This window comes from Rhamphochromis longiceps, linkage group LG1 (genome assembly GCF_057381845.1).
Source record: "Rhamphochromis longiceps isolate RC_006_pf linkage group LG1, R_longiceps_female_GT1.1, whole genome shotgun sequence".
Taxonomy (NCBI): Eukaryota; Metazoa; Chordata; class Actinopteri; order Cichliformes; family Cichlidae; genus Rhamphochromis; species Rhamphochromis longiceps.
The window spans coordinates 4,697,402-4,841,580 of record NC_140557.1 but is presented as its reverse complement, the minus strand read 5'-3'; the positions used below and the strand labels follow the sequence as shown (position 1 = coordinate 4,841,580).

At 40.5% G+C, this 144,179-nt stretch overlaps 3 protein-coding genes across 5 annotated transcripts; 1 reads left to right on the top strand and 2 right to left on the bottom strand.

Annotated features, from left to right (window-relative positions):
• Window positions 1-7,891: 7,891 nt before the first annotated feature.
• On the bottom strand, window positions 7,892-15,170 carry dhcr7 (7-dehydrocholesterol reductase). Its single transcript, XM_085410944.1, has 8 exons — window positions 15,056-15,170; window positions 13,924-14,032; window positions 11,533-11,755; window positions 11,359-11,449; window positions 10,977-11,190; window positions 10,673-10,877; window positions 9,339-9,470; window positions 7,892-9,208 (listed from the first exon to the last, which is right to left on the bottom strand). The coding sequence occupies exons 2-8, from the start codon at window positions 14,010-14,012 to the stop codon at window positions 8,744-8,746; spliced, it is 1,419 nt and encodes a 472-aa protein (XP_085267070.1). The 5' UTR covers window positions 14,013-14,032; window positions 15,056-15,170; the 3' UTR covers window positions 7,892-8,743.
• A 12,913-nt stretch (window positions 15,171-28,083) lies between these two features.
• On the bottom strand, window positions 28,084-36,316 carry LOC146678150 (uncharacterized). Its single transcript, XM_085410925.1, has 2 exons — window positions 36,016-36,316; window positions 28,084-34,496 (listed from the first exon to the last, which is right to left on the bottom strand). Exons 1-2 carry the CDS (start codon window positions 36,035-36,037, stop codon window positions 32,131-32,133), a joined length of 2,388 nt encoding a protein of 795 aa, XP_085267051.1. The 5' UTR covers window positions 36,038-36,316; the 3' UTR covers window positions 28,084-32,130.
• An 8,085-nt stretch (window positions 36,317-44,401) lies between these two features.
• LOC146678149 (protein MTSS 2-like) lies at window positions 44,402-122,162 on the top strand. 3 transcript variants are annotated; one of them, XM_085410784.1, is made up of 15 exons: window positions 44,402-44,925; window positions 67,318-67,379; window positions 68,127-68,200; window positions 98,658-98,742; window positions 99,567-99,658; window positions 100,695-100,769; window positions 105,231-105,388; window positions 105,987-106,094; window positions 106,184-106,281; window positions 108,986-109,133; window positions 109,450-109,524; window positions 112,344-112,499; window positions 112,952-113,134; window positions 115,396-115,561; window positions 116,099-122,162. In XM_085410784.1, the coding sequence occupies exons 1-15, from the start codon at window positions 44,839-44,841 to the stop codon at window positions 116,965-116,967; spliced, it is 2,436 nt and encodes an 811-aa protein (XP_085266910.1). In that variant the 5' UTR covers window positions 44,402-44,838; the 3' UTR covers window positions 116,968-122,162. The 3 variants fall into 3 exon arrangements, with proteins under 3 accessions (XP_085266910.1, XP_085266826.1, XP_085266994.1); XM_085410700.1 differs by having other exon boundaries at window positions 108,857-109,133; XM_085410868.1 differs by lacking the exon at window positions 112,344-112,499 and having other exon boundaries at window positions 108,857-109,133.
• The last annotated feature ends 22,017 nt before the right edge of the window (window positions 122,163-144,179 follow it).

Genomic DNA, 144,179 nt, shown 5'->3' with positions numbered 1-144,179 from the left:
GTGATACGTGACCTGTCAGGGTGTACCCTGCCTCTCGCCCAATGACAGCTGAGAAAGGCTACAGCCACCCACAACCCTGATAAGGATGAGTGGAAGAGGATGGATGGATAGTTTGTGGTCTATCCTTCTATACTACCCCCATGGCACAATGACTAAATCTGAAAAATTCAGGTCCCATGTATTAGCATGCATAATACGAAGAACAAGATAAAGCTGCTCATATGGTGGCTCTGTTAAATGCGGTTGCAGGTTTGTAGGTATATTCTCATGTAAACAGCACTTGTAGATCCTACTGGCTTACTTTTAATGCAACTTAAGGTCTGCAGCATGTCTCTAGGGCTGTTAGAGAAGCTAGAATTATCTTCAGTTTAATATGCATGAGTCCTCTGAAGTAACATCAGTACACAGTATCATGTTTACCAGCATCAGTGATCTGTGGTGCTTCATATTTTGGAAAGAGATTCCAAAAAGGAATAAAGCTGAAGAAAAAAAATTCTAATGATCATCTACCTTTTTCTTGAAAGCTTTCTTGTTCTATAAAAGAGGCAGTTTGTACTTTATATTGGTAGTGATTACCAGGCAGAGTAATTGCCAGAAAACTAAATTTCCCCATCATTGCATCATTTTGCTTTGGCTTTTGTATATTCACTTTTTGCAGAGAACTGTTAGTTAAATTTATTTCTTATCACAAAGAAGCTTGAATATGGAATGAATCATATGTAGTCACATTTTCAGAATTTGCAGATGAGCCATACAGCTGTCTGGCAATAAAGTCACCGATTATCAGTAACTCAAAAGATGCTGAGATGGCAGAAAACAAACAAACAAACCATTAGCTGATAAGGACGCCACTCTTTTGACCACGAGGTATCCTTGAGAGTGAAGGGGAGTAGAGGTGACCTAATCATGAATGTGTGATGGTGGGTTCACAGAATTACAAGAACTCAGGAGGAATGATGAAGCATGAGCCTGTAGCTTTTGCAGTAGTCAAAGGAGGCAGGGTTGGGAAGGTCAAATTAAGGGAGGGGATGCGAGCATGTGTTAAGAATTGTCCTGCAGGGTGAAGGTGAAGAAAGAAATGGAAGTAAGGGAGAAGGGATGAGATGGGATGACATGTATGCAGATAGTCTGAACCAAGTGAGAGTTGTAGGGTGTGTGTGTGAGGGGGGCATGTGTGGGGTGAGAGCCCAGCGTGGTTTTATAGTCCCTACAGACCTGTATTCGTGGCTGTATGAGTACAATCCATAGCTGCACTGTTCATAAAATGCAACATGTGTTAGCCCTTTATTTCTGGCTTAGATTCTGGCACAGTGTCTCTGGCTCAGTATCCACACTGGAATTGACACGCAAAGGTCAAAGCTAATAAAGTGGCAAGGAAGAGTGAGGCTCAGCATTAAGATGGGTAGCAGAATATACTGAGTACGGGGAACAGCGTGGTTAATGTGAAACAAAGCTAAAAAACGCAGCTTGACTGCCAACAACAGGCAAGATTGAACGGTTATGAGGCACACGTGTGACCAAAACTGCTGACTTCACACCACGCATTGTGTTCTGTCCAACCTCTGGTTCTACTTGAGACAATTTAAAAGACAACCGATTGAATTGCTGTCATCATGTATAATCTATACAGTGTGGTGTTTTAATGGTGTAAGCCTGTGTGATTGAAGGTAATGGAAGAGTGATTGCATTTGAGATTTATTAAAGAGAAGGCTATTAGGAGCTGTGTGAGGTGCTGCGGCAGACCCAATTATCATTAGATCCAGTTCAGACCAGTCAGCTAATTGGTGAGGGAAAAGTGAAAGGCTCATTCAGCATCTCTTTGTGAGTTCTGCTTTACAAGTTTGGAGCTGTAAGGATTGGTAAGCATTTGGTCTTTACTGATCATTTTTTATTTCCAGCAAGACTTTTCTTCAAACAAGGAAGATGAAAAAAGTTGATTAAATGATGATACTCAGATTGAATTATACATCTGATTTTGGTAAGTGCAGGTAGTTACTTTTCCTTTTTAAGGATCTTTTTTCTTTTAATATAAAAATTAAAAGCATTCTCAAAACAAATTTGCAATGCCATGTACCAAAGCAGGGCGACATTACAGGCTTAAGAACACTGTTGGCTCTTTAGTTTCACATTTTCTCCATGCTATAAAACATCAGAAAATTGTTTTGTAGGTGATATCAGTAGCTATGAAGTGCATATTTAAGAGCTTTTCATGGAGTTGCCGTTTCAAGACTTCAAAACTATCACAAATTTATGGTTTCCAACAAGAAAAGAACAGTGGCTTACAGGTTTCCTTCAGTATTTAGACTAGTAGGCTACAGAATATTTAGAATTTCTATTTTTAAGATCACTTTTAAGCATAAATGGTAAATGGGCTGGTTCTTACAGTATATAGTGCTTTTCAGCTTGAGCACTCTATGCAACATGCCTCATTCACTCATATTCAGTTTAATTTTTCGATTTCAATTTTATTTATACAGCACCAAATCACAAAGACCAGTCACCTCAAGTTGCCTTGTATTGTAAGGTAGACCCTAGAATAATACATACAAACCCAACAATCAAATGACCCCCATGAGCACTTTGGCGACAGTGAGAGCAAGTAACCTCCGGCAGAACCAGGGTCAGGGAGGGGCGGGGCCATGCTGTTGGGGTGAGAGAAGGAAGACAGGATAAAAGACATGCTGTGGAAGAGAGACAGAGATTAATAACAAGTATGATTCAGTGCAGCAAGGTCTATTAACACATAGTTATGCCGCAATAGGTGTAGGCTGCTGGGGGATTCCCATGATGCATTTAATATTTCTTCTTCAGTCACTTGTCTCACTCAGTAAGGGAGAATTCAGGGTCACCTGGTCCAGCCCTAACTATATGCTTTAGCAAAACAGAACGTTTTAAGCCTTAAAAGTAGAGATAGTGTCTGTCTCCCGAATCCAAACTGAAAGCAGGTTCCATAGAAGAGGAGCCTGAAAGGCTCTGCTCTCTCACACTCCAGGCTTATTTGTTGTTCCTAGAGTATTTAAAAGTAGAATGGGAGGCAAAGTGATATCATTAAGATAAGATGGGGACTAATTATTTAAGACCTTGTATGTGAGGAGCAGGGTTTTGAATTCAGTTCTGGATCTAACAGGAAGCCAATGAGGGGAAGCCAATACAGGAGAAATATGCTCTCTCTTTCTAGTCCCTGTCAGGACTCTTGCTGCAGCATTTTGGATTAACTGAAGGCTTTTTAGGGAGTTTTTAGGACTCCATGAAAAGGGGAGTCCTAATAATGAATTACAGTTGTCCAGCCTAGAAGTAATAAATGCATGAACTAGATTTTCACTCTGAGACAGGATATTTTTAATTTTAGAGATGTTGCGCAAATGGAGAAAGCAGTCTTACATATTTGTTTAATATGTGTATTGAAGGACATATCCTGGTCAAAAATGACTGCAAGGTTCTTCACAGTGTTACTGGAGGCCAAGGTAATGCCATCCTGAGTAAGAATCTGATTAAATACCATATTTTTAAGATTCACATTCATTCAAACACTTTTTTCTACTCCTAGGTGCTTTCTATCTAGCATCATCAAAGAGCAACTTGGGGTTGAGAATCTTGCCGGAGGACACTTTGGTGACTGTCGGAGCCAGGAATTAAATCTCCACCCTTCTGATTGGCAGATGACCTGAACTACAGCCACCCAAAAACTACAAATGTTTAGAGAGTGAGCCTATTGTTCCCGTTAACCATTTTAAAATATATAAAAACAGTTCAAAAGATTTAGAACTATTATATATATATATAAAAAAAAGCAAAGGTGTTGCGTGTTGCTGCAGAAGTGTTCTGAGAGAATTAGCCCATGCTGCACCGCTGCACCTATGCAGCTCCACTGTCTACACCACATTGAAAAAAAAATTAAAAAGAGTGCCACAATTACTAAGCATGCTGTGTTGTGCATTGTGATTGCAGGTCCCTGTGTAATTAGGGACCTGCATCACAGTTTGACCCTGAAATTACTTTCAGCGGGTGTCGTTGTCACCAGATGCCATGCCAGCTAATGTTCCAAATTCTGGAGTTGGGTGAGGTCTCGTCAGGCAGGGGAAATCTGGTCAGAGGCTGTCCTTGGTGTTGAGGCTCTGCTCAGTTTGGCAGTGTCAACCTTCACACTGGTGCCAACAAATATTCCTTGCCCTACTCCCTACCCTCTAGACAACTGGCTGTCACTCGTGCAGTTCTGCCACACCCTCATATGCATGTGTGTACTTTTCCAACGCAACCAAACATGTCCAAGAAATACCCTCCTTGTGGAAACTATCCACCTGTTTCTTGTGAATGTGCCATTATGCTCAAAAACTTGTTCATGAGCTTCCTTGTTTGTGCTTATGTTGTGTACGTCTGTGAGTTCAGTGGAAAATAAACTGCTTATTCGGTGCTTCAGTTGTGTTTTCAGGGGTAATCACAAATGTTGCTGATCTCTCAGCATCGTTTATTATCTGGTAAACAGTGAGAGTGTAACTACAGCCACAGCAGCTTCCCTCCAGCTTTGTCAGGCTCAATTTGGCTCAGTGCTGGCAGTGTAGAACTCAAGCTGTTCTCAAGTGTTGTCTGTCTGTCAACTCACAGGAGAAGCAGAGGGAAGTCAGACTCTTGACTCCAAACACTCCAAACACTTGAAACATGTAAAATATGAGCAATTTGTTGCCCAGTCTGCTGGTGTTGCCACTCATGTGTGACGAGTGTTAGCTCCATCCTTCACAAGCCTTGTTAATATGAGCTGTAGCATCTACAACCAATCTTTTTTCTTTCTTTCTTCTTTTTTTTAAACCACATCAGCTATGGATTTGTGGTGCAGCTTGAGAATTCCTTTTAATCCATCTAATTCTTTCTCTGCACCTAATCCTTTTTTAATTCAACACCCTCAGTAACTTACAAGGAGACAAATCTAAAATGTAGGCATAGGATTTTGTCAGCTTACTTTGGCAAACTCCTTTTTCTCAATTTAAGACCCATTTCACTTTGTCTGGAAGACCACAGCAGAGAAAGCCTTAAGAGTTTAGGTGGGACGTGTTGTCTGGCTACAGGCTAAAGACGCAGATGCATTTGGAGCAGAGCCATAAAGTTAATCTAAGAATGAAGATATCTGACTAAAGCTCTGACGTGAAAAGCAGTCACCACATCTTTTCTTACTCTGTTAAACACTGTCAGCATTAACTATTCCCTGACATTTACCATCGCACAACTTTTGAGACTTTTTGTTTAGTCTGATAGTCAGTCTGGTTGTCTCATCAGTTATCATTAGCTAAGAGAGACTGGACTTGAGGTCAGAGGTCAGAGGGGGAAAAGGGTGTAAGGAAGGAAGATTACTGGAAGAATGTGGAAAAAAAGGTGTCAGAGAGTTGAAGGGTTCAGAGATGTTGAGTTGCTGAAAATGAACAAAACTACAAAGCTATGTAAGCAGTTGTGTGGCTTTCCTTTTGGAGCAACGATGCGGTGAAGGTACTTTAGGAAATGTCAAAGGATCACAAAAGTCAGAAACTGCATTTCAGAACAATGATGAGCTACAAAAGATTCAGTTTTGACCAAAGTGGTGAATAACCTGACAAAGCTGCTGCCTGTGATGATAAAAAAAAGGGAAGATTTGAGTGGCTTTTTTTTTTGGCTAAGCTGTTGAAGAAGAAAAAGAGTCTTGCAATAAATGTAACCATCAAACCCGAAGTACAAGAAATCAACATTATGACGGCCAGAATTGCTCCTCTGCCACCGACCACGGGCAGCCGGTCTATCTAGCCTCACGCACCGCAATGTGATTATTAGGCCCTGCTGCAGTCTGGAATGCTCTTTAGTGGTCTGCTGTACTTTATGGTATATGTGAATTATCATTGCCTACAGTTTGCTGACAAATCATGTACTTTCCTACCTCTCCGGTGCCCCTTTCATTGCTCACTTACGACTCTTACCCACAACTCTCTTAGCCCTCAAACTTATAATAAAAACTAATTTGGTCTCTTGGGAAATCACGCCAACTTTAGCTGAGGAGTGGCACCAGCTCCAAGTATCCCATTGTGCATTACGCATGATTCATTTTTCTGTTTTGTCTTTCCTTCTTATTCTCTCTGCCACTCACTCCATATCCTGATTTTTTTTTTTTTTTGCCCCATAACCCCCACCTGCCCCTCACTACAGATGAATGTGCTGCAAACCAGGGCTTCAACAATGTGTTTACTGTGAACACTGGACATTCATTGGATGGGTGCATGAACTCCACTGGCAAATTCAATAGTCTGGCTTTTAGTGTCGTCACAAAAAAAGATGGGGTCTTTCTTCAGATTTCCATCTCATTCACACAGAGCTATTTGTCAACTTGGTTATGGGTGAATCCGGTCATTGCACAGTGAAGCCCCTTTCAAGCTCCAGCAATACTTCTTTGCCTTCAGGGGTAATTTGAGAACCAGTTACGATAAAAAAGCAGTCGAAGGTCATTTGGTTCTGTGTGATGCAATGTAATGAATCAGACCCATAATGCATTAGCTTTGCACAAAGGCAAGATGAATCAATGGGTATTCCATTATCATAACTGATTTACATTCATAATATGTATTATTACACTCAAAGGGGATCTACTGATGGTAAAGCGGCCTATTGTGCTTACGTGGCACAATAGGCCGCCAGTTCTGATGGATTACTAGATACTTGAGAACAAGCTATCAACAACAAATGGCTTGTCCTCACCTATTATGAGGGGCCCAAAAAAGGTGTTTAGACTGTGGCTTGAAGGTAGAGTTTCCATCTAACACCTTCATTAGAGGAGAATGCATCCTCAAATACCCCAACAGCCACGCTGAGGAAATCCAGTGTTAATGTAGAAGATGCCCTCTTTGTGGCTTCCTGCCAAAGATGCAACATTTTCACGAGCGCTTTACGGACTGAGCTCAGGTTTCTGGAAACAGTCAGAACAAACTTATGGCAAATCCCATTCAGTCGCTGCTCTGAGCTCTGCTGAAGGAAGCATATTTAGTGAAATCGGTTAACTGAATTTTTTAGCAATAAGATAAGGCACGCTCTAGGTTTTCCATCTTGGGATGAATCAACTCACAATTCAGTTTTTTGATCCAACACACGTAGCTAAATGTAGATTTTCAGTTTGGGATGTTGTTCAGCATATTTCTTGAATCCTTTTGACAACTATTGTCAAATGGAGGTCCTTTAGTTCTTATTTTGTCTCCATAATGTTTTTTTTTTTTACTTATGCACATCTCTTGTAACATAATAGTGGTGCTAAAGCACAATTTTAATTTATTGAAAGACAAAGAACGCCCATATCTAGGATAGGTTCAACAATTTCTGTTTTGAGCATTGTTTAATTTGGTCCAAAGTCAGGTCCAAGAAGCTTGAGTTAATAAAAAGAAATTCAAGTTTATAAATCTAGTGCAACCCTGTATTAATTTCTCCTCAGCTGACCAGCCACAGAGATTAGCTGTCACCTGCTGCCCTCTAGTGTTAGACACCGCAACGTACAACAAATGGGATCAACTTTGATTGTCCACTTTTTAGTTCCTTCACAACTGATATATGTAGAATTGTCTTGATATTTGATTATGATGCAAGTTTCTGAATAATTAATTTATAAACCAAGTGAATAAAATGTATTCATTGATTGATGGGCCGCACGGTGGCGCAGTGGCACTGTTGCCTGAGTTAGACTCCACCATCTGGCTGGGGTGTTTCTAGGTGGAGTTTCTATGTTCTCTTCGTGATGCGTGGATACTCAGCTTCCTCCCACAGTCTACAGAAATGCAATTAGTGCGGTTAGGTCAGATATATGATTCTAAGTTGCTCATAGGTGGAAATGTGAGCGCAAACGGTTTTCTGTCTTTATGTGTTAATTGGAAGAGGATGGACATTAATAGACTGATATTTTTAACATTTTAATTCTTTAAGTTTAATTCTTTATAGACTTAAAAAAAACAGAAAGTGCATTTTATTGTTGTTCAGCTGTGTCATTTCCATGATCCTTAATGAGTCTTAAAATGAGTCAAGGCCAGTATATGTGAGCATGCTGAAAAAAAATAAACCCCCCAAAAACATTCACCAACAAGATAAACCATTACACAACCTGGCTCGTGTAACAAAATTCTCCTGCTGGTTAGAAATGAGAATCTTGCAAATGCTAATGAACAATGTGACACCATAAAACAACCTTCATATAAAAAAGGCTTGTTTTCAGTGAACCTGTGAATAGAGCCAGCTATTAAGTCATTCAGAGCTATACGTCATCTTAAAAACTTATGAAAGAAATTCCCAGGAGATAAATTGTAATCAAAACTTACTTTTGATAAATGACTGTCATATCAATCACCCATACACAAACCACAGCATTGTGTAGTTGGAGAAAAAAAAAGGAATTACAGAACTAGCTGTATATGCTCCTGATTTTGGTGTGAGCTGGTCAGGCTGTGTTTGGTCCTTCTGGTAAAAAAAGGTGTTTGAAATCGTCAGAGCTTAAAGAAAATAGATTTGCATCAAACTGTCTTTAGTGAGGCGAAAGTTACAGCAATACATCTACTCTGCCTGCATACACACATGTAATACAGGCACCATGTATAAAAATACAGCACATGTGCAGAGTGTTCAATGATGTATTCCCGATGTGTAAAAATTCATGTTTATCATGCTAACCTAATAGCATTTCAAAATTTCTGTATTTATTTATCTTTTCCCCGCTCACCCTTCCTTCCTCCCATTATTCCCCCAACCCTTCCACGCTCTAAAACACTCCAGGAATGAGCCGGGAAGGCACGGCATCGGTGTACCGTTTCCAGTCTTTGCCATACTTGCTGCTGCAGCGGTGTTCATCGCGAACACAGCGGTGGACCAGCAAGATAGTCATGTAAACAATGTAGAAATATGGAAGTATGTGGCCGAAACCACACGAGGCACAATAGGCCAGAGAGCCCATCAGGTCACCGGTGTAGTTGAAGTGCCGGGCCACGCCCCAGAAGCCTGAGGTCAGGAGCTTGCTGCGGTGCATGCCGCCATCGGCGGAGCGATATGTGCACTCAATCCATGTTGGTTTGCGGCCCCAGATGGAGCAGGAGCCCTCTGTGCGGCGGAACAGATCCTTCTGGTGGTTGGTGGAGCGAAAGATGTAATACCCAACGAGGCCGAGCAGCAAGACGGCGAGGGCGTGGGCATCGGAGAGCTGAACTGGGTGGTACACCAGGTACAGACCCTGAAGAGAAACAAACGCATTCATTCTTAATGGAAGCCATCTGATTATCAAGGTAAGAGTATGAGAAAAGTAACACTGATGAAGTTTGATCTTGTGTGTTTTTGAGTGTTACCATCTATATATTTGTTACCTGCAGTGTGTAGAGGTATGGCAGCCAAACACAGTCTCCCCAGCCCAGATACCATCCAAAGTGGTCATGACAGATATCGATGGTCTTCAGGTACCACGCCTCATTCCAGAAGAAGTCCAGTACATAAATAGCCTATCAGAAGCAGAGGCTTTTTACTCAAATTGCAGCTTTAGACTTCAGTTGCTTCGATTTTCATCCAACAAAGGTTTTCTTTAAAGTCGCCCAAAACTAAAATAGCCTCAGTGAGCCAAAAGCTTCGGCTTCAAAGTCATATATGCTCAGTTTCAGGCAGGCTTCGTACTATTCCTAATACGGTCATCTCAGACACACAGCACTAAGTGTGAGCACAGAAGCACCGCCCACCTCTTGTTCAAACTCTGTTTATAAGGGAGAGTGACCTTTAAGAGAGAGGAACTAAATCAAAATCAGGCTGAGGATGAACTGAGAGGTAAAGTAAAGAGAGCTCAAGAATAAAAATGTCTTTCAGCATTATGGGTCCGCTTTAATGAAACATGTTGGAAATATATCATGCACATCTACACACAACCTTGACGTGAACATGAAGGATGCAATGCTCTGTTGTATTTTAAGTTTCACAGCATACGGTGGGTTAGATAAACTTGTTGTACTAGGATATAAACCCGGATATTGACAAAAAGTTTGAGATAGTAGAAACATTTAATTAAATTCTGAAAAAATAGAAATGTAAAAGAAAGAATTAATATTTACAGATCTAGTTTATTTCTATGTCAGCAATCGAAGGTAAGTTAAACCTGACCTTCTGTCATTGAACACAGTCTGTACCAAAGATCTGCTGAGTTGCATTCTACCACTGAAACAGGTGACACTATCTAATCTACTCATCAGAGGCTTGCTCAGGTTAATCAGTCCGCAGCCATAGTTCACCTGTTATAATATGACTGGGCTTTAGAGCTGCCAACAGAAGACTGCTGACCAAGGAGCACTGTGAAAGTAGGACACATCAGGGCTTTTCCTGCTTACAGGAATTCATGAGCATCTTGAGGAGGTTTTATCCAAAGCTCGATGAAAACATTTTTTTCCCCTTGGTTCATTATGATGTCAGTGAGTGCAAATACCTACAATATGGCCTTCTCAGACATACAACTAGTTAAAGCTTCTTTGAATAGAGGCAGCAAATCTGGAGCTAAAAAACACTCATTTCAGGGCTGCAACAAGACTAAATAAGAATGATTTTGAACCGTAAACCTTGCAAAGCCACTCTAGCAGTGCAAGTATAAAAATATCCTCTTAAATCATTCAACTTTCACCTGAAATTGCGAAAGAAGATTCATTTAATTTAAACCTCGTCTTACCTGCAGTACATTCACCAGGATCATGGAGTTGGTGATGTAACCGTAGAGTTCTTGTTGCTTGGCCATGTAGGACAGATTGATTAGAGTCCAGGCTACGATGCCGGGCCGGCCGTTGAAGAATAACTTGAAGTCAAACCACTTGCCTATGCGGGGGTTGAACTCAATACCCATCATGTAGTTATAGAAGATGTTCCCTGTGAACTTGCTGTATAGTCAGAAACAGAGATGGAAGAAAACATGTTCAAAAAGTTGCTTTAAATTTCTGCTCCTCCTACCTCAGTGACACGTGTGCATCAGTACTCACCAGTCCTCAGCGTTGGTGGGGAAAAGATGCGCTTTTATGAAAGCAAACGTGGACACAGCATAGCCCAGTATGTTAGTGCACCACAGCAGGGGGATCCAGTTGTCGAATATGATCGTGGGAGAAAACCAGTGGAAATAATGTGCGTTGGCAAACCACAGTGCATGAGTGATGAGCCAGCACTGCAGTCCATTGATCTCATACTTGTTAATCAGGCCTTGTGAACAGAGAAAAAAAAAGACAACTATTTCTACATACTGCTTTGATAATAAAAGCCAAAATCTATTAATCTTTTCACAGGCATGGGTATAAAACAGGTCCTCATAATTAAACAAGTGCTGTGGACTGATGAGTGGGTGTATGTGTGTGTTAATCTGTTAATCACCAGCTGGGGTTCGTGCTCCTTCCTGCACACCACCAACATAGCCAGGGATGAACTTGTGGGTAATATCAGGAAAACACATGTACAGGAACACCTAAAGGAAAACACAGAGCATTTGAATTAAAAGACAACAGACAGTTTCTTTGAGTTACACTGCCCTCAAACTCCCCTGCTTACCTGGAAGCTCACCCAGATGGCATAGATCTTAGCAGCTGACCATGAGAAGGAGGGTGCCCGGGCCCAAATGGAGAGCAGGGTGGCCTCTCCTTGGTACAGATCCAACACAGGCTGGGTGATGGAGCACTCATACTGATCACAGGCCATCACAAAGTAGAAGACAATGAAAGGGGCAAAGCAAAGGAGGCCGATTACACTGATGAGGGAAAACCAGTCCACCTCCCTGTGAACAGATCATACATGCACACAGATACAGTGTGAAGACTTCAAGCTGAAACATTATTCACCTGTTTCATATTTCTCTAAATGTGAAATGTGAGTGCAGTACTCTAAACCTAAATACTTTGAGCCTCTCTTAAATAAGGGTGATAGGACCCCCTAGAGGTACTTTACGGTACTGCATAGGAAACTGAAGTTTATTTTGTTTTGGGGTTTTTTAACCTATAAACTATGTATTATGAATAATTCCTAAAATTAAACATGTATTGGTTAAACAAAATAATTGCTAAGATAAAACTCCATTTTAGTACCAATCAGAATAAAACCTGACTGATGGAAAAGGCAAAAGATTACGAGGAAGAATTACAACAAAATAAATCCATCTATCCATTCTCTTCCGGTTATCCTTTGCAGGCTCGCGGGGGACGTGCTTCATGACTTGGTTCCATGAAGCTGGTTTGCACAATAACAGGAAACTAGAACAAAAGAGCACCAAAATGGAATGCAGCTGTTTTTTATTCTCTTGCATTACACATGTGAAGAGTACAACTTCTACCAAACATCACATGATTCAACAAAAAAGGGAATTATGCAGTTTTTTTTGTGGATTATCATTAAACTTTCATTTCTTAGTCAAGCATCATTTCTGCAAGGGAAACCATCTTAGCCATGTCAGCTCTGTGGCTTCGGTAATGACCGACTGTCAGTCTGAAATCGATCAAAAACTGTTTAACGGACTGGCTCGAAATTTTACACTGACCTTCGCTTGCCCAGGTGATCACTTTTGCTCCTTAGCAGCTCATCCTTCATCACCAGCAGGTAAATATCATTTGACTGGTCTTATTGTAGATATTTATGGTCTCCAGGTGACAAATCCTAAAGCTGCAGTTATTGTCTCTAAATAAATTGATGGATCGATTCTGCACTGATGTACCACAGAGATGACTGCAGAGACTCGCAGACCAGCCTGGTTGTTAAACTGGGAAACAACAAAATGTTCCGTACCAGCATACCTGACGACATATTTGCAGCAGGTGAACGTGAACTGTAATGAGTGCTGCTCTCCTTGTGTTTTCAGGGAAATAAAAAAAAAAAAAAATCATAGGATAGACTGACATTTATTTTGGGTTATACATAGTAATTAACAGCTTAATATTTCATCTAAAGTCATCATCAGCTCCAGTTTGTGACAATAATGTGTTTATGATCAAACACTTGTCAAAGTAACGACAGTCTCATTAGCCTCAGACATACATTCTGATTAATTTTTAATCTAACCACTTCCCCCTGGTGCATTACTCTCTGTTTACATATCTGTGTGTCTTCTCCCAGCTTTGTACCAAGGCTCATTTGTGTGCCATGAATATATGATGTGTTGATCAAACCGTTTATGATGCCATATCCCAATGACCCAGATAAGTCTGAAGATTGTGTTCTGAATTTCATGGACTTGTTTAACAAATTGTTCCAGGATGTTGCTGAAAAAGCGGTGTGTCAGTGTTTCCATTTATAGTTTGTGGAAGATTTCAGTTTTTTGGGTTTTTTTTTTATAGTCTTAATCTCAGTAGAAAATTTCTGGCGGTCCTCAAACTTTACTTTGTCATCAAAAGTTAAATGCAACAGCACTTTGGTCTTAAAACTCAAGACTAAACTTGAAATCACTTACTGATGTCAGTTAAAAACCAACCAAAATACCAAGTGGTATTTAAAGACTCTTTCATCATCCTGTACATGAATGTAGACATGCTTACATTATGATCATAATAGTGAGATAAGGGTTCGACTGCAGCTTGTTTCAGATAAATAAATAAATGCAATTGCATGTGTAGAGAGTGAGGAAATAGTAGCACCGTTTAATTGAAGCGTTTTTGTTTTTAAATTTTAGAGCTTAAGACAGTTCATTTTTAAGGTCTGTGTTCTCCTGGCTTAAAAAATGCATTTCATGGAGTAATTAAACTCTGTGTCAAGACTGCTCTGTGTATATTTAAGCCAAACACGTCTATGCATTTTAACATTATTTCTGACTATATGATAAACAAAGATTATATGTTTTTAATGTCCGAGTAGATTGTTTGCAGGAAAGACTCTCAACAACTTTTTTAGGACTTTCTGAGAAGTTTGTCAAAACTGCCAAGGAAAATTTAGGGTGTTTTTTCAGTGAATTCGACTCACCACGCTCTCCCCCACTGTGCTAGCTGCTCCTTCTGTTCAGATCTTTTCCCATTGGCACTGTGCTGCGGTCGTCTCCTGGTGGTCTCCATGGTCACTGCTCCACTCAACTCTGGTGAAGAATTGTGCTATTAGTTTACAATCTGTTATCTACAAATGTGCTGCACGTTGTGCACCACTGTGGTAAGTCGGTCAGATACTCAGTAACTTTCACTGAATGTACCAGCAGTAAGTAACAGCCTGTTATTAACCAAACAGATGTTACCTTCCAGTTCACATATTGACTCTTTTGTGTGTACTTGCTGAACAAACCCTCCAGAGTCACAGTCTCACTGCAAATCTAATCATGCAGCTTACTCCACAGGCTGCACGTTTCTAAACAGATAATGTGCTAATTGGAGGAATAAAGTGCAAATCCTTGGAGATGTGCGATAACAGACAGACCCAACTCGTTTAACAGGAAACCTGATGGCATGAAATCTTTTATTCTTCTTTGCATCGGTTTCATTTTCGCTTCTCTCTTTCACACACAGACACAGTCACGTCTCCTCCGTGTCATGCATTCATGCACTGTTGCTTTACAGTAAACGTAACTGTAACCCATCCTAAGCTAAAAAAGGTAAGTACTAAAACTTACTTTCCAGGAATTTGCATTACCTGCACAAACAGGGGGCGGATCCCCAGAATGTGACCCTGTGAACCGCCCCACAAACATGAGTAACACAAATGCACACCGTTCTGCAGCACTAAAGCTACAATAACAATAAAACTGGAAAACTTCAGTTTAAAACACTTAAGGCTTTCATGTATATAGTCCAAACAAGTAAAAACACGCTGTTTTTAGCAGCTTCCTGTAGAAAGCTAAATCTGACGGGGGAGGGGGAAACCCATCGTTGTATAACGTAAACAAAACCTTTAATTTCCGGATTATGTGTTGATAGTATGATTGTTCAGTACATACGTCTGTCTGTCTTGCAAGATCCACTTCCCATAATGCAAACTTAATCTACCGTGTCCATACAGAAATAACTGCGTCCTTTGTTCCATGTACAGTGGATTTTAAAAAGCACACTCACAATTTATTCACGGAATACCGTTAAACACACGCTACACAAATGCACCGTGACCCACTCACCTGTAGATAACCGTAACAAATGAGGGACAACCTTCTCTCCACTCCTTTCCTCTTGCCCAGGTGTTGGTTATAGAATAACAGCTGGAGAGAGCTCACCGTTCAGTTACAGACTCCGCCTATAGCGCCATTAAGTTGTCAGAGTCAGCCAATGCCAATCAAGAGAAGGCGGGCACGGGAAGAGATTCTGATTAGTGATTGGGTGATGCTGACTGGAGCCACAAGCGCCTGATAGCGTCACTTGTGGTTGAATGGTTCAGAAAGACTAGACAACAAACTTCCGACACACACATTCTCTGCCCTTTGACATTTGAGGATTAAAAAGTAAATGTTTTTTGGGTTTTTTTTTAAATGTTAATTACAATAATACTCAAGATATATGTAAGAAAATGACAGACAATTATTCAATTATTGTGTTGACATCGATACACGACAGATTTGGGTCTCTTTTCAAGTAAATAACTAATAATAACTTTTAAAAATGTTTTAAAAGTGTTTTTTTAAAACTAATTAAAAAATTAAAGAAGAAAATAAATATGGTCATTTCAATTCCCAAAAAAGGTTGAGAGGCTGTGCAAATTGGAAGTAAAAATGAAGTACAATGACAAGAGAAGATACCAAATGTTTAAGTGCAGGAATTTTATAATTTCATTAAAAAAAAAAACTTGGTCATTTTGAATCTGATGGTAGCAGCATGTGTCAACAAAGCTGGGAGACCTACTGAAAAACAACTGGAGGAACATTTTGCCACTAAATAAGACAACAGATCATTAACATAACCAGTATAAAAATAGCATCTCAGAGGAGTTTATTTTTTTCCTTTTTTAAAGAGTTTCTTAGTAGTACAGGTACAGGTTCATCAATTTTCAAAAATAAACAAAAAGAAAAAAAATTCAGAGAATTAGATAAATCAGTATTGGATGTCAGTGATCTTCAGACACCTGAGGCAGCATTAAAACAGGCAGAATTCTGTCATAAAAACATCCAGAAATCTTTTTCTGGGAAATCCGTTTTGACCAGGATATATCCTTCAATGCACATATTAGGCAAGGCAAGGCAAGGCAAGTTTATTTGTATAGCACAATTCAACAACAAGGTGATTCAAAGTGCTTTACAGAGACATTAGAAACAGGAACAAATAAAAAGCATGATTTAAAATTGAATAAAACAAGCAAATAAACTAACTAACTAATTAACAAACAAACAAACAAACAAACAAACAAACAACAGTATATAAAATCAAAACAGATAAAATCAGAACAGTAGATAAAATCAGTAGTTAAATGTAAGTTTTGAAATTTAAGCTTAAAGTGTGGATTTGGTGCTTTATTCAAATGCAGCTGAGAATAGGTGAGTCTTCAACCTGGATTTAAATAAACTGAGTGTTTCAGCTGATCTGAGGCTTTCTGGGAGTTTGTTCCAGATATAAGGAGCATAAAAGCTGAATGCAGCTTCTCCGTGTCTGGTTCTGACTCTGGGAACTGATAAAAGACCGGATCCAGATGACCTGAGGGATCTGGATGGTTCATACTGGGTCAGGAGGTCATTGATGTATTTTGGTCCTAAACCATTCAGAGCTTTATAGGCCAGCATCAGAACTTTAAAGTCTATCCTCTGACGGACAGGCAGCCAGTGTAAGGACCTCAGAGCTGGACTGATGTGGTCCACTTTTTTGGTCTTAGTGAGGACTCGAGCAGCAGAGTTCTGAATGAGCTGTAGTTGTCTGACTGATTTTTTAGGTAGACCTGTAAAGATGCTGTTACAGTAATCAAGCCTACTAAAGATGAATGCATGGACTAGTTTTTCCAGGTCCTGTTGAGACATCAGATCTTTTATCCTTGATATATTCTTGAGGTGATAGTAAGCTGACTTTGTTATTGTCTTAATGTGTTTTTCTAAGTTTAGGTCTGCATCCATCACTACACCCAAATTTCTCGCCTGGTTTGTGGTTTTTAGATGTATAGATTGAAGTTCTCTGGTGACCTGTAATCGTTTTTCTTTGGCGCCAAAGACTATTACCTCAGTTTTGTTTTTGTTTAGCTGGAGAAAATTGTGGCACAACCAGTCATTGATTTCCTCAATGCATTTACCAAGAGCCTGTACAGGGCCTCGGTCTCCTGGTGACATTGTGATATATATTTGTGTGTCATCTGCATAGCTGTGATAGTTTATTTTGTTGTTGTTTATAATCTGTGCCAGTGGGAGCATGTAGATGTTAAACAGAAGGGGTCCCAAGATGGAACCTTGGGGAACTCCACATGTGATACTTGTCTGCTCAGATGTGAAGTTACCTATTGATACAAAGTATTTCCTGTTTTCTACGTATGTTTTGAACCAGTTTAGTACAGTTCCTGAAAGACCTGTCCAGTTCTCCAGTCGTTTGAGTAATATGTTGTGGTCAACTGTATCAAATGCTGCACTGAGATCCAGTAAAACTAGGACTGACATTTTTCCACTGTCTGTATTCAGACATATGTCATTAAACACTTTGGTCAGAGCGGTTTCAGTGCTGTGGTTCTGTCTAAAACCTGACTGGAAGGCATCGTAGCAGTTATTCTGTTTTAAGAAGTAACTGAGCTGTTGAGAAACTGCTTTTTCAATGATCTTACTTAAAAACGGGAGATTTGAGATCGGCCTGTAGTTGTTCTTTTGTGTCTTGTCAAGATTGTCCTTTTTCAGTATAGGTTTGATTACAGCAGTTTTTAGTGATTCTGGAAACACACCTGATAATAAAGAAAAGTTGACGATCTGTAACAGGTCTGACTCTAAAGTCTTTGAGACCTTTTTGAAAAAACTTGTTGGCAGGACATCTAAACAGCAGGAGGAGGAGTTCAGTTGACCTAAGATGTCCTCCAGGTCTTTGCTGTTAATAGGTTGAAACTGTTTCATGGTGTTTAAACAGTTTTTTGGTGGACACAGTACATATCCTGGATCTGCTGTTGATGTACCAATTGCTTGTCTAATTTTTTGGATTTTTTCAGTGAAGAATTTGGCAAAGTCATTGCAGGCCATGGTCGAATGAAGTTCAGCTGCCACTGGCACAGGAGGGTTTGTTAGCCTGTCAACTGTAGAAAATAAGACCCGAGCATTATGGCTGTTTTTAGTGATGATGTCAGAGAAGTAGGACCTCCTTGCATTCCTCAGTTGTAAATTATAATTGTGAAGTTTCTCTTTATAAATGTCATAATGAACCTGGAGGTTTGTTTTTCTCCATCTGCGCTCAGCTTTCCTACACTCTCTTTTTTTCATTTTTCACCAGTGTGGAGTTTCTCCATGGAGACTTTTTCCTTCCAGAGATAACCTTCACCTTAATGGGAGCAATAGTGTCCATTACATTTAACATGTTAGCATTGAAGCTATTGACGAGCTCATTGACTGACCCTCTGGGCAGGTCAGGTGTTAATGGGAAGACCTGGTTAAAAATTGCACTACTGTCTTCAGTTATGCACCGTTTTGTGATCACTGTTGTTGATATATTTGTGTGGGCTGAGATTTTACTTTCAAAGAAAACACAGTAATGATCAGACAGGCCCACATCAGACACAGTAACCTTTGAAATGCTCAGGCCTTTGGAGATCAGTAGGTCAAGAGTGTGTCCTCTATTATGTGTGGCCTCTGTTACATGCTGAGTCAGCCCAAAGTTGCCCAGAGTGTTACTCAGGTCTTTAGTCCCTTTGTCCTGAGGGTTGTCCACATGAATGTTAAAATCCCCAGCAATAATTACACAGTCAAAATCAACACAGATCACAGACAGCAGTTCACTGAGGTCATTAAAAAAGTCTGTGCAGTATTTGGGAGGCCTGTAAACATTAAGAAACACAACTTTGGATGGGGCCTTCAGCTGTAAAGCCACATATTCAAAAGACTGAAAACTTCCAGGAGATAGCTGTTTACATTGAAATGATTCATTAAATAAGACAGCAACCCCTCCTCCTCTCCTGCTCGCCCTGACCTCACTGATAAAACTGTAGTTAGGAGGGGTCGTCTCGATGAGAACAGCTCCACTGTTACTTTGGTCCAACCAAGTTTCAGTTAAAAACATAAAATCAAGGCTGTGCTCAGTGATTAAATCATTAATTAAAAATGTTTTCCCAGCTAGAGATCTAATGTTTAATAAAGCCAACTTAAGTGTTTTAGAGGTATTACTTGTCCCCTCGTGTTTGGGAGCAGTCTGTGGCACACAAGGTATGTTTACTATGTTTAAAGATCTTTTAGAGTGCAGCTCTCTGTGTTTTGACCAGGCCACATGTCTCCTGTCACCTAAAAGTACAGAAATTTTAAAACCTTCTAGTAAACAGGGTCCCAGCTTCTCCTGGGAAAAGTCATCACTGCCATAATCCTCACAGCCCGGACCCTTCACACATCACGCATCAGACTGCGGAGACAGGGCATGAAGAGGAACTAAGGGGGGCGAGGCTGGGCAATGTGACTTCAATTGCTCTGTTGAGGGTGGGGCTCGATGGCGAACCTTTGGCCGCTCTGGTGGGGGGTTTATGGGGGACAAAAAGGGATTGGGACGGGGGGTAGATCTGAGCCCAGCATTGACCCGCTCCATCATCTCCTCAGTGAATTTCAGGTGTGGGGAGGAGGGAGAAAGGGAGGGGGAGGAGGGTGATGGCCTGTCAGGGGTTTGGGGGACTGGGGAAGGTCGTGGTCCCTTGTCCTGGTCGTTGGTGTTGTTGAGAGAGTTGGAGGCAAATAGGGACCCCTCTTCTTGCCTTAGATGTCTCTCCTTTCTGAGGCTCTTCCTCAGATGCCATGGATGTCTCTCCTTTCTGAGGCTCTTCCCGGGTGGGGGCAAATGGAGCTCCTCCTCAAGGTTTCTGCTGGGCTTTGTCTGTTCTTGGAGTACTGTTTGTTCCTCTTTATGAGATAACTCCTCGTTTATCTCAGCCTTGGCACCAAGCACGGATGGATGACGTATGGAATAAAACAAGTTGGAGGTGAACAGTTTCACCCCTGACTTGTTAAAATTAAATCCATTTGCTTTGAACAGATGCCTGCGTTCCCAAAAAATATTAAAGTTGTCGATAAAGTGCACTGAGTGGTCAGCACATGCTGATATAAGCCATTTATTCAGTGTAAACAACCTGCTGAATCTCTCGTCTCCTCCTCTGACCGGCGGTACAGGTCCACTGATGAATACAGCTGCATTCAGAGAGTTTACAGTATTTAATAATCCAGTAAAGTCCCGTTTCAGAACCTCCGACTGTTGTTTGGACACAACGTTTGACCCTGTATGCAGAACAATGTTTGTCACAGTTGGATATTCATCTGCAATTTGAAGAATTCTCTCCTTCAGGTTGTTGACCATATCCTTAGAAAAGCAGAGGACTTTAGTGTTCTTACCGCACATCCTTTGTACATCCTTTACGGCAGAGTCACCCACAATCAGAGTTTCAGGCCTAGCCTTTAGCTTTCCCTGTGGCCTTTCACTTTTCAACAGATTTTCAGACCTTATTTCGCTGCTTTTAGATGGATGGTTGTCCGATATAGATCCAGGGTCCTTTGATAGTGGAGCAAATCTGTTCTGCAGTTTCACATTCAGTTGTTTTGGAGGTTTGTTGTTAACCTTCCTATTCACGGTTGTCCAGTCCTGTTTCCTCCCGTATACAGGGGTAGAAGAGCTTCTCTGTCTCGTAGGAAGTGAAGGCCAGTCGGTTTCAGAGATTTCAGCTCGCTGTGCCCTGCCTGTGATACGTCCTCCCCCTTCCAGGAGACATGATTTATGTCTTGGTTTTGCACCAAGACAGTCTAAGGGGGGATTATCACTTGAGGATTTATAATAATGCACAGAGTCTACTTTCTTGGTCATGTTATCTGTGCTCCTTAGCTGTGTACTAGCTTGCTCATCGCCATTGTTTTGAATCAAAGGCAAGGTTGTTTCATTTCCACACAGTCCATTTACCTCCACGTTTACTTCTAAGCGATGAATTTTTGTCTCCAGTACTGCAATCTTCTGCAGGAGGCTGTGGTAGTCATCTGTGGAGAGGGAAGGCATCTTGTTGCTAGTTAGCCTAGCGGTTAGCACCTTTCCAGGCTATTGAGGCTGCTCGGTGCCCAGACGCTGTAATCAGGCTTCAGCTGTGTCTAGGCCACAGACACACGGAGCGCTGAGGATAAGGTAACCATAAAATGTTGCTGTTTCTGTTAAGAACACTCTAGTCCTAATGATCTACAAGTGTCCAGAAGTTATCGCAGGTAAGCTCACACGGAAAAAAGGGAAAAAATCAGCGTAAAAATCAATAAAAATCAATATAAGAAGCAAAGCATTCAAGAGCAAAGAGATTAAGCGTGAGCAAAGAGATGAAGCATATATTAAACAAATATGTAAGACTGCTTTCTTCCATTTGTGCAACATCTCTAAAATTAGAAATATCCTGTTTTAGAGTGACGCTGAAAAACTAGTTCATGCATTTATTACGTCTAGGCTGGACTACTGTAATTCATTATTATCAGGAAGTCCTAAAAACTCAATTAAAAGCCTTCAGTTAATCCAAAATGTTGCAGCAAGAGTACTGACAGGGACTAGAAAGAGAGAGCATATTTCTCCTGTATTGGCTTCCCTTCACTGGCTTCCTGTTAAATCCAGAATTGAATTCAAAATCCTGCTCCTCACATACAAGGTCTTAAATAATCAGGCCCCATCTTATCTTAATGACCTTGTAGTACCATATCACCCTATTAGAGTACTTCGCTCTCACACTGCAGGCTTACTTGTTGTTCCTAGAGTATTTAAAAGTAGGATGGGAGGCAGAGCCTTCAGTTTTCAGGCCCCTCTTCTATGGAACCAGCTTCCAGTTTGGATTCAGGATTCAACATTCATGTATGCATGTACATAACCCAGCCACTAGATGGCAGAACTCAGCTGTTACATACATAAATATTACAGAAAACATATACCAGTGCTATATAAACTCCAACTAAACACAGAGACACATCAGTCTGAGTTCAGAATGCATTCAGAACTGCCACCGAGTGTATTCATACATGCACCTTATTGTCAGTGCTGTGGAGGGGACTCTTAACAGGACTAAATCTTTGGGATATCTCAAAGAGCGTCTAACTTTCCCATATGAGTCTTTATTGCTAACATAAAATTCAGTGGTCTACCTCCCCCTATATGGCCAAGTGGTATTAGAGGTATGAGTTGTTGCTGTTCTTTTTCCCAGTCAGCCAGCTACAGCAGCTGTAACCTATATTAAACATCTGAGGTCTACTAACCTTCCAAAAAGCAGGCCCCATCTTCTGAATATCAAAATAGGTTTGTTTGTTTTTTTTGAATAACCGGTATGTCTCATGTAAGCCCCTAGATCTGATGTTTTTGCAACTAGAATCATAAGTGTTCCTCAGGGAAATAATGGGAAAAAACAATGATTTACTTTTAGATATTGTTGTATAAAGATGCTACATGATCGCATCATTTAACTGCCCACTGTTAACTGTTTGGATCATTTTTGAACAGGACTTAACACAATGTAAATCCTAGATCTGATTTCAGAATGTGAAAACTAATATAAGCAAACACAATGATAGTAACAGTAATTATTAAAAGCTGCAGAACAGGAGAGTCCTGGTTATTTGTCTATCTACTTTTGCAATCTGAACAGCTGATGAGGGGCATTTTCTGATCTGAACCCGAGCTGTGTTTTGTTATTGGACTTCTGTGCAAATCACAGTTTGTTCGAACACCTTGTTCGAACATAAGAGTGTCCCTAGTGCACGTGGCACCAGGAAGCTCTAGGCCGCAGGTCGATGATTGATTTTGTAATCGTATCACCAGACCTGTGACCATATGTTCTGGACACTGGGGTAAAGAGAGGGGCTGAGCTGTCAACTGATCACCACCTGGTGGTGAGTTGGATCAGGTGGCGGGGGAGGACGCTGGACAGACCCGGTGCACCTAAACGTGTAGTGAGGGTGTGCTGGGAACGCCTAGCAGAGGCCCCAGTCCGCGAGATCTTCAATGCACACCTCTGGCAGAGCTTCAACAGCATTCCGAGGTAGACTGGGGACATTGAGTCTGAATGGACCATATTCAGCATCTCCATTGCCGAAGCTGCTGCATTGAGCGGCGGCCGCAAGGTGGTTGGTGCCTGTCGTGGTGGTAATCCCCGAACCAAATGGTGGACACCAGAGGTGAAAGGAGACACCAGGCTGAAGAAGGAGTCCTATCGGGCTTGGTTAGCCTGTGGGACTTTGGAGGCAGCTGACAGGTACCGACAGGCCAAGCGGAATGCGGCTCGGGCAGTGGCTGAAGCAAAAACTCAGGTGTGGGAGGAGTTTGGAGAGGCCATGGAAAAAGACTTTTGGACTGCCTCGAAGACATTCTGGCAAACCCTCAGGCGTCTCAGGAGGGGAAAGCGGTGCTCCACCTGTGTATAGTGCTGGCGGAGTGCTGCTGACTTCGACTGAGAAAATTGTCGGGCGGTGTAAGGAATACTTCGAGGACCTCCTTAATCTCACTGACATGTCTTCCGAGGAGGAAGCAGAGTCTGGGGATGAGGGGGATGACCTGCCAATTTCTGGGGGCGAGGTCACTGAGGCAGTTAAACAACTCCTTGGTGGCAGAGCCCCTGGTGTGGATGAGGTCCGCCCCGAGTTCCTGAAGGCTCTGAACGTTGTAGGGCTGTCCCTACAATGTTGCGTGGCGATCCGGAGCAGTACCCCTGGACTGGCAGACTGGGGTGGTGGTCCCCATCTTTAAGAAGGGGGACCGGAGGGTGTGTTCCAACAACTGGAAAGGAGAGTTCGTCCGCTAGTCGAACCTCGGATACACGAGGAACACTGCTGTTTTCGCCCTGGTCGCAGAACACTGGACCAGCTCTTTATCCTCTCAAGGATACTTGAGGGCGCATGGGAGTTTGCCCAATCAGTCCACATGTGTTTTGTGGACTTGGAGAAGGCATTCAACCGTGTCCCTTGTGGTGTCCTATGGGAGGTGCTGCTGGAGTATGGGGTGCCTGCCTGCTATGGGCCATTCGATCCCTATACAACCGTTGCAAGAGCTTGGTTCGCATTGCCGGCAATAAGTCGGACTCATTCCCGGTGGGTTATGGGCTCTGCCAGGGCTGCCCTTTGTCACCGATTCTGTTCATAATTTTTATGGACAGGATTTCTAGGCGCAGCCAAGTGGCGGAGGGCTTTCACTTGGCCTCAGAATCTCGTCTCTGCTTTTCGCAGATGATGTGGTTCTCTTGGCTTCATCGGGTGATGGCCTCCAGCTCGCACTGGAACGGTTCGCAGCCGAGTGTGAAGCAGCGGGAATGAGAATCAGCACCTCCAAATCTGAGGCCATGGTTCTCAGCCGGAAACGGGTAGAGTCCCCACTCCGGGTCAGGGATGAGTTCCTGCCCCAAGTGGAGGAGTTCAAGTATCTTGGGGTCTTGTTTGCGAGTTATGGTGAAAGGGAGCTGGAGATTGATAGATGGATTGGTGCTCCGGCCGCAGTGATGCAGACGCTGCACCGGTCCAAAGCTCTCAATTTACAGGTCGATCTACGTCCCTACCCTCACCTATGGCCACAAGCTGTGGGTAGTGACCGAAAGAACGAGATCGCCGATACAAGCGGCGGAAATGAGCTTCTTCCGAAGGGTGGCTGGCCTCTCCCTTAGCGATAGGGTGAGAAGTTCAGCCATCCGGGAGGGGCTCAGGGTAGAGCCGCTGCTCCTCCACATCGAAAGGAGCCAGCTGAGGTGGTTTGGACATCTGACAAGGATGTCTCCTGGGCGCTTCTTGGGTGAGGTGTTCCGGGCATGTCCCACCGGGTGGGGGGCAGACCCAGGACACACTGGAGCGATTATATCTCTCGGTTGGCCTGGGAACGCTTTGGTGTTCCCCCGGATAAGCTAGAGGAGGTGGATGGGGAGAGGGAGGTCTGGGATCCTCTGCTTAGGCTGCTGCCCCCTCGACCCAGCCCCTGATAAAGCGGAGGAAGATGGATGGATGTTAGAGATTCCAGCAGTGCATCACCCTGTCCATGCAATCAGCACCAAACACAGATCTTCTGAAGCTATTTAATAACAATAAATAGATGGGGCTGCCTGGGCATGAAGTCACTCTACACGTTCAAACACAAGGTTGTAAGTTTATTTTGCAGTGTTTGGAGGACTAGAAGATAAAAGAACTCAGTCCTGATTTTGACTCTTCTGCAAGTGCCTCCCTGATGAAAAGCTCTGTTTCTTGTGTTAACGTCTCAAATAACCCCCATCTTTCTCCTTTTCTTCAGTTTCGTTTAGTGGTCTCTAATACTTGCTTCCGTTTCATGTAATTCCTCCCTTATCTCCCTCTGCGATTTCCCACATGTTTGTTTTTCACCAGTTTTCTGTTTCTGTAGTCCTTATTCTCTTTCTGTCTTTCCTCTCCTCTCTTCTATACTCTTTGATCAGGTGCCTTGTTGCTATGCTGTATCCAGACAGTGTGATGTATCTGGGCCAAGCAGCAGTCAACAAAACTTCACAATGGCTGTCTCTGAGAGAAAGAAAAGGTTTTGTGCTGTTGGTACCTTTTGTTACCTTGTGAAAGGTGAAATTTGATGTAAAAATGTGTCAGTCTGCTCTCAGGGAGTTCAGTCATTGAATACTTTTGGTTTTCTGTTTTTGGATTCCTGTGGAAATTTCACATTGTTTCATAAGGAACAAGATATATTAGTAGGCCAGGATCACATATTAATGAAACCCAGTCAGTTAAAATTACAGCTGTTGTTCTTGTTATATCTTTTTTTCCTGCTTCTTTTTTTATTTTTCTTTATATTTGTTGTTCATGGCTGTTGTTTACTTTTCATTGACTTCTTCCTGCTCCACTCTGTGTGTAATGAGAGGCTCGCACATAAAGGCTTTGTGAGGACATTCACTGACATTAATGTATTTCGAAACCTGTTAGGTGTCAAACCCTCATAACCTAAAATTGCCCATTATTGTATATCATTTGTTTTGTATTACTTTAATAACTGGGAATGTTTTAATCCATGTGTTAAATGGACCAGAGATGCATATGCACACACATTAATCTCCTCCTTCTGATTGCCTGGATGTGATGCAGGCTCATCAGCTGGGTAGACCATTAAGATGAAATGTGTGGCACATGTTTTTTAACAATGTCCTTATCTGGGTCTAGATTTTACTTTTGTGACATTCAAGCCTCTGTTCCCTTTATGATTCATGGATTATTCAAACTGAAAAGGTTAATATGAATATGAAAGTGCATGGAGGAAGGTCTGTGCTCTGTTTCTGCGTGTTTGCGTGATTATTATAAAAAGAACTACTGGCAGTGGTGGCGTGGCACATAAGGTGCATGGGTGCTGGGCCTGGGGGTGGGGTGGGGGTTTGTCTCATTGCCTGACATGTTTTACTCTAATCGGATCCCCTGGGAGAGTGCATGTGTGGGTCTATATGCCTGTATAATGTTCTGAATTTATGAATATTGTTTATACGTGTGCCACTCTCGATCGTGCATACTCTGTGTACAACTGTGTGCTCGCTGTGAGTGTGCCAGTGTCTTCTGCATGTGAGGCCCATGCTGCATCATAGACACAGTGCAACATAGCTCTTAAATTATTTACAAATAAATGAAAGTGAAAAATTAATGAGAGCAGATTCTTTCTTCTGTTTGTCCTCCTCCTTACCCCCACCCCTGTCCTGATATAAATATCCTCACGCCCTCCAATCTCCTGCTTAGTCTCACTATCATTGTCATTAGCACAAAAATTCAATACTCAGCTTATTCTTATTACTGTATATCTGCAAAAAATGTACATACAAATTAATTTCAGAATGACTTTAAGCTATGTGTCTCCATCCATTCATCCATTTTCTTATGAGTTAATCATATGAAAGTTCACAGGGACAGCCTGTCCCATTGTCTCAGTATTGCTCTTTGCTAATAATTTAAATAATATAATGTATCCACAATACATTGTCTCGTGTACTTTAGCTTAAATCTGTCGTATCGTATAGGAAAATTGATAAAGCCTGCATAGGTAAAAGCACTATCCTGATATATTTAGAGCCTCTGTTGGTAGTTTCAAGTAGTTTCATGATGTTCAATAGAAAACCAGTTAGAATAAAAAAGAAGGCTATGGCAGGGTATTCTTCACCATCTGATTAACAAGTTGCTAACCTATGAGTGTACAGGGTCCCTTAATTCCTTGGTTATATATCTAATCCTTGCTAGTGGAGACCAGTTACAAAAAATCAAGATGGCTGTGGTGAAAATGGACAGCTTGAGGTGACAAATGGACTATATCACGGTAGCTACATCTGTCTTTCATATACTTACAGATCAATTTTTGACCAGGTCAAGGTCACGGTTTGATTCAGAGATGGCAGTGTAAGCAGAGAAGCCCAGACCTTTTACATACATGCATTTTCAGCACTCAGAAGATGCTGCAGTGAGGATTTCCTTCATTCTCCTGTCCAGCTGACTACTAAAAGTCTAATGAATTTTAATAATTACAAGTCTTCTCTGGAAAAGCATAGTGGCCTGTTTCTCAGTGTAGTATTGTTGTCATTCTTATTTTTCACTTCTCTGACAAATGAACTTTTATTTATTTATTTACTTATTTTTTTATTTATTTTTTTATTATTTAGACTAAAAGTTTGTTTAAGACCATTAATACAAGCTTTAATTCAAGGTTAGGCTTCATTTGTAACAGGAACAAAATCATGATGTGACCTGAAATTCACATATATTTGTGACAAATCAGTTTTACAAAACAATATAATTACTTGTAAATACCACTTTGCAATGAAGTAGAGAAAAACAGAGATTTAAGTAATTTTGTTAAATAAATGTTACTTTTGTATTTCATGCTAATGTACGTAACATGTCCGTATAATAAACATGTAGATGTAATGAAACAAACCCAAAGAGCATCCCATGGGGCCCGAAGAAAGCAGCCCAGATGGGCTTCGTGAGGAGTCACTTCACAATAATTTATTTACAGAAATTCCAACACTGATGACGTCTGATGACAGATTCTGATGTTTGTGAAAAAATAGGTCACATCAACACAGATGATTTGCTGTTTAAATTTATCAAATCACACCGGGAGCTTAATTTGTGTTGGGTTACTGAAGGGACATTCAGTGAGTGCAGCATGTTTTTTAACCTCAGCTGGCTCAGTAATGCAAGCAGAAAAGTCAAATGTTTAAGGAGACCATGCTGTCCATGCCCAAGAGATAATGTGGGAGCAGAGCTAAGTGCATTCCCTGGTTTGTCAAAAATACAACCCAAGAAGAATCAGCCTGTCCTTCATCCAAATTCTTAAACACGTTTTTTTAAGATAGCAATTAATTAGTCTATAACAAAGCCAAGACAGAGACGGACAGCCCAACACAGTCATATGCAAGATACCAACGACATTGAATATGCTGCCAATTTACTGTGTTGAGCAAACTGGAGTACGTGAGAAGAAGAAAAAAGGAAAGGTGATGGCCTCTTGAGGCTGACTCTAAAGGGAATGAATCCCCATAGAATCAGTGTAGCAGAAATAAACATGTTTACAGCCTGGTACAAAAAACTGTTTTGGTCTCTGGAGCTAACTGTCACCTTTGCAACAACAAGTCTTGCAAATGATAACGTAAGCTGTTTGTGCCTAGCCTAAAATATGACTTCGAGCCTTTCCATAACGAGCGCCCCCTACAGGTGACCGGAGACAATGCAACACAATATGAGGTGGTTTCACAAAGGCATGATAATTTATGATTAACATTTTATTAACAAAGTATCTTAAAATGAACATCACTCAGGCGCATCACTCAGCAGGTACAGATAAAGACAATGGCCATCTTGTTAAAAGGAAACGCCCCCAAATGCTGAGAGCAGTCATGGAACCAAACGATGGATGTTCAGCTCGCCTCATCACCTGCAGCCAGCTGAAAATAAAAGTAAGTTTGTACCAATAAAAAGTAGTTGCCTACATGGAATTTTGAAGAATAAAGTAATTCTTGCAAAATATTATCAATCTTTTGAGCTCCACAGCCAGTAAAAGTGCACTCCTGCCTTCAGTGCATCTGAAGTAATGTGCTGATTGTATTTGAAACTGTGAGTCATCATGTTTGTGTCTAACTGTTAGCTCCACTGAGTAAAATCTTGAGGAACAAGTCACTACATTTTTAATGACTATACAGTTAACCGATTTAAGAACTGAAACACAACAGTCACTTGCCAGGAAAAGGTATGGAGAGCGAAAGACGCCTGATTGTGTTGCTGCAGAAGTCTTGGCAGAAGAAAACACAAGGTGCATGGATTTTAATTATAACCCTCCATTTGGAGTTTGCAATGGTTTAAAATCAAGGAAGTGGCCACTCTGATAGCTGTGGAAGATAACTGCCAGCTCTGAACGTGACCTCTTTACTTAATATTTCTGTTTCTGTGTTTTATCCTGGTGATATTTGTGATCTTGAATTTTGGATCACGTCTCATTATTAGTGAGCCCAGTACTTTTTTTTCTTTTTCTGTTCATGCACCTCATGTTCATATTCTGTGAGCCTTTCCTTAAGAACATCTTGATTTTCAAAATTGCCAAAAATACTTCCAACTTCCTTCATGTCAACATAAACAACTGCAACATTAAAATACTTGGATTTGAACCTAAATTTATTGACTGTACGGTCAAATTCTGTGAATCCACTGAAAACATGAATTTACATTGTTTACATTTCCCCTCTCTTGATTAAATCTTTATGATGCTGAGCTCATGTGTGCCTGCATGATCGCACAATGTCGGCACCATGTTAATTTTGTAAATAGTAAAATCAGTGTTCAACCCTTCTTGTTGTTAAAATGTGATCATGCTTAACTGTTTGCATACATCTGCACAGGCTTGTGGCAGATACTGCCTCTGTATGACAACATGCGTGTTCTTCAGAGACTGGTGTGTGTGTGTGTGTGTGTGTGTTTCTGCGAGCATAGTTTTCATGTGTCTATGTGCATCTGTGTGCGTGTATTACTGCATATTGTGACGTATGCGTGTGTGTTTAGTCTGTGAGATGCGTCAGTAACTGGGGCAGAACTGATTGTTGCTGATGGCTGAAGGCAAGAGCAGACCTACATTCTGCTCTGCCATACAGAGGAGGAGGAGGAGGGTGATAAAAATTGGGGTCTTTTCTGTGCTCCTCTCCCTCCATTATCCCCTCTCCTAATATATCTCCCATGCTTCTCCTTGCCCTCTCCTCTACATTCCCTACATTTTTTTTCCTTTTGCCTGGTGTGACACTTGACAGTCATATGGTCTTACTCAGCACACTGAGAGGAAGTGATAGAGGAGGGAATAGAAGCGAAAGAAGGTCATGAGATAAAGGGTACAACATCTGCAGAGGGGTCCAGAAAGAAAACATCACGACATCGATTTGTTTTCCAATATATAAGGATTACAAGAAGAGACACAATGCTCTAAATGGAGATTCAGAAACACTTGATATGCAAAACTAAAAATTAAGCATTTCAAATAAATAATACGGTGCACACTCCCAGAAATAGGGGTGCAGTAAAAGTCAATAGTGTTTCTACAGAAATGTGCCTCCTAGGGCAAATTATTCAGCCTAAAGGCAGCTGCGTACTGATTTTAGAGCTAAAAAGAACGGGCAGCACATCTTCATGATTTCAAATAAAACTAAACAAAAATGAAAATTCCTTTTTATGAAATATAAACTATTTGATTTTTCGTTTGAATGATTGGGTTTGAGGGGATTTGATGTCCTTGTGCCTAGTGGAATTTCTTTGTTTGCCAATGAAAACAAAAGGCAAAAGATCCAACTAAACAGTCACAAATACAAAATAAACTGACTCACTGACTCGAAGACAAACAGACAGAACTACTACCTACAATGTGGGAGAACACGACAGTGAACAGAGGGAAATGCAAACAATATACACACAAGGAGGATAACGAGGGAACAGCCCACAGATGGGAACACAGCTGACACTGATGAGACAGGAGAAGCAAAACTGAACACAGCACACAAACACAAGACTATCAAAATAAAACAGGAAGAACAAACACTGAGACCATGACTAAGACACATGGGCTTGACACTGAGACTGCGGGAGAAAACAGAAAGCAAACATACAACACAGAGGCATGGTAACCAAAACCCGAAGACTGGACAACAAAACTAAGACCAGAAAATACTAAACATAGCAGGAATACAACAACAACAACCAAAACCTGGAACTGTCATGTTTCGGCTGTGTGGCAGGCAGGAGAGGACCCAAACGCAAACTCACAGAGACAAAAGGTAAACTCAAAAAACACAGCTTTATTGCTGGCGTGGAGTGGGACACGAAAAACAATACAAAATAAACTAAACTGGGAAAACTAAAGCACAGGGAAAAAAAAAATCACACAGCTATGATGGAGACTACGACACTGACAAAGAGAAACACAAGGCTTAAATACACAGAGGGATAACGAGGGAATGAGACACAGAAGGGGAGCAATCAGGCTGGACGAGACAGAGACGCAAAACTAGAAACACTCACATGAGGCATGGACCTACAAAGTAAAACAGGAAACACACTGACTGAATTCTAAACATGCAAACTTAACAGCAACAGGGGAGACATAACATGGAACACAGGGAAGCCATATGACAAAGCCAAAGAGCAAAACCTAAGATAACCATAACAGATCTAGGGAAACACGAAACAGTACCACAAAGGACTCAAAACATAATCCATAATATAAAAACACGAGATCTCTCCAAAATGAAACAGGAAACATGAGAGGCAGACATGACAACATAAGACAACAGACATGAAACACACGAAGGGCAAGGGAGACTTCACAGGGGTTGAAAACACAAGAGGGAACTAATAAGCAAATGAACATAGGAGACCTGATGAGCTTAACATACTATAAACATCAAAATGAACTAAAACTCAAAACACTGGGTCCTAAGACCCAGGATTGTGACAGAGCCCCCCCTTCAAGGGCGGATTCCAGACGCCCAAAACCACAAAAAACAAAACCAAAAACAACGCACCCAGGGCGGGCGGCGGGGGTCCAGGACGGAGGGCCAGAAACAAAGCCACAAAAACACAATGTCCATCAAAAACACAGGAGCGCAGGGAACAGTTCACAACTCCTCAGGGGGCCGACCCGGAGGGTGACGGTCCAGAAGTCCATAGTTCATTTGATCAGGGGGCCGGCCCGGAGGCCGACGGCACAGGAGTTCATGGTCGAATAGTTCCGGGGGCCGTCCGTGCGGACGGCAACGGCGGCGACATGGAAACAGTTCAGGGGGCCGACCGTGCGGATGGCAACGGTGTGGAAACAGTTCAGGGGGCCGACCCGGAGGTCGAGAGCACCACAGGTGGAACAGTTCAGTCGGCCGACCCCGATGGCAACGATGTCCAGCTGATGGCCCGGAAAGCGGCTGGCGATTCCGAAGGGCAAAACGTGGCGTGGGCGGCAGCAACACAGCCGCAGGACCAGGCGAGGCCGACACAGAAGCAGAGGCTGAAGCTGGACCAGACGAGGCAGACGCCGGACCAGGCGACGGCAAAGCAGGAGCCGAGGCCGGACCAGGCGTAGACGATGAGGCAGAGGCCGGACCAGGCGTAGACGATGAGGCAGAGGCCGGACCAGGCGTAGCACAGGCAGAGGCCGGACCAGGCATAGCACAGGCAGAGGCCGGACCAGGCGTAGACGATGAGGCAGAGGCCGGACCAGGCGTAGCACAGGCAGAGGCCGGACCAGGCGTAGCACAGGCAGAGGCCGGACCAGGCGTAGCACAGGCAGAGGCCGGACCAGGCGTAGCACAGGCAGAGGCCGGACCAGGCGTAGACGATGAAGCAGAGGCCGGACCAGGCGTAGACGATGAAGCAGAGGCGGCCACAGGTGGCGGCTGAACGGGCTCCTCGGGCCCTCCAGCGGAGACGGGTGGCCGAACGGGCTCCTCGGGCCCTCCAGCGGAGACGGGTGGCCGAACGGGCTCCTCGGGCCCTCCAGCTGACGTGGCATGAGGCCGAACGGGCTCCTCGGGCCCTCCAGCTGACGTGGCATGAGGCCGGACGGGCTCCTCGGGCCCTCCAGCTGACGTGGCATGAGGCCGGACGGGCTCCTCGGGCCCTCCAGCTGACGTGGCATGAGGCGGCGTGGGAGCCGCGGAGTGCTGAGCAGACTGTTGAGCGGTTGGTTGTTCAGATGATTGGGCCAAAGAAAGGGGTATGGGCGACAAAACTGAAGCCTGACCTGGAGACAAAACTGAAGCCTGACCTGGAGACAAAACTGAAGCCTGACCTGGAGACAAAACTGAAGCCTGAACACACGACTGAGCTAACTGAGCAACAGACTGAACTATGGAAAAAATGAGAGGTTGTAGTGATTGTGGTAGTTGTTGCTGACATATCTCCGAGCCTACAGAACACAAGGACAGGGGCTGGATAGGCTCGTCTGAGACTTCAGCGGACACAGGAATGGGTGCAGGCACCCGCCGGACACGAGCCGCTCCCACCCGAGGAGTAGGTACGGGTGCGGAGGTAGGCTGTGCCCTGGCTGGCCTCACCCTGGGAGCCGGGACAGGTGGTGGAGAGCGGAGCTCAGGAGCGGTCACAGGCGTAGGTAGGTTTGCAAAGGCAGTTTCTGAATAAGCTGACTGGTGAGCAGCAAAGTCCAGGGGTGAGGCCACACCCAAAACAGTCACTTGAGGTGCAGGTTGAACTTGGTCTGACTCTAAAACATGGTGAGTGTGTTTGAACATGGCTGGCTGTGGAACACAAAATTCAACTTGATTCATGAGCTCAGTGGCATCAAGTCCAAGTCTTCTAGCCAGTTTAACTATGGTGGGAGGCACTCTGTTACTGTTTACACCTCCCAGCTGAGGCACAGAAAAAATAACTGCCTGAGATACTGGAAGAGCGTCACGTAGAGTCCCAGACACAGGATTGGAATCATGAAGGTTCGGAGGAGCTGGTTGAAAAACTAAAGTGTTCATAGGAGCAGCATGACTAACAGTGGATGAAATGGCAGAAGGTTTGGAGTCAGAATGTGGCAAACAGTCACTTTTACTCACAAAAACGGTCTGCTCAGCTGCTGTGGAGCGATGGCGGCGTGAATGCCGCTTTCTCCTGGAAGAGGGAGGAGACGAGTCGGCCCGCAAATCCTCAAGCGGACTCGTCTGAAAAGCCTCCGGCTCTTCACACAGGAGTGGCTGCTCAGTGCAGACACGCACAGTAGAAACAAGGAAGTCCTGGATTAAAGGGTAGAGCATGCCAAATAACCAGGGGAGTCCAGAGATCATCCGTTGTAAGCGGAGAGCTAGTTCCTCCTGGTATTCCTTAAATGGCAGCGCAAACCACTCCTGGCAGAGAAATTCTACCGTGTAGATCATGTCCTCCTGGAGCTCAGCAGAGGGATTGTGAGCTGCTGGGTCCATTGTCTGGTCGTAGTCTTCTGTCATGTTTCGGCTGTGTGGCAGGCAGGAGAGGACCCAAACGCAAACTCACAGAGACAAAAGGTAAACTCAAAAAACACAGCTTTATTGCTGGCGTGGAGTGGGACACGAAAAACAATACAAAATAAACTAAACTGGGAAAACTAAAGCACAGGGAAAAATCACACAGCTATGATGGAGACTACGACACTGACAAAGAGAAACACAAGGCTTAAATACACAGAGGGATAACGAGGGAATGAGACACAGAAGGGGAGCAATCAGGCTGGACGAGACAGAGACGCAAAACTAGAAACACTCACATGAGGCATGGACCTACAAAGTAAAACAGGAAACACACTGACTGAATCCTAAACATGCAAACTTAACAGCAACAGGGGAGACATAACATGGAACACAGGGAAGCCATATGACAAAGCCAAAGAGCAAAACCTAAGATAACCATAACAGATCTAGGGAAACACGAAACAGTACCACAAAGGACTCAAAACATAATCCATAATATAAAAACACGAGATCTCTCCAAAATGAAACAGGAAACATGAGAGGCAGACATGACAACATAAGACAACAGACATGAAACACACGAAGGGCAAGGGAGACTTCACAGGGGTTGAAAACACAAGAGGGAACTAATAAGCAAATGAACATAGGAGACCTGATGAGCTTAACATACTATAAACATCAAAATGAACTAAAACTCAAAACACTGGGTCCTAAGACCCAGGATTGTGACAGGAACACAAACTAAACGTTAGAATATTAAATGAATCAGAATCACAAAGGTCCAAATACATAAACACTGGACCATGACAGTCACAGTGTATTATCATTTGGTCAGCAGCGGTTTACTATATGCCACACATTACCCAAAGGCCTTCTGTATTTTATGAGGCTATTTTTGTCTTTGGGGAGCAGTTTACATTCTGCAGTTAAAGTTTATGTTTGGATGTAGGATTGTGGTATTTTTAGCTTGTTTATTCTTAGCTGGACTTTTATATGAGATGCTGGGGACTACAACAGTAAAACTTTACAGGCCTCTAACTATTACCTGGAAGTTTCTTGGAAACAGAGTTGTTTATATGTGTTGCACACTTGAATTAAAATGAATTGAAACCAGTGTGGCTTTGTGAGTTCGCCTTTACTGCATCTGCAAATATATACATGGACATAGCACAGCGTTACACACTTTTGCAGTCTCACATAACGCTTATAGGCGCACTGCCTTATGGGTAGTGTTTAAACTCAAATCACTAATATTTCTTACAGTGGAACAATGAAATAAACATAAACACAAGGTAGTGTGATCCACCAGTCTACATCTGCTGTGATTACAGCCCGGTACAGGTATAAATCCACAAAAGTGCCACGAGGTTTCCACACAAACTAATGAATCAGATCTAGCTGCTAATCGTTAGCATCACAGCTAATTCACATCGCTACCAATAACTTATACACTAATGACACATAGTGGGGATTAACGGCCAACTTTCCCACATTCTCTGCAACCCCGTGGACTCATCTGTAGACACATTTTAAGTTATTTACCATCTTGTATCTGCTTACCTGCAAATATATACATGGACATAGCACAGCGTTACACACTTTTGCAGTCTCACATAACGCTTATAGGCGCACTGCCTTATGGGTAGTGGCTGGCTTCTTTACTCCCGCTAGAGCTGCTCATTTTAGGGGATACTCCCTCTTGTGGTGTAACGGAGGAATAACTACGCTTCCTGCACTATGTCATTTTTGGAGACTGGGGCACACATTATTTTACCACAATCAAAGAAAATACAGATGTGAACAATCAGACCATTTAACTAACTACAATATTGTCACTAAAGATTATGGGGGGTGTCTTGTTTTGTCCACAATGTCTTTCTTGTCCTTACATATGCTAACCCGCAAGACATGTTTTATTTATTTGGGTTTAGTTAAGTTTATGAATTGTTTTTCCTCAAAACAAATGCTCTGTGTAAATTCAGTTTGCAGATAGAGTAACGAACCATGTGACGTAACCATCACAAATCTCCCCCATGTGGAAAGAACCTTGTGAATTTCCTGGGAAAGTAGAATGACAAAACACTGAGAGAGATGAGTGACAATGGCAATATTTGGAAGAAATTTGTGCAGGATTTTAAATAAAAGGGTTGAAAGACATGGCTTTTTACAGTGGAAGTTGGATGTCATTGATTCCCAGCCCATACTTAGAGTCTTCTGACACTGATGCTGAATCAGAGGCCAAACAGAAAGACAGTGACGTGCAGACTGGGATGAAACACTGTGGCATCGGCACAAAAAAAGAGGATTTGAGGTGGAAGCACAGTGACAAGGAGCAGTGACTGGACATCACTGCCAACTCCACAAAGTGGGACAGTGCTGTGGCTGAGGAACAAAGCCTCAACCTCAACAACAATCGCTAAATCTGTACTTGAGAACAGAATAACTCATTGTGACATCTTCAGTCAGTGTCTGATTACCAATTAACTTTGACAGCATTTTCTAACACAGAGACTAAAACCAACTAAACTCAGAAGATGAAATATCAGTTAAGAAAGCACTTGTGATGCTCTGAAAGGCAGTAACTAACAGCATATATCACATGTTGTGGCACAGAGAACCTCCACCACATGGTGTACCAAAGGTCTTGTAGCTAATTCTGTTATTATATGTAGACTAATGTGAGTTTCCTCTATCAATATTAATATAGGAAGTCTTGATGCACGCTCAATCATCTAGCTAAATAAATCCCAAAAGCTTGATTCTGTTCAGCTACATCCAGATGAACAGAATCAACCTTTTGGGATTATTATAGAAAGGGGGAAAAAAACTAGAATACCATCAGCAAACAGATCAAATGTTTAAACTAAGACAATTAATTATTTCATCAAAAAATACTGCCTCATTTTGAACTTGACATATTTTATAAAAGATGGAACAGGGGCAACAAAAGGTTGGAGAAGTAAATGCTAAAAGAAACAACTGGATGGAATATTTGAAACTAATTAGATACATTAGCAACAAGTTAGTAACATGAACAGTGTGATCCAGAAGGGTCACGTATTCTCTGGAACAAAGCACACATAAAACGGACTGAGGCAAACTGAATGTCAAATGAGGCAAATTCTGGAATTCACACATCTGGAAAAGCACCATCAGTGCTGAAAGGTATATACAGATTTCAGGGCAATACATGCTCCCATCCAAACAGCATCTTTTTCAGGATCTTCAGTAAGGCAATGCTAAACTGTACAGTCAAACGAGGTTGGAAAGAAAGAAACTGGACTTCAGAACTAAAGCTTTCTTTCCAAACTTCTTAGACTCCCATGCCCTGCACAGACATCTCTGTGTTTATATTGCATATATTACAACAGTATGGATTCATAGTAGAGGAGCCAGGGTACTAAACTGGCCTGCAGTCCAGAGCTTTCACCAACTAAAAACCTTTAGAGCATCATGAAAAGAAAAATATAAGTGTCCCGACTGCTGAGCAGATGAAACCTGTATCAGATACGAATGAGACAACATTCCTGTCCCCAGAATCCGACAACTACTATCCTCAGTTCCCAGACATTTATAGACTCCTGTTAAAAGAAGAGATGCTACACAGTCGTAAACATGCTTACTTTCTTGAGACGTGTTGCTGCAAATGTTTTCTATTTTTGAATGTGAATAAAATAAGCATTTATGAGATTTTCCAATCATTGCAATATGTTTCATTCACATTTTACACAGCACGACAACTTTTTTTTTGGAATGAATGAATGTTGGATAAATCATTAGGTTGCATATTCACTTCAAACGGAGTCACCAGATGCCAATCTTTAAACCTGTTGAGAACATTTTCTTGCAGTTGGTCAGTAGAAGTTGCTTATAGGAAATAACACCTGTGGGCTAGTGAAGATGTCTTATTTTGTATCAAAAATCTGCTTTCTGTCATTGTATATGTCATTGAAAAATGCTGCAGTGGCAATAATCACAGCTGCATTTCATTCATGTTGTACGAAAACAAAGCAGAAGATTTCTGTTATCTGTCTTTGAAAGAAATTCCATCTGACAATAAATAACTTTCTTGAAAAGGCGAACAAACACCAGATGACACAAACATGAGTTCACATCTTGCAAGACACTCTTGTGCTGAAAACTCCTTACATCTGCTTTAAGCAGGGCGTGCCAGTTTTGCTCAATTTCTGGTGCTTCCTCACAAAAGAAATGCAGCATCATCTGCTTTTAAGGTCAGCTGACCCCTGACCTCTGACCCTACCCAGGGACATTGCAGATTTTGCTTTGCGTATGCGTGGAGGGGCATCAGTAAAATACATCACCACACAGAAATTCTCACTCCAGATTTCAGTAACAAATGGATCCTTCAATATAAAAATATATTAATCAACAGTAAACAAATCTGATATGCTGGTTTGGGTTTGCTTTGTTTTATTGTTTGATGTGCATCCACAATGGACTAATGTCAAAATGTAAATGTACATGCTTTTAATTAAAATGCTGTAATGTATTTATAAATAAATAAATAAAAAGTAAAATGATAAGTAAAACTATTGCTTCACTCATACATCATTATGAAAGGCCAGTGCTGTATAGCCGTAATCTCCCACATTTAATAGTAATTTAAATCTTTATGCCTATAGTGTTGTCTCATTTAACCTCCAAAAAATGTTTTGGCATGTGTGCCTTTATCAGGGAGTTAAAAAGCTTTCATAGAAACAGCAGCTCGTTTCTGGCAAACCTCCACCTGGGGTGAAAGTGGAAAATTATACAAGTGGGTAAAAATACGGAAATATGGATACCAAAGGGAATCCATATAACCCAGACCAGTGCTGGAGTCCAAAAAGGCCGTCAACAGCCCGCAATCAAAATTTCATAAGCATTCCAATCCATGTATTAGTCCATTCCACTTATTACAAATATTATTGATGTGTTTTCAAAACAACGACACAGTTAATAAAGATGTAAAAATTATTTTTTACGTTGAAACCACACCATTGTTTTTCTTGTGACATTACCAATAAGTTTGATGTGTCACATGGCCCTCTTCCTATTGAAAAAACAAAAGTTGTATCCAAGATGGCCGACTTCTAAATGGCCACCATGGTCACCGCCTATCTTGAGGAGTTTGCCATCTCACATATACTAATGTGCCACAAACAGGACTTTAATATCACCAACCATTCCTATGTTATTACGGTGTATCCATATAAATGGCCCACCCTGTATTTTTATAGCACATCTCTAAGGGTAAGTATGGACATCTTGATTGTTTTTACTTCTGTTTTTGTGAATAATCATTTTTATTAATTCTTTTTTCCCCCAGATTATATAAGCTAACTGCCAATAGTTCAAAATGATAGTGCTGGGTGTTTTTCTGAACTGGATGTGACTCAGGCTCTTTTATTAGACATCCACGCCTTTAGTAACAAACATGATCATTATAAACAGCGCCGCTTCCATCACTGGCCCCATGCAGGCTTAGCTTTGTCATATGTGATTCACTGCAGTAACTGAATCATCATTCTCTTTTGAGATCATTGCAACATCCACTGACTAATCTTTTGATTTTAAACCATTTCAAGGACAATAAATATTTAAAACCCATAAATCTATATAAGCTTTACTTTTGAATCCATTGTGTTCTACCAAAAATGCTTAAAGCCCCTGACATGTCCGGGTTCTCTTCATTCTGTAAAAAAGTGTCAACAAGAGTAATAAGAGTAGAAAAAAAGTCTTAATTTCTTATATAGAGAGGGAGCATGTGTGCCCCATACACATTCGGTGAATGCAAGATTTTTTTTTACATGCAGGCTAAAATTCAAGAACCACAAACGTAGCTGAACTAGGATGGAGAATGACAAAACCCAATTAAAAATACAGCGTCCAGCCTGAGGATGAGGGCCCAATCAGTGAGAGGTTGTTGTTTGTGTAGATCAATCAAGCTCTCTCAAGGGAGACAAAGCAACTCCGGAGGGTTTTTGGTAACAATGAGAGGGAGAGTGTTACTGATGATTGTTTAGCTTCCATCAAAAGGAATTTGAAAAGGTAGAGTTAGCTCTAAAGCACCTGTACAGCCACCCCAAGGAACAGAAACAGGCCAGCAATTTAACTAACAGCAAAGTCCTAGAAGCATATTGTTTTGTCTCATTGTTAATGTCTCTACTAGCAGTCAAAGTATTAGTTTAAGGTAACCCTTTCAGTTACAAATGGAGGCTGCAGGCCATCAGAACCAGCACGGTGGAGATGTTTGATGACTGGATGTCAGGTTGATGCCGCGAGCTCTTTGTAGAGTTTGTCGAAACTGTCCTGTGGAGTCTTTGCAGTGTAATGAGGTGGATTCTCTTGGTGGGAGATGTCATTGCCCTCGAGTCAACATGATAGGTGTTTTTCATTTTACCCGTTAGTGGTTTTAATGTTGTGGGAGATTCATGTAGTCATCATCTCTGTTAGTGACCTCTGGCTGTCCTGGACTATTGTGTCCAAAGACATTCAAATACTCACAATGAGGAGCCTCTGCCAGCTGTTTTCCATGACGAGCAAAGAGCCAATAACAGCTACGTGATTTATTAGCAGGTGTTTTGAAAGAATTTTTACTTTTAATATATGAAATGCAGAGAAGATACACTAGTACGGGCTCTTTTTAGGCTTTAAATAAATAAAACTAAATATTATGTTACAACGTGTGTATGAAGCAACACTCCTATCATGAATCTGGTTGAAGGTCTCTAATGTCTTTAATAATATGTATTTTAAGACCTTTAAGCATGACAGTAACAAAAAATAAATAATAAAGCCAAAAACAGGATAAAAGGGGAAAGTGAATCATTGCTGTTATGTGTGCATCACTGTATACCATCAGGACCATCTGGGCCACTGTTAGCAGAGTGCAAGGAATCTTTAAATAGAAATCAGCTCCAGAGTTAGGAATGCAGTAAAACCTTGTCAAATTGTTTTAACCTGTCTGGAATCTGTCACTTTACCATACACAGCTGTTACTACACCCACACTGTTTTCATGACTCTTTGAAGTATGTTTACTTTCTACACTGAGCCGATCATTTTCAGGAAAGGCCTCATGAGAGATAATGAGAACCAAAGGAGAGTTTTTTGCTGCGCTTGAACACATGCTCTTCAGCTTTCTGCAGAGTCCAAGTGAGCGAGTAATGTGTGATGTGTGAAGGAAGACCAGACAGAAGAAGACGCATAAACACACGAGGGGTTACATTAAGACGTAGAAAGCATTGGCTATGTCATATGCATTACATCCTTCAGTCAAGGTCACCAGTGTAGCCATAGAAACACATAGATGCACATATACATAATACACAGGAGTTGCATGGGTGCATTTTCCCTGCACAAAAGGAGGTCTCTAGGAGGATGCTGAACATTTGGCACGAGCTTAGAGCTAAGTGTTTGTGTGTGTGTTCAGAAATTCATCCCTGTGTGCATACCAATGTGTATTACGTCGGCTATCGCTTCCTCTCTATTATTAAATCCCCCTTTTTTACAGGTAGTCTCATTTAAGAGTTGTACACAAAAACAACTGGAGCATACACAGACAGAAAGACAGATCACCTCTTTTCAGAGTTAAAAATACATGCTGTATGAGAAATATATCTACAAGGACTATGGGACAGTGTTACAGAATCATGAAGAGGGCATTTGTATATTCCACCTTAAATATTGTCCATCTGATGATCTGGAATTTTGAGAAGGTTTGTGGTTTCTCTGGTTGTTTAAACTCGACACACAAGGTGTTCCAATAAAAATGGAATATCTTTACACCGCACTCTGAAATCTTCAACTCGTAACAACATTTTTCTGCTTGAAACCAATTCCATCTAGCCTCTCCGTTGTTGTCCCAAGAATTCCTTTGACATGCTTCATCTATAGTCTCAGAATTACCACCCCACTGTGACCTTTGACCTTTAAAGCATCATTCTGGCTGCGTGGCGCATCATGTTACTGTTATGCTGCCTACATATACAGTAGATGGTGAATATGGCTTTCAGAAAGCACAGATTTTCTTTTTTTCTTTATCTGTCCTTTATCTTTACAAAAAAAAAAAACCATTATCAAGAAATGCCTTTATTCAGGAGCTTTTTCCCCCATATCCAGCAAACAACAACCCCCCACTGAAAGGATTTCTGCTCATACTAGAACTGCCTCAGGAAACATTTTTGTAGTTAGTTATGGCTCTGAAAAAATGATGTAACTGTCTACATGAGAGGCACAGTGGTTTAACAGTAGCTACCAAGAACCTTATGACCGCAGTCATCTTTATGCATTTTCTGACTCAAAAAGCATAAATGTGACTCACAGTAATTTGACTACATTAATGAACACTGTCAGAGTTCATTTCATCACTGTAGAACCACACGACTCCTAAATCAGCTTTTATTTTCATACTCTCTCAGAGTTACTACTGCATTCTTTTAACTTTACACTCAGCAGCTTCTATGAAGATTAAAGTGTGAAATGCCTACAGGGGGCGTTTTTTTAAATGCATGCAGATGTGTCATTTGGGTGTTTTATTAAGTGTTTGTAATGTCATGTAACAGTAATCGGCTTTGTATCAAACTGAAATTTTAATATTAACAGCAGTGTAAGTATAAATATTAATCCCCAACTCCCCAACCTACTCGTTTTTCTTTTTTCTTTTTCTTTTTTGGATAGTGATATGGCCAAAAACAGAAAGACCAAAGTTTCAAATAATGAGATAATGATATGTATGTCCAAGTAATCTCCTTGAGCTACAGACTCAAGCTTTAGACTACTCTAAATGCTCATTCAGAGTTATTATTTTTACAGTCATGGATTTGTATGTCAATGAGAGTGAACACCCCTAATATGGTCATGTTAGGTACACAGCCCTGAGTGTGAGCACTGAGACTGAGCTTAACGGAAGGAGGCAAAACTGAAAACAGAAAAATAAAACTATGAAGCTGGAAATGAGAACAATTAAACCAGTTTATTTCAAAATAAAACACATATTATTTATTTATTTAAGTATGCAACACACAATGATGTGCATTATACCAAATATAAATTCATCATTCCCAGTTGTTTCCAGTTTGCTGCATGTCTTTAAACTGTTATTTTTTATGTTCAACAGAAACAGTACAGTCAGTGAAACAGTTGTTTAGTGAGGATATAAGCATAGTCAGGTAGCTTTAACCTCAGTCAAGAGGTTCTGTTTAGTCACTTGAATCATCACAGGTGTTTTCTACCAGTCATCTACATGTGCCCGTGCCAGCACACCTTCCAGACAGAGAGGACACACCACGAACTGTAACCTCTAACAGTTTCCAAACAGCTGTTATGAGAGGGGAAACCTATCCATAAAGATATTTTTGTACCGTAAACTGTAAACCATGGCATGGTATCTAAATAACTGCTTCTTCTTAAGGATCAAAATAAAACAGTGTCAACTTTTATTTTTAATTACTTATTTATGTATTTATTTATTACTCTGAGTAACTGGTATGGCAAATGAAGTGTGTTGGACCTGAAGATGTTTTGCCTCCTGGGTACACCAGTGAACTCATGTCACAAGAGGGTAGCAGGTGGAATTTCAGAAATAGCCACAATGTCAAAAATAACCACTCATACATGTCACTGAATGGTTAGTGGTTTAAACATAAATCAGGTGGTCAGTACGCATTCCTACACACATACACACACTCTGCTAGTATCTAACTCTATCTGACAGTAAGCCCCATGCTGTAGTGTGTGTGTGTGTGTCTACATGCATGTATATGTGCCTGCGTGCGGCCATGTGACACACCGTCCAGGATTGTCCAGCCTCCCCTTTTTGTGACTCGCTTGCACGGATCGTATTACTGGCTGCTCTCCCTGCACCGCTGAGCCCACCGCCTGTGCACCAATCACAGCCTGTCGTTATTTTACCTACGAGCACATGCATGCACGAACGCACGGACACAGGCTCTGACACACCACATCCCTGTGCTTCTCCGCTGCGTTCACATGCGTCCCCGCGTTGCGCTGGCTGCGCCAAGATGAGCGTGGTCGCCCCGGTACCATCTCACCGCCTGAGTGGGAGGGAGTGAGAGAGCGCAAGAGAGAGAGAGAAAGAGAGAGAGAGAGAGAGAGAGAGAGAGAGAGATTGTGTGTCTTTCCTCTCTCAAACCCAATCTTACCTTCTCCTGGAAGAGACCGCAACGAAGCCGTTTGTTTCGGCATCGTTCTTTTTTTCCCACCCCTCCTCCTCCTCCCGTTCTTCCTGCATCCCTCCCGTTATTGTCGGTCTCCCGGTTTTCAGAGACCGGTCGTGATTTTGTGGAAATAATTTTTTTGTATATTTTTCCCTGCTGGGTGTTGGTAGCGCGCAATTGGTGCGCGCTTCTAAAAATTCCGGCGAATGGTGGATTTGGCAAACATGGAGACGGTGGAGAAGGAATGCGGGGCCCTCGGTGGTCTGTTCCAGGCGATTGTCAACGACATGAAGGTAAATGAAAGTTTATTTATAAGAATTTGTTGCCACGGTTAAACACATGTGCTCCCTCTCTGAAAATAGCGGTGTCCTGCAGCCTATTCCCAGCTGGTGCTCTCAGATGGGCTACACGGTTAAAATACCTGAACACACGCCTCTCCTTGAAAGCTAATGCTGATTTGTCTTCTATTTAACAATGAGGTGAATGAATGGATGATGGCAGCCTTTTACTGACAGTGATGCGGCGGCCCGGTGGGTTATTGGTGCGATCCGACCCCCACCGCCTTCCTCACGCCCGGAATATTGGCTGCGCATGCAAACGTCAATCCATTCTTTTATTTTATTTTCATTTATTTTATTTTTTTAATGCAATCCTCAAATCTCAGTCCAACCACAACAACCAGGCACGATCACCGCTGTTTTCTCTCAGTCTGATCAGGTTTATGCATATGGATAATTTTGCAATCAATTTGTGCTAAATGTGAAGACCACCTGGGTCTTATATCAAAGCCCTGTGGAAGTGCCCATATTAGCCTGGGACTCCATTCATCTCAACGGCTCCGTGGAGTGGCATGTATAATTGGCAAATATAATCAGATGTGTACCCCTGTCGTGACTGACACATTCCCTCACATGCACACGCCTGAATCTTCACCAGGCTGTCCTCAACCTAAGACCTGCAGCGACTGTGTAAGAATAGGTGCGCGCTCGACTGTTGCATGTTAAGCCTCCGTCGTCCTTGCTTTTCTGGTTACTCTGCGTCTCCGTGAGAGTGCAGCGTCATTGATTTTCTGTCAGGCTGATCCAGCGAGAAAACACAAAAGCACGAGAAGCCGCGCAGATACCTACCCCCTCTGTCCGCGTGTCTGTCTGCCCATACCGCGGCCTGCCTGTCAGTCAGTGATTCTGCAGCAACCGTGGAGTGGTTCGGTACCCACCCAAGCTGAATGTGCACCGGTGCTGCTGTAAGATGCTTTGGATGAAATGGTTGGAGATGCAGTCTCGGGTGTATGCCTGCTTGTCAGACGCCCATGCAGCTCTGCACGCTTTTCTGTCTGCCTGTCACCTAATGACACGCACCCTTCTCTGTATGTTCCACTAAAAACCAGTTTACATGCGTGAATGTAAAATACGTAAAGGTTTTTCTGTTGCACATTTCATTGCTATCTGTATGGCTTCACATGCTAGAGGTCACAGCCAATGCAGCACATTCATTGTGTTGTAAGCATAAATTATTGACTTTCTGTTGTGGGTGAGACATGTCGAAGTGACAGAAGGGGATATGATCCCGGATATCAATATCAACCCACGATCAGAGAGTACTTCCAATGGATCAGTTCTATTTAATGTAATTCAAATAATACAGGTGCATGGAGAAATGACATGACTGGCAAAATCCAGTCAATAGTGACTAGAACATTATGGACAATAAAAAAGGAGCATTCCTGTGATTTACTATTAATAGTGTTTAATGATAAAGCAGCAGAAAGAGTAGAATTTTCTGTTTGTAGTGTGCACATCTAAAAGTGATTGATGCCAAGAAGATTGAGAAGGGACTAGAATACCTAGATATCACTTTTTAAAAGTGAAATTCATATTGCAGTTGCACTTGCAGCAAATGCAATCCTCTTTTTTTATTTTGCTTTTAACATGGAGACTGGTCAATATGACTCAGACTAAGAGCAGACTACAGCGAGAGTACCACCATAAATCATGTCTCGTATTTACACTCAGCAATAAGCATGTGCAGAGATCTGTTTACAGTGATTGTAGATCCAGTGACTGAAATTTACACATGGCAGTAATGAAAATATTTAGCTTTGTGTGACGCATGATTAGAAGTTAGCAGTAGCAACAGTATGTATTTATACGTTGGTAATGGTTGAGGAATGTCTACTTAGAGTGTTGTAATTGGATACATATTCAGTGGTGATCATAAATCAGTATTTTCATGTGTCTTTACCAAGGATTTGTCATTTTTTTCTCTTAAGAGCTCATGCTCAAACATATGTGTACAGTACACATTGAGATGGGTTAATCATTGCTCAAAGAATAGGCTTCTCAGTGCATCAGTGTTTCATTTATTATTCATTTATTTTCTAATGCATCTCCCGTGGATGTTAACCGCCTAACTCAGAAAAATGTGGGTCACTAGAAATTGGGCTAAAGCACTCCTGACCTGATATAGTTTGTATGAATTCCTCAACCAGGCATTGAATGAACATTAGTGAAGGGATAAGAATCATTGAGTTATCAGCCCTCAAACTCTTTTTGATTCTACAGGAAACTCTGTCTTTAATCAGTGTTCATAGCTCACCAAGAAAGAAGCCGTTTGTCAAATGTAACAAATTAATAGTTTTTCTTGGAAACAAGCTGGTTTTGACAGCTTTGGTGATTAAATTGATGCATGACTTGTGCGACAAAATACACACTTCTGAGGAAGCATTTTTAAAATGCCAGTACATGATTTGTGCATAGTACCACAAACATCCACGATTCATATTTAGATTAGATTTGAATTAGTAAAAGACTTGGATACATAATTATATAATAATGTACAGTCATTTGTGAGCTACAATAAAACTGATCGTTATGTTTTAGACATCATATTCTTTAAAATGAAATACAGCACATTTAAAAGAAAAATGTGCTGATTCCTGTACACACACTGTCAAATATTTAAGAATATTCACCATCCCATCTGCATCCATGAACATGTGCACTTTGATCCAAAGGATTTGTATAAATTCGATGTAGTCTACCCTTTCATCCATAGTATTCTAAAATGTTACAAAGCTGTACAACTCCAGGCTTCTATAAATGGTGTTAATTAAAATGCAAATGTAGTGCAAATTAGAAGCCATACTGACATAGCAGTCTGTTTGATTTTTAGATCCTTATCTTTTAATTTAGAAGAAGACTAAGACTAAATTCATCATTCAAGTATTCTCACAACTACTCATGAATTATGAAAACAATTAGAAGATGAAGTGAAAGTAACTGTAAATTGCATACATAAACTGTATATGAACGATGTGCACACCCACCCTGATGTCACTCATTGTTTAGAAACTCCCAGCGAGGTCAGTGTTTTTACTGTTGGTGTCGTGGTGGTTTAAACCTGACACTGTGCTCCATGGATCGCCTACAGCTACAGGTAATGGTCTGCACCAGATCGTCCAAAAATGGTCATGTCACACGCTTGCTGATCAATGCATTTCATGCCTAGAAGAGGCAAACCATGGCAACTACACAATGGAACAGCAGGTCTTTTGCTGTGATACTGGGTTGGCTGATTTTACTGCACTGGCTCCCTATCAGACTTCGAATGTTCACATTAGGTCTCTGCACAGTTAAGCATTATATTAACAAACATTTGCAGCCATATGTCACCAGCAGGCCTTTCAGGTCTTCTGATCAGGGATCGTTATCCATCCCCAAATTTAGACAAAAAACTGAAGGTGACATTTGCAATCACTCTAGAATTCACTTCTCTCCCGTCTATGATCTGTGATCTCAATGGACTCATTCAAAAAGCAGCTTAAGACTCATCTTTTTAAACTGGTATTAGGGTAACATTTCATTCTATTTTATTGGTTATTCTTTTTTATTGGTTTCCTTGTTGGCTTTAAATTGATCTGAAACACCTTATATATATTATCCCACTAATGGATTCCAACTGCACATGACACATGGTAGTCCTTGCTCTGCTCTTTGGGCTCAGTGAGCTTGGAGCAACCTAGAGCAGGTAGAGGATTTCTGAGTGGCTCTCAGCAAATCTCCTGAGCAGAACAAGGATTATCACTGCCAGCTACAGTCCAAGACAGACAAGGGAATCTGAGGCTGAATGTTATGACAGCGACCTTGCCAGTAAGCCAGCTGGTAGAAAAACAACAGGCTCAGGAATGGACCACGGGTAGCTGTGAACAGAGACTGAAACCTCAAAATGTGAATTAGGAGTTTGTGCATCAGTATATCAACTACAAGTGTCATTGTTGTTTTGCATGAATGAAAAATAAAAACTGAAACAAAAGTTAGTGCTTATGTTTAAGAAACACTGAGGTGGTAAATGTCAAGCTCCTAGATATATTTTTATGTATTTATGGGATATTTAGCTATTGAGATTTCTGTTGAGTTGATAAAAAATGAGTTGATAACTTATTTATATCTACAAATCTAAAACACTTGGACATCTGGATTTACGTGTGATATCAGGGTTGATCAGTATACTATACTGCCTCACAAGGTTTCAAGGTTAGTACATCAGATGAGAGAATGTTTGGTCAGGGCTTCTCCCCAAAGTTTGTGCACTCTCTCAAGATGCTGTGTCCTGCCAGTTCACGTTTTTTGTATAATTTTGTTTTCTGCAAGTGGATCTATAAGCCAGTGCCCTTAGGTGTCATTGATGGTTTTCGGTTTGCAAGATTCAACCCCAGCGTTCACTGTTTGCCAGCGTCAGCAGAGTGGATTCACGCAGTTTAGAAAGCACTTTTTCTTCCTCATTTCCATCATCTTCCTCTTTCTCCTCTTGCTTCGCCCTTCCTCTTCCAGTACTCAGCAGGTTCTCCACCCGAGGCAGTCAGTCACCCCTCATGCATGTGCACATGTGCAATCTGTATGTGCATCGTATATGTAAGCTGCCTTTGATCTGATGTAGAATTATTGAGGATAACTGTAAATTAATAATGGTGCACAGTGGGAGTTGCAAAGTAGCTCATAATAATAAAACAGCCACAAAGTAATAATGTTCTTATTACTGTGTACAAAAAATATACATGGGAAACGTTCCCATATACTCATACAGCTAATTCTGTGCATATCTCTCTCTCTCTGTGTGTGTGTGTGTGTGTGTGTGTGTGTGTGTGTGTGTGTGTGTGTGTGTGTGTGTGTGTGTGTGTGTGTGTGTAAGGGCATTGTGTAGTTGTCAGCAAATGTATATCCCTTGAGGGCCATGTCTCGCCATTTTCAAGTGAATTGTTCACACAGGTTACAGAGGGTCAATCTGATGAGATGAAGACGTCATGTTCATGGTCATCTGATTAAATCAGCCAGTGGATAATGTTTTCTTGACAGTGGCGGGAGGATAGAGTAAAGGAGAATATAATTTTATTGTCAAACTTGCTGTATTTCTGGTATCTGGATACTGCGCTGTGTCGTGCATGTTCAGTTCTTAACATTTTTTCTCCTTTTTATCAGACTTTAAAAATCCTGTGTTGTGCTTTTGTGATTTTTTTTCCCCAGTTAAAATTGGTTTCATTAAATAGTTTTTTTTTCCTTTCCCCCACTGCTGGAAAGACCTTGCTGGCAATCCGGGCATTTATTCCAAGAGTCATCTATGTAACACATTTATGTGATGTTTCAAACAAGTGTTTCTTCAGCTAATAATAATGTTCTAATAATCTTAGCAAGCATAGCACACTGAATATTTGCAAATGCAAAAATGCAGTTGAGTCTTCATGTATTGCCTGCAGCGACGTTGTTGGCATTGTGGGATGCACATCAAAAATACAAAGTTATGATGCAAGTCATTTATGATCCACTTGCATGTGTGGCAGCAGTGCTTTCATGTAAATGACTGCCCTATAGCTTCACTTATCCTAAATGCTGGCTTTACAGTGACTCTGAACGGCAAGTTAAATTCCACAAAGGAATTGAAAAAGGAGAAAGAGCTATTACTGCCATTAAAATGTTGCTGCTGGGTTGTATCAGAGGATAAGTGGTTAAGACACCATATGCCTACAAAGACCCTCGTTTGATTCAAACAGGGGACCTTTGTTGTATGTCACAGTCTGCCTCAATCAGTGTTTATGTCCTGTTTTTTTCTGTTTAAAGAGAATCCTAAAAATACCAGATGAATTGAGAGTGTTAAATGGACATAGTGCTTGCCTGAGTCCTCATTAACGTGTTGAGCAGGAAAAACAACAACCCCACCAAACCAGCAGAAGTGGAAGTAAACTGGTCAGTAGCCTCACAGAGACAGTTCATTGTTGTCCATCCCTTTAAAAGCTGGTGACAATTATGCCCCATGACCCTTGGCCATGCCACAGAACTGAAGATGCTCTGTGGAAGCAAATCATTAGTCCAGTCTGTGGTGCGCTTGTGTCCATGTGGTCCAGGACACTTCCGAATGCAAGGCCTGTTGTTTAGAACAGAGGCCCGGGTTCAACCCAAAGATGGAGGAAAATCGACAGGCAGATTTCTCCACGTAGCTCGTGTATGTCCTTGCAGCCTCTGCTACTCACACCAATGAGCTTTTTGCAGCACAGACATCAGCACCAGCATGTTAGCTCATGCTGCAGATGTTTGATGTTATGTTTGATTGTATTGCCTTTCAGTGAATTTCTCACAGATCTTTTGACAATGGGCATCAGTATGACATATGGGTTATCCCATGTCTTAATGACAGACCTGCAACACTAATAAGTCTGTTAACTTGCACAATTAGCAGTTCTGTCCTGGAACAAACAGGCTAAACCTTTTTTTTGTTGTCAGTTCTGGAGGGATACTGCTGGATACTCCAGAAGTGAATTCACATAACTTGCAAATCTACTTTCTTTATGGAAATACATGAAATGCAAATCGAATGATTTATTAGAAGGATTGCTGTATTTCTGTAATCTATCCAAGCTGAGTAAGTTTAGCAGAATTAAGGCAAATAGATACAAATAGATACTTTGTCGTGATACTAGTTTTTCTGTTCTTCCTGTTCTTCACTTTGCTGTGATATTGAGTGTTTAATTCCTGTTTTCATTATGTTAACATTCTTATGCTGAGTTTCAGTTTGGCAATTCTGGTTATGGTTCATGTGTTTATTTTTATTTTTATAATAGTTTTACTTCCCTCAGTGTTTATGAGTTTTATGTTCAATTTAAGTTATTCACAAAAATGTAAATCACATTGTATCTTATTCACATTTTCACATTGATTTAAAATTTTCTTTTCTTTTTTCCTCTGGAATGATTTTATAACAATGGTTTTGAAAAGTTCTATACAAATAAAATATCATTATTATTAATATTATTATTATTATTATTATTATTATTATTATTATTATTATTGTTATTATTAGTAGTATGTTTTCTTCTCTCTCTCTTTAGTATTTTCTCTTTTCCCTGCGTACTGTTTCTGTTGTTTGCCACACCTTAGTTTGCCCCACCACCTGCATGGTTGCCTTCTGCCCTCTGTGTACATGTAATGTTGCCTTTTTTCAAGGTTCATGTTTGCTTTTTTACTGCTATATGTTGTTCTTTTCATCTTTTCATTCCCTGGCTCCCTCTGTTTATCTTTATTGATTCCTGTTTGTTCCTTGTGTTTTTGGATTTCTGTTTTCAGTTGGAACTTTGTTTACACTGAACCTTTTTGGCTGTAAGTCTTGCTTTTTGATGAAATATTATGCCTCACTTGAAGAGTTTATGACAAACTTGGTTGATTAATGGAAATTTTGATTTTTTTTTTTTCTTTCATTGTCCTCATCTGGCAGTTGAGATTGGTTATTATTGCTAACTGACACAGTTCAGGTTTCTGCTAATAACAGTAATAGTAAGAGCACTGTTTAAAAACAGAGAGCATAATTCCAATCCTAATTGCATCTAAAGTTAATAACTTTGGACTTTAATACTGAATCTTAATGGTGTTCAGAGCAACTGCTTTGAATTTGTCAAATTCCATCAACACTGAAGCTGAGAGGCACCAGCAATATCAGTTGTAGTAACTTTTCAGGGGCATCTATTAAATTTTTAAGAGTTGGCTAGGAATTTACTATATACTTTTTGCTATATCCAATAAAATGAAATGACTGTACTCTTACTAATGCTGCAGTTTTAGAATGTATTGACTTTGATATTCCTAAAATATGTACTTTAGAGAGAATCAGATTTTTAAAGTCGCAAGAAGAAGCAAAAGTTGAGAGCGAGGCTTTGTGTTTCTTTCATTAAAAATAACAAAGAATGAAAACAAGAAAAAAAAACTTACAGTCCATCATATACTTATGTATAAGATGCCAATATTCCAATAGGACACACAAAGGAGCATCTCCCTCGTTAGAGCTTGTTAAAATCTCAGAGGTCGTTAGGGCCCCGAGGCTCATTAGAGTCGGTAGAGATGAATGGGGAGGACTGGTCTTGGGAGGCGTGGAGGCTACTTGGGAGCCCGCCAAGACAGCTTCACTCAGTGAACCCTTTGTCAGGCCTGTCAAAACCTTTTCATCACAACTCAGCTGTTTACTGTAAAACACGCTGATCATTATGAACAGGCCAGAGGCTGACACAGAGAATAACAATGAACATGGCAAATCAATATTCTCCTGTTCATTTCAAAAAGAAAGTTTTCTTCATGCTCTATATGTCATCATTTCATTTCATAATCACATGTATTTGACAAGCATTTGATTTATACCAGCATTAGTGTGAAGGGCATTAGTGAGCAGGGGCTTTCACACTCACAGTTGCTCTCATCATTTTTTAATATGAAGGGTTACTGTTATGAACGGATAGATTTTAACGGCAACTGCAATCTTTTTCTAAACCTGAACATTTTTAGTGCCTAAACTTAACCAGCAAGTGGAAGATAGAAACGAATCAGGGACATCAGTCAGGAACTCCTGCTGACAAACCTGCAAGCACGTGCCACTATCTGAAACCTCTTTATGCAGACTTTGTATGTGGGATGTCACAACACCAGAAATCTGGTCGAAGGCTCTAAATACCTGAAGAATTACACGATGCTCATTACCCAGCTCAACAGCTAAACAAAATGATCATCAAAACAAAAATAAACTCCTATATTGAAAATACATTTTAAAACATTGATATAGTGGAAGATCAAAATGTTAAATCATATTTTTCAAGGCTACTGCTGATACAGTGCCAAGACTTTAGCATAAGCATTTAATGTTAGCAGGTGTGGCAGCTATCGAATGGTACCATAACTGTGTGTCCCGGTGACATCCCTGCTATCTATGCCGTAGGATGAAAAGGGGTTGGCTTTGCACAGCTTCACTCTATTCACATCTTAGCTAGCCTGAGGTTGTCACTTGGGATAATATTCCAAGGTAGGTTTTCCATCCACCCATCCATCCATCCATCCATCCATCCATCTTCCTCCACTATTAAATTCAGGGTCCTTTCACAACAAGACATATGTGGTATTTCTTGAAAACAGTTAATTGGTAGAATCTATTGTGTTTCGTATCATCAGCTGATATATAGCATTAGCAATATTGAACTGCAATAGTATTACAGTAATGCATTAAAACAAGAATAGCTCAACTAAGTAAAAGGAAACTGAAGTCATAATTTCTTTAATATGTGAAGGTCAGCCAGTCCTTAACTTTTAAGAACGTTTAAGTGCAGTTTTGTATTTTGCTCTATTTTGATCTCCACACAGTGGCAATATGGCCCACTAATATAATTAACCATTGATACTGCCATGTGATACAGTGGTAATACATAATATTATGAGGCATTACAATCAAGTTCCACCTCTCATCTCTGTACATGAGGGGAGTGACGATAACAGCTGCACTTAGTCTTAGAAGCCTGATGGGCACACCTTCAGCATCCAGTGACAACCCTTTGACAAGAGCGGAGCAGTGCAGAAAATAATAACCTTCAGCCCAGTAAAGGAAAAGGGAAAAAAAGCCACGAGTTTGGATGATTGATGGCTCCTTGTGAACATGCCATCCAGTGAATGATAATGCACCTCAGTCTCATCTTTTATCACTGTGCAGGGTGTAAAATGTGTGCATCTCTGTGTGCCTTTTATGATTCAGGACTGAATATTTATGCTTAAAGTGTGTGTGAATCATTACTTGGCCTGGAAATTAAGGCTGAAATCCACATCATAAGTCAGTTTTCTTGTTTACTGGCTAGCTGATGATTTTCTCTTTCTTTGATTGGACTTTTTCCCAAATTAATGGACGTGTGGTTCTGACTTGCTGGACTCTTTCCCATAACCTCCTCTGCTTAACTGCATCAACCACCCCAGCTCCACTTTGTATGTCATATAGATTAGTATATACTGTTATTTTTATTTTTAAAAAACTGATTTTGTCATTTTAAGTCATTATAGTGTTGCTACCATAACTAGCAGCAGAAATATATATTAATCAGTGTCATCAATGTAAAACGTCACTTCACTTTTAGATTACCACCTTTCAAAATATGGAGCTGCTGTCCTTGACAAGTGCCAACAGCAGATGTTCTGAACAAGCAAGATGAAAAATAGGACAGGTGACACATCAAATAAATGCAGTCAGACAACATCATGATCTGAAGTATATGTTTGCATATAGCATATAGGTGCTGGTGCAATTGCTGCTACGCTCGGAGTAGTTTTTGCTATTATACTTGTTAATTAGTGCAAATCTAAATTTCCAATCCCCACCCTAACCAGTCACAACTGAGCCTGGTTCCGCTGGAGATTTCTTCCTGTTAAAGGGGAGTTTTTCCTTCCCACGTTTGCCAGAATCCTTGCTCATAGGCTCTCATCTATTTGTCGGTGTTTCTCTATATTATTGTAACGTCTAGCTTACAATATAAAGCACCTCAAGCAAGCTCTCGTTGTGATATTGGGCTATATAAATAAATGGAATTGAACTGAACTGAACCCTATCTTCTTCTGTAGATTATTGTTAGAGCACTTGATGACACTTCAATAGATACTGACACAGACTGAACACAGATAAGGGCACATTGGCAAGTCTCAACAATCTCAACTAGTAAATCTAAACTTTGGGTTTCAGCATCTTACCAGCTAAACTTTTCTTACTTCTCACAGTTACAATGATTTACTACTAAATGAGGTCAGTTGAGTGTTTTCTATAGTGGTATTTTTGTGTAGTGCAGCATCTCTGCTGTCTAGGGCTAAACCTTGATTACTTGACACTCACAACTGAAAACAGTCATTGATGTGATACTTCTTCGAATGCACAGTTGATGCATTTTAATGTAAATTCCCCAGGGAAGTGTCTGTATGGTCATAAAACACTGGCAGGTATTTGGACGTCCAAACGGAAACCTCTTGCTCAACTTATTATGATGATATCAATGTTACTCAGTCCCATAATAAAGAGACACGTGTGTAGAAATTTAGCATAATATCTTAAATTTGAAATTAATTTTTTTGTGTTTCCTGTTGGGTTGCTTCATGTAGGTGGAAATTCTGTACTGAGGGTTGGACATTGCTAAACTGACACCAGCGATGGCTTTCTAGTGATTTGGTGGATGTTAGTCAGTTAAAGGAAAAAGATTTATCTGTAGTCACAAATAATACCATGTAACGGTCCTGAAATAGTGTAATGTCATGATCCTGCTAAAGCACCGGTTAAATATTTTTAGCTGTATCCTATTGTAATAATGCTAATATTCTTTGATTCTCGGCTTTCATTCCTATTATGATACACTTGATTGATTATGTGTGTATGTTCATATCTACCCCTGTTTGGCATATTACATGACATTCATCAGTGCAGTGTATGATGCAGACATCCCAGATGTTTCACTCGTAGGGAGTCTGTGATCTCTGGCCTAACAGCAGAGTGACACAACAACACACAGATGGTTTCCTCTTTCCTTCATCACTGTGTTTAGATTGGAATTAGCTGCTGCACTTCATCAATTATGCAGTGAGGCAGCTTCATCATTGCTGCGCTGATTCTTTTTTCTCCAAAACCAACTGCCAGGTGATGTGGTGGAGGATGTGCGTAGTACCGGTTTATTCAGAATGTTTAAAACTGATATTACATACGTGACATTTTCCCCTGTTTAGTTTATCGATTTTTAGTTCAACTACTAGCTTCTCTAACTGAAACCACAAAATGCATATGTCCAGTGCAAATGCACTTCATAGGCAGAGGTGGAAAAAGTACAGACATTCTGTACTTAAATAGAAGTACAGATAGTTGTGTTAAAAAATACTTTAAGTACTAAGTAGTAAGTATGTTTTTTTCAGTCGAGTAAGAAAGTAAGAAAGAGTAAGTGTTAGGATGCCTGGGTCGTCGACCCAGGGTTTTTGAGTTTTTGATATTATTTATACTTCCTAGTTTTTGGTTTCTTTGAGTTCTGTCTTATGGCTTATGTCTCTGTCTTCTTTAGTTGCTCTGTCTCCCCTATCACCTGCATCCCCTTGTCTAGTTCGCGTCTATGTGTATCTTAAGTTCCTATATCCCCGTGTTCAGTCAGTGTTTGTGTCTGCCCTGATCCCACGTCTCTGTTCCCTCTGTAGTGCCTGCATGTGAGTCTGTTATGTGTTTCCTGTTTTACTTTGAAGGTCTCTGTCTTAGTGTGTTCAGTTTACGCTTCCTTTTGTCTCGTCAGTCCTGATTTGTCCCAGCTGTGTTTCCCTCCTGTTACAAAAAAAAAAAACAGAATACTCCGACCATTTTTGATGGATTCGGCAGAACACACAGGTCCCGCGTCCGGCGATTTACTCCAGAAACACGAGGAGTCTTTGTCTAGTTTGTCTCGGCAGTTGGCGGCGTCCGAGCAATGTGCAGGCCGAGTTAATGAGACCCTGTCGGCCATTCAAGAGACTTTGGCTCGGCTAGTTCCTCCTACTGCTCCCGTTGTTCCTGCTCCCCCGCCCGTACCGTCTGCCTCACTGAGTGTGGGCTCTGTTCGTGACCCCGCTCCCCCGGCTCTGGTGCCTTTTACGGGAGAGTTGGGCCGTTGCGGGGGTTTTTTGATTCAGGTTTCTTTGCTTTTTCAGCGTTATCCCCAAGCGTTTTCCAATGATGCTGTTAAGATTTCTCATGTTATCGGTGCCCTTCGTGATTGTGCTTTGGACTGGGCCGAGGCTTATCTCGCTTTGCATCCCGTGGAGACTGTCACGTATGAGCAGTTTGTTCAGGATTTTAAGGCGGTTTTTCACCACCCCCTGCGCTCGGATGAGGCCGCGCGGCAACTGCACGGGCTCCGCCAAGGGGGCCGGTCGGTGGCGGAGTTTTCTATTGATTTCCGGGTTAAAGCCGCGGAGACGGGGTGGGGTGAGGACGCGTTGCGCGGGGCTTTCGTCATTGGATTGGACGATCGCATGAAGGATGAGCTCGCCACTCGTGACGAACCGGAGAGTTTCGAGGCTCTAGTTAATCTGGCTATTCGTATCGATAATCGCCTTCGCGAGCGTGAGAGGGAGAGGGGTGGCCGGGTCTGTGCTGGAAGTGCTGAGCGCGCCGCGGTGCGCACAATATTCCGTCCTCCTCCTCCCGGTCCGGCCCGCGCACGGTCTCCTCCGGCGTCCGCCGCTGAGGAGCCTATGCAGTTTGGTCGTACACGGCTGACGCTGGAGGAGCGTCGGAGGCGGTTTGAGGGACGGTTGTGTTTGTATTGTGGCCAGTCGGGCCATTTTGTGTCCACCTGCCCGTTGCGGTCAAAAGGCGGTGCCCACCAGTAACTGTGGGGGTACTGGTGGGTGGCACTTCCTCTCTTTCCCAAATTCCCCGCATGCAACTTCCTGCTGTCGTGAATGCCGCGTCTGGCGCTTTCTCTACTAACGCGCTTTTGGATTCTGGCGCTGAGCAGAATTTTATTGACGGCGGTCTCACGAGGCGCCTCGGGATTAAGACTATACCCTTGCGGGTTCCCGTCTCTGTTGTGGCTCTCACCGGTCAGTTACTGCCCTCCGTCACTCATGAGACTGAACCGGTTTCGTTGATTCTTTCTGGTAATCATCGTGAGGTTTTTTCATTTTTTTTTTCTTTTTTTTTGTAACAGGAGGGAAACACAGCTGGGACAAATCAGGACTGACGAGACAAAAGGAAGCGTAAACTGAACACACTAAGACAGAGACCTTCAAAGTAAAACAGGAAACGCATAACAGACTCACATGCAGGCACTACAGAGGGAACAGAGACGTGGGATCAGGGCAGACACAAACACTGACTGAACACGGGGATATAGGAACTTAAGATACACATAGACGCGAACTAGACAAGGGGATGCAGGTGATAGGGGAGACAGAGCAACTAAAGAAGACAGAGACATAAGCCATAAGACAGAACTCAAAGAAACCAAAAACTAGGAAGTATAAATAATATCAAAAACTCAAAAACCCTGGGTCGACGACCCAGGCATCCTAACAGTAAGAAAGTAGCTTGTTGAAGGAAAATTCCACCATTCCACCATGCAAAGGTAACTGAACCTTGTACTATATTACTATATTAATAAAATAATATTAGTACACGAGAATAAAAATATGATTCCAATCTTAATTCTAATTCTAATGGATGTGCAGCTGTGAAGGCCTCCACACATGAACAGTAAAATGAGTACAGTCAGGGGTTAAAGTGGAATCTGGCATGTGGAAGAACCCCAAGACTGCAGTCTAGTGAATTCAACAAGATGTCAACAGTTTCACGAGCCATCGTGGCTGATTTCCATTTCGTACACTAACAGTATGAGGTCTTTATACTAGACAGTACTGTTGATACGTTGAGTGAATTAATCTAAGCATCATCATCTTAAATCTAAATGAGTTTACTTCACTGATGTAAACCCAGACTGGCCATAAGGAACCGCAGCCACTGTGCACGAATAAAAATAAAATAAATTCACATTCAATTCACAACAAGCTAACTTTGTTATGTCCCATACAAACTAACCAGTAATTTAACGCAACATTTAAATAAAATAATAAAATGGTTGCACAAAAGCAACCATTGATTTACGCTAAGTATTTATTCATTTAGGCAGCCATTAATTTACTTTACTTTTTACTTTACTTGACTGAACCCTTGAAATTCCTTATAAAGACTGTTCAGCATTTTGAACATCAACTAGCGGTTGTGTCTGTCTGCAGTGGTGTGGCGTGAAGTTGTGTGTTGACTGAAGGATATTGATACTGTTGCAAATGAGTACGTAATCTGATTGTTTTTAGCGCTCATTGGTATCTGAGAAAACCCTAGCAGCAGCTCTACTCTGGAGTCTACTTACTTCTCGTCACTGAGTATTTCCTCTAACAATTGTTTGGAGAAAGCTTTGTCATGATGTCTGGTATCTTATTCTTTTAGTCAGTGCCCACACCTCGTGGTCTTAGGTGACGGTAGATCAACCATTTAATTGATTCTATTGTCTCAGTACTTTTGTTACTCTCCAGCTTCATTCCCAAACTTCAGACTTGGCAGCTAATTCTGAGCCACTTTGTACTCAGGTGCAGTCTAGACTGAGCGGGACATCATCATAACCAGAGGAGTAATCTTCTCAACATGAAAATTTAAATTCTAAAAAGCAAAGTCAGGCACCATCAAATTCAAAGAGTGACTGATATTTTATTGATGATACAATAAACCAAATCTCTGTGAGTTAAAATAATGAAACAGGAAAATATTGTAGTTTTACAGGAATATACAAGGTCTAATTTGCTGGTAAAATTAATATATTAGAAAGGCCCAATTTGGAAAAGACTGTAATGTAACATAATTGAATTCACTGGCCACTAAACTCTATCTAGCCACACTGAGCAGGAACGTGAAGCTTTACCTATGTAACTAAATCCCAGTTAATGCACTGGTACTGTTGACTAAAAGGAGACTAAACACATCACCATTCTTTCTGGAAGAGATATGATATATAACACTCTTTCTGTGGGTTATACATCCATCCCCAACCTTGATAATAGTGAGTTTGATCCTTGTTATGAAAGCAGATGATTATGCATATGGAGCACTGTGAAATTAGCTTCTATTGTTTGATTCTTGCATTTCTCTTTTAAAGTGTGAACTGGCTCAGTGATACGACCAAAAAAAAAAAAAAACTCATGCTAATCCTTACATCCCTCTCTGCCTGCCTCCACCCGTTCCCTTTCTCCCTCCGTCTCTCTTGCTGGATTTCCTCTGTTTTTTTGTCTTGCTGTGGGGGAGACAAAGGGAACAAAAGAATGAGAGGAGACAGTAAGCTTCCCGTCCACTATAGTGGAGTGGTGGAGTGGAGCTCTCAATAGAATGCTGGGCAGACTGGATGGACTGGTGCTATGAGAACTAGGCCAGAGGACTGTTGATAGTACCCCAGAGTCTAGAATCAGAACTGGATTAAATGAAGGATTACTAGAAAAAAAAGAGTGAAAAGAAAAATATATATTGCTGAAAGATTAAAGCACAGTTTGTCTACCTTTTGATATTTGCACAACTATCAAAAAGTAAGTTTTAATTCAGCTAAAAAAAAATAAACAGGAAACTGTATCCATCAAATGTACACCTGAGAATCATATAATCATTCTATGGGTTCATGTCACTTATTGTTCTTGTCCACATTAATGAAATTCAAACCAAATGGCCTTCTTAATGTATCCTGATCATACTGAATTACCAATATGTTTGTTTTGTAGGAACTTCTGTAGCTGGCCACAAATGTCTTTTTCTGCAGCAGGAGTTGTACTTTCAACATCCCCAAGCATACAAGGGTCCACTAGAGTCCAAGTAACATAAATATTGTCATCAGAGAGTGTTCATAAGGCTCTCTGAAGATATACATTCTCCAAGTGGAATAAAAAGTAGTAGCATGTGTGTGTAGTGCCCACAGTTGTCCACAAGGATGATATTATTCTGTTTGTTTGTTTTTTAAATAAATACAGCTCACCATTTTGATATTTTAGTTATTTAACGTATAGACTCATGCAAAGTCTTGTCAGTCTCGTGCATTTTTTAGAACTTGTCTGTAGATGACACCACGGTCTAAATCCTACTTAACTTGGATTTTTTTTGAGTGATTTTCCAGCATGCAAAGAAAAAGAAGTCAATGGAGGAATCATCAGATTGATGATAAAAAATAAAGCTCAAACTCTACAGCCCTGAACTTAAAATGTCCAAGAAGGCAAATGTCTACTTTAATTGCATTGAAGATTAAACAGTTTTTATGCTTGGTGATTTCACTATGAGTAAGTGCAGTGTAGCTGACTCCCTGCATGCTCTATCCAGGCAGCACTGTCGCCAAACTGAGTATTTCCAGTAGCCAGAATGCATTTGAACTGGAATGCACTGCGTGTAAGGACGGGAAATTCGGATCATGACCCCAGACGTTGACTTCTAACTCACTGTTTCAATTGCAGCAATTTACTCTGTGTTTAGAAACTCAAAAAGTGATGAGTCCTTGCAAAGATCAGGAGAACTGGCATTATCTCTCCATCCATTTTCCTCCACTAATCCAATCGACGGCCATGAATCTTGCCCTATCAGCTTGGCTAGGCTCTAGTTAAAAAGTGGGTTTCACCATGGACAGGCTAATTAAAAGTATTTCACTTCATAGTATCAATGCACTAAGGCTTTTCTTTTTTGTGTTTTCATGTTCTACCTATGCCTGCGTGGATATTTTCTAGGTGCACTGGCTTTCCTGAGCAGTCCAAATTAAGCAGGTTAAGTTGACAGATGATCCTAAATTAGTTTTGTTGTTTGTTTGGACTGTTGAGCAGCTACAACCCTTTATGTGACAAGAACCGGACAACTTTCCTGTCCCAAAACTTCAGCAACTGGTCCCTTCAGTACTCAAATTTCTACAGACTGTTGTTAAAAGAAGAAAGAATGCTATGCTGTGGTAAACATGGCCATGTACGCACTTTTGGGAAACACTGAAAACATTTGTTTTCTGTGTTCTATTGTGAATAAAATGTTGGTTTATGAGGTTTGCAAACTTGTTTTTACATTTTACACAGTGTCCCAACTTCTTGTAATTTGTATTGTATTAAAAACATACACTTTTGAAGCTCAGACTGGATACTTATATATATGCTTTCGCAACACACATTTACTGTAAAAAGGATTTTTTTAACAAAGGAAAAACACCCAAAACAACTGCTTACCCTGTCCACCACTAACAGTGCTTTCTGATAACTACTAGATGTTCCATGACAATCAGTATAACATGGAAACAGGGATACCGCTAATTAATTAATTGTCACCACTAATTAACTCAAAGCAGATGAACCTTGTTATTCAAAACTGCTAAGGATGGAGAAAAAGGAAAGAAAATAAAACCAATCAATTAAAAAAACATGCAGTTGTTCTTTGAACGTTAATCACCATTAATTTAAAGAAAGCTACACTTTTGTGATTTGGCTTCAACATTTTGCGGTCACATTCATCATCCTGTTCTGTAAGTCCAAAAACAACTGATTGTTTAGCTTCATGAGCAAAATAGACAGATGCAAAAACTGTTGTATGACAGTGATTAGTTAGTTATCACTAAGCTATTTTCAAAGGGTTTCTATTATAATGAATGGTTTTGCTTAGAGTGCAAGTCCACTCTCGATAGAACATGAAATCCAGGCAGCAGCTCAGCAGTCTAACCACATTCGGTTTTGCTACATCCACAAAAAAAGAAGCAATAAAGGAAAAAGGAAGGAAGGGAGGCTATAAAGGAAGAGAGAAAGACAAAGTGTCGAGGTGAAGTGGAGCTTGAAATTTCTGTTATGATATTCTATAAAAGGAACACAAAACCATTCTAATTACATGATTATGCACACGCTCAGCTGATACATGGCCGATCCAATGTCTTTAGAATTTGACCCATTTTTAAACAACTGACTAACATGAGAGGAAGACGGCTGGGATAAAGTTTAGTGGTGCTATGTTTACAATAAATGGATGGCTGTTGTGTCTGTGTATGTGAGCAAGAGGTAATCGTGCATGCCCTGTTGATGTTTTTGTGACACAGGAAGTGGTGATGTAACAGTATACAATCCCAGAGCTTTTTCGCACACTCACTGTCTCCCACTGTCTGTGTCTCCCACACTCTGATGTATTTGCCCCTCGGCCACAGTGATGTTCCAAGTCCCACAATCATCTGAGAGCAGTGGTTATGGTCGCGGTCTTTTAGCTCTCTGGTTGAGACAAACATACACGCAACGACATATTTAGGGAGCAAGAAGCTGTGCAGGCCCAGGGAATTTTAAGGTTTGGTTTTAAGTGTCAACTAAAGAAAAGTACCAATTGTGTAATCACTGGTTTTGTGTGTGTGCAGGCAGCACGGTGGCACGGTGGTTGGCACTGTTGCCGCACAGCAAAAAGGTCCTGAGTTCAATTCCACCATCAGGGGTCTTTCTGTGTGGAGTTTGTGTGGGTTCCTCCGGGTACTCCGGCTGTCTTTGGACAGCATTCCTCCCGCTGTCCAAAGACATGCAGCTTGTGGGTTAATTGGATAATCCAAATTGCCACTAGGTGTGAATGGCTTTCTGTCCCTGTGTGTTGGCCCTGCCACAGACTGGCGACCTGTCCAGGGTGTACCCCACCTCTCGCCCTATGACAGCTGGGTTAGGCTGACCCTGAAAAGGATAAGCGGAAGCGAATGGATGGATGGTTTTGTGTGCTTTTTTTCAAGAAAGATGCCTATTATGCAAAATCTTGATGCTATTTTTGAGTATCCAGTAAATCCAGTGTCAAATTACTTTAGCTGTTGGCTCACCTGATACCTTTCTATGAATTCAATCGTTTTTATTTGTTATTTAGCTAGACTAGCTGTTTAGCCTGTTGTGTCTGACTTAATCAATGTCATATCTTTTGTCACTGATGCCTTCTGGCTCGGTCCTGAAAGTCTGGGTCCCGCTCTCCCCACGTTTCACATGGAAGGGCAGACACATCCCAGAACAAACCAGCAAATATAAAGCTCTACACCTTGAAATAACAATCTTTTCTTAATTTTTTTAAAATAAAAGATGAAATCTCTGTGGCAGTTTCTTTGATCTTTTGTTCTGAGAAAGAGATTTACTATCCATGCTGTTTGATGCTAGCACAAGCTATATTTTGTGGAAATTAATACAAATGAAACAGTTGAATTTTAAATCAGTGGAAAAATGATCAGTGCTAGTCCGACTCTTTTCCCAGTTATTATTACTATTTTTTTTCTTTCTTTTGGTTTACAAATGTTCAAACGGCCAGTAAGGTCCGTTGAACACATTATAAATAATGTAAAATTTTATGGTATGCAAATATAATATTAAAAGGAACTTGTGTTTACTTTACAGGAACACCCAATAGAAATGGACTGGTACTTGTATAAAAAAATGGTAAATGGCCTGTATTTGTATAGCGCTTTTCTAGTCCCTAAGGACCCCAAAGCGCTTTACACAACCTGTCATCCACCCATTCACACACACATTCACACACTGTATAAAAAAGCAATTTAGACTACGATTCATGTTTAGCCATATATTTGTATAGCATTTAATTCCATGCACCTTAAATCCATAGCAAAATTAGAATCAACAATTAAAACAGCATGCATGTCTTTGGATTGCGGGAAGAAGCTGGAGTACCCAAAGAGAACCAACACAGGAATGCTGAAAACATGTAAATGCCACACAGAATGGCCTCGAGACCAAACCCAAAGCCTCCATGCTGCCATCTGAATATTCAGTGCCACTATCCCACAGAGACAGTCTTCATTTAATCTGGAAGCTACTGATCATACCTCATACCTCACAGCAGCATACAGTGTGTGTCCTGGATTTTAAGAAGCTGAAAGCAATCACACGCATCCTTACTCAGTCTTCATACAGTAACTTACCACCAAATTTTTATTGGATTGAAATTGCACAAATATGCTAATAAAGTGAAGGATTCCCCTCGTGTGTATGTATGAGTGTGTGTGCGAGGAGGAGGGCATCGCTTTGGTTTATCTTCCAGCCACACTATTTAAGCTCCTGCAAAGGGAGGGTGCAGGGTTACTGTGTGTGTGTGTGTGTGTGTGTGTGTGTGTGTGTGTGTGTGTGTGTGTGTGTGTGTGTGTGTGTGTGTGTGTGTGCGTGCGTGCGTGCGTGTGTAGAGGGTAGAGGGAGTAGCTTTCAGTACCAAGGGGAAATGGTACTGTGATTTCAGACCAAATTAAGCCACATCAAACAGGCCAGATCAAAGAGTATACAGGCCTTACTGTCTGTGCCAGGCTGACATCACGACAGGATACCCCACCCCCCAGAAACACACAAAAACATCCACTTCCTCCTTCTTTCCTTCACTTTCATTTTTTCATTATCCCCTCCATTTCCTCGAGTTTCTATTTTACACTGGCAGATTTCTCATATTTCACTGTTCCTGTAAAGACATTTTTGACCTCATGCTGATATAAATACACCCGCCAACCCCCGGCACGCACAATTTGCAAGCATTTAACAGGGTTATAGGTTAACCTGGATCAAGTATAATGTAATATGTGCTGGGGGTGTGTGATAGAGGAATCATCGAGTCTTAAGAAGTGCTAGGAGGATGGGGGAGTAGCATCCATTAAGACACCGTTTCAGCTTTGAATTGTGTTAACGATCTTGGCTGTTCTAGTCAGACCCTTTGATGCTGCCTGATGCCAGTGGCTGTCAAGTCTATCGCTATATGTGTGTGTGCGCATTTGTGTGTGTCTGTGTGTTGGATAGATGGATTAGATGGCTGCATGAGGAGGAGAGGGTGTTGATGATGAAGGACGGGGTGAAGCGGGGGTGAAAAAGGGATTGGGGGATGCAGAGTACCAATGGAGGAGAGAATGGAATTGGTGTGTGTGTGTGTACATGTTTAGATATCTTTGTGAGGACAGAAAAATGTCATGCTACTATACTTGTGGGGCCTAACAGTCACTTATGAGGACAAAATGCCGTCTGCACGAGTTTGAAGGCATTTTTCAGGCTCAAAATGCAGTTTTAGTATCAAAGTTACAATTAGGTTATGGTTAGGTTTAGGCTGAGGGTTAGGATTCAGATTAGGCATTCATTTTTGATGGCAAGGGTTAAGGTAAACAGCCAGCGAAAGCATTATGTCAATGAGATGTCCTCACTAAGATATGAAAACGTATGTGTGTGTGTCTGTATGGTTTTAACTTGAAAAATGTAGAGCTAAAGGACATCAAAGCATATGAAATGAAAAAGTCTGTAGTGAATTTACAACAAAGACACTTTTCTGTTATCAGAATATTTGTTTATTTTTAATTCATATTGAACATTATTGGTATCAATTTAAACACACGCATGCACAGAAACATATATAAGCAAAATGCAATGCAAAGTCTCAAAAGTAAAACTTTTTTTATTCTTCAAAAGCAACTCTTCATGTTAGAATATTATTACTACATCATTATCTTCCCACCCCATATGGAAAAGAAATAGTAAAAACTTATATGTGATTACTCATGAAAGTGGCCACTTTCTCATTACTTTCATATATTGTTTTAGTAAGTATCCAAAACATACAAGTTTCATTATATAATTTTTCAAGGGCTCTTATATCTGTTTTCACTCTTGTATGCTTTTCATACAAGTTTCACACAAGACAGATACAAACTAAGATTTATATTAAATCTTTTCCATATGGGACTTCATGTATCTTTTTTCTTCTGGCATCCTTTTTAACACGTGTATTTTGGTTTGGTAACACATATATGCAGTAAACTTTTGTCATTAAATGATATTTTTCCATTTTAATGTGGATCCCTTTCTTTGTGTTGTCAGTGCTCCTATCCTGTGTGGGAGGACTTCAGCGCCAAGGCCACCAAGCTGCATTCCCAACTCCGGTATGCTCCACTGCACAACACACCACTGCACAGTCGACAGCTTTTGAATTATGAAAATATTAAGAGAATATTTAATGCCAGTTTCAAAACAAGACAGATTAAAGTCGAGAGAATTTGGGATTTTTTTTTTTACCTTCAGTATTTAGGCCTTTAGACTTCATTTAAAGGCATAGACTAAATATGAGAATGCAGTAGCCTGAAAAGTGGGCCTAATATAGGGCATTAAACCAGTTAATATGGGAGTGGATAACTGGGTGTTACAGTTTTAACACACTCTGAGATTTCTTGTAGGACAGTCCTAGCAAAAACTGTGGAAAGGTATATGAGTCCCACATCACAGACATGACTTTTCCACTTGCTTTTGTTCGCAACGCTGTTTCCTTCAAAATATTCACATTCTGTTTTTTCAGACATGCCCACTGTCGCATCCAAAAGATGAATCAGAAATGACAATGAATGAAATTAAAGTGTTCATCTATTTGATATTTTAGTTGTTAAAATGTTTTTATTAGTGAGAGGCCTTAGAGAAATCTTGTACCCTTTTCACTTAAATCCAAACCTCACTTAAAATGAGTTGAGGAAGTTAAGGCTTTAAAACTGACACAGCAGCAGGTATTGTTGGTACAGCTCCATTTTTATATACAGTTTTAAATATAGTCTATGTATAAATTCCATAATACCATAATATCCTAATATCATGTGAAGTCAGGCTGAAGTTTTGTCAAAATGCTTTTTTTCTGTCCATAGAACCACTGTGTTGGCTGCCGTGGCCTTCCTTGATGCCTTTCAGAAGGTGGCAGACATGGCTACCAACACCAGAGGTAGGATAACAACGTGTGTCTGCGGGTTTGTAAGAAAGAAACAGCGACTTGCTTAGAGAACTGTAGGCTCTGTGTCTTCTGTTGTTGCTTTTCTGAAATGCCCTCCACATTGCAGAACTATCAAGAGTATTATTATGTTGTTGAGATATTATCAACCAGCCTTCTAAAGAGCCATCTTACTCATGAAAGTGTTTCCAGTGTCCTCGAGGTAAACTTTGTCCCAAACTTCAAAACAAGTTTACTGCTGTTTACAGAGACAAAAACATGATGGAAGTACCTCAGAGAGGTCAATCAAATCTATTTTTGTAGCAGGATGCATTTTATCAGGCATCCCAATGCAATGGGAAACACCTTTTAAACACTGAGGCAACAGGGGACAAAAAATACATGCATCAGGATTTTATTGCTGGGAAAGAAAAGAAATGGAAAGTATTGGTTATTATTTTTATTCCATGGAGTCTTTTTGAGACACACAAAAATAGTCCTTCATTCTTTCTTGTCAAAGTACTGTAAGAGTTTTTGAGTTATTGAGAAAGTTCTCACAGAGGTAATGTTTGAACATCAGCAACCTGCAGAATAGTTACAGTCCCCAGTACTCCAACTACTGTACCGGAGGAATAACTAAGATTTTTTCCGTATTTTCATATTGGTCATGGTGAATACACATAAAAGCCAGCATCAAGCGTCAGCATCAGTAAACCAACATGTTAATGCTGATTGGTGAGTGAGTAAAGTGTGAGTAATGCCAAATGCAGGGTGCAGAAAAACAGACCAAAATGACTAAAACTCATATCTATAAATGAAAGTGATAAGTTGTTTTTGCGTCAAATGAATCAAGTCGGTCATGTAATAGGTGTGAAATCTTCATAATTCATGAATGACACAACAGTAAGCTCAGTGTGAAGTAGGAAGTAGCTCCAGAAGTATAGCCTCAGATTGTTTTTGTACCCAATGATTTTGGAAGGTGTAGCAAAAAAATTTATTTTAGGGTGAGAAATGCTTGTAAAGCTCACTGGGTGATTGTTGCTGACAGAGGTGCAGAATGATAGTGAAGTTCTCACTTTATGTAGCAAATAAACAGCTTGAATTGTGTGCAATGCGACTACTGCACTTTAAACTTTGTCTAATTGTCATTTTTGCTACAATTCCATGGATCATGTTTCCTAAGAAGAGCTTACAAAAAATGTGCACATTATACACAGCCGGTAAAACCTGTGGGTAATGTGCCAAACAATTGTAACTTTAAACAGCTGTTTGGTTGCTTTCTAGCAAGTTGATTCACATCTTAAATTCCTAAAATGCCCATGATTAATGTTGTTACATTTTTTTTTTTCTGCATGGTACTCAGCCAAAAATTCAACTGAGTTTATAGACTTATGGGCTATGGATTGTTTTCTTGTGTGTTTGGCTTGACACTCTTGACACACTTGATATTCTGTGCGTAGGCTTAAAGCTTGGCACAAGTTTTAAGAGAGTGTGGGATGAGAGCTAAGAAGGTCAGACAAACATTCATCGCCCACCGGCAACCACGTGAATAGTACGGTACCACTGAGGAAAGTGAGGAAGATGACCGAGACCGTAATACAGGGAATTTCTCCATCCATGTAGCTTATTAGGTGCAGCTGCCAGACAGTGTATGTGGTGTGTGTCTGCAGCCCCAGGTGGGCTCCTATAGCAGAGGATACAGGAAGATCATGCTGCTTTTACAGGCCAGACAGGAAGTCACCATGCTTTGTCAGCTCATTATATGTGCCACACACACACACACACACACACACACACACACACACACACACACACACACACACACACGCGCTGAAATATAACATAAATGGTCCTGTCACAAAGATCCAGACTGTTCATCAGAGGCTCTTTCTACTTTCTATACTGATGAGTCATTCCTGTTAGAGTCCATTTGTCAGACTGCGATACAGATGCGTCTCTTTCTCAGTGTGTGATGTTCTATAATAGATTTGTTAAATGGATGCAGGCAGGAGACGGCACCAATAATGATGCTCTCTGTCTCCCTGCCACTTGCTATATCAATGTGCTACTTATTACAGTGTGTATGAATCAAGCCCAAAGGGTACTGATGATCCTGTGCTCTGCTCTAGTACTGACAGTCCCATTTGGAAGGCTGGATTGGGAATGTTTTCATTACGGCTGTCAAACAAATTTTAAGTGAACTGAAACGCTGCAAAATGTTATCAAGTGAAAAAAAAACAGGCTCCTATTATTCATGGAATATTTCTCAAAGTCTTGACAGCTAATGATTCATGTTATCGTTCACCATCTTGTGAAACTTGCCGTGAACTATTTTAGTTCTTAGAAACAGAAGAAAGAAAAGCCTTATGTGGCAGTTCATTTTGAAAACAAGTTGAAATTTTCATGCGACAGCGTGCAGGACTCCCTACCCAGACCAGCACAATGCGGCTGTTACATTTACAGCTTAATGAAGCCTCCAGTTGAGGACTTGTGAGATGTCAAACCAGGAACTCTCAAGATTTGTTCCTGGGTTTTTTTCTATTCAGATCAAATTTACTTTTGATTTTTCTGTGACTGGAGTTGTACACACAGTTGTTCACTGGCCGTTTCTGCCTGTAGTTGAAGGCTGATGTTTCAGAGACTCAGCAGCCTTATTTAATTAACAAAAGGGTTTTCTGCTGAGTCAGCACGATTTAAAAAGTTTTCTAATGATGAATTAGCCTTTAAATATTCCATCAGGGAACACGTTGTGCCGCTGAAACACACAACTCTGTACATTTTTCTACGCAGTCCCTCATAAAAGATTTCTGATTAATGATCAATTTATTCTCATCTTTCTTCCAAAAACAGGGACGTTTCAAAATGTCCCCAAACCCTTCACCGCTGCTGTACATGCCCCTCAGAGAAGGATCCCCAACTTATCTAACTAATGAAGCTGACATGTATTATTCAAAAGTATTTTATTATTTGTACTGACATGATATTTGATGTATGTTTCTCTCAAGATTAACCCTTTACAGACAAGTCATTTCTAGTGTTATTAGAGGATATTTTTATATACTTTTTATTTAATTTTACATTTTTTATGTTGAAAATCAAGTTCGGTCAAGGTGATCAAACTGACCAAAATCACGTCTTTCACTATTTGTTTGACCTGCTGATTGGTAAAATACAAAGAGTTCACTCTCTGTGATTTAGCCTGGTCACAAAAGTGTCCACTATCGTTTGCGTTCAGTGTGTATAGCTAATGTTAGCATGCTAACACTAGAAGGGGATAGGTATCAGCTATCTGATATCTGTGTGCTACAGAGTCTGCTCACACTAGCATCTAGCTGAAACCTCTATGAGTAAATAATATGTCTGGACACAGTCTGCTGTTAATACCTGATAAACACAAATAACTAAAAAGTATGTGTTTTGGTAGATAGTCTATATTTTCTTTCTTATTAGGGGTTAGATGAGGATTTGGAGAGGAAGACTAACACAGAAATGTGTGCATCTGTAAATGCTAACAGGGTGGCTTTAAAACAAAGCCACGCTCTATTTTTATATGTAAGTGGGAAAAGTCACAAACGCCAGGTAATGAATTTTTCAGTCTCGATCTATGTTTTCTCCTGGGGTCATCTATATTCATTATTTTCTCCTAACAAAATTAAAAGTGGCCACATTAGGTAAGATAAACAGTTTTCTTAGTTTTTGTCATTGTGTGTGTGTGTGTGTGTGTGTGTGTGTGTGTGTGTGTGTGTGTGTGTGTGTGTGTGTGTGTGTGTGTGTGTGTGTGTGTGTGTGTGAAAGACATTTAACAAGTGGGTGAAATCCAGCAGTAGGAAGTGAACAATTATTTGTGAATTCCCTGGTGTGGGATGAATGGGAGTGCACTTTCAGATGTGCTCTCCACCCCTGTCTTATGGCCCAAACATTCACTTTCCGCAGCGCCCCTGAGGGAAAACTGTGTTTTACATGCGAGTGTGTTTGTGTGTGTGTTTATACAAAGAGATTAAGTGAAGGTTTTCCCAGCAAAACCTATTCCTTTTGTTGTTTTGGCTTTTGTTTAAGTTACAGAGTGGGCTTTTGTAGTTTTTTTTCTTAGTTCACTGGCAAACTCAAAACTTTGAGTGGGTAACATGGGCTCAAAGTTTTAATGCTGGAAAATATATAAAGATATTTTTCAGATGATGGAAATTATCTACAGTAACAGTTTCTACTGTCAATAAAATCTGTATAAAATTGTTGATATGCAGATTCACACCCGTTTGTTTGAATTCTTTTACTGATAATATCTGCCCACTTCTGTCACCACCCTCATATAAAGATGCAAATACAGCGATAATATTTCATGTTTCTTTTTGCAGCATGACATGAGAATTTGACGACTTGTAGAATATTTGTATTATATATTTGTTTATTTTATTTAACCTGTTGTTCTTGAAGAGATCTGGGCTGTGGCTGGAATATTCTATTTATATCATGTGTGGCAAACTTAATATTTTGTTCCATAGCGTTTATTACAGCCATTACAGCCACCTCTTTCATTTCCTGACAGAGGTGGCTGTAAATGAGACAGGATGTCATGATAATCGTAAGTCCCAAAAAAGCCTTTTGTGACTTGTCATCATGTATGAGATTTGTTGTTTTACTCATGTGTTTTATTCATGCAATATTGATGATGATGAAGATGATGATATTAATGATGCTGAGGCATCTGTATCCACACACCCCCTCCCTCATATCTGTCCTCTCTCTGCAATCACAGCAGTAAAACCTGGGTCAGTCCCAGGACTCTCACTATGCATATTTGGCACTGTGTGCAGCAATAAAGAGCCGTGTGTGTGTGTGTGTGTGTGTGTGTGTGTGTGTGTGTGTGTGTGTGTGTGTGTGTGTGTGTGTGTGTGTGTGTGTGTGTGTGTGTGTGTGTGTGTGTGTGTGTGTGACAGAGAGAGAAAGGGAAAAAGAGAGGAAGATGATGATCTGATGGTACAGAATGCCTGGTGGTTCTATTGCCAGGCTCCCTGCCTGCACCCAGATACGTAATGAATATCATAAATCTTTTTAATGCACACCAACACTTGTGTGCACACAATCATGCATATGCCAAGAGCCAAATTTCTCTGTTATTCTTCCGACTTGTACAGTTGCAGTTGGTGGATAAATGAAGAGATTGTGATTTAGAATATATATGATTGGATTTAGAAATACAATATGCCCACAGAACGCAAAAAGTTTTGCACTCTTTATATAGAATATGAACAACAGTGTGTGCAAACAGCAATTTTCATTGTGTTTTTATTGAGCAGTAGCATGTGTCCTACCTCCTGCATATCCATCCAGCACTCGGGTGATACCCTCGCCTAAACCACATAGAATTATTCCAAAAGTGAGAACATGGTTAATGGAGTGTGAGAAAGGACACCTTCAAACAATGTCCTGATATCATCAACTTGTGTTCTGGGAATACAAACACACCGAGAAAATCCAAATAAGCTTACAGTTCTCCTGAAGTTTGTGCACTTTGATGTCTATTATATCGCTGTTCAGTGACTAAAGTCATCAGACAAACCTAAGCACTGTAAACTAGATGGAAACAGAAGAACCTCGGTTGCATGTGTTGGCTCTCAGTTGGTGTAAAACATCATCCAGTGTGGATTGAATGCATACAGTGGCATTACACTGGAACTTTATAGTTTCATGATTTTCTAAAATAAATACGAAAGGAGAAACAAAAGTCAGGTTTATCACAACTGCAGATGGTCGAGAGGAGAGAAAACATGCTGGAAAACTAATTTCTAATGTGTTTATCTGTGTCAGTAAATCCAGAGGAAGTGAGCTGGAGGTCAGGAAGTAATGAAGTTTATGGGAAATGTGGCCTTGATTTTCAGAAAGACTAGCACTATATACCAACAATATGACATGGAGGCTGCCAATTATCCTGGCTGTGGTCTTACATGTTTACAGTAATTTTAACAAGGTAAGGTTTTTAATTGGAGCAGGGTTTATTGGTGCTTAAAAAGTGCTACACACAGCACATTTAAAAGGAGACAAAAAGAAGAAGAATGCATGTGCTGCAAATAAAGAATCTTAGATTCAAAGCACAGTGATGCAGTGTGAAGAAATGAAAGATAATTGGTTAAGGAAATGATAGAAACAGTAAAGGATTGTTCTGACCTCAGAGCAATGGAGTTATCACTGCATGAAAACACAGAGGTCCATGCTTGAGAGAGTCGAGTATAGAAAGCAATAAAGGCAGAGAATGGACAGAGGGCTGCTCTGGAGAAATGTGAGGCGGTCTTCAGTGACAGGCCTGTGCTGTCATTATAAATATGACCAAGCTCAGCTAAGACAGTGGCTGAACTTCAGCTTTACCCAGCACTGGTTTTATGTACGTGCGCATCACGTGCTGGGCACAGGCCACAAAGTGCCAGAGTGGCACCAAAACAATATCAGAGCCTGCTGGCGAGTGCAAGAGAACAGTTTTACATTTTGTTACACGGCTGCCATCTTTGAGCTCTGAATCCTGGACTCCATCACCCTCACAGTCTTTATTGTACTCGTGCAAAATCTTATCTTTTACTATAATCATTATTGTGTATATATTTCATATAAATACATACATGATATAACTTCTGTTATTCTTAAATATGGCAACATGTTGCCATTCAGCAATTAAAGATGACGACTTTCTCCAACACCCTTTACACACAATGTGTCATGGTCCTGGGCCATGTTGGCCCAGTGTTCTTAGTTTCCTTGTATGTTTGTATTTTGTTCCTTATTTAGGCCATGTTTTCTGAGTTGCCCTGTTGTGTTGTTCCCTAAGTGTTTTCCCTTCATGGCTTTTACCCCCTGTGTGCCCCTCTGTGTATCTGTGAGCCCTCGTCTCTCCATATGTTTTATTCCATGTTTCCCCTGCCCATTATGTCTAAGTTCTCCCCGTGCTCTCTCTCCCCCCCCTGTGTGCCCTGTGTATTTATGAGCCCTCGTCTCCCTTTGTGGTTGTTTCATGTTTCCCCAGCCCGTTATGTCTGTGTTTTCCCCGTGCTCTCTCTCCTCCTGTCTGAACCTCTGTGCACTTCCTGTTTACTTTGTGACTCTCACGCCTGTACATGTCATGTTCAGTTCACCCCGCCCTGTCTCGTTATGATTATCAGTGTCACCTGTGTTCCCCGTGTGTTCCCACTTTCCTCGTTAACCCTCTGTGTATTTCTGTCTGCGTCTCCCTCTGTTCGGCGTGACGTCGTCCCTCATGCTGTGTGTGGATCTCCCTGTAAGTTCTTAGTTTGTGGCTTCCCAGTTTAGTTTAGTTTGTATGTTTGTTCTACCGGCAAATAAAGCTGTGTTTTGAGTTCATTCCCTCGAGTCTGTGAGTCCTGCATTTTGGGTCCAACTCCTGCCTGCCGCACAGCGATTCATGACACAATGTCTAACTATTCAGTGGTGCTCGTTTGTAAAGTAGGCTGCTGGAGATGGGCAGGTAAAAATCATATCATATTGTTTCCTTTGGCACCAATGCAGCTAAAATGTAAACATTACGTGAGGATATCTTAACAATAATTTACATGCAGATGCAATGTTACCACAGTAATTAATCAGGCATTTCATCTGCTAATGAGTAACTTTTACTGATATGGAGTCAATTTGTTGTTTTAAGTTGACTATTTACGTTTTTTTGTTCTTTACTCTCCTGATGGGATTTACTGAGCTGACTGTCTAAAGAGTCATTCATGTGTGAGGGGGTGGAGATTCATATGTAAGAAACTGGCCTACTGAGACATTTTATTGCAGAAGCGCTATGAATGGAAAAACTATGTGCTGCATAATAAAGGAACAGTGTTTGTCTGTGGGTGTGTGTGGTGGTGGTGATGGTTTTATTGCGGGGGTTAATATTTTTTTATTAATCTCTTAGTAAAAGCACATTCTAGCTGGCAGGGTTCTCCATGCTGGCGTCAGTGACACTCCCTGTGTGTGGGGGGGAGACGTAACCTGCAGATGTGGGGCCACTTAAGTTAATACAGCTACTCAAACGCACACATGCAACTCAGCAAGAGCGGTTTCCCTTATTCAGCTTGGAGCATGGCACCTCCTCCAAGGACCACCTGCTGTTTAATACAAGTGCACAGAGATAAATCCTCTCCTCACACACACACACACACACACACTTTTACCTCTACATATGCAGTTCTGACATGCATATATATATTAGCTCCTGGGCATGAGTGTAAACATATGTATATTATACCAGTCATGAGCACACAGACATACACAGTGGAAAGAGTATGTTAGTTGTACTCTGCGCTCCAGATACTTTTGATTTTTCATTTCAGTTGCTCGATATTTTTACATTTATAACTCTGGTGCGTGATGCATTCGTGTCTACCCATTTTCTGTCTCTGACTCTAACGTGGATCTACCCTCTCTCTTGAGCCAATCGCAGACAAGTGGGATCACATTTATGAGCTTGGTTGCCAGGCAACAAGGAGGGAGAAAGCAAGCGAGAGAGTGAGTGTGTGAGAAAAAGAGGGACGTGGTGGCAGAGAAAAAATAGCCATGTTGTTGCCAAGAGGAGAGGAGAAATCTGAGAAAGATGGTTTAATTGCCTTTCACAGACAGCATGCCATTCACGGTCAACTGGAGACGCACTGGAGCTGGAAGAGTTCATCATGCAACCAATATGTTTGAAGCGAGATTTTGTCCTATACATAACCAGGTTAGCATCAGGTTAAGTCAGCTCTTGTCCTTACCTAAACCCCAGAGTGGTACTTAAAAACGGTGTGACATAAAAGCTAGGTGCAATTTAAGTTTGGCTAAATTAGGATAAATTAGTGCCATTGCTGGGATTTAAAGTATTACTGTGTAAAAGGCAGCATGTAGCTTCTTCATGAAGGCACGGCGAGTAAGGAATAAAAGGAGGAAGGTACAGAGAAATAACTGCAATACCTGGAGTTTCTAAAGACACGAGTTTTTACACACGCACAAACACAAAACTAAGCGGGCGTCTAACTAGCATAAAGGTAACATTTAGCTAATACACTTTCTGCTTAGTGTACGCAAACTGTGCAAAAGCGTACTTATCTAAAAGCACAACTTTAAATTTGTCTTGTTTTCCTTTGCTTATGAGGATAATCCTCACGTGTTATGCTAATGTGTATTTTGTATTTGACAAATTTGTGAGATTACCACATGGAGATAGTTTGATACCTTTGATTTATGGTCTCAAAAAAAAAAAAAAAAAAAAAGCTATGACACAACGTCACCAAACCTATGTGTTTTTTTAGAATTCAATGATTCGCTTTTACATTGTTATTTTGTAACATGCTATGTCAGCCCTGATCTTACTGTAGGTTTGTTAATGTTGTATAATATGAAATGCTGAACAGAACAAATTTTGGTTGTAAGCCGTTTGCTAGATTGAGGGTCAGTTCATACATCCAAATAAGTGTCTAATTCTGTGCCTAACTACACCGAGATGTTGTAATGATAATTTCTTTCTTTCTTGTTTTCTTTCTTGCTTTCTTTCTTTCTTACCCTCCCCTCCCCCTCTCTCTAAGTAGGCCATGGCTGAGGGGTCTGTTGTTGTGGAGGGCAACAAAACAACATTATTGTTTTTAATTAAGCCTCGGCCACTGTGAATCTATTTCCCTCCCTGCAGCCCCTCCATCGCTCTTCTCTCCCTCCTCACTTAATCCAAATATTGCGTTCCTCCTCACGTTTTCTCTTTTTCCCCCCTTTGCCATCTCTTTCTTCACAACATGTTTCTCCTATCAAATTTTTGTGTTTCTCACAATTCCTGTTCCTCGATTGGCCTTTTCCTTCCCTCCATCGCTCTGTCTGTCTCTGGCAGCTTTCTGTGGACATTTCCTCATGTCACAGTGCAGTATTGTCCCAGAGGTCAACAACACAGGACATGCTCTATTGGACACACAAACACACACACACACACTGAGACACACATGCAATGTCCTCGCTCAGTAAGCATGGGAAGCTGAGCTCAGTGAGTCTCACTGCTCCAGGGGCCAATCCTGTTTAATCAGTAAAGAGGCTGGGCGGAGGAGCAGTGTGAGTGTGCTTATGTATCTTTGTGTTTTAGGAGTTTTGTCAGGAACAATTTGAAGCACAAGGTTTTCTTTTACATTTACATGCTTCTATTTTTACTTTTAGCATTTAATAACTTTTTTACTAAGTTTCTCAAAATACTGATGCAACTCTTGCAGCAGTTAGAGAAAAGCTAGTATAATGGTGTGTACATGTGTTTGCTGACAGCTATGTGAGAGTTAGGTGTTAATCCTCAGCATTAACGACCATCAGCCAGGCGTGATAACTGGTGTGGCTGGTGCTGGCTCAGCTGCATGCACGCGCGCGCACACACACACACACACACACACACACACACACACACACACACTCAGATGGCTTTCTTTCTATAAACCCTAATGTAATGATCAGAATTACATGTCCAATCTCGACCTGTTATGATCTTAAAGGGATTCTCCCTGATTTTAGCATCACTCATAGTCTGATACAAAGTGAATGTTGCTGTGCAATATGTATTACATGCTGAACAACTTCTTTGTGTTCTGTAATGTTAGGAGGAAGGACTTTATATCTGTGGAATGTTAAACATGCAGCAATCGTTCTATCTTTCACTACAAGAGTTACCAATAAAATTGTGATTTTCTGGGACATAAAATACAAACCCAGACCAGCTTTGCGTCTCCATACTTCCTGCAAACGTCTGGACTGCTGTCAGTGCTGCTTCAATTCTTTTCACTTGCACACCTGCAATTTCACACCATACCTTCTGCAACTAGCAAATTTCAAATTGAGAAACTGGCTTGACTTTTGAGTAGTAATGAAATCTGTATTCAACATTAAATACTTTAGTACAGTTAAACAATTCAATTGATTTTATTTCTGTTCAATGAATCTGCTTTTCTTTACATTATTTTATTTGTCATGTGAGTAACATCTCGTGCCATAATGTTCCCTCATAATGGACGCAGTACCTGTACAGATGCAGGGATATCTACGCCGACTCCTCTCCCATTCATATTTTTTGCATCCCCTTCATCCCCTCTCTCTCTCAGGTCTGCAGCTAGCCCAATGATTGTGTTGCCATGGCAACAGTGGCACACAGATGCCAGTGTGTTATCTTTTGGGGAAAAATCGAACCCCTTATTCTTCTGCATGTTTTCTTTTTATTTTATGAGCAAATGTATTAAAAAAGAACAATAAAAGTAGAAAAAGAAAATAATATGAAGGAGTTATGGCTCGAGGCTCCATGTATAACATGCCATCACTCACTCCCACTTACTGTGACAGTCATGGACCATCATTCTTTTGTTTGTCTCATGTTCTCAGAGCCAGTTCTATACATTATTTTGCTCCTTGGGGGATCAATAATGTGCAGAACAGCAGACGTGCATACATGATGCTCAGACTACATTACCCACAATGCTATATTTAGATCACTGCAGTGCATGACTCAGCAGAGACAAGCCTAACTCTGGTTGTGATGGCATAGCTCTGACTGGTGATTCCACGGTGTCATATGTGCATTTATTATTCATAAATTATAACCATATCTTAGATCCTGTCCTTTGAGGCAATTTAATTAGCTTCAAAGGACATTTCATGGCATGTAAATATAACACACTTTATCCTTTAACTTTTGCTTTACATAATGGAAAACTACTATCTGATGTTATGAAACCCAATGCATAGAAAAGCATAAAATAATAAATGATTTTTATGTTCCTCTTCACATGTGTTTTGGTTTTTCAGGGACAAAGTCAAGAATTAATCAAAAGTTTGCCAAACATTTATAATGATAACAACAGTTAATATGCAATTATAGGCAGTTGCCACACAACTGCACAGCAACCTTTATATTCACGTGTAATTTTTTTGTTTTGTGAGAGAATGTGTTCACTGCATACCAATTAACTCTAAGCACTTCTCCCTGTTGTAAGCCCTGTGTGTCCTCGGCGTGCAAACCAACATGCCAGGAAACCACACTGAGCAGTTTTGTGGAAAATTTGTGAGTTTATCTAAAAATGTGTTTTAAGAGAAAGCAGCCAAAATGGCACAAACACAAACACTGACGCTAAAAGAAAATATGATTTATTTAAGAGTACCAGCAAGTAGCCTTGAAGGATGTTGGTCTTGCACAACTTCCAGATTTGACCTCCTGACCTTATTTGGAAGGAAAATTTCTTGCACTCCATAAAGCATCTCTTGTAAAGAACATGTAACAACAGATTGCAGTATTTAACATGTAGAAGTTCTGGTTTATCCCAGTTTTTTGTAATTCACCAGATTACTAAAATATGTGCATTATTCTTGGGAATAACACATTTTATTGTTTCATTTAGTGACTTTAGACCATATATATATATATATACTGTAGCAATATCAGAGTGGCATCAACTTTATTACGGCCAGTTTGTTTTCAAAAATGTTAAAATGTTCCTTTAAAAATACATCACGTCACTGAGATAAATATAGAGTGCAGTCCCTTGTTTCAGGGCCATTTTTGGAAATTTTCTGTGTTAAAATTGTAAAAGACAGAAAGGCAGATTAGCTCACCCCACTGGCAACAAATTTCTGTTATTATAAGGGAAAAAACATAACTCTGGACTGGATCCCATGACTCAGTCAAATGCTATTTTAACAATGTATGGATTAGAATACTTGACAGTGACTTCAAGTATGTGGAGAGCACTGTAGTGTTAACCCTCTGTTCTTTGTGTGTGCTCCTTTTTGAACTTTTGTAAATGCGTTGTGAGAAGTTTGAAGAGCAGTGGCCACAGAAATGTTCAGCTGGCCATTTCAATGCATGATACAGGAGAATGCACATATGCACAGACAGCAACAGGGTGAATTTGTGACGGAGATAAGCTTTCCCTTGAACCCAATACTGAGTGGCTTTCTAAGTATTTGCCAGAGCAGTGAGAGCACTTTAAGATCATGTGTCATGTAGCCTCAAGAGGTTAGGAACTGCAGACAGCTTAGAAAACCAGCCACTCAACAGCCGGTGCTGAGGGAAGCACCTCCGCCTACTCTGGCATCAGACAACAGCTTTGTTTAAACTGTTCTTACCAGTGGGTGAGGTGTTCCGATCTGGATTCAGAGTTTTCCTTGTGAAAACCATGTGCTGTAGGATTGATACTCCACCTAAACTGAAACTCAGGTTTGAACATTTACGGTAACAGTAAAAGATATCAGATCAATATCAGGTTGTTAAGATGCACAAATGTACTTTCCATTGATTTTCCTTTTTATTGATCCTAATTAGGTGTCATGTTTCTGTATTCGAGTAAAGTGAATGTGAAACAGCAGTGCTACTGCGTGATTATGTTCTGTTTTTCCCTGACAAGGGACAGGATGGTTTCCAGTGAGGTCATCAACCTTGTAGGTGGAAGGGATCCAAGGTTTTGTGTATAACCGAGTGGGATGGCTGTTTGAATAAACCCGACCACAGACCTGATTTATAGTATTTTTCTGTATGCCAAGTTTTTATTAATGCTGACTTAATGTTGAGGACATTCTTATTTTTCTACATAAGCTATTTAAAGAGTTACATACGTGCATTATGTGTAGTCAAGGATGTAAATGAACTTATCATACAAATAAATAATGCTTAATTATTAGCTTAATTGTTATATTTTATATATTAGTACTCTATATACAGAAAGGATTAATTAACACCAGAGCAAGACTACATCATTTGGCACTGTGCTGAAATAAAGTGCCTAATCCAGTGTTTCTCAAACTCTTTACATCGTTCCCCACATGGCGGGAAGAAATATTTTCACGCCCCATCTAAACAAAACAATGACAGAAAGGCCTAGCTGCAGCTTTATTTAGATCATAAACTCATTCACAATCAATCCTTCAGTAGTTTTTGTTTTAAACAAACAACTTTCATTTCAAACAACTATTTGTAACTTTTGTCACTAGACTGCTTCATTAGTCTGCACCACTTCTTCAAAAAAGCAACAAGTTAAACAGAATGTGAACATTGGAAAAATACATTTCAGTCTTAGTTTTATTTAAAAAAAAAAAAGAAATCCAGAAACTTGTGAACAGAGGTGAAAAATATATATTTATTGAGAGTTTAATACTAATTACTCTTAGTGGCTGCAGTGAGCCTGTTTTTGACTGCAGAGCTGTGGTGGGGCGTGGTCTGTGGCGCGGCCGTCGGGTAGGCGGACGCACCTAAACGGCATCCCCATTCATGCCTCGGCGGCTTAAACCAGAATGAATCAGGTCCTGTTGTTGTTGATGATGTGTGTAGGCTGTAGCCGAAAAGCTGCACCCGCATGTGTATGTCAACTGCCGCAATAAAGAAGTGTACTGAAAAGTGCGGACATGTGCCTAATCAAACAACTTGTTTTTATGGAAATTGTTTAGACGGATATCAAAGAGAAAATCAGCAGAAGACTTGATGATTATTTTTTTTCCCTCTGAATAATTTATCAGGCTTTTTTGCTGTTTAACCTCACTCCATTTAGGAATGTATCAAATCTAATAATGTGCAACTTAACTCAAAGGTGAAAGGCACACGCAGTCACTTTGCTTCCTTCGTCTTTTTGCTGTGTTGGTCTGAAAAGTGAATCGAGTGTCGAAGTGCAGTCTCAATATTCAACTTCATCCATCCATTTGCTTAGCTTCTTATTCATTTTAGGGTTGCAGCTTGCCCAGCTTTTAATCAAGAGGCGGGGTCCACCCTGGAGAGGTCGCCATCACATGTACTGCATACTGTTTATTCAAATACAGAATAATAGCTAAAGCATTCTAGCACACTAGCTAAAAAAGCACCAAGCTTATTCACATCTTCAGTGATATTTCACTTCTGAAAAAATATTAAATTTTTCTACATCTGTGAGAAGAAGGAACCCATGGAGCAGTTCAGATGCTAGAAGGAAGGTCATGGAGGGTATGCTTAAAGCCTGTATTACTTTGAACTTTGCTTTTCTCTTCTTACTGATTGGTAGAGACAGCAGAAAGCCTTTTAAGTTGCATTTTCTTCTTCTTTTCTCGATGCATTTTTTTCCACTGATTATTGTGTAATGTAGGTTCAAGCTAGCTAACTTGGCCAGTTTCCCTTTCTCTGTTGGTATTTTTAGCATCAGAAACTGTCCTTTGGCAGCATCCCCCCATTTCTGTGTAAAAAAGGCCTATACCCTGTCTGGAGGCCTTTAGTTCAACCCTGTCTTTGTCTCTGGGGAGCGAGTGTGTATCTGTATTTTAGTTCGTATGCTCATGTGTGTCCTTGTGGATATGTGTGTAAGAGAGATTTAAAGCCTCTGTAATCAAAGCCAGAGAATGTGCATGCTTTCCCAGGCCCAGCTGACTCCTCTCTAAACCATTGCACCAGTACACTGGTCTACTGTGCCCTGCATTTTATTGGGTCCAAGGTTGTGGGCTGCGAATTACTGTATACATTTGTGCATGTCTGTTTGTTGAGTAAGGAAGTTGGACTTCCTCTGTGATCATGAAGTGAGCTCTTTGATGCTAAGGTTCTTTGCCAAGTAGTGTCTAATCCTGGAGCAGGGTTGCTTTCTTGCAGGCTGTTCTGAACTCAGGTCAGTTTTTCAAGTTCTCAGGGTCAGTTAATGGAACTTAATTATGCTTCATATTTGACATTTTTTTTCGCATAGAAAGGAGATCAAATGGCAGGGATGGAAACAGATAAAAGAAACTGCAGTTTCAGGTGATGCATGTTAATATATTTCTTTGATAGAAGGGAATTAATGTGCAGCTGGACTACACAGAAATCGCCTATTATTTTGTTTACTTGCTTCTGCACATTCAAACCTGTGTTTTGACCTGTCACGTTGTTTGAATGTGTATTCCCACATGTTAGGAAGCAAGAACTCTGAAAGAGGGGGTTTAATGTGTATTACTGAAAAATTTAGAGGAAGACTAAGACAGAGAGCTGAGATATAGAGATGGAAAAATGTAACCTTTTATTTCTGCAGCAATAATGCACATAGACACATGAGCTGTCTCCTATTCCTTTTAAGCTAAGCTTCTGGCTCTAACCTGTGACCTGTCTTTGTTGAACACAGATGCACTTTGGCTTTGACTTTTATTTATGGCACAGTACATTACTCCCCAGCTGTAGCTGCATTTCTGCAGTTGTGATGCCCTTAAGATGAGTGACATGGATAGCTTTTTCAGCATATGCATTTCATGCTCCAAGGCAACTATTTTTTGAAGTATAAGTTGATAAACTCTATATGGTTCAACAACTATCCATCCAGGGACAGACAACCATTCACACTCACATTCACTCGCACATTCACACCTAGTGACAATTTGGATTATCCAATTAACCTATCCCCACAAGCTGCATGTCTTTGGACGGTGGGAGGAAGCCGGAGTACCCGGAGAGAACCCCCGCAAACACGGGGAGAACATGCAAACTCCACACAGAAAGACCCCGGCCTGATGGTGGAATTGAACTCAGGACCTTCTTGCTGTGAGGCAACAGTGCTAACCACCGTGCCACCGTGGTTCAACAACTAGATAAGAAAAACCAAAAAGGTACAAATCACATGTACATTTTGTATCTGAACTCTTACATTACACAGTTAGTCTACAGCCTCCACGATCTCGTCGCATGTTAGAAACTGCTGCATTTGTCATTTTTCCTGGCACCTATCCACCAGTCATCAGTACAGTTTGCACAGTTTCGCCACTGATGATGGGAGAAGTGACTTTTATTCCATAAATTCCATCTACGTAATGCAGAAGAGTTGCTTGTGTTGCCAGGGGTTCGTCAATCAAGTAGGTCAGCCACTATCACAGGCAGACTGCCATACCCTATTTCATTTTTCAAAATTAACAACAGCATGACTGATGCAGGACATGTGGAAAGCGCTTAATTATAGATCACATACAGAAAAAGGTGAATGTGCTAATTATAGTAAAGGCTATTTGAGTGCATAAGGCATTAATTCTACCTAATCAGGCCTGAATAAGCTAAATTCATCAGAACTGTGTTGACATGTGAGTTTTTTTGTTTTTGTTTTTTTTTTTTGCTTTTTCTGTGAAACAGAACAACAACAGTTAATCCCAGCTGACTGGACAATTAGTGCTCTTACTCATTTCGGGACATAAAACCAAGTTAATAGAAATTCCTTGAACAGAAAAGGAGCTCTGCGGCCATCGCTTCATGATGATTTCTTAATCTCGTGCAACTGGGGAGGACAATGACTGCTGTAAAAATCAGCTAGACTCAAGCAGAACATTGATTGCTCGGGTTCGTCTCAGCTGACACTCATCTGGGTCCTGATTGATGCGTCTCTGGGGACGGCGTCTGATAAGCAGCTGCAGCATTAAACTGCACCCGGTTTGAGCATGATACCGTTTCTAAAACTGTTTTTTTTATTTTGTTAACATTTGATAATCTGTATTTATTAATACTTTTAAAACCAAACTACTATAGCAAAAAGACACCAAAAAATGAGCAGTTTACAGTTTAACACATCAGCCATGAACCATTTAAATGAAAACAAACACAAAAATGAAACAATAAAAAATTATAAAAATAAATGAGGCAGGAAAGACTCTGTGGGGAAAAAGTATGTCTTGAAAAAGATTTAGAAGAGGGTATTGATCTTATTTTCTGAGACTGTTCATTTTATAACTTAAGAGGTTAGACAGCAAATATCGTCAAGGAACAGATAAAAGATCTTCGCTCAGGAGACACAGTCTTCCACTAGGCTCATTAAGGAAATTAAAAGTTCGGATGTAAAATACAAAGGAAATAAAACATTTGTTGGAAATCATTAATAAGTAACCAGTCAACAGATATAAGGAAACTAAGCTAATGTCTGAGTTTGTGCATCAGTTCATCAGCGATCGCCTATCTTAGTCTTCCGTCATCATAGCTATTGCAGTTAGGGTGGAAAGATGTGTTTTGACAGGAAGTGACCTTGTCATGACCTTCTGACTGATGTCATAAATCCAGAGTGGGTCAGAGGTCAAAGCTAGAATGTACGTGTCACAGTTTCTGTCAAGTCAAAACATTTCTGACTGACAGCACGACTTGCAGTCCCAGGCTGAGCTTGACTTTATCTGACACGTAATTTGAGTTTGACCAAACCACGTGGAGCTTGAATCAGGTAACAATGCTCATAAGCTGGGCACTTTAATTACTTATTAAATATCCAGTCTTACAAATTGAAATCATGTCATAACATGACAGAAGGGCTGTCCCAAGGGGCACCTCCAGAATTTTTTCATAAGGATGGCCATATGGGGGCCAGTAAAAGTACTGGAGTGGCACATCCCGGGGGTGACGACGGGAAATCGTGAGGGACATACAAAGAGACACTATACGAATGACAAAGATTGTATATGCAGGAATAAATAAGAACTTTATGTTTCAACTCGTTGGCAGTTGTTTTCCTCTGTCTTGTGCTCACATTTATTAAAATCATTACCATATTAAACAGTCTTGCCAAGGGGGACCACTGGGGGGGAAATGAAGTGAAGAAAAAGAGACCTCTATCTCTGTGTGGCGAGCAGGACCTTCTACAGTGAACCAATACCATCCTTAAAATTAACATTTTATTTACACAATTAATAAAAGTAACTCATTCAATGATTTTCTGCTGCTTATCCAGTTCAGGTTTCACGGTGGGGCTGGAAACTATCTCAGCTGTCACCGGACATGAGCCGGGATACACTCTGGAAAGGTCACCAGTCTGTCACAGGGCTAACACATAGAGACAACTCATTCACACTCACATTCACACCTATGGCCAATTTAGAATCGCCAGTTAACCTAGTTATGTCTTTGTGGGAGGAAGCCAGAGTACCCAGTGACCACCCACGCAGGCACATGGAGAACTTGCTAATTTCACACAGAAAGACAACAGATTCAAACCCAGGGTCCTCTTGTTGTGAGGTAATCATACCATGCAAGCATGTTGTTGGTGTAGTATCCTATCACATAAATGCTAATGTGTCCTTATTTGAATCAGACTGCGGCGTAACAAAAAGATGAGGTCAAATTTTGGATAGATGATGGGATCCCAATCTTGGTGTAAGGGTAAACAGATTCATATTCTACCATCATTGTGTCTTTTGTCATTTCTCCCTCTGCTTTCTTCTCTTTCACCACAGCGCCAGCTGCTCATGGCTGCCCTTTCCTGAGTTTGCTTCTGTTAGAGATTTTTATCTTGTTAAAAGGGTTTTTTATTCTTTCCCACTGTTGCCAAGTAGTTGCTCATAGAGGGTGTTTAATGTTTGGGTTTCTCTATAAACAGTGTTGGGAAGGTTACTTTTAAAATGTATTCCACCACAGATTACAAAATACATGCCCCAAAATGTAGTTTGTAACATATTCCATTAAGTTACTCAATTTGAGTAATGTAATCTGAATACTTTGGATTACTAATTATATTGTCATGCTTTTTAACAACATAAATTGCTGTGTACTGCACTATTGCTGTGTGATTTATTACTATTACTGAAGGCTACTTGCCATCGAGCTAACATTGTTAGCTGGCGTTAGCTGAGGTTAGTTCATAGACTTTCAGAACTGCACATGGTTATTTGCAGCTAGCAGGTTGTTAATACTATCCATCAAGTCTACGAGCCTATGAACTAACCTCAGGTAACCCTAGCTAACAATGTTAGCTCGGAGGGAAGTATCCTTCAGTAATAGCAATAGTACATCAAAGATACTGAAGTTGCACATAACCAAGGTAGTTGCCACAACTAAAACAAGGTAGTTGCAGCAGGCTAACATTAGTTTTTAAAAAAGAACTTGTTTCCAGATGTTTCTTTAGGTTGCAGGTGGAGTCTTTTGACGCTGAGAGCAGCTTGATTGGTGGCAAACAGAGTTTGCACTACACTGTTAGATTTCACCCATCCCTTTCTTCTTTAAATGTGAAGTGGTGTCAGAATTTCCAAGTAAGAAATGCATTCCTGCCCGATAGAGAGGGGATAGCCTAACATATGAAACAGGAAAAGACTGTATTCTAATGATCACCTTTTTAAATGGTAACTGTAACGGAAAACAGTTACTCATATTTAGTATTTAAAATAAGGAACACTGGCACATAAAGCACCTTGATGCACTTGCTGTGATTTGGCTGTTAATGGTACTGAATAAAGAGAAACTTGAAGCAACCCCAGAAAATAAAACACCCAAAGCAGCTTGATGTATGCAGAGTTAAATGTGTTTTAAAGTTTTTTATGGCCACATAAAGATAAAAAACACGGAGAGCAGTCATTAAGACATTTCAAGATCTTTGTACGGCTTGTTGACTTGTTCCCAAAGGAGCTCAGCAGAAGTAACAGCTTAAATCACTGAACTACTGTATTTCAAACATGTGAGACATTTCTTTGTTTCTACTGAAGTGCTTGGCTCTAATTCTTGTGACCTTAACTGCTCCTGCCTTTGATCTACACAAAAAGCACAGGTAAACACAGCCACTGTGACTTCATTTAAAATTGATCCACTGGCTGTAAAAACACACAGTTATAGTGTCGTGATACTGTGCAACATTAGCTGAGTGTGTGAAGTGGATATAGTTGGTTTTCATCATATTTACGCGTTCCCAACAAACCACCACATTATTATCTATGTTAATAATATGGGGCAGGGATAGCTCAGTAGGGTAGAGTGGTGACCCCATGATCGGAAGGTTGAGGGTTCAAATCCATTCAACGGCTACCCTGAGGTACTCCTGCTTCACTGAGTGAATGGATTAAATGCATTCACTCAGTGAAGAACATCATCACATCTTCATGTTATTGACCAGTAAGGCAAATGAGCCTTAACACCGTTACCACCAGTGTTCTTCTCAGTCAGGATCTTTCCAAACCACGGCCTCTTGTGGTTTATTGCTTAAGTATAATGTTTCATGCTGTAATGCATTCCTTCAGCATGCTGTATTGGAGATTTGCGGCACAGGATTTACACTGGAACATGCTGTTGTCTCAGAGGTGGTTTGTTTTGGCCAGGGCTGTCTAGTTGTCTGGAAAGCACAATCTCTGTCTTGGTTTCATGGTGAGAGGAGAATCTAGGCCTCATGAATAATTCTGCTTTATCAGCCGGTGCTACTACTGCAGACTCTCTTCCCATCTTCCTCTCTTTAATCTGTCTCCATCTATCTTTGTCTCCTCCTTCCTTTCTGCCTTTGAGTTTATCTCTTTCACCTCTCCCTCTTATTGTTGCTGTGTCACTGAAGAGATGCTGCTGTCAGGGGAACAGATGGGCGGATGCTGCAGACGTCTGTAACCCTGGCAACCACAGCCTCACCTGCTCTAGCATTAACCCTGCCTCTGTGTTTTGCCACCTGAGACACAAACGCATCGTCATCCTGCACATTCCTTTTCGTCTGTATATCACCTATTGCATTGCTTTTTTATTGTCTTTCTTCTTTAGTCCTTGTTGTCATATTTATGTGTTTATGTGTTTCATCTTCATGTGTGGCTGACCCTTTGAGCTAAGTCAGGGTTACTGACAGTGTCTTTGGATGTGCAATCTGCTAATGGACTGTGGCCTTTAGTGGATTTACAGCATAACTAACAACACTTGGCCGGGTTAAATTTAACAGACTATAAGTGTGTCAGCTTTCCTCGCTTTACACGTCTTATTATGTCTTTTTATTCCCTTATCATTAAGGGAATAAAAAGTTAGGAAATAATTATAAAAACTGCAATGATCTCTAATCAAATACAACCTTTCTCTCAGATTACATTATGTGAAATGTGAACTAAATGGGGTTTTTTTTCTCATTCTGACTGGTTTTCATTTGTACAACCTAGCTAAGGTTAAGGGATTGCGTATAGTTTATGAGAGTCCCTAAAAGTTTCAGTGATGCAGTTGCCTTTTTAAGTGTTTTCAAACCAAACGGCTCACATAATAGATGATGTATTAGTGAATGGGAGCAGCAGGCAGTTGTTTGTTTTGGATGTGGGCTGCTTGTGACTAAATGTGGAGGATTCGTTCTTCATTAAAGTACCAGAAGCAGCTAAAAAGTCTTTAGCTGCTTGTGTAATATTTGACAGTCTGCGTCTCTTAACAGCAGAGCCAGAAAACAAAGTCTGCAATGTTGAAACATATTATCATATTGCAGGTATGCGTGGCATAATTACTGGTGCCAGCTGGTGCGTTTCCGAAACTGCTGGACTAGACTCAGATAAAAATGAATGTTTGGTCCAAATGTGTCCCACATCTGCAGGTTTCTTGTGGGCAACATTTGGTCTTTACTGATGGTACTGACTCAGAGTGAGTCTGGCTGCCTCAGCCCAGTGACAGGTCTACCATATATGGGCTGGTGTGTCTTGGGCCACATCTGGCCAGCACACCAGTTACCAAACCTATAACTGAGCCTTTATTCCCAAAAGCAGCCCAGATTAGGCTCAACTTTATCTGCTATCTGGAAGCCAGATAATAAAGACAACAAGCTGTGTATTATGTTACACAGCATGTCCAGCCTTGAAGTAAATGGCCTTAAACTGGAGAAGTCAGCTCACGGTCCTATCAGGACAGGGCAGAAATTGTAAAGCTGCAGTGGCCTCAGACTCACAAAAACCAAAAACAAGAAAGCGTGAGCTGATGAGCTATTAAGGAACTTTGATGGTATGCTCAGAATATGATATGGCATTGACAATTCATGGGTCTAACGTGACTTTTGTTCACTGTGTAATGGCGCCAGAGACTTTTTCTTCCCACATCTTTGACCCCTTCATACCAATCAGCTGTAGTCAAGGTGGAGATGTCACCATAATATGAAGAACTATTTTGCTTAGCAGTTGTATTTTTCCATCCATTAAATCTGCGCCATACTCGGCCCAAGAAACACAGTGTTGATGAGAACAGAGTACGATGTACTGATAGCATTAAGAAAAGTTTAAATACCAAATACTAATCATAACTCATGTTCTTATTTTTCTTTGCAAGTTTGTGTGTCACCAGCTGTTTTTAGGTGAAAACGACACTAAACAAAACAATAATGTGCGTGTGTAAGCTGTGACTTAGAGTGGCAACTTTTAGTAATGACCGGTGAGATAATTATAGTCGTTCTAAGTCATTAAACTAATTGGACCTGAAACACAAGCAATTGAAGCAGATACCAGTGGGAGCAAAAGATACCAGTGACTGACATGTGGCAGGATGTTAATTTAAGAGTAATTATGCAACCATAACCTCAGCTCACTAAGAACTAATTGTGAGTAATGAACAACTAATAAACCATTTGCTTCATATATAGTTGTGTCTCTGTGTGTATGCATCTGTGTGTCTTTATGTGTGTGTTTCCATTTGACTGTGAAGAATCCAAACACAGTTGTCATTTAGTCCTGTCACCTGATATGAAACTGAAAAAAGGCCTACACCCAGTGCATACACACATAACATGAAAGATGTGCATACGCCTGCTGGATGCATTTATCCAAGTAAAACAGATACATAGCAATCACTACCATTCACTTTATTACAGTTGCAGGTTTGCTTGCATTGCACAGCAAATGAAAACCCAGAGACTGATGAATCCCTCTGCAAAAGTACAGATAATAGTTGCCATGGAGATGCACTGGTGGGAAGGCCAGAGATGCCCTAGGCAAAGAACCAGAGAAAAGGGAAGCAGAGAGAGAGAGATGCTATCATTACAGAGCAGAAGAAGTGATTTTCCTGGGAAGGAAACAGTGTACAGCAGCATGTACAGTGTGTGTGTGTGTGTGTGCACGTGCAAGTGAATTAGTTGCAATTACTCCAAGATGGGGCTTAGTGGCCAAGAGGAAGAGTGTGTTTCTACAGTGGGGAGGTTGGTGGTTTCAGTTCCCATCTCTGCCAGACTGGAAGTGTCCTTCCACCTGCCTTTTGTGTGAATACAATAAAGTGTTGTATGACTTGTGCGTGAATGGCTAAATGGCACATACAGTTCAAAGCTTTATGAAGGATCAAGAAGACTAGAAAGCACCTTATAACTGCCGGTATATTTACCATCTTATGCAATGAATGGAGTTAGAAAATATACCCACACTTTGAAAGAAAGTACCTCATTGTACCTGCAGAGGTAAAATGGCTTATAAGTAATAATGTTATACTTTTAAAGGGTTTGCATTTTATAAAGACCTTTCTTTAACGTCTCTGGAAAATTTTATGTGTTTATAGCGGTAAGCATTGATATATTTCTATAGTTTCATTATTTGTTTGTTGCTATAGTCTTTATCAAGCCTTGCTGAATTTCTTTTTCTTCCAGTTGATATAAATCTAGAATGACAGTATTATTGTCAAAAAAAAAACTGTAGCTACAGGGATATTAACCCTTTAAACCCCAACCTAATTTACCCTTTAAACCAGGGGTGGGCAACTCCAGGCCTCAAGGGCCGGTGTCCTGCAGGTTTTAGATGTATCCTTCATCTAACACAGCTGATTTAAATGGCTAAATTACCTCCTGAACATGTCTTGAAGTTCTCCAGAGGCCTGGTAATGAACTAATCATTTGATTCAGGTGTGTTGACCCAGGGTGAGATGGGTGAGAGAGGCCTGGAGTTGCCCATCCTTGCTATAAATGCTAACCATCACCAGTGACGGGTTAAGGTTATTTGATTGTGAAAATAAACTCTTATATTTGAAAACTAAAACAGTTGTGATACAATTTCTGTTCCACTCTGTACAGACACATTCCTTAACAAAACAGGGGTAACCCTAATAACGAGTTAATGTAATAACGATGTTTGTGCTGGTGTGTCGCTTCCCGTTCCCACCGCTTTGAGCGCTTTTCCGGTGTTCACAGTGATGTTACTGTGTGCCAGTGAGTGACTGCAGTCTGTGTGTCTGTTTGGTATTCCCACTCTGTTCTCCTGTCTCTCTCTCTTGCAGTGCAGTTCAGACAATCGCTTCCGTAGCAGCAGACAGTTTGACCTTAGCAACAGGCCAAGATCTGTGCTGTCATGGAAACCGTAGCAACCCTGTCAGTTAAGTCAGTTGCTAGGTGATAAAGATCAGTTACTTTGCCATTTACAAGGGAGGCGCTCACTTTGCCTCAAGTGTGAATACATATCATCAGCTCCATTCAAGGTTTTAAGCACAAAAATATAGGAGTTATATAAAGAACATTAATTGTCATTCAACACTCATTTACATTACACACACACACACACACACACACACACACACACACACACACACACACACACACACACACATATATATATATATATATATGTGTGTGTGTGTGTATATTGTTAATTATTACTTTTTGTAATGATTAACAATCAGGCGGCAGGATATCACCGCTCTCTATAAATAGTTAGCTGTATATGAATAAACTAAATCTGTATGCAAAGAGCAATATTTTGCTCCTGGGAGCAATCGTGTATGAACAGGATTTGGTTGCATTCAGGGAAAATGCACTGAGATAAAAGAGAGAAGCTCGTCAAATGCAATCTTGAAACTATTACTTTTTTATCTGCATTTGTAACTGAACAGGAAGTCCGGCCCCATTTATCATTTGGTTACTCTGGAACCCTGAACCCCAGAGGCCATATCAGCAGACTAGTCAGTTCTTTAGTTTGACTGGTTACTGTACTAACAAACCAAATGTAAGTAACCTGCTTGCTGTGGATAGTAATAAAATAATAAAATAACAGGTTTCTAATTTTTAATTGTATAAAAGTTAAATTATTTTTAGATCTGAGAAAGTACAAGGTTAAATTCAAATTCAAATTTTATTTGTCACGTACACAGTCATACACAGTACGATATGTAGTGAAATGCTTGGACAACTGCTCGTGACCTAAAGAAAACAAAAAAGGAAAGGCTATGAATAAGATAGGAAATAAATATGAAAAATTAAAAAGGGTAAATTTAACTAGGAAGGAATAAAATATAAATTAAGGTTAAAAATGAAATAACTGTACAACACAAATTAGAATGAAGGGTAACTTTAACTGGGAAGAATAAGATAAAATATATAAATTAAAGTTGAAAATAAAATAACTGTACAACAAAATACACAATACACAATATAGAACTATATAAGAATGTATGAAGAAATCTAAATATAAATAAATATATACACAATAACAGCAGCTACCAGAAGTTACCATTCATTAGCCTCTCTCTGTGGGTTTCTCCAGTTCTTCTGACCTCAGGGTCATTCTTTCAAAGTCGCAAGTCTCTTACTTCCAATTAATCACATATAAATACTTATAAGGAACCTCTTCATGTCACATTTAGGAAGTACTCATCGTAGGTCTGGATACCTCGTACTGCATTCAAGCATGACTGCTGATTTGAAATGATTTTTTTCATTTATTTTTCCATTTTTATTGTCATTTTGTGGCTTAATTAGTGAAGCAGTGACACACTGTCCCTACAGATTTGTGAATTCCTTAACAGAAACATAATTACAGAGGCATCCGTGGTTGAGGAAGCACTTGGGTGCTGATAGTCATCACTTGCATACTGCATGCTTACATGCATACTGAGCCTGAGTCCAAATGAACCAAGTGGGCAATGGCACAGCTCTCTTAACTTTGCCCTGGCTAGTTTTTCCTAATCAGTCAAGTTTGTTTGACACTAGCAAACAAACTTAACTTTGGGAGTCACACAAACTTGGTTTGTGTATGGAATGGAAAGCCCACCCTTAATCTTACTAGGTGAACATCTTTTTTGCAGCATGTAGGGTCAGTGTTGTAAAGGGGCAGATTTTAACCTACTGCATGATTTTTTTCCTCAATATAGTACTTTTAGTACAATATTTAGTTTTATAGTACTTTCCTAAATGAAATAAGTTTTGGTTACTGACCCTAACCAGCAAGTAAAAAAGAGAACAAAAAAGTGAGTTTAAATAAATCTCCTCAGCGAGCAAAAACTCCTAAACAGACTCCCGGCGCACGCACACACACACACACACACACACACACACACACACACACACACACACACACACACACACACACACACACACACACAGTCTCTTGGCTGACAAACATGTGACTTTCACCTCATCCCTCCAAATTCCAAAAGTGGATTTGTTACTCTTTTATCCTTTTTTTATCCCTCTGTACAGTATATTCACAGAGCACTTTGCAGCCAGGAAGCATATCAAAAGCAGGAAAGGGAGAGTGACTGAAGGGAACATGAAGGAAAACAAGTAAGGTCGCATGTCCCAGGAGGCGGTCCCACCCCGCTGCAGGACAGACATACAGAGAGGGGGGGCGGGGTTATCTCTGAAAACTGGTGCACTCCAATTATGTGAAAATAACAAACATAAAAAAACTGTAATTCTGAAAAATATATTCTCAGGCTGTAAAGTAAAAAAAAATTTCATGGGCTGTGGCTTTTTCCTTAAAAACTTTTGTTCTTGTTCACATATTATTAAAAGCAGACTATAGATACACTATTATTATTTTTTTTTTTTTTTTTTGCTTTTTGCCTTTAATGATCACAGCTGAACACACCTACAGTGTGTGTACAATTATGTAATCCTCATTCACATACAGCAATCCATAAACGGTGAAGCAAATCAAAAGATAAGTATGTTCAGTGTGGTTTGAGTCTTGTTAGTTCCTCTTTTGGTTCAAGTTAACATGGTGATTTGGCTTCGGAGAAAACGAAAACTGACTTGGATGTGGACAGACACAGTAGCTGGATTCCAGATGTGAGTAGTTACAGTTTTTTTGTCTAGTTGTTGATCTCCTATGGAGTCTGAGAGGCCTGGTAATAACAGACAAACAGGAAGAGCACCATCATAAATGTAGAGATCAAACACACACACACACACACACACACTTGGCTGTAACTCCAGTCCCGTGGTTCTCACTCCAGCAGTGAGCTCATTAAAATGTGCAAAGCGACCCTTTTCGTCTTCATTCCCTCTCATCTCTCCTCCACCTCGTCCTCTCTCATTTCTTTCCCAAATCTTCATTTTTCCTTCGACACGAACTATCACACACCGACACTCTTCATTAGTTTCACTTGAGATCCACTCACTGATCTGGGGTAAGATCACATTCTTGGCAGGCACAGTTCAAACTACTCCTTCAGTTGTATAACTGCTCAACGTGCACATTGTACACTTTTATATTCTTAGTATGTGTGTATGTGTCTATGAATGTGTGTGTGTTTGGGGGTGGGTGTCGCTGCTTTAATGAATGGTTGCCGGGTAGAACAGGAGGCGTGAGGGAGGAATTTGCTAATTATGAATGGCGCACTTCTCTCTGGTTGTGAACAACACAGTGTGTGTGTGTGTGTGTGTGTGTGTGTGTGTGTGTGTGTGTGTGTGTGTGTGTGTGTGTGTGTGTGTGTGTGTGTGTGTGTGTGAGTGTGAGAGAGAGAGAGGGAGAGAGTCCATGTGTGTGGTTTGGCGTTTGTGAGTGTGTGGTTGTGTGGTAGGCACAAGGCATATGCTCAGATGTATGCCTGATACATCTGAGTATATGCCTTGTGGTTGTTTTAATCAAGGGGTTGCTGATTTGAATCTGCTGACTATCTGGTGAGGAAATTAAATGAACAATACTAATTACCACTGTACTGCTCATGAGCAAGGCATTAGATTGATCAGACGAGAATAGCACCAAATCATTGTTTCATATTAGAACAGAAGGGAACCCACATAACACTGATTTTGTGAAATCAAATGTAGTAGGTAATGCAGATTTAACTGACTGCAAAGGAGGTCTCCACACTCCCTGGTAATTATGGGGTACTCTAGACTAGTTTGTGTGTCAAAGGTTTAAAGCTGCTGAGGCCACTGTGGTGGAAGTGGTGACGTGGATGTCTGCCTTTGAGCAGGAAACAGCAGGAATTTTATTCCTTAAAATATACATTTCACTTTTTAAAAACTCTAACCCAACTTCCCAAAGCTTAACTGCCTCATCATCACCCTAAGCTGTTTTCACACATGAACTTCAGAGGGTATCAGGAGATTAGGTTGGAGACTGTCCAAAGTTCACATTTCTCACATCTAGGAAGCAACAGGAGAGAGTTCATTTAAGTGTACCAGAAGCACTCAGATTTAGATGAGACAGCTGCCTGGATGGAGTGTGCGGGAGGCAGGACACATGACTTACTCACTGCAAATTCAGTGGACCATCAGTCTGACAAACCATAAACTATCGACTGAGCCAGCTAAACTCTGGGGCATCTAGTGAAACCAGTTTTCACTTCGGGCCACTCATCACTGCATTCAGAGTGCATTCAGTTTTTTTAAAAGCTCTTCACAGTTGATCTGCATGCAGCTCAAGTCTGTTCAAACATGATCAAACTGACTCCAAAAAGTTTGCTGTACCAACGTTTTTGTGTCTTGCTAACAAATTCTGCACTGCATAAGAACACGCCCGCTTTGAGAGACTGCTGCATGGTCCTGATGAATGTTCAGTTCAACTCTGTTAGACATATCCTGACACGCAGTTCCTTTAGGTAAGGTCTAGAAAAGTTCAGGGCTGTTAAATAACTAATATTTAACAATATTAACTAATATATATTTAACTAATAAGTAATTTCAATCATTTTGTCATGTGGAGTGTGCATAGGTGAGCACCCAAATGCAGGACACAGACAGGCAGAGTGCAAATGAAGAATATTTCTACAATTACAAAATTATGTGTTTTATATGGTGAAATTAAAGCTAAGTGGAAGTAAAGTTCCAGTAAACGTGTGCATTGGTTGAAAATTTCCTTTTTATTTGGAAATTATAATTCCAGTTTTGGATGAAAATGTTAAAAAGAACATATTAGATTAATGCCCTTCCTCCTGCTGTACTCCCCCTGCACATTGCTTTGTAAGCCAGCCTAAGCCCGTATGATAAACAGGAGGAAATCCCATTTGGTTGCTGTTTAATCTGAATTTTCTGCTATATACATTTCACTGGCAGTAGAGATTATGGTCTCTCTAGGTAAGGTATACTATATAAGCCTGACTTCTGTTTAAAAGTCTTTAAATGCGTAGCATTTAAAGCATTGAGAATAAAGCTTTAATCACTTTTCTTGTGCAGGCTTTCCACCTGTAGCGCAGCGGCAACAGATCTGAGCACCTTGTTTGGAAGTTAGCAGTCTCTGCCATCACTTAAATTGACTTAAACTCTGAGGTCAACTTTTTCCACATGGATCTACTGCCTTAAAATAGACTGCTGTTTACAGCTGCAGGTTAGCTACTCACGAAACTGGGTCCCTGCACAGGATACACACACACTCACAAGACACTGCTTTATTTGGATGAAGCCGGGGTGTGCGCGTAGTGTCTACACGAGGCAGATCGGTGTCTTGTGTAAACACTGGCTGGAGGTAAAATAATACAAAGTCTGTGTAGCTGTTCGTGTGTTTGAAAGATGCAGCGCTTTTAACTGCATTACATTACACAGCACACAGCGAGCTGTAACGTAAATATTGATCACAGCTTTGTGATCTATGTTTTTGTGGAACAGAAAAAAGAGGTCTTTGTGGTAAATTTACTAGGAGATTTTATGCTTCACAATAAGATCCTGGTTTGTTTTTCCAGGGGCAACCAGAGATATCGGATCAGCTCTGACCAGGATGTGCATGAGGCATCGCAGCATTGAGGCCAAACTTCGTCAGTTCACCAAGTAAGAAATTATCCTTCAAGCTCCCTTATTTCAAGTAGGAATTTGTTCCCTTCTGTAACTTTTTCCTCTGATCCTAAACTGCAGCCCATCAGGATCTTTCAGAAGTCAGAAAATGCTCAACTATGTGTGTATTTCCAAGTAAAGCTGTCTTTGTTTTATGATGGGGCACATGTTTGGTGAGGTTTTCTTGACAGCAATATGGACTCCATTAGGAACATTGGTCTGTCTATCCATATTGAAGTGGCTGTAAATAAATATAGCTATGGCACACAATGCAAACCGCTCTGGAAACCTCACCAGAGTCTGCTTTCAACCATTGTTTGCCTTTATCTTCATTTTTTCTACTTTCTAATGACTTTTCCACAGCAAAAGCTATTACACTGATGATGATGGTAATGGCGATAATGATCTATGACTGTGGTAATGACGGGGTTTTTGATGAATGATTTATCTTCAAGCTCTTGTGTGGCTTTACATAAAAGATGTACACATGTCGTAATAGTCATGCATTTATCTTAATATTTGAGCATGTGTATCACATGTGTATGCATGTGTGGACATGTTGTGGGAAAATGTCCAGTTACTAAAATTCTGAAGTAGAACAATAGGTGGAGGTGATGTATACATTAACATGTTTTCAGAAATATGTTTTGTACTTTTTGCACTGTTCTGTGGAGATCTGAATATTGCAGGTTTACATTAAACCAGTCATTTGTCACAATGTCACACTTAGGAACTATTTAATGAATCCCTGCTCACTGTCTCTAATACTGCCAGTGCATCTAACTTGCATTCAAATATCTACTTCTTTGTCTCTCCCACAGTGCTTTGATGGAGAGTCTTATCACTCCTCTTCAGGACAAGATTGAGGACTGGAAAAAGACAGCCAACCAGCTGGATAAGGATCACGCCAAAGGTACACAGACATCCCAGATTTGCTTATTCATTCAACTTCAACATCACTAAATTCTAACCCCATATCCTCACCGCTGAAGTAGCTTTAAGTGTACTGCTTATGTACGGCTCTAACAGAAGGGCAAATGTTTGATCAGCTGGGCTGCACCATTGCTATGCTAGCACAGGCTAGCAGTGAACAGAAAAAGCAAACTCTGCACACCATTTTAAAATGAGGTTTCAGCAGCGCTGCATGTGGCGTGTATGCCTACCTTGATCACATTGCAGCTTCTTAGAGCTACGCTCCTCTTTACCTGCTCATCGTCACTCCTTGTAAGCTTGTACCCCAGCAGCTGGAAAAGTAATGCCTGCAGATGTCCTAACTGTCAAACAGCCAAAGAATCATGTCTGAAAATGCCAAGGAAGTATTCTCATCAAGTTATCTGTTCCATTATCTGTCCCACTGCCAGGGTGTCAGATAGTTGACCTAAACTTTGAGGCAAAGCATGTTTTGGGGCTTCTGACGTAGCCGGGACACTTCCTGCTCTGTGCGCTGGTCATTCTTTACAAATGCTTTAAAAAAGACAAAGCCAGTGTTGTTAGGATATCATTGTGCCAAATACATGTTGTCTTTTCCTCATTCCATAAACCATACTACTCAGACTATGATCAGACTGAAACCTGACACCATGAAAATTTTTTCCAAACCAAACTGTATGTTCATATGCAGGAGTAGAACTAGCCTTTGTCAATATAAACAGGATATTTACCTGTTAATATGTGTTTCCGCAGTAAACAGGTAATCTTACTTAAACATTTGCTTCCACATCATTCGGTTCTAAAACTATACCTTTGTATACAACAGTGTCTAAACGGGAGCGGGTACATCTGAAACCAAACATAATAATCAGTGTTTCGCTGACCTCTTGGTGGTTTCGGTTCCTGAAAGTTAATATTGTTTCTATTTGAGTTATTATTGGAAATGCAAGACAGTATGAGTTTGCTCAGCAGCTTTTGCATTCGTTTTTCTAAAACATCTCTCTTTATTCTCTGTCAAGAGTACAAGAGGTCACGTCACGAGATCAAGAAGAAATCATCTGACACCATGAAACTGCAGAAGAAGGCTCGTAAAGGTAACGATCAGCTGTCTAACAGTCAAGCTCAGGCTCATGGTTGTCACTCAGACAGTTCTTGTAAAGTGCTGTTTGTGTGTTTTATGTATTGCAGCTGTAAATATATTTAGATATCCAGTTCATTGTTCCTACTGTTATTTATCTAAACACAACATCGTAAGTGTAAGGCTGCAGTTAATCACAAAAAATGAGCCATTTTGTATCTGACTGGCACTCTTGATAACAGACTACGTGAGCATCATCCAAACAGTAACTTGAGTCGTTATAAGTTTATATTGCCATCTGGTGGCGTTCTGAAAAATTACAGATCTTTTCTCATTTGTCCTGAATCGCTTTACCCAGTGAGGCAGCAGCCAATAATTGTTGGTTTCTTTCTGCTGCTGCTTCCGTTCAGTTGCCAGGCAGATTAATTTACACATGCAAGTTGTCTAAAATATATTTCAAGATAATTATTTATCATTATTGAAATTGTTGTTTTATATTTTATATAAAACATATACCCTTGAATGAGTATATAACACTCATTCAAGGGTTTGTCAGAATTTAAATGTATATTTATGTAGAAAGAGAGGGGGGAAAGCAAAATGCACTTTCAATTTGAAGTATCTTTAAAGTAGCCACATTTTGCTTTGATGAATACTTTGCACGCTCATTACAGTCTCTCAGCCTGCATCATGAGGACAACTTCCAAAATGTTTTCCTACAGCTATGATGGAGCTTTTCCTTCTATATGCACAGTAACTCATGCCTGACTGTGTCAGGTGGGTTTACATTACCATATTGTAGAGGTCAGGTCCTCTGGTGTAGTATTCCACACTCTGGTAGCCTTTACGTAGCCTACAGTTGCATTGCCTCATGGGAAAAATAAGAAAACAAATTGTCGTCCAAAGCACAGGTAACTCTTGGACTTAGTTTCCTGGGGCAGTCTTTGTGAGAGTCCATCATTTTTGTCTTTACAATTATTAAACAGAAAAGCAAGTCAATATGTTAATATGTCATTCCTCTTTACTTAGTTAGGTGGGGTTTGCATTAGCATTTATTACTGCAGTAGTTGGATGAGGCTAGCTGTGTTTGTTGTGCTGTGCTGGCACAAACACAACTAATGGACTGAAACAGAAAAAGAAAAAAGTTAACATTTTACAGGAAACAGCTATTTAATCTTTAAATTCTGTTTAGGGAGAATGGCTTGTAAGCACATTAGTATGTTGGAAACAGAGTAAACAGTATTTGTAAGGCGAAAAATGCGCCCCTATGGAAAGCAAAAAAAAATAAAAAATTGAGAGGTTTGCTGTGAACAAACGCTTAGAATGTTGGTAATGTGATAACAATAATAATAATGATAATGTTGATACTGGTACCTCAAAAAAGTTTGCACCATTTAAATTGGTAAGTTTTTTTTTTTGCTTCAAATCATATATGATCAAAATCAGTGAAAAAAGAAGAAGAATTTAAATTCAGCCTGTCTTCAGAGGTTTCCTGTGAAGCAATAATGTATATTAGAGAGGCTACTATTTAATATAAATTATGAATCTTAGTTTTCAGTTTGTTTCTCACTAAAGATTTCGTTTGTATTGATAAAAAGTCCCGTCATGATCATGTCAGTTTTTTCTAGCCTGATTTCTTTAGGAAGTCCACACCTTCAAAAGCAACCCAGTGACTGTGAATCTGAATGCAAGTTATATGCTTAGAGATGTCATTTTCTCACATAAAACAAGGGTAATATAAGAAATTATCTTAAAACGATAGTCTGATATCTTTGACGGGGGGTTTGTATGAGGCGCTTCACAGTAGTCAGTGCGTTACCTATTGTAGAAGTTATCACACACCTACTGTATGTACTGTAACTGAAAAGTTACCAGTGTAACAGATAAGCAAAGTCCTGCTTTCAAGGGTCAGCAGCAAAATGTGTTTTTTAAAAAAGTACAAAAGCATACCGCGACGTCACACTGCCCTTTCTCCTTAGTCCTCAGTCTGAACTTCTATCCATGCAATGTTTAAAGCCATCAGACATTCTAGTTCACATGACATGAGAGTTCATGTGGCTAAAATACGTTTTGATGCTGATCTCTTCCACACTGGCACAATGTTTCCACAATGTTGCATACCTGGGTGCATCTCCAAAATGAGACAGCTCCACTTTTGAAAACCTAAACTATCCTTTAACAGGACTAGATTAACAGTTAAACTGTGCAATGTCTGTTCCTGTGTCTGATAAGCCCCATCGCAGCTGATGCTTGAGGATATTATTGTTTCTGGATTGAACTTTTGGTTGCAGCTGTGTTATTTTGCTCTAACATTTGGCACTGTGGCTGTCTTGTGATGGCTTCCTTGTACTAACCCTAACAATGAGTTCTGCTATTTCTGCTCTCCCCGCCCCTGTCACTCTCTCTCTGTTTCCTTTCTCTTTCCTTACTTTGCTTCCTTTTTTTCTGTCTCCCCCTCTCACTGCTACGTCTTTCTGTCTCTCCTCCCCTCTGGTATTTCTATAGAGATGCAGGGTAAGTATCAGCCTGCCGCTCGCTGCTCTACCGCATCACATCCTTTTCTTTTTAAATTTCCAGCATTTGCCTGCAGGCAGTGATTATTACTAAATTTGAGGTCATGGAAAAGTTTTGGGGGTATATCAGGAAATTGTCTTTCATAATGAAATAGTCATGTAAGCAGACTTAAGGGGAATAGAGAGAACCTTATCAGGGCTGGATTAACCCACCACAGGGACTCCCATAATAAGCTGTAGGCTTTTGTTTAATTTAACTCGCTCTCGGTGCATAAATTGTTATTAATTAGTTATGAGTTTATGGTAATGTAATTAGCATACAATTATTTTGTCAAGTACACCATATAAGCACATTGCAAGCTGAAATAATAAAGCCTTAAAGCCAAATTTCTATCTGAGGCCCCATTACAACACAGGTGCTTTTAGGCTGGTGCCACTCTAGTTTAAACATGAAACACGTGCTGTGTGTGTCCTGAACTGCATCACTCTCAGTCTGTTTTCTTCATTTTAATCAGCTAAGTCCTCCATTCTAGTCTGTGTGCAGAAAATGTGCAGAAAACAGTTTGCCCAGTGGCCAACGGAAAAACTGACGTTTGTATTTGTGTTGTATTTCCCATATTTTATTCCTCCTTTGGTGCCAGAGAAACCAGACAATGTTCAAAAGTCTGCATGACCAGATTTGAAGATTTAAAGCTTTAAATCAACACAGAAAAAATGATAAAAAACTTTCATTATCTTCTACAGAGCAGACGTGTTAGGGTCATTGTAGAAGATCATGCATTTTGATGTTGGAAGGTTTCAGTCAGAAAATTTTAATTTGCCTGAAACAACTGATATTGAGATTTTTTTGTGACCGGTGATTCATGAGGTGGGGTAGCAATGTTATTAAGTGATGTTAATTTATAGGTTAAAATATACTTCTGACTTTTCTGCACAAACATAATTATTTGTAGTCTTTTTACCACAAATTGAATGTCACATTTTGAACCTCAACCTTTCGGATCACCTGAATAGTTACATACTGTGCCCAGTGGGCAATCCAGCCTTGCTTGTAATGGGCATCATTCTACTGAGCCAACAACAACATGACAGTTTATTTATTACACCTAAATGGTCAACTGGGGTTTAGCTTTTAATTCTCCATTGAAACTAATGAAACTTGTAACCATGACCTTTTTAAAAACTACATGAACTAGCTCCAATGCTTCCTAAACAAGTTTTGCCCCTCGTGACAGATTAGAGCTCAGCGTCTGTAGTTAGCTGTCGTGTAGTGTCACTTTTAACAATGCATGATGTAACTGAACTTCTTCCTTGACTCCTGCATGACTTGTAGCTGTTACTATCAGCTTTGTAGTGACACTGCAGGCTTCAGTCTGACTCTCATGCTACCCCTCCTCGTCTGTTATCTCTGCCATTTTGTTCCTCATTCTGCTCTTACATGCTGTAAAACTACAAAGAAATTTTCATGTCTTGCTTTCCATTTACTGCATTTGATGTATTTTTAGAGATAGCAGATAGAATTTCTTTTTTCAGATTACATATGCACTTATATTTAAGCTTTTATTATCAAGGTATTGCAGTATAGTTACAACAGATATGATAACATTACATTTTTAGCAAAACTTTTAGCGAAAAGTTAGGAAACTGACTACTGCACATTAACATTAGAACAAATACAGAGCTAAAATAGCTTAAAAACAAACACATAAACAAGTTGCTGCTTTTTTTGTCTTGGTCAAAATTTTATAATCTGTACTAGTGGTTGGATGAACTCCTGCATTATGGAAAGCAAAGCTTGACAGAGAGATATCCACATTTAGTTACATTAACACTTTTCCACACCTCCATCTTTCTTTCCTTTTTCATTTTCACCCTCTGATGAAAACCTCTACCTTCCTGTGTCAGTCTCTGCTCTCTCGTTTGATAAACGTCTCTCACCCACTGCTGCGCCTTCTCCCACCCAGGGCGAGGGGACCTGCAGCCACAGCTCGACAGTGCCATGCAGGATGTGACCGACATGTGCCTGCTGATGGAGGAGACTGAGAAGCAGGCGGTGCGCCGTGCCCTGGTGGAGGAGAGGGGTCGCTTCTGCACCTTCATTGGTTTCCTTCAGCCAGTTGTGGTGAGGACACATATGGAGGAAATGTGATAGACTTTAACAGCAGGAGGAAAGATGGACAGATGAGGGCAAGCACTGTCTAAAGTAACTTTTGAAGTGCCGTACAGAGAAGCATGTTCACTGAACAGCTCCACTGATAATTACTGTATTTGAACCCTTATGCCAGAGGCCATTGTTTGATATTGCCCCATTAAAAAAAAAACACATGTATTTAGCTACAAAACTATAAGGCTAAAATGAACAACCTTGGGCTGTACTGATGGGAGACACTTTAAAGAATAGCATCAGTATAACATTTATCTTGCAGAAAACCATTAATTAATAAACAATGTAAAGCAAAAACGTGTAAAATGAGTTGTTACTTTATGTGTCGTACTGACACTTCAACCACATTATCTTTATAAAGACAAGAAACTAAACTGCTTTGCTTACAGTACCTAATTTACAGTTTAATTATATCACGAAAAATAATCATACATAAAAATAACTAGAGCTTTGAGTATAATTAACTGTGTTATGGTTGTTGTGGAAACTGTACACTGAGAATTTTTGGACTTTAGTGTAAAAGAAAAAGTAAAAATGTTTTCTATCTTGTTTTAAGAATGGAGAGATTGCTATGCTGGGCGAGATCACCCATCTCCAGGCCATCATCGATGACCTCACTGTGCTGACAACTGATCCGCACAAACTGCCCCCTGCCAGTGAACAGGTGAAAAGCATACGCAAACATGACATCCAGAATACACAAAGACAGAAACAAATAGAAGACAAACCTCTGACTCCTACACGTTCTCTCAGGTGATTAAAGATCTAAAGGGGTCCGATTACAGCTGGTCCTATCAGACCCCTCCGTCATCCCCAAGCAGCTCTGGCTCACGCAAGAGCAGCATGTGCAGGTACTCACACACAAATACACTCTTATCCATACACACATAGGCAGTGTTCTGAGTATCAGAAAGAGGAGCCATCCTTGATGTTTATATGTCAGTGTGATTGTCAGTCGTTTTGTCTACATGTCAGTCTGCCATTACATTCTGTGCAGTCCCCGAAAAACAAGTGTCTATGGGTGATAGAGCCATTCATTTAACCCCAGAAATGTTCCTTCATAATCAGGCTGTGGTGATTCTGCATAACTATTGGACTGATCAAACTGGACCACATATAGCTTTAACATGGCCATTAAAACATGATGACTGCCAAAAACTGACTGAAAAATATTAAAAAGTAAACTTAGCCAGCAAATTAGAAAATGCTGAGTGAAAGGTTGCCTGTTCAGGTAGTTGAAAGGGCATCAGAAAAAAGGATGTTTCTCTTTAAATCCAAATGTCTGTTGAAATGAAAGGTCATTTATACATCTCCAAAAGTTGATTCTGTTCATCTGGATGTAGCGTTTTGTGGGAGAAACGTTTTGTCACTCATCCAAGTGACTTCTTCAGTCTCAGCTGACTGCAGGTTTCAATCTTATAAACAGTACATTTGCATAATGACTGAAACCAGCCCACTGAAGGAACAATGGGCTAGGAGGTCAGTTCCTTAATCTTAATCATGCAAATTCTCATGACCATTGATCAACAACCACTGATCAAAGCCCACTGATCAATGGCCATGAGTACCATTCACAGAGAGTTGGGGAATGGCTGCAATCACAGCATTCTAAGATGGCGAAAGATGTACCCTTAGGCCCCCTCTTCGATTCATAGACGGTCTTTCCCTTTTCACTTAAATGGCCTCCTTGACTCCACGCTCAAACCAGTATTCTTCCCTGTCCAGGATGTTACATCCTCATCATTGAAAGAGTGTCCACTGGCCTGTAGGTGTAAATAGACTGCAGAGTCCTGGCCTGACGAGGTAGCTCTTCTGTGTTGTGCCATCTGCTTCGCCAGAGGTTGTTTGGTTTCCCCGATGTATAAATCCTGCCAATCCTCCTGGCACTTAACAGCGTACACTATGTTACTCGGGGGACCCGATCCTTGGGGTGGACCAGTTTTTGGCGCAGCGTGTTTTGGGGTTTAAAAGCCACAGAAACCCGGTGTTAAAAAAAAAAAAGTGTCTCAACTGTTCTGATACTCCTGACACATATGGGATCACTACAGGTTTTCGCTTATGGAGCGGTTGTCCTTCTCTCCTGGATCGGCTGGAGCTTTCTTTAGGTGCCTTTCCAGCTTTGACAAAAGTCCAGCTGGGATAACCACATTTACTCAGGGCCTTCTTGATGTGCTGTTCTTCTGCCTCCCTGGCTGCTGTGTCTGTGGGGATGGTGTTCGCTCTGTGTTGTAGTGTCCTGATGACACCCAGTTTGTGCTCCAGTGGATGATGAGAGTCAGATGTTCATCCTCCAGTGAGGTCACTCAGATGTTTTAGTCAGTGGTTGTTGATCAATGGTCATGAGAATTTGCATGATTAAGATTAGGGAACTGACCTCCCAGCCCATTGTTCCTTCAGTGGGCTGGTTTCAGTCATTATGCAAATGTACTGTTTATAAGATTGGGGAAACCTGCAGTCAGCTGAGACTGAAGAAGTCACTTGGATGAGTGACGAAACGTTTCTCCCACAAAACGCTACGTCCAGATGAACAGAATCAACTTTTGGAGATTTACTTTCCTGGATGATTGAGAATGCATCAAGACGTCATTTATACATCTGATGAAGTTGGTGCTTCAACAAGCTTTTGATGATTGGGTCATCCTCAGCAGAAGCACTGCCTTCAGACAGAAAAGCATTATAAATAAATGATAATAAAGAATCTAGGACTTTGGCCTTAAGATAAGTTATGACAGCCTCTCTTTTATAAGCCAAATGCATAAACAAAACTAAATACTTTCAAAAGACTACAAACTGATTTCTATGGTTCTGTGAAGCAAACTGTATGAGTGTCAGTGCATGTGAAGCGGATTCACAGCATTTTGCCTTCAGTGTTTACTGTGTGTATAGATGTGTGTGTGCTGGATCCTTCTAAGTTTACACACCCTCTGTCTACCCCCTCCTGTCCTTTTCTTTCCCACTTTTCCACTCAAAACAACTGCCATTCTGTGTACTCTTTTTCACTTATCTTCTATTACTTGTGTCTTGTTTGTGTGCATTCATGTGATTTGCCCTCTTTCTCTCCTGCTGGATCTTTGCTTACCTGATTTTGTTGCGGGTCTCTACTTTCAACTGTTCCTGGTGTGTGGCTTTACTGCGCATCGCACTGCGGGTTTTCACTGACCTGATGAACCAACGATTTGCTGTAAACTCCTCTTGGTCCTTCAACCCATCATACGAACTTCCAACACTTCCTTTAATTGTCAATCTATCACTTTCTACAACAACCAACCCCACTTCTTCTCTCTGAATTCCACCATTACTTCTCTAATCATGCTGTCTCTCTCTGATACTGCCTTCGCTCTACGCTGGGAATCATCACCTCCACATTCCTCACACCTCCATCGCTCTGCCCCCTCCCTTCTCCTCTACACCTTCCTCCCCCAACAGCAGTGTAAACAGCACCCACAGTAGTGCCTCCCGTTCGTCAGGGGGAGGTGGTAGTGGTGGTGTTGGTGGCGGAGGCTCCTTGCCCCACTCGCCCACCTCATCATCCTCCTCCTCCTGTCGCTACCGCAGCAGCCTGCCGCACCAGCCTCCACCACCGGGGGGCATTGCTGCCCACCGCCTCAGCAGTGTCTCCTCACATGATTCGGGCTTCGTGTCCCAGGATGCCAACATCTACTCCAAGCCACCCTCACCTATGCCCTCAGACATCACTAGTCAGGTACAAATGCCTCATGGACAAATTTACATTATTTATGTGACCCGTTCAGAGTTACTGTGGCTTAAATTGCTGGCTTCCAATGACACACGCACAGCCTGAAAAAGACAATGACACAAAATTTTTGGTCTCTATTTTAAGGACAGCCAGCAGGTAAACTAAACATTTCAGTGTAACTTTAAAATAACAAAGGACAAATATTTGAATAGAATTTAATTACTGGATATCTAATGAAAAACATTAAGTTTCACACATGTGTTTTGGTTCTTGGTCTAAACTCTTATCGGTTTGTGTCACTCTTATTTCTTTCCTGGTGTAGAAATCATCCAGCTCAGCATCATCAGAGGCCTCAGAAACATGCCAGTCAGTCAGTGAATGCAGCTCCCCCACCACTGTAAGTATTCTTATTCATAATATATAACATGGACAGTCTGAAATGCAGCATAAAAAACATTAAAGCAATAAAAGTGTGGTCCTAAAAAGTTAACAAATAAAGGTCAGTGTGTGTACAAGTAGTCCTTATGAGCCAAAAGCTCAGGCTTCAGACTTTCCTAACACTCTGTTTCTGAGAGCTTCCTCCTCTGTATCATGTCAGAGCGAGAGGATATCACTAATATGCACAGCTGTCATTGTAAACACAGACGACCCATCCTTGTGTGAAAATTAGCTTTAAGCAGTGGCTCCCAAACCTTCTCTGGCATGCTCCAATTAAAGAGCCGAAAAAATGAATAAAAAATTAGATGATTTTTATAGTGTCAAAAGACTCTTGTTTGTTTTTACCCTCAAAAATTATTCTTAGTTATGATTGTTAGACATAACTATTCTTCTGTTAGTTTCACTTGATACTTATTCATACTTATTCATATTCACGCTATGTATGCATGGTGCATACATGTAGCATTGAGTATATAGTGGGTCTATGTCCCAGTAGCGGGGCCCAACTTAAAGAGAGGGGGGCTATAATGATTTGCTTCACATGGAGGATGGAATGAAGGCCCAGTATAAGAGAAACAGGAATTATTGTGAGCTGTGGATCATACAAAATTATTCTAGTTAGCATAATGTGTGTCCTTTAAGATTTTTACACAGTAATCATACAATCATACATCATACTTGTGGTCAGTCTGTGACATCACTGTCGAGAGATTAGTTTTCCCTGACAGTGCTGGTTTATTCTTAAGTTAAACTCTCAGTTTAGGATATATTTACAAATACAGCTTAATGATTGGTGGGGGGGGAAAAGATAAATGAATTACTTGAAATTAAAAATTAAGCTCTGCTTCATTTAAGTTTACTTCAAGTTTCCTCATCTTGTCCAAATCAACCAGATTTCCACTGAACACCCGTCAGATTCACACCTATATTATCTGTAGTGTTTTCCAGAGACATCAGGCAAGAACAACAAAATGTAATTTCATATAAGATTGAGCAATTTTTTAAACAGCTGTGATAATTGTGGTAGTATAAAGTCATTGTTGATACAGAATTACAAGGTAGCGCACAACACATGCTGTTTAAAATGAGACGTTACACTCATCAAGGTAGCAGGACGTTCATAAGATTTTCAGGGATTTCCGAGAACAGAAGGAGACTTTGATTTCTGAATGGTAAGTCAAACTTGGTGTAGAGCTGACAGTATTAAATCTCTGGGGCCTTGATGTGTTCTCCAGCAGAGAAAGCTTTGTGGTACCATTAAGCAACATCATATCAAACACCGCCCACTTACTCACAAGAGAATAGTGAGGCAAATGTATTTGAGACACGAGGGTTTGGTTGAATTTATGCATTTTCTCCAATTTAAAAAAAATGTTCATTGCAGCAATTAGCATTGGAGAGCTCTGTTTTCATAGGCACATGGGGCAAAGTTGTATCTTCCTCAGCATAAACCACCTACACATTGGTGCCAGTTGCAAAGTTGGCTTTAAGATTTACAGCCATTTGCATCTTCCCCTGCTTACCAACTGAAAATAGGAGCATGTAACGCCGGTCTTCTGTGCTTTTAATTGATGGAGACATACCCAAATAAAGCTCTACAAAATCAGAGACTTGTTTTATTTATGTTTGGGAACTTGTCTCCTCCTCTTCCATTATACATTCTTTAGCCAGTTTGCACACCATTATATAAATCATGCTTGCAAGGCAAAATAAATATTCATTTCTGATCTTAAGCAGCATCTGTCCTCCGTACCAGCTTGCATATACTGCTTCTCTTTCCCTTGACGTGTTCACAACCATCTGTGATCCATCTCTAATTTGACTGATACACATTGTCAAGCTGGACCGTGTGCCCCACTTTCACTGGTTATCTTGACAAGATTTAGCATAAGCATCACGAGGCAGACTTGCAGTCTCTCCTGTGCATTGCATGTATTGGTTATTTCTGGATGTTCTTAATTAAATCATCATGGAATCTGAGGCAGACACACTAGACACATGACACGTTCCATTAAAAACTCACGAGACAATTAAAATTTGTCTGCTCCCCTAAAACTGATCTAAAACCCTTTAGATCAGTTTCATCAGCTCATCTCACTGTATCCACATCCAGCACCTTTGGGAAAATGGTGCAACAGCTCCATGTACATGCAACAAAAGCAGAGTTACTGTGATTTCTACCTGAGCTCCTTTACTTTAAGCCTTTCCTTGATCACTGTACAAATCCCACAAATATGCAGAACTACCCAAGTCTTCTGTGGTACCTGATGCACAAGTGCAACAATTCATCAATCTGAATTTTTGCTACAAATACATCAACATAAACGTGTTAAACATACAGTATCTGACTAAAAATTAGAAGTAGGCTTTGTTGATGTAGAGGCTTAGTCCCACTCTAATCACACTTAACTTGCATATAGAGTCATTTTGATGCATGGCAGCAGTAACTAATTGTGTTTCAAGAGGCCCATTTTGGTTTCAGCTGTATTGTCTATCTGTTTCTTAGAATTTGGTGTGTGTGTGTACACATGTTTGGCTTTTGTTGTCGTGTGTGGCCCAGTAGCTGGCTCTCTCTCTCTCTCTCTCTCTCTCTCTCTCTCTGTATGTATATATATATATATATATATATATATATATATATATATATATATATATATATATATATATATATATATATATATATATATAATGTCTGTCTGCCTGTCTCCCGCTCACTCTTGCTTCATGTCTGTGGCTTTTCCATTCTCTGATGACATGACTGTGTCTCTCGTCCCGCAGTTTGGCTCGTCCTTCGCTACCTTCCGCCCCGCTCTTTTTCACTCTGGCTCCACCCGGCCTCTCTCTGTCATTCTTCCTGTTCCTGCGTCCCCACCCTATAACCGCCCCCCTGGATCCAGCTCCTCCTCTCCCACATCAAAGGTTCCTATGTGGAAGGTTTGTTCTCCATTCGCTTCCATTTCTTCAGTTGCACATTTTCTTCTGTTTCTGTTTAACAAGTTAATGCATAGAATTTATTTTCTTTTACTTTTTATCACCTGATTAACTCATTCATAACCACATTGCACTGCTTCATTGCAAGTGTTCATCCCCACTTGCTTTGTGTGCATTTTATTTGGCTTCATCTGCCTCATTGGTTTTACAGTCTGCCAACTGGTAACTGACCAAAACCAAGCAGGGTCAAAGGTCATCAACATATACATGCTCTCTAACACTCGAAAAGGCCTCTGTTCCACACATTCTGACCTGCACACAGTCCTTGATGTACCCATAAAGGCCCCCTCTTTCTGCACTCAGATGAAGGGCATCAAACTGCTGGATAGTGGACAAGTCGTGTGTGCTAATGTTACCACCTACTTCCTGTTTATTAATTCCGCTCACCTCTTCAGGACTGGTCCAAAGCAGGTCAGTATGAGCAGCCTGTGGCTGCAGCGGCAGTCCAGCGAAGAAGGGAACCTCTTGATAGGCTGAGGGAGAGTGAGGCATCACCGGGCTCCCAGGGATATGCTGGGCCATCACATCCTGATGATGGGCAGAGAGCCAGGATGACGCCAGCTAACATCGCTGCCAAGGTAATAGTGAAGTTGATGATACTGAAACACGGGCTGAAGATAGCAATTTGTGTGTACGTCTGTACAAATGCATGAATATGTATAAAGTATGGCCTATAGTACAGGGTGGGCCATTTATATGGATAAAACCGTAATAAAATGGGAATGGTTGGTGATATTAAAGTCCTGTTTTTGGCACATTAGTATATGTGAGGGGGCAAACTCCTCAAGATAGGTGGTGACCATGGTGGCCATTTAGAAGTCGGCCATCTTGGATACAACTTTTGTTTTTTCAATAGGAAGAGGGCCATGTGACACATCAAACTTATTGGTAATGTCACAAGAAAAACAATGGTGTCCTTGGTTTCAATGTAACTTTATTCTTTCATGAGTTATTTACAAGTTTCTGACCACTTATAAAATGTGTTCAATGTGCTGCCCATTGTGTTGGATTGTCAATGCAACCCTCTTCTCCCACTCTTCACACACTGATAGCAACGCCACAGGAGAAATGCCAGCACAGGCATCCAGTATCCGTAGTTTCAGGTGCTGCACATCTCGTATCTTCACACCATAGACAATTGCCTTCAGATGACCCCAAAAATAAAAGTCTAAGCGGGTCAGATCGGGAGACCTTGGGGGCCATTCAACTGGCCCACGACGACCAATCCACTTTCCAGGAAACTGTTCATCTAGGAATGCTCGGACCTGGCACCCATAATGTGGTGGTGCACCATCTTGCTGGAAAAACTCAGGAAACGTGCCAGCTTCAGTGCATAAAGAGGGAAACACATCATCATGTAGCAATTTCAAATATCCTGTGGCCTTGAGGTTTCCATTGATGAAGAATGGACCCACCCTATCTCTCCCTTAGAGATAGGGTGAGAAGTTCGGCCATCCGGGAGGGGCTCAGAGTAGAGCAGCTGCTGCTCCACATCGAAAGGAGCCAGCTGAGGTGGTTCGGGCATCTGACAAGGATGCCCCCTGGGCGCCTCCTGGGTGAGGTGTTCCAGGCATGTCCCACCAGGAGGAGGCCCCGGGGCAGACCCAGGACACGCTGGAGAGATTATATCTCTCGGCTGGCCTGGGAACGCCTTGGTGTTCCCCCGGATAAGCTGGAGGAGGTGGCTGGGGAGAGGGAGGTCTGGGCCTCTTTGCTTAGGCTGCTGCCCCCGCGACCTGGTCTCGGATAAAGCGGATGAAGATGGATGGATGGAAGAATGGACCCACTATCGTCGTACCCCATATACCACACTAAACCATCACTTTTGTTGGTCCAACAGTCTTGGAGGGATCCATCCAATGTGGGTTAGTGTCAGACCAATAGCGGTGGTTTTATTTGTTAACTTCACCACTCACATAAAAGTTTGCCTCATCACTGAACAAAATCTTCAGCGTGAACTGAGGGTCCTGTTCCAATTTTTGTTTTGCCCATTCTGCAAATTCTGTGCGCCGATCTGGGTCATCCTCGCTGAGATGCTGCAGTAGCTGGAGTTTGTAAGGGTGCCATTTGTGAGTAGCTAATATCCGCCGAAGGGATGTTCGACTGTGCTACGCTGTGGGCTCCTGCTGAATGAAGCTAGGACAGCCACTGATGTTTCTTCATTAGTGACAGTTTTCTTGCGTCCACATTTTGGCAAATCCAACACTGAACCAGTTTCACGAAACTTAGCAAGCAGTTTGCTAACTGTAGCATGGGAGATGGGTGGTCTCGTAAGGTGTCTTGCATTGAAATCTGCTGCAATGACCCAGTTACTGCGTTCACCAGATATCAACGCAATTTCGATCTCCTCCTCACGTGTTAACCTCTTCGACATGTCAATGGCTGTGAACAAAGAGAAACTTGTAAATAACTCATGAAAGAATAAAGTTACGTTGAAACCAAGCACACCATTGCTTTTCTTGTGACATTACCAATAAGTTTGATGTGTCACATGGCCCTCAGCAGCTCATATATCATTCACTGTGGAATACATCTGAGACAGTCAGCTAAAGACTTGACTTAGTTGTCAATTTAGAAAAAGCATACAAAGCCTATATATGTCTACAAAAGGCTGTGAACACAAGTGTCCTTGTCAACACAAGGTACGGCACAGGCAAAACACTTCCAGGTTCTCAGGTGGATGTTTACAAATGAAACAAAAAACAAAACTCTTTTCTTTTTGCTACTGCATTTTAGGACCAGAAACCTTTTTTATTCTATTCAATTTGTAGATTAGGGTTTAGTTTTCAAACAGCGGGTTGCTCAAACTCCAGTGCAGTGTTTCATTGTATGTTCTCAGCATGGAGAGGAGGTTTCTCCAGCAGCCAGTGACCTGGCCATGGTGCTTACCAGGGGACTCAGCATGGAGCAGCAGAAGAGCAACAGAGACTCCCTGCAGTACTCCAGTGGATATAGCACAGAGACCACAACCCCATCCTGCTCAGAGGACACAATTCCTTCACAAGGTGAAACTAATCTACCACACTCTTTATGGCAGCATTTAATCTCATTCGGTGCCCACATATATTACATTTCACCTGGCCACATTCATCATCTTATTTTTGTAACATTCCAGGAAAAGCAACCTGTTAAGGGAAGGTGTTTTTTTAGGGGAAATATCAATATTTAAAACTTCTGCAGAAGTTTATTGTATTCCTCCCACTAGCACTCCTGCCATTGAGTGTAGTTTTACCAAAATCAGATTAAGTGAATCCATTTAATCATCCAGGCAGCAGCTAAAGTGTATGATGGATGTATTCTGACAGTTTCTCTGACAGCAGTTGGAAAATGACAATATAAAGATAAAATTGAAAAATATTAAATGTGCTCACTTGCTGGCTTGCTCTACCAAAATGATGTAGCTATCCCTGTGTTAATCTAATAAAGCGACCACAGAACATTGTCTTTCCTCTGTCTCTGTTTCTGGCACATATAGTTCAATCATTTCTCTAAAATCTCATGAATACCTTTTTTTGTTTTACCCTCTGCTCTCCTCATATTAGGTTCAGATTATGACTGCTACTCAGTGAATGGTGATGCCGAAGGTCCAGATGGACAGACAGAGTTTGACAAGTCCTCCACAATTCCTCGCCACTCTAATATTGCCCAGAACTACAGGCGAATGATCCAGACCAAGAGGCCAGCCAGCACAGCTGGCCTGCCCACTGGCGTTCTTGGTCCAGGGGCTCATGGGATACCAGGGCAGCCCGGTGGAGCTGGTGGAGGTGGAGCAGGGACTCCAGGGACTGCCACCATCCGCCGAACCCCCTCTACCAAACCTGGCGTGAGGCGCACGTTATCCAGTGCGGGGCCCATCCCCATTCGACCACCCATCGTGCCTGTCAAAACACCCACTGTCCCTGGAGACTCACATTCACCTGGTGCAGGTGGAGGGCACGCTGGTGGCGTACCTGTCCGTGTGGGGAGTGAGGAATGTGTGTTCTTCACTGGAGCTGAGGATTCACAGGGAGCGCTTGATTATGTGAAGGCATCACCAAAGCGCCTCAGCCTGCCTAACACCGCCTGGGGATCAGGGGCTGCGTTAGAGGTCTATGCTCAGCAGCATGGGGGCCTTGCAATAGGAACAGGCTCGGGCACTGGATCAGAGGAAGATCAGATGATCGCAGCCAATCGGCACAGCCTAGTGGAGAAGATTGGCGAGCTGGTAGCTAGTGCACACGCCCTTGGTGAGGGCCAGTTTCCCTTCCCTGCCCTCCCTGATGACCCAGCCCCACCACCAACTGGCCCCACTGACACTCAGACAGGGACCGAAGGGGCAGAAGGGTCTGGTGACATGCTGACCACCATCAGGAGAGGAGTCCGTCTTCGCAAAACCGTCTCCAATGACCGCTCAGCTCCCCGTATATTGTGATCGGAGGAACAGCAGAAAGAGGATGATGCTTGTCAACCGAGAGGGAGTCAGGTGTTGGTGTGATGCAACCCAACCACCTAGTACATACACAAAAACTTAACCATGTAGGGAAAGCTATAATATAACAGAAGACGAATGAAAGCAGAAACATACACAAAAAAAAGTTTAAAGACACCATTAGAGTAATGATATATAATATAATGATAATAATAACAATAATAATGTTAACCCATGCTGACAGTTAAAAGTTAAATGCTGAACATTGACAGGCTCCTAGCAGGCCACTATAACTAGTGTGTGTTGGACGCATGTTTGTCTTCTATACACCTTCACCCAGGGAAGGAAAGACTCACAGGACAAAAAAAAAAAAAAAACAGATATGATTTTTTAAAAAAGAGGCAAAGAAAGAGAGAAACGCTGGGTTCTGTTTTGCCAACTTACACCTTTCCCTATCCTCTTCTCCAACTAACCTGACTGTCTGATCCCAGATGAAAGACTGATGACTGAACGAGGGGCTGGTGTGGACGAGAGAGAGAGGGGACTCAGAGTGCCATGTGAGCAGCTGGGTTTGAACCCAAGCTGTCTCAGCAGCAACACACTGTACTTATTAGCCCATTGAACTGAAGCTTTGGTATTAGTACGGGGAGCTAACAAGCCAGAGGGCCTCTCTGGTTCATCCTAATGAAAAGAATCTTGGAAAAAAGGAAATATCCACTGTTGGCATTGAACCGTGCTAGTGCCCCCTTCCCCCCTCTCTCGCTCTCTGCGTAGTGAATGCGTGCATTCATGGGTGTGCATGTGGGCAAATGTAAAACATGAGTGTGTGTCTACGTGTGACTAATTGTGTGTATGTGTGCGAGGAGGGTGGGTAGAGCTCTGCTGCAGGACAGCTGGTTACCCAATGAGGGCAGGGCTTTTTCTCCTGTGTGTTGTGCGTGTATTTTCTTGTTTATATTGTGACGTCATTTACCTTGTTACCGCTGTACGAGAAGTTACAAGACGTACTCCAGGCGTATAGATATATTCATATATATTTTCTAGAACCAGAGAGAAAATGTTAAATCAGAAATGGAGCAATAAATGTGTTTTATTTTCTTGTTTCGAAGAAGCGGCTCGATGGAGGATTGTAGATTCTCCTTTGTCACATTCAGGCAATCATCAGGAATGCTAAATTACACATCGACTGTGAATTCATGCCTAGCCGGTTTTGGCGTGTGTCTCTCTCTGTCCCTGTCTCTTTCTGGTGAATGAAATGGATTACAAAAGTCTGGGGGGGGGGAAGGAAAACTGTAAGCACTTTGATAGGGGATAGGTAATATGTACAATAGCCAGTAGGTGTTGTTTTAGTCATACTGTATGATAGGGAGTGTGAAAGTGAGCGAGATGGTATCCAGGAGGGAATTATTTAATTTGTGAAAGAAGAAGCAGAAGAAGACAGGGAGGGACAAAGAGCAAGTGAGAAAGACTGGTTGATTTGGGAGATTGGTCGAATGAGATGGGATAAGAAAGTGTCAGGGCCATACAAGCTATTGCTTGTTGTGGATCGTGAAGAGCACTGAAGTTTTTAATGCTGTGGCCGCACTGGCATTTAAAGGACTGGTCACATAATGAAAAAAAAAGCACAGTATAGACAGGTCAGACTGTATAAAGCAGATCCATACTTTCCTGCCAGTTTTATTTTTCTGTCACTGAAACTTCTGCCTCATAGCATCAGAGGGGAATGTAGGTTTGATTGAGTTTCTACTGTGGACACAGACCTTTAAAAAACCTAATAAAAACAGCTTTTCAGAATAAAACTTTTTCCACTGTGAGTTTAACAGTTGAAATTCGGTTTTCCTGTATTATGTTATTGTAGAGAGGCGAAAATGTCAAAAATTGGGCCAATACTATCAAAACTATAAACACACCTGTGGTCGAGAACAAAATCAAACACTTTTACTTGGATATTTGCCTCTTAATACTTAACCAGTATCAAAAATTAGGGCTGTATTTTTCACTGTCCAAATCTTCAATGACAGCTGCTTATCTAAAAAATATCGTCTCACCTGTAAATATTGTGTCTTTTTTTACATTGTGGCCACACAAAGTAAAGCCTTGAACAAAGCTGAACAATACTCTTTTGCCTTAGATTTACTCTGTATGTTGTCCTTTCTAAATAAAACAAAGATTTTAATCAAACAGCATAGCACACATAGCACAGATGTAATAAAACACTCGGAGACATGTCCAGCTTGTAGCTGACAATTTTTGACATTAGTTCTTAGTTCTTTATTTTGGTAGAGAGTGAGGGATTATTGTTTGAAACTAAACAATAGCATTAAAATTGCTATTCAACAATTTGGAGGTCTACATGTTTATAGTCTTGACAGATCAAGAGACTTGAGATCATTTTCAACTCTTCAAATAAGAGACAGGATGAAGTTGCCTAGTGCAGGGGGAGTAAATTTGTCAAAGTGGTTATTATGCGTAAAAGTTTTCTTAGCTGCCCGCAAGTTCCTGAAAGTTTTGCTGTTGCCCAAGTCTTCGATTGAAAGTTGGACTTCTGCACAGGGTGTAAGGTGAGACTGCCTTTGAAGCTATTGAAAGCCACCATTCTCAAATCCAGTACAAGTACTGGAGGACTGTAACAAGTAATGTAATCGAACCTAAATTTTTCAGATTCTTTGGCCAGCTGGTTTTAAATTGGCTCAATCACATGAAACATAATTATTTAGCCCCACATTTATTCAGTCACATAAAATGAATGTATTCCCAGCAGTGAGACACAACGCTGGTGTCTGAACACAAAAAGGCCGCCCCAGTTCAGCTCAGGATATGGCTGTGTGAAAGAAACTTTTATGAACATTAAGATGCAAGAAATGGTGAAGCCGGCTCGCTGATGACAAAGATGTGGGAATATTTAACTTTGCAAGTTGACAGAGAGGAAAAGATGTGTGAAATGAGCATTTCACTGCCTGTTCATACAATATGTACTGTATGTGCTGTACTTGTTAAAGAGAATCAGGCGCACAGATTTGGTATAAAGGTTTGTTAGAAAATATTACATGGAATATTTAGTTGTTTTTTTTTTCTTCTACAGTACTGTTTGAATGTTTTGTCTTAACTTTAATTAATGTAAAAAAAGAAAAAAAGAAAAAACTCCAGTTGTAACACAAACTACTAAGCTGTGTAACATACGGATGCAGGACGTGTGGGCCGAGAGTGAGTGTGTCCTTGTTTGGCTGTTGATCTTTAGGCTAGTGAACTCTTCATCAACATGTCTGTATGCTCTTTTAGCAGTGACCTGAACATAGCCTGCGACATCCACTCTCCTATATACTCTTTTTGTCAACTTATTTTATTTATTTTTTTTGCCTTGAATAGAAAATTGTTCCAGGCACATTTGTGGCTTCTTTAGAATGATTTAATATAAAGAGTTGGAGAACAGATGTTTTTAACATAGGCACCCTCTGCAAGCACACCATTTTTTTTTGTTGAAGTTTGCAACAGTGCATCAAATAGGGGATGTTTTAATGTTCTGTCAACAGCAAACTGTGCATTTGTTGTTACATGTGGATGCTGTGTGATAAATCTGACTCTGAATCTTAGAAGTTGAAAGGGGGAAAAAAAAACATGTTCTGAGTGAGAAAAGTGAAAAAGAGTTTCTCCTAAACCACCTGTCAAGGTCACCATGTCCATGAATCTGTATACCTGAATGTATGACATGGTGAAGGATGGCATCCAACTGTGTCTGATTTGCTTAAACTATTGCAATGTCAGAGCATTGTTCCTGTACAACTGGGTGATATTTCCTCTTTAAACAACAGGAAAGCAATACAGGGGTAGTGCATGTATGTGCATTCACAATCATGATCCACTGTGGGTATGATAAAGGAGAATACCATTGTTTTGTAGACTAGGATACTTGTTTTGTCCACCTTAAAGTTATTTCACACTACACAGCTCTAATGGTGTTATTTGGAGTTCAGATATCTTTAAAGAGACAGAATAAATAATACACACTGGAGAAGAAAATGGTGTATCATCCTCACTGACTTTGAAAATTTACCTTGCCTAAAAGCTGCTGTGAGGTGTCATGCACCACCAAATGGTTTAATAAGCTGCCAAACCAAAACACTGAGCCATTCAAATGGTAAAACTGGGTGTTAGTGTTGGGTAGTATGTTTAATTTTTCAGGTGGTTACGATGAGTCCAACAACTGGGTACTGTAGATATATTTGCAGAATTTTGCAGCAGAACCCATATCGCCTAACTCCAAAATGGAGATCGGAACCAAGACTTCCATATTAAGATTTATTTATTGTCAGTATATTTGTCTAATTATCCAACCCTGCTAGATAAAAGTAATAAAATGTGAGGCGTTAGGAAGAATGGGAAAACTCTGGGATCCTGAAACTCAGTGTGCAGCATGACGTTACTGTAGGCATTAACCTAATAAAGCTATGCAAGGCTTGGTCACTCAGTAGGAAAATTTACAATTTCATTAGGATTATTAATTCAGCTATCTCGAGGCACTTTATATTACATGCTATATATAATGTAAAGATTCTATTATAGGGGGAAAAAAACTAGCAATCCAAAGATTCCTTACGAGGAGGCACTTGGCAGCAGTAGGACATTTAAAAACTCCCTTTTAAAAGAAGAAAACTCCAACAGAACCAGGCTCCTTTTGTTTAGTGTTTGACAAGATACTACTTCCTGTAATGTTCTAAAAGTTTCCCAGAGTTGTGAGAAGCCTAGCCAAGATTCAAGAAGGTTTATTCTGTAATACCATGTTTTTACATGGTGTTTACAGACATACACAGGCTGAAACAAAATGTTGTTGTGTTGTGCAATAATCAGCAAACAATAAAAATACAGTATAACAACCAAGCTGCAGCTTGATGCGACACTCAGCAAACTCAGGCATAAACAATCACACTCATCCAACTAGCAGCAGTCCTCTCACGGAGAGGGATTGAATAAGATCAGCTAAGTGTGTGTAAAGTCCCAGATTAATAGAAAACTTTGCCACTGAAAAAGGTTCTAGTCTAGCACCAGACTTAATCGCTTTCTGAGAAACGGAGCCCTAGAGCCATGAAATATTCTAAAGTCCTGCAAAAGTTGCATGTTGAGGCTATGATTGTTTTCTTCTCCAGTGGGTGTGATTTTCTGAGTATGAGAAGCTGACTTCAGTCTTCATAGCTACACATGTCTCCCTGCAGAGCGTTCTCACTCCCGAGGCGTAACATGTCGACGTTTTGTCACGTCCCGCGGCGTTCCTGAGGAACGCGAAAGGAGACCTTCGGCGTTCTTATGGTACGCGGCGGGTTATGGCTGGAATCCAGTGCAATGACGCTCCCGCGGTAGTAGACGTTCCAGCCCTGTATTCCAGCCCTAAACCTAACCTTATCCCTAGCCCTGACCATAACCTTATTCCTGACCTTAACCAGGACTTTAATGATGTTAAATAGCGTGTTTCTAAGCGATTTGAAGAAAAAGAGCGAACATGTGTAGGTTCAGTCCAGACGGTTCTCATATTTCCTCTTTTTCCGAGGTCGTCATTTAGGAACGTGGTGGGTAGCCGAAAACGTAATATGGTGACGATTTGTCACCTAGCGTAAAATGTTACGCTTTGGGAGTGAGAACGGGTTGCTCCCTGAGTCTGAAGATTTAAGTGCTGCATATTTATTGAATGAAATGAAAACTAAGGAATAAACTGCCAGTTATCTACAGGAAGTTATTCCTTTAATAAAGTTTTAATAATGCCCTGGAGAACAAGCACTCAAATTATAAATAACAACTTGGGATCAGACAAGTATTCTAAAACCTCTGAGTTTTTCAAATTGAATGAGATCACGGCAGCCTAAAGGCACACAGTAAAAGGTTGAATGGTTAAGATGACTAAAAGACACAACACTGCTATTTTCCTTTAAAATACCCAGTTTACAGCACAAGAAATATCATACTAAATAATAATGTTTTTAAAATTCTAAATTAACTGTGTAACTAACTGAACAAGCTGGAATAACTGTGCTACAGTGTAAGTTTACGAGTGTATGTGTTGTTCAGTGTGGGCCCACCTTCAAACGGAGTGGCTGCTGCAGAAACATACAAAGGCACATAGACACACATGCATGCAGGCATGCGCGCATAGATGGAAACACTTGTGGACATATTAGAAACAGGACTAACATATAGAACAATCTCCTCTTATGTTAATTTCATAATTTGGCTCAGTCAATGATATTACCACAGTTTACTTTATATTAGCTTTCTTGTTTTCCATCAAGGTTAATGTGCAAGCTTCTTTAGTAATGCACACACTTAAAAACATGCACAGTACTTAAAAATACTGTGTATACTTAAAATACTGCACAACAAGCCCTAAAAACTAGAAAGCTATATACTTTTCAATGATTAGCACGAGGCTGCATAGAGCATGTGAAAGGACTAGTTTAACATTTTGGAAAATACTTACTTTCACTTTTGGTGAGTGTGTGCATTAAAGAATAATTCATAGCCAACAGATGGTAATTTTAGCATGGCAAGGTTTGGAAGATGTAGGAAACCCAACCCCTCCAAACTGAAACATTCCACCTACCTTTATACCTGTAGTTTACTTAGTAATACACTTTTGTGTTTAATCTGAAAATGTAAATTATACAAAGTAAGAGGTTAACTGGCAAGTGTTGTTCCCACAGTGAATGGCTCACACTGACAAGAGAATAAAGAAATAAGCTCGAAAATTTCCAAAATGTTAAGCGGTTGCTTTAACATTTAATGAAAACATGATTTTTTTTTATTTTTTATTTTGGATTATGTAACTGGAGATGGACTGAGCTGAAAATTCCTAATACCATAATTGTCTGAACAGCCTGGAGGTATATGAAAGCTACCAGTTAGCCATGCTAATCGTATTTCGCCAAGTGGAAAAAGCAAAAGAGAACTGAATTTAAATGTTCCTTTATTCCCAGACATTTAAACTTGTGTATCCCCATCTTCTCTCCCTTTCCGCTATTGCCATTCAACTTTAATCCACTTTCCTCAATCAGTACACACAGGGATAATGTGTGGCTGACAAATCAGAAAACAACACTTGTCAAGATGGGAGCCCCGTTGGCATTACTCTGTCTCTCTGTGCCTCGCAGCCCATCAAAGCTAATGAAAAATAATTTTGATGACCATAGTCCACAGTGAATACACACTACGCTCAGTTTATTATCTTTCTGTCTTTCCCTTCACCCTCTTCCCTCCCCCTCCTTCTGTGTCTGATTACTGTATGTCAGGATGCATGTGTGGATCCAGTGTGTCATAATGGCTAATGGATGCTATCATTTTGGGACCTGGGTGTTTTGTTCAAAATGCTGGAATCATTAGGTAGGTTAAACTTTTCCCTAGCGTGCACATTAATATCTGCTGGTCTCAAGGCAAGCAGATGGATCTCTAACACAGTCTCAGTGCTAGATTACATTTTAATTAATTTTGATCAGGCTTTTTACGGCATCTTCCTGACATCACCTCAAAGGCGTTCATGTTACTTGGTTTCTCAGTGAGCTTTTGTCAAAGACACCATGTGAGCATTTTAAACTAACAGTACAAGGTCAGTTAGGGAGACCACCAAAATACCATATGTAAATAAATAAAATATATTGCAGTTCAATTGTGAATTGATTTCCATTGTGGCAAGGAGTGACAAAGCATAAGAGTAAAAAAGGGTAGAATATAAAAAACCTGAACAACATACAGGAAAAGGTTAAAACACTAACTGACCTTAGGAGCAAGAAAAGCCACACCAACTACAGCTGTAACACCAATTTGTTAAGCGTGGTCTTGTAACCCAAATTTAACTGAAGGTTGATTTCAAGAGGAAACAGTTCTTCTCTGATTTACTTTAAGTAGATGATACATGTTAGCTAGCTGCCTAGCAATTTGTCTTTTGCAAGCTATCATTAGCTGATGTCATCCAGACAAAAGATGGCTTAAAGCAGGTTTGGCTTTTTTAACCCGAGTCGTTCGAACAGAAATCTGTCCACAGGCTGAGAGTCTCATTTCTAGGGAAGGATTGTTTACATCATTTAATACATGAAAAACAACAACATTGTCTACTTTTAACTAAGCATTCGGTATCGCCAATTTCACATGTTCTGTTTTTGATTGGCATGGCTCAGGAGACAACACTACTAAATTGATATCTTGCATAAAAGTCATTTTTCTATCAAAATTGCTGCACATGTAATCAGCTTTTTTCCAACTGCTGTCTGAATTATTTCTTCTGAAGCCATTTTACATCACTGTTATAGAGACTGGAGAAGATGCAGCAGTCAGCATCCTGTCATTTTACTGTTAGTGCAACATAATCAAATTAAAATTAGAGCAGAACAGAAGTTCAAACTGCATGTTGACGACTGATGATGAAACTTAAGGCACGGCCAACTTCTCTCAGCCGGTAAACTTCATGACCCGATACATATCCCTTTCCCTAGTTACGGAGATTTATAGGCGGTTGGAAGACTTCCACTGTGAGCATTTGCTCGCAGCATGAAAACAATGTTAGAAATCTGTATGGAAATAACTTCCCTTTAAATGTTGTATACTTACATAATATGCTACACAAGGTTTAAAAATGTCTTCATTAGAAATACCCCAGTCAAAATGAACATAATGTTCTTGATTGTTGACTTGATCTAAGTAAGGAAACCACAATGCTGGCCATTGAAGAACAGATTGTTTTATATTTTTGATCAGACAAAAAAAAGTTTTGAGTTGCTCTATATACAACCCACTCGTTTAGCCATCTGCCCAAGTTATATTGAACTATGTACTTGTGTATGTGTGTCTGTATGAGTGTGATTATGTGTGTGGTACAAGGAGAGATGGTTAAAACCCCTACTGTTCCTCCCTTCAACCTCCCACACACAATCTGTCAGTCTTTCCTGCTGTCTAATACGGAAGGTATCCACATTACTACACACACACACACACGCACATATACACACTGGTCTGAAGCAAACATGACTAAGGTTGATTCTCAGAAGCCACATGAGGGTACCTTGAAGTCCTCTATGAGATCCTGATGTAACACATTGCAACCTCTTGTCATACAGCCATGCAGAACAGAGTGGCCGAAGTGGCCTCCCGGTGCCACTGTCACTGCAACTAAATTAAATGTCTTGGTGTCTATACTCCAGTTCCAGTAGTGTCTCTTGCTCGCTTGCTCTCTCTCTCGACAGCCGACATCTGAACTCTCAATGAAATCTCTACAAAATTCACAGCTGAGGCATTTTCTGAGGGGCTTTTTTTTTTCCCAAATAATAACATTGTGAGAGAGTCAACACCTGCTTCTTCTTTCTGTACAAACCAGTCTTTTAGCTCCTCTTTTTCCTCCCGAGTAGCCCTGCAGGCACTGTGGTCTTGTCTTTCTCTCTTCTCACGCCCCCTCACTTCCGCTTTTTTTCCTTTAATTTATTGTGAATTGATTTCTAAGTTTGGTTCGCCTCTGTCGCTGAAGGTGAAGATTTCTTTTCTGTCTTCCTTTTTGTAAGATTGACCCTTTTTTTGTTAACTTTAGTCACTGCTAATGTAACAAAACGCACTGTGATGATTCCAGTATTAATAAAAGTTGTACTTAAACTGTGTGCTGCTGTGTAAAACGAATCTTTTTATTCAAGAAATATGGTCAGAATCCTAAACCATCTACAGAGTTTAGTATGCACTGTAAGAAGCGATTCAGTATGGGTCAGTGAATAGTCTGTGTGGCATCTATAGGCCAGTCAGCGGTAGAAAGGCTAACTGTAGTCACTGAACCAAAGAAAGACACTTGCACTTTCAGTGCATAATAACAGTGGTTAGGAAAAGATTCCATATCCCATTGGTACATATTTTCCACAACAATAACTTTAGGCAGATAATGTAAATAAAAAGTCGAATGTCTAGGTTAAGTTAGAGTTAAAATGAATTACACTCTCTCTCAGATGTATATAGAAACATTAAATAGGAGTCTGCAGATGAGAAAAGAGTAATATGTACAGGTCAGCACAGCTCACATTTATATAAAAACATGGTCTTTATGTGTATTGCACATTCCTCTCCATATGCAGAATACAAGGCCTTATGTATGTGGCACACCTTCAAAAAGGAAGAAGGCATGCCAATTATTCAAGGTCTTTCTCTCTTCTAAGCTAGAAAAGAAGTGCTCTAAAGGGCTGTCTCCAGATGAGTCTATATTCTTACAAATAAGGTTCCTCTGTTATCGTTTTTTTTTGTTAACTCGGTTTTCCTGGGTCTTTTCACATGTGTCATGAATAAAGCTTCTTTTTTTCGGTACTGGCACTAGTTTTATTTTGTTGTATTTATCCGCGACACCTTAAAGGCCGGTCCGTGAAAATATTGTCGGGCACAAACCGGCGCAAAAAAGGTTGGGGACCGCTGAGGTAGGGCATTAACAGGGAAAGGGGGGCACAAAGAAATACTTCTTTCTTATTCTCATTTAAAATGTCTAGCTTTTTATAAATAATCTTACAACCAAAGTGGTCAAACGCATAGAAATCATACATATATACCAAAAAGAAACTGTACATCACTGTCACAACAGTGTTTGTTTTCTTTCAAAGGCTTTATGGCTTTTCCTACAATACCTGGTGGGCCGGTCTCTAGCCAAAATGCCCGGGCCGATTATTTGTCCCAGTCCAGCCCTGAGTACCATTATGCACAGCTACTTTCTATAACGTTGATATTTATTTAAACTATTTTTCTCCAAGTGATCTTTCTGAGTTAACTTCAGTAATAACTTCCTCCAAACCATCAACGTGTCTTTTAGGCCCCATTCCTACAAGACTGCTTAAACAAATCCAACCATTAATTAATCCTTCAATCTTAAATATGACCAATTTGTCTCTATTAATCGGCTACAGCTTAATCCATTGTTTAAAAAGCCATCCCTTGACCCAACTGTTTTAGCTAACGTCATAAATTCTGGAAAGAGCCACCTACATGTTCATTCTTTTTCTCTGAATTTAAACCAGTTTCATTATCCCATCTTACTGATATAATAATGCACATGAAACCAACTACGTGCCCCTTGGATGTGTCACCTATACGCCATTTTTCAGAGATGTGCTGAAGACAGTCGGCCCTAACATCCCCACTATTGTAAATGGCAGTATCTCAAATGGAACTGTTCCTCATTTGTTTAAACAAGCTGTTGTCCAGCCACTTCTAAAAAAAAACCTGGTTTGGAGACATCAGTTCTCTAAGCTGTCTATTGTTCTTGTCTAAGGTTCTCGAGAAAGTTGTCCTCCACCAATTATCCTCATAATTGGTAACACACATAATATTCCGGATAAATATGAGTGTAGTTTCAGAGCCTTCCACAGCACAGAGTCTGCTCTACTGAATGTGTTCAATGATGTGCTTTTAGCTGCTGACTCTGGAAAAAGTACAGTTTTAATTCTTTTAGACCTGAGTGCAGCATTTAACATTGTCAACCACACAATCCTATTAAACCGTCTAAGACATGTGTCGGCATTCAAGGCTCTGCTCTAAAATGGTTTGCCTCTTACCTAGAGAGCAGATCATACTCTGTGATGCTGGGTAACAAATACTCTTCCCCAGCTACACTCACTTGTGGAATACCTCAGGGCTCTATTCAGGGCACTGTCTTATTCTCCTTATACATGCTCCCATTAGGCTCCATTTTTCAGAAACACCAAATTTCCTATCACTCTTATGCAGATGATACACAGTTCTACCTCTCTCTAAAACCAGGTGCTGATAGCACATTGCAGAAAGTCTCAGATTGTCTTAGCGACATACATTGTTGGATGTCTCTGAACTTTCTCAAATTAAATCACAACAAAACCGACATTATAATTTTGGGTAAGCAGGACTCTGTTAGTCTTATAAGAAACGACTTGGGCCCATTATCAGCTAATGAACATCCCCATGTAAAAAAAAAATCTTGGTTTCATTTTTGATTCTACCCTTAAGCTGGACAAACAAATAAATTCAGTTGTTCATGGCAGTTTTTTCCAACTCAGGAGCATTTCTAAACTAAAAAAATCCTGTCATCTAAAGACCTGGAAACTGTTATCCATGCTTTCATATCATCACATCTTGACTACTGAATTCTCTCTATTTAGGCATCTTTCACTTAAGCCTGCCCCGCCTGCAACTTGTTCAAAATGCACCTGCAAGGCTCCTGACGGGTACCGGAAAGAGAGAGAGAGAGTATTACTCTGATACTCGCATCTCTACATTGGCTGCCAGTTAAATACAGAATTGATTTTAAGGTTTTATTATTTGTTTTTAAAGCCCTCCGTGGTTTGGCTCCAGGTTACATTTGAGATCTTCTTAGCCTGCACCTACCCACTCAAACTCTGCGCTCCTCCAGTCAGATGCTTTTATTAGTTCCAAGCTCCAAGTTCAAATCTAGGGGTGACAGGGCTTTCTCCATTGCCGCCCCGAGACTCTGGAACAGTCTTCCCTCTTTTATAAAATCCTCTTCATCCTTGGAAGTCTTCAAATCGAATCTGAAGACCTACCTATTTTCCAAGGATTTCAGAGCTCTCTGACACCTCTTTTATTCTGTTTTAGCTACTCTGGTCTTTTATCTCATTGGATGATGTTTGCATGTGTATACGTATACATGTATTTTATGTTCACGTATGGTAAATGGCCTGTATTTGTATAGCGCTTTACTAGTCCCTAAGGACCCCAAAACGCTTTACATATCCAGTCATCCACCCATTCACACACACATTCACACACTAGTGATGGCAAGCTACATTGCAGCCACAGCCACCCTGGGGCGCACTTTCAGAGGCGTATGCACACGTATGTGTGCTTATGTGTGAATGTGTACATTTTTGTATATGTATGTGCATATTTGCATGTACACATACATATTTACAAACATATATGGATGTCTTACAATGTTTTCTATTATGTTTTCATAATATCTATTTTTTTTGTTTTTATTATATTATCCCTCTGTTTAAATAAAGATGACTTGACCTGAAAGAGTAAAACAACTAACTGATCATCTGGAGAGGAATGTTTCAGTCAGGTTTCAGAGCTCGTCACATTTAGTGAAGGTTACAAATGATCTTCTTGTGTCTTCTGACAGTCGACTCATCTGTAGTCCCCTGTCTGTAGGTGTAACTGTAGGTATTAAATGTATTGACGGTGGTTTGAATCATATCTATCTAATAGACTCCAATTTTTACCTCTATTCAAATGATACCAAACTTTATCTGTCCATTAAGACAGATAGCATATACCAGTTAGTTAAACTACAGGAATGTCTTAAAGACATAAAGACCTGGATGATCTCTAATTTCCAACTTGCAAATTCAATTTATAGAGGGCTAATATATAAAATATTAACCAACTATGTAGGACTGGTTCCATTGTGCAATATCTCTAAGATTGCAAACATCCTGTCTCAGAGTGACACTAAAAAACTAGTTCATGCATTCATTACTTCAAGGCTTGACTACTGTAATTAGTTATTATCAGGATGTCCTAAAACCTCCATGAAAAGCCTTCAGTTGATGCAAAATCCTGTACTGATAGAAACACCCCTCTCATTTTAATGACCTTATAGTATCATGTCACCCCATTAGAGCTTTCAGACTTACTTGTTGGTCCTAGAGTATTTAAAAGTTGAATGGGAGCCAGAGCCATCATCTTTCAGGCCTCTCTTCTGAGGAACCAGCTCAAAGCTCTACCTTTAAGATGAGGTTTTTAAACTTTACTTCCTTAGATCCTTCTAAGGAATTCAATGGGGATGTGGCAAACAACTCTAGAGGCCAACTTCAAGCCAATAGCGCAAGTCACCATCAAGCGTGGGATCTACCAAGGAGAAGCTTTGTCCCCACTGCTGTTCTGCCCAGGCCTGAACCACCTCAGTGAGATAACTGACTGGCTGCAGATACTGACTACAGAATGGATAAATCGTCAGCAGCCTCCTCTGGATTACAGCAAGCTGTACGCCAGGAGTGAATGAAGCATCAATTCACACCACTAGGATCTACAGCAACAACATTTGAATGTCATTCAAACTGGAGAACTGTAGTCAGATAGCAACACAGAGAGGGAAGGTAGTCCGAGCTGAGGGGATCACACTACTAAAAGGCAGCATTGCAGATATTGAGGTACCTGTGAATCCTACAGCTAAATGGGAACCACCAAGAGGCTGAAACGAAGCTGAAACCAAATACAGAACCTGCAGAGACTAAGACAAGTCTTCAGGAATCAGCTGAATGAAAAGGAACAAAATCTGAGCAACCTATGCCCTCTCGGTTATCAGATAGCCTACTTGGACAATGAACAGAGCCAAGATCCTGTGGGACTTGCAGACATTTCTGGTGATGGCTAACCAACTGGACATAACAGTGGTGAACAAGCAGAATAAGAAGATGGTCATAGTGATAGATGTTGCCATACTGAGCGATAACAACTTCAGGAACATGGAACACGAGAAGCTCGAGAAATACAAGGGCTGAGAGAAGAGGTTGAAAAGATCTGGAGAGTGAAGGCAAGAGTGGTCTCAGTGGTAATTGGAGCACATGGAGCCTCTGGTGGAGGACCCAAACTTGAACGATAAAGACTGTGTGCAGGCGGAGAGGGGAATTGAATATATTATATAATTATGAATGAGATATTGTCTATGAATTAGAGCATATAGCACACTGAGGCAGAAATGAAAAATGAAAACAAGAATTTTAAAATCTAATTGGACGGCTAAAGAATTTCTCAAAACCCACATACACCTTGCAAAGCTTAGCCTTCAGCTGCTCTTAAGCTGGATACTTTGAAAATCTTTTGTTTGTCGAGAATCAAAAGGGCTTCAGCTGAGAAACTATACTGTGAAATACCCAATCATAACCTTTGTGGTTATGAACAAATCATGAACGCTTCCCTATGCCTTAAAGATCCTTACCATTCTTTAATTAACAACACATCTCCCCCGTCCCTCTTCTCAGTTGTTTCTCTTTCCCTCTTTCTTTCTCCCCTTCTTTCCCCCAGTCAAGTCTGTCCCGTATTCAGTAAGTGAAAATAAAATAAACAATAAAAGGTGACTCAAATGGACCATTATGGCAAGGCTGGGATGGTCAATTTGGTAAAGTAAATCCGTTGGGCATCTTTCTTTGCCTTTAGACAACAATTCTGATGGCAAAAGAGCCAAACGGGACAGGCCAAAAAAAAAAAAAAAAAATTAACAACACATTTTGAAGTAGCCAGTATCTAGTCATTCAGTAACTAACAAAGGTTGAAACTCAAAGGATAGTGAAACTTCTAAATGGCATGAATGTTGGACAAGAAAAATTTGTATGATTAACAGTGAAAATAAATAATGATTAAAACCATGGCTAAGAGTGTTGGAAATGCCTGTAGAGTTTTATTCTGAAGCACAGACATTGATTTCTTGGCCAGAGAAACTAAACCCCATCCTGATTACACCTTAGTGAACATTGCAGTTGCTAATGCTGAGTTTGCAGTTTCCACTTCAATTCAGATTTTTCCAGGTCATTGCTCCTGACAAAGCGTTATAGATCACTCATGAGGCTGGAAATGAAGTGAAAGAAATTAGGTGTATTCTACTGCGTGCTGGTAGGGGGCAGCCAAGACCTTTAACTCTCAAATGCAGAAATGGGTCTGAAGCAGACAGAGCAGTGATAGTGCATGCTTACTGTACACACATGTAAATATGTTAAACAACACGAGTTGTTCAGGAATATGTCACACAGACATAGGGACATCATCAGATGGCTTACATTTCTGAGGCAAACTGTGGCAAGGTACTCTAAAATGAATCTAATTTATTTTCCTGTGAATACAGTTAAAGCATCAATAACTTCTTTCTTTCTTTTCAAGCTTGAAACAGCCGAAAACACTTTTCATTAGCCTTCATTATCGTTTCTGGAGATTTATGTTCCATTTCTAACAATAGCTGCCGGTGGTGGCCATCATCTGCTGAGAATTAGTGAATGGTCTGCTGGTTAACTGAGCTAAATCTTGTCAGCTGGTTTTGATTAAAGCACTTGATAGGGCAAGGACAGACTTCTTTTACTTAACACCTACTCCCCATTGCCAGCATGGAACCACACATAGAACTTTAATTAAAAATAAGTGGGGCACAATTAATCTGAGGGAGGCAAGCTTCATTCAAACGCACAGCAGCTTGAGACTGTAAGCCCGTTATACTGCCTTTTGTGTGTGTGTGTGTGTATCCATGCGCTCTTAGCTGAAGTGAAGTGAATGTGTCTCTACTCTGCTCTTCTCTTCTCATACTGGGACTCTAATTAAATGTTTAAATCGTGTGGCTCAGTGTTAGCAGCACTAATAGCGAATTGCTGCATGACATATTGAAAAGACTCACGTATTGTTGTGATTTTATTCATAGAGAAGTAGCACAGACACTGCAGGATAGGTATATCAGCAACTAATTTTACTATTACTTTTAAACTTTGCTTTTTAAATTAGTTTTCCTGCACTGTCAAACAATCCACCCAGTGAGTGCACATTTCTGTCGACCTAAGAATGTGTGTGCTTTTGCCTTCGTATCCAAATAAACTGAAGTAACATTCAAAGCATGCCATGCTTTTTATCTTTTTTATTTTGTGCAAGGTTTATGGAGAGAGTTTCACATTCAGGGTAACCTGACCCATACTGTGCAAAAATATCCCAAAGGTAACAATAACCTGAACTGATTGTTATGAGTAGAAAAAAGAGAGTACAACATTATATAGTGTATGTATGCATTCTTATATATTAACTGTGCTTGGAAAGCATGGTTTATGCACATGCATAGAAGTCTACAAGACTTGTTTTTTTACAATTAGTCTACATAACCCACAGTGACAAAGTGAAAAACATTTTTTCAAAATCTGAAATCTTTAATTTACAAATGTATCAGATCCTTTTCTGTGGCTCCAAATTGTGGTCAGGTGCGGTCTATTTGCTTTAATAAGATGTGCCTAGATCTTGATTGGAACCCACCTGTGGTGAACTGAACAGACAGGACATTGTTTAGAAAGGCACAAATTAGTTTATATAAGGCCAGACATCTGAAACTGCATGTCAGGGCATAAAAACCCAAAACGTCCAAAGTAAAATTGATGATGTAAAGTGTAAAATCTTTCAAACTGAGTTAACAGAATTGTGGTACCTTGGTCATTTTAGTGACTGGGACCAAAGAGTCACTTTAACAGGGCTTGAAAAATTATTTTAGGGATAAGGACAAAAGTAAAACCACCTCAGCAGTGCTCCATCATTGAGGCTTTTGGGTAAGTGATGAGGGAAAAGTTTTTCTGTCAAAAAGAGAAATATTTAGGCTCAACTCCAAAAGCCAGGCACTTTCACTAGTTTGTTGCCCAGTAATCTGATCCCTAACACAAACCAGTGGTAATGGACAGTGTCGTGCTATGGAGTTTCTTTCTTAGCTGTTGGAAAAGTAGGCAAAATTGAAGGGGGAATGACTATAGGCAAACACAGGGAGTTATTGGGCTGTCAAAAGAATGTTTGTTTCAGTATGACATACTGGAAGTATCTGACTAGCATTGAGTGGTCTAACCAAAACACAGACATAAAGCCTATAGAATGTCTCTGGAGGGACCTAAAAATGTCAGTTCACAGATGTTCCACATCCAATCTATGGAAGCTTCACTGGATCTGCCAGGAAAGAGATAAAGTATTCAGGTGTGCAAAGTTGTACAGTGGAAACATACAGAACAAGACCAAGCAAAGTACTGAGTATAAGGTCTTGATATACTTTTATACATGTTAGCATTTGATTGAACAGGTATTCAGAAAACTGCCCTAATTACTTCATTACAGAAGGAGAACAAGAAAGCCAAGAACAACATGGAGCCTTCTTACAGAGGCACTTGACGAATCCGTGTCTGACGAAGTGCGTGAAAAACAACCATGCCTTTAACTCCAGCAAGTCATCTCCTCAGGTCTCTTGAAAAGTCTGTTAGACAGCTGCAGCTCATGAACAAACGCTCTGCTAGAGTTGTGACATAGACCACAAAGGCTAAAAACAAGCCTCCAGTTGTGCTCTCGGTGTCAGTGAACTGGTTTTAAAATAGTCCTGCTCATTTACACACTGGTTTAGAGTAAAAATACATCCCATAGTTTCTTTCCCATATTTTCAAACCCAAAATTGTTGAGAATGTTTTGTTTTCCTCTCAGACAAAACACGGTGAATAAGAAAATATTGACTCTTGCTATTTTTAAACTGAGACAGAAATATATTATGTCGGCTGCAATATTTCCTACTGTGGGCACATGAATGTCATGGATTAATGAAAGGAGTGTGTGAAATATGTATATAGTGGTTAAGGAAGTGTGAATGTGATGGCCATTTTATCTTGAAGAAAGAAATCCCTCCATTTAACAAAACACACAATGACATTGTGGGTGAAACTGAAGACAACCATTCTTTCTTCTTGAATGATTATAGTGCTGTAGTGGTTTTCTGCAGCATAAGAAACTTGTAACATGAAGCCTTTGAATCAGAGTCAGCTCAGTTAACATGATTGTTCTATTTACGGTTTAAAATTTCAAGCATTTGGGATTTACTGCACATGTCTGGTTTCCAGGTCAAATAGAAACTAATTTTATAAATTAAACAAACAATTCCACTTTGACAATCTGGGAAAAAATGGAAATGGTAGGGTATATGTTTATAGATTTAGGGTCACATTTTATTACCTATTGTCATTTAATAAAGTGGCACCTCTTTCCACTCTTGTTGAACCAAAGTACATGCACATCTCACAATAAACTACAATTACTGAAGACAGAAACACAGATTAGTCTTTTTCTGAAAATATGCGGAAATATAAATAACATATGCAGTCCACTCAAACTCATAGCAGGTTGTTAAACATGAGAGAGATATAGAGAGATCTCACAAACAGCTTTTTTCCTCTGGGCCATTTGGACTGTCAACAAACACTATCATGTATAAACATGGCAAAGGAAATTAAAAAGGGAAAGGTGAAAGCACTAGTTTTACTTTTGATAAAATCCTAATCATAGAGCAACAAGGCCAAAGATGGCATGTTTTTATTATTACACTGATCAGTGGCCTGCTGTGACACCTCACAAGGAATCGCAAAGATCTCATGTTTAATATAAGTATATATTATTGACTATAGACGGAGGGCATGGAGGGAGATGGGGAAGAATTAGTGGAGAGAATAACAAAGCAATGTTGCTTGAGATGAAAGGGATCTGGAGCTTGGGTGTCTTACACAATGACAGAAAAATGCCAGTCTTCTCATTTTGCGACTGTCATCATATCCTCCACATAGCTGTCAGGCCTGAGGGATAACGGCGGTTCCTTGGTCTGAAGCTGTTGAAAGCTGCATCAGAAATCACAAAATACTTCAGCTTACAGCAACAAACCATTGCATGTCTTTTCTGGATACATAGTGGCCTTGAGTACTGGCGACAGAGAGAGAAGGAAGAAAGAGGAGCGACTTGGCGGTAGAAAGAAAGGCTGTCTCAGTAAATGATGTGCTATATGCTCTTGCAGCATGTCCACAGCAGAGGGAACAACAAAGGGGGAAAAAAACAATATAACAAGTAAGTATGTTTGTACTGACAACGCACCGAAATGTGCACAAATTACAGCAGAACATGAAGAGTGTTCACAGACATGTTGAAATGTTTGACAGAATCTTTCAAATTACGAATTCCATCGTAATGGTCTTGGTGGGACATCCAAGGTCAGCTTATCAAACTCAGCTCCACGCTCACCAGTTTGAGCTGGACTTCAACATCTTCAACATGTTTGCTTTTTTTGTATTTTAAGATGAAAAAGAACAGATTCTTGCAATATTTGAACTGTGCTTATGTGTTCATTACCCTTCCATTCGATACGCTACTTCTAGATGAGCAACTTAGACAAATATGTGCCTGCCTACATACTTACTTTCAAACAGGGCATGTATGTACCACAGGGAGACCTATCCCACTAAACATTGGACTTCTGATAGATATGCAGTTCATGTCTACACTGGATCCGTTGGTCCATGACCAACTCTGTATGACATATGCACTGGACTATCTGCTCCACAGTCTTTGTCATTGCGCATATTTCGGAAACTGCCTGCGAGAAGCTGGGGAACATTTCTGCGCGAAATCCACCCTGCAGCTACTTTTTTTTTTTTTTTTTTTTAAGCATCAAGAGCCCGTGCCATCTTGGAGATGTCCGCTGATCACTTTGCTTTACTGCACACAACTGTTCATACAGGTCCCACGAGCATCAACGCTAGAAGTTCAGTAGAAGTCGAAAAAAAGACGTCGCCTAGCGTTACAAAACAACCCCTTCAGCAGACCAAAATTGTACGTCCCAAAATGCCATATAAAAGACGTCACTCTGACGTCAGTTTGCTCCGTGGGATTTAAGGCACTCGCCTACCTCAAACAGCATTTTTGAGATAGATAGTAGTTGTAGTATAGTGTGTCAGTAGTATTGTTTCTAGCATGAAATCAGGTAGTGGTTGTAACAAGAAAACACTTTTGTTTGAGTTTTTAATGATTTTTTGGGGGGGCTGAACTCCTTACTTTTAGGTTGTTATTTTATTTAATTTTATTTTTTTCCAGGAAAGAGTCTGCTTTCAAAGTGTTTGCTTCAGTATTAAATTCCTGTACCACAACAAAAACAATACTTTTTGCTCTCATAGATATTTTCAGTCTAACAAGTAAACACAAACTAATATGCCTACCACAATTTAAGCCAGACAGCTGCACGTAGTATTGAATTTGTAAAAAACAAGTTTTGCAGTTATTAGCACAATGAATTAAAATGAACAATTAAGATATAATGGGAAGAGGGTTGGAGAAGTTTATGTTTAACTCAGGTTAGACAGGAGTGGTTGATTTGTCTGTGTATTTATTTAAGAGCTGCACACAAAATATAGAGAGGGAGAACAAAATTGTATGCCCCTGAAAACCCAGCGTTCATGTTTTGCCTTGCAGCCCCTGGTATTCCATCAGTTATACCTGAAATTAACACCAAACTAGCCAAATATTTGGTCATGAGATGATTTCCATTCAGCTTCCCAACCAGCTGAATCCCACAAGGCTGTGAGCTTTCACACCCGTCAATCACCACTAATGATTTCCTGTCTGTTTATTAGTTGCCTTATGAATGTTTTTGACAACAAGTTAGACTGTGCCCCAAAGATACGCCCTGGTTAATATGCAAAAACCCAGATGACTCATATTTTAGTCTATACTGATTATTCACTTTGATTCATATCTCCTCCTCATTCTTTCCATTTTTCCAATATCTCTGTCCTTCTCCCAAAATATACCCTTGTCCCACCCAACACAGACACACACAGACTTTTCTCTTTCTTTCTCTCTTTTTCTTTCTCTCAGGCTGTTTGGGAATGGTGTGTTTCTCCTGTCTGTTGATGACTGGTCTGGCATTGATGGCTGCAGTTAGCCAGAAGCCCACAGCAGCACACTCACTAATTAAAGACAGCTAATGAACGACAGCATTAGCATTTCAATAAAGGCTCCCGCTCTCTCTTCACAGCTGCCTGGCTGCTGAGTTGTTCATGATGCTGAGTCTATGGCCAACCACATAGAGCTATGATGCTCAAAGGAGGTGATAGGAAAGAATCACCTACATAGTTAGATTTGTGAAAATAAAACTAAAATCCTGATGTGGCTCTTAAAGGTGCGTCAAATCTGAAAACGGATAAAATACTTAAATTTCAAGATCCAGACAAATATCCATTATGTTGCTGGCTCATTCATAAGCTGATCGGGGGGACTATTATCTCAAGAGCTGATAATTTTCAGGCTTCATTCACCATAGGAAATAACTATTGCTATGCTAAAATTTCAGGCAACAGTCCATACAGGATGGATATAATCACAAAGGATTTGTTAGCTCAGCTGTAATGATTTCAGTTTTATTTACTGATAAGACCCAATCAGGTAATGAACATGAATATCAAGATGACTCACTCTAAAAGCACGTTTCTGCTCATCTAGACTGAAATAGTTTTCAGACCAGCTGTTTCATCGTCCTTTACCAAGTGCCAGTTTTAGATGTTCTTAAATGGCAGAGTCATTTTGGCACTGAAGTAATGATGCACAATTTCTATGTATCAATGTTTAAAATATTATATAAAGATTGTGGCTATACCTGCCTCAAAGGATGTCTATGCTTTAGGAGGTGCAGCTGCATTTTTCCACTATGTCAGCTGCACGGACACAGATTTAAGTGCAATGGCCAATCTTCTATTGATGCATACTAAAATTCCTGTAATTTACAATATCAGCACTGTATGTGTAAGCTTTTCCTGGATATGGTTTAATACATGCATATACTTAGTGGATGCTTTATTAGGTACACCTTGCTAATACTGGGGAGACCCGCGTTTGCCTTCAGAACTACCTTAATTCTTTGCGGCATGATAGCATCACACAGTTGCTCCAGATTTGTTAGGTGCAAATTCATGATGCAAATCTCCTGTTCCACCACATCTGAAAGGTGCTCAATTGAATTGAGACTAAGATGCTATTTGAGCTGTAATGTTCCACATCCATCCTTTATATTACTGGCATCTTGAAACTGCAATCATCTATTATGGCAGAAAGCTTAGCTTGTTTCATGCTCAAAGAAAACTGTAGCTGTCTCCATTTAACAATGTATCCATCTCCCATTAACAATGACACGAGCTGGTTGCACATTACATGTGCACATTATGGATAAACCTCTGGTTTTTAGAGAGAAAGTGATGGGTGCCAGGCTGGCTCTAATTTTAGTGCTCCGAGATCAGTTACATTCTGTGTTTTGTGTGGAAACATAACTAGTATTAGCAAGTAAACGAGCTTCAGTGAATTATCATCGTACCAGGTGAGTTTCATCTTGCTAACCACCGGCACCGGTCTAGAAAGGTGGCATGGAGTTGCACCCACCCTAGTTGAATTCTGATTGGCTTCTAAACTGATCACTCAACTTCCTGCGGTATAGTGAAGAGTGGAGAGAAAAAAAAAAAAAAAAAAAAAAACACCTCTGCTAATCACTTTAGCCAACCTGTTGAGAAAATGGAGTGTGAAAAAGTTGTTAAGAACTTCTTTAGTACATTGGCAAGTAAAGCTTTGATGATGAGGGAAAAAGGAGATGACAGCTCTGACCAATAACAGTACATTCAACTCAGCAGCACTTTTGGAAATGGCATCTTTTAGAATGTCTCAATGTAATATGTTTACCTGCTGTTTTGCCAATATTGCACCTTCATCTTGCTAAATATGTTTAGTGCCCCCACAGATATTAACAGTTAACCATTTCACACACAGCTGAAGCCTTTTAATTGGGCTTAGTTCTTTTTCTTTGTTTTTAATAAATGTTCCTCCTTTTAAAATCAAGATGCAGGTCTGCGTTTTTGAGTTCATGAACAAAAGTTTGTTTTTTCCCAGTGATATGTGGTCCTCACAGCACAGCCACTACAAAGCATAGAAAGGCAATTGTTTGTGTGAATGTAGTAGTAGAAAAGTGCTTAATAAGAACCAGAGCTATTTACCATTTACAAATATGACAGAATATAAAGCTTTTAAAATGTGCTCACCTGAACGATATAAAGCTATTTTAATATTAATCAATTTAATGTTGATTGGGAAACACACAGATGAGGGTTGTTGTCTGTTTCTTTTTTGTTTGTTTGTTTGGTTTTTTGTTCTTGGGGATGGGAGGAAATTGCCTTTCTGTAAAGGTCACCACACACCGCTGTAGTCGAGCACAGTTAAGTCATTGTCATGTTCAGGTAGCCAATTTGAGATCATCTGAAGTTTTTGACATGGTGCCTTCTCCTGCTGGAAGCAGCCTTCAGAAGATCTGTACACTGTGGTCATAAAGGATGAATGGTCAACCTGAGCAAATTGCAGAAGTGGCAGGATTGGCACCTAGTTGTTTTCTGCTGCTTCAGCCCATCTGCTTAAGGGTTCAGTGTGTTGTGTATTCAGGGATACTTTTCTGGATACCTTGGTTGCAGTGAGTGGTTATTTTAGTTACAATCTGGCCATTCTGGTCTGTTCTCTGGGATCAGCAAGTCATTTCTAACCACTCAGAACTGCCACTCAGTGGATATTTTCTCTTTTTGGGACCATTCTCTGTAAACCCTGGAGATAGATGTGTGGGAAAATCCGCAGTGAGGTCATAAATATTGTTCTAAAAGAAAATATGTAGCTTAGTGCCTTTCCATGTGATTTTTCAAATTCTACAGTTTTAAAGTTGGTCTTTTATAGGAACTGTTTGTATGTAATCTGATATGGTCTGATTTTTTTTTTTAAAGACAGTTTTTTAAGAAATTAGCACAAAGTAATCTGGATTCAGATGTCCTCCCAGGGACTGAGATTATTATGCATGGTGTGGAGAACATTTTCCACCTTGGCAGAGGTATGTAGTCAAGGGGCTAAACTTGCTAACCAGGGCAGCTGATGGGAGTGGAAAGTTTTGTGGGTGATCTATTAAAAACTTACATATAGAAGTCTTTCAAGAATCACTATTATCAAAATAAACTGTCTTTTAGAAATGTTTGGTAATGGTGAATTAAGTGGAAGCATTCGTTTTTCTTTTGTGCTTCCTTGCATTGTTGCTTGAAATAGAATAATGCAAGAGCTTGCATCACCGAGAGAGTTTAGAGTCACTCTGATGCAAGCTTTTCTCCTATGCTATTTCACAAAGCCACGGAGACTCATTGACTGACTATGTGATCCACTTTCCTTCACAACATAATGTCGGGAGCAGAGCTGACACTCTGGGGACCGACACTTTGAATCTGCATTTGTACTGTGCTGGTTGAGCCAGGGCCCGTGGTGAATTGTGTATCTGATCTGATGTAAGCCTATTCAGACATTTGTAGTTAAAGATGACAACAGAGACTCTCCTATAGTCATGCTCTCTATGCTCATTTCTTGTATAACGTATCTCATATGTGCATGACCGGTTTTGTTTACCGTACTGAGCAGTTACAAATGAGAAAATTCAAGATGGTTAGCTTCTAAAGTGACTTAATTAAAACATATTCTTGATCAGAGAAGGGAAGTAATGAAGTAAAATTACATCATTAGTGTACTTAAGTAGACTTCCCAGATATATTACTTTTACATCCTTTTGGTACAAAGATCTCTACTTTATATTCCTTACTTTACAAACATTTTACTGTAGATTTCGATTTCAGACATTGTAGGTCAGTTATTAGTTCCCATCACTGTGTACCTTCAAATCAATTTAGAGGCAACAATGCTACATAAAAACCATATCAAACGCAGTGCTTATCACTCATGGAGGGATGAAAGACATGGGGGGAAAAAAACATTTCTGTATCATTTATAGGTCTGTATTGAAGGGTTAAAGTGGATTGGACCAATCTAGGTGGTTTTGTTTTGTTTGTGCAGATGGTTGTGGTCATTTAACTAACATTTCTATAAGTGGCAAATACATTGAAATGCAATATTTCCAATATATTGATGCATTCTCAATCATCCAGGTAAGTAAATCTCCAAAAGTTGATTCTGTTCATCTGGACGTAGCGTTTTGTAGGAGAAATGTTTCGTCACTCATCCAAGTGACTTCTTCAGTCTCAGCTGACTGCAGGTTTCCCCAAGCTTATAAACAGTACATTTGCACAATGACTGAAACCAGCCCACTGAAGGAACAATGGGCTGGGAGGTCAGTTCCTTAATCGTAATTATGCAAATTCTCATGACCATTGATCAAAGACCACTGATCAATGGCCATGAGTACCATTGACAGAGAGTTGGGGAATGGCTGTTTATAAGATTGGGGAAACCTGCAGTCAGCTGAGACTGAAGAAGTCACTTGGATGAGTGACGAAACGTTTCTCCCACAAAACGCTACGTCCAGATGAACAGAATCAACTTTTGGAGAAGATTTCCAACAGCTCAACAAATACCAGCAAACACACAAACCTTCTGTATTTTGCAGGTAGAGAAAAGAGTATGGGAGTGTGGAATGATGTAAGAATGTTCCCTTGTATTAATATTATTTTCATTATTATACCATTATGACATGACACTATGGTTGTACAGTCTTTAGCACACAGCAAGAAGGTCCAAGCGGGTTCGAATCCACCAACAGTTTGCATGTTCGAACGTCAAACCAATTCATGCATCAGTCGGGCACTCCAGCATCTTCCCACAGTCTGAAGAAATGCATGGGGTTAGGTTTCCTATGGAAATTCTAAATTGGTGTAAATTATTGTCGGTCTTTGTTTATGAGTCCTGTGATTGACTAATGACCTCTCCCACATGTACCCCCACCTTTGCCCTGTGACAGCTGTGATTGGCTCTGTAAGCTCGAAGCCAATAAAAACATGAACACAGTATATAAAGAGCTGTTGAAAAAACAGAAGACAAAAGCTGTAAGCTTAAACTCAAAGAAAGGCTTTGTCAAGTTTGAGAGAATTTGGGGTAGACAGCAGGTCTGGTGGACCATAGAAGCCAATAGGCCTGATTGGTCTGGTTAGCACAGTGAAACTCAGTGAGATTGGCACTTTCTCCCAGTTTTTTTTTCTCCTTTTTCACTGTTCCCCTTTTCTTCAGTCCATAGAGACAAACGGGCTGCCAGGACAAAAACTATAAAGGCTGACCCAAAGTCGCGTGAAGAGGACGAACAGTTTATTAATCTTTTAGTTGCATGATTGTGGCCAAAGCAAGACAGGGTAAGGACAAAAAAAGGAAAAACTATCATGATAAAACACTGAATTAATTAGCCACTTTAATTGTGTGTTCTCCATCCTATTCTCTGCGGGCATAATTAAGATGTGTTTATTTGGACACAGTTTGCTCTTCAAGGAGGTAACACAGCTAATTGGTATTATACTCAAGTCACGCATACATTGCAATTATATCAGCTAGCTGCTGTTGCAGGAGCCACTGTGTAGAGCTGGCAACTCCAATTACTGATTTAAAAGATAAAAATTAGGACATATTTAATGGATTTGTAAATGCAATAACATTTAAAGGGGGGAAGTTGTGGGTAATGAAAGTTGGAGCAGAGTCTCCTGGGAGGAGGGAGGGGGTGGAAAATTCAATTGGCTGCTGCACCCACAATGTGCTCTCCCAATCAGTTCCACTGAATCTTTCAGTGAGGAATTTTGGGTGGGTGGGATTAGGAACAAGTTCATTTTCTACCTGATGATGTTGTATAATTACACCCTTCATTAGCAGATTAA

Coding starts and splice junctions, on each gene's coding strand:
- LOC146678149 (XM_085410700.1), top strand. CDS start 44,839: ATGGTGGATTTGGCAAACATGGAGACGGTGGAGAAGGAATGCGGGGCC. Junction 106,282..108,856: donor CGCAAGAGCAGCATGTGCAG/GTACTCACACAC, acceptor CTCCCCCAACAG/CAGTGTAAACAGCACCCACA. Junction 109,134..109,449: donor CCTCAGACATCACTAGTCAG/GTACAAATGCCT, acceptor TTCCTGGTGTAG/AAATCATCCAGCTCAGCATC.
- LOC146678150 (XM_085410925.1), bottom strand. CDS start 36,037: ATGTCCATGTATATATTTGCAG. Junction 34,497..36,015: donor GTCCATGTATATATTTGCAG/GTAAGCAGATAC, acceptor TGTCTCTGTGAG/TTTGCGTTTGGGTCCTCTCC.
- dhcr7 (XM_085410944.1), bottom strand. CDS start 14,012: ATGGAGACCACCAGGAGACGACCGCAGCACAGTGCCAATGGGAAAAGA. Junction 11,756..13,923: donor GCACAGTGGGGGAGAGCGTG/GTGAGTCGAATT, acceptor ATCTGTTCACAG/GGAGGTGGACTGGTTTTCCC. Junction 10,878..10,976: donor CCCACCAACGCTGAGGACTG/GTGAGTACTGAT, acceptor CTGACTATACAG/CAAGTTCACAGGGAACATCT.